The sequence below is a fragment of the Momordica charantia genome (assembly GCF_013281855.1).
Source record: "Momordica charantia cultivar OHB3-1 chromosome 5 unlocalized genomic scaffold, Mcharantia_2.0 BLBB01000005.1, whole genome shotgun sequence".
Classification (NCBI taxonomy): domain Eukaryota; kingdom Viridiplantae; phylum Streptophyta; class Magnoliopsida; order Cucurbitales; family Cucurbitaceae; genus Momordica; species Momordica charantia.
The window spans coordinates 23,291,798-23,431,700 of record NW_028275163.1 but is presented as its reverse complement, the minus strand read 5'-3'; the positions used below and the strand labels follow the sequence as shown (position 1 = coordinate 23,431,700).

Here is a 139,903-nt window from a genome sequence, read left to right as displayed (position 1 = left end):
AATTTGTCATAGCTAACTGACGTTGGGTGCTTTTGGAGTTCGACTAAATTGTATTATATTGTAATTTTTAGAGACAACAAAATTATGTTCTTGTTTTTTTTATTCTCATTTTTTATTTTTTCCATTCACATAAATAAAATCATTATTTCATAATAATGGAAGTGGATGGGCTAATTTATTTTATTGTATTGGGTCAAATGCGAATATATAGTAGAAAAGAATGCCCGCAATCGAAGACTATAATTTTCTTTTTTATTTATTTATTTATTTAGTGTTAGAGAGTAATATTAAATTATTAATCGTATTTTCAACGTGATTTTGATGTTTGGATTGGTACCACGTTGGTTTACGTTATCAAAGCCGCCGTCAATGGCGGGTGTCGCCCATCATCTTTTATCACTCTACGTCTTCAATTTCATTCCTTTTCAATTTTCATATTTTTTTTACAACTTTTTTTTATTATTCTTTTTATTATTTAAATTTTGGGAAAAGGAATTTAATTTTTAATCCTAGACTTAATAAGTTATATCATTTTTTACTCTAAATTTAGATTGATTCAAAGCTTAAAATTTTCAACCACGAATAGCATTTTAAAAGGGTAAAAGTTTCCGTACTTTTTAAAATTTAGGGGAATACTTCGACGCTTATCTAAGTTTAAAGTGTAATAAAATGAAATTGAAAATTTAAGATAAAAGTCGATGCACCTTAACGGGTTAAAACTACTTTTTCCTCTATATTTTTAATATGATTTCGTTAATATGACATATTTATTAGAGAAATATTAACTAATTTGATGTGTCGTAACACTTAAATAGACAAGTAAACAAGTACACAAACTAAATTAGTAGGTGGGTTAAATTAGTTCACTTGTTGCTACTGCGTCGCACTATGTCATATCAACTTTCTGTTACTTTTTTAAAAACATTATAGCAAACAATGTTCATGGTAGGGAGTGAATAGAAATATTTTTTTTAAAACAAAATTGACATACCAAGTCAAAACTTTTTTAGAATTTTAAGAATAATTTTATAAATTTAAGCTAAATACTTAAATCCTACACGAGTTTATAGATTAAAAAAATCTTTTAATTTCTAAACTTTTAAAATATTTTATTTTAGTCATTGGTTTTGTTTAAAAGAAAAAAAAAGTTATTTTAGTCCTCAAATCTAAAGAAAACAACTACTTTTGACTTCTGTATTTACTCTTTAAACTCTGATCGTATAGTTGGATCTGTATCCTTACCTGAATCAACTTATATGGCTCAAATACATCCTCACATTAATATATATATATATATATATATATATATATATATATATTTTAGTCCTCAAATCTAAAGAAAACAACTACTTTTGACTTCTGTATTTACTCTTTAAACTCTGATCGTATAGTTGGATCTGTATCCTTACCTGAATCAACTTATATGGCTCAAATACATCCTCACATTAATATATATATATATATATATATATATATATTTTGAAGCTACTATATCCATTTGTAAAAAAAAAAAGGGTAAGCACTAAAATAATTAATTTTAAAACTTTAAAGATTAAATCAGCCTTTTAAAAATTTAGAACTCAAAATAGATTAAATCTAAAAATTCAAGAACTATAATAGTCATTCTAGAATGAGATAGATGCATCCCAAACTAACAACATGGACTTACTCACAACGCCACGGCCCATGGGTTTATGATACTAAAGAATCATTGGGCCAAGCCCAGAGGAGTTAAACAGATGAGCTTGCCTACAAAACCACGGCCCATGGGCTCATGATACGAAAGTCCCCTGGCCCAAGCCCATATATATTCTCATCTCTACGATTTGATTCTGCGATCTCCAGATTTCGAAGTCGGAGCCCCCATTTCCGGCCGACGATCGACGTCAAAAGCAAGCGTCTCCGGTACTGGTTCGCCGACGACCGTAGAAACGACTTGGTTTCAGTTGCCGGCCATGGCGTCAGGTAATCGGCGTTCCTCTCTTCGCTTTTTGCCATTCGAGTGATTCTGTTACGATTACGTCTTCACCGGAACAGTCTCCGGTGACAAACATCTGTAATTTGTCTTCTAGATTTTCAATTTTAAACCCTAGATTAGATTGTTGCTTCTTGGTTATGTTTTTGACATAGTTTTAAATTTGGTTGTTATGACTTTATATGTTTTAATTTAATTCCCGTGTTTTTGTTAAATCTCAAATAAAAATATTGTACTAACAAATAGAAATAAAAACTATGTTCGAAACATAGAAATCAAAGTATAATTTAACCTACTTTTTATCATTAAAATGGAAAATTGGATCGGACTTGAAGAAATATTCGTTGTTTCTCTAGAGTTTTTACATATTGATGGGTTTTCCGATAACTAAGGCTTGGTTTTTAAAATTTAATTAAAATATTGAAATACTTTTAAAATGTAAATCCCGAAATAAAGAGAGGGTTTGTTTACAAGTTTACAAAAATACATATTAAGAAAATTCTCTAAATTTGATATAATCAATAAAGAAAAACTCATGGTTGTTTCTTTCTAATTTTATAACATTTCATTTTTTTGGCTGAAATTTAAGGAAGAAGAAACTTATAACATTACTAATCATTAACTATTATTAATCATGTGCTTCGTTTTTTAGTGTTGATTTTTCAGAAAGCTTCTCTGCATCTACTTCGTAAGCTAATTGGGTGAGAGGATTTAAAATTGGTAGGGAGAGTGATATGTTTAGAGAGAATTAAAAAGTTTAGAGAGAAATAGAGAGTAGCGGTGAGCAAACGTACTTGAAAAATTGAGTCGACCGATCGAAACCAAACAAATTAAGGTCGATCGGTCGGTTTCGAACTTCTTGCGATCGGTGGTCGATTTTGATATTTCATAATCGATGAGTCGGTCGATTGGAACATATCAAATCGTTAAAACCGACCAACCAACCAAACACAATATAATATGAAAAAACATAATTTTTAATACTTTTTAAATATTTTACAACTTAGAAGTAGCCTGTATTTTCGGTTTGGATCTAATTTGTCTTTTGAATTTCTAAGAACAACTATTGTTCGTGAGAATTTGTCATAATATTGATTACTAGTGTAACTGACTCTTTAATTGATATCAAAATATTATCATCAGTTAAATTTAATTATTAAAAAGAATATTCAAATCATCACAATAAAATTTGAAATAATAAAAATAATTAAATTGCAATATGGTGACTTTTCATAAACAAATTTAATTTTATGAAAAATCAAATTCAAATTATTAAAAAACGAATTAAAAAATTGACAAAACCGACAGTCTAAGCCCACTGTAGTAGAGTCGTCGGTTTTCCATAAACGGAACCGACTTGGTCGGTTTTAGTGGCGGTTTCGACAAAAAATTGACTCCTGTCCTACTGATGCTCACCCCTAATAGAGCGAGATTCTAGAGGAAGAATTTTAAAAACCTAGAGAGAGTGTGAATATTTTTAGAGAGATAAAACTGCCAGAGAAAAAAAAATTTAGAGGGAGAGTGAGATTTTAGATAGAAAATTAAAAAAAAAAAAAAAGTAGAGAGTAAGATTTGAGAGAGTGTTAAAGGACAATGATCCTCCAAATATATTTGATATTGTTGCATAATCTCACCACTTAGCTTTTGATGATTCATCTATATATTTATGTTCTTGTAAATTGATGGACCAAATTTTACAAACAGAAAAGGACATTCAAAAAGCTTCCATTCAATTAATATCCTGTATTCACGTCTGATCATTCTCAGACGATATCCTCTGCAAAAAGTACAATATAATCACATTCACAATCTTCCCTTCGCAACCCGTTTCTCAATTTGAACACAGAAGGCGACTCACAATTTAAAACCCAAGATCAAGATCCCAATTGATTTTGGCCCACCATCTCGAAATCGCATTGGAATTGGACCCCCTCCTCACTTTTTAACTGAAGAACATCATCGTCTTTTTCCAACACGCGCGATTTGCCCACCAGCACGGGATGATGCGCAACAACTACGTGTTAGGATTCCTCATCATGTTCCTATTTGTGTTCTTTCTTTCCTGCTTCCAATGTTCATTTGATTCCTTCCGGCACCTGTCTTGTCTCCGCTACCCTCTCAATAAAGTCAATTATTCTGTTTCCCGCGTGAATTCCTATTTATGAATTTGCGACAAATGTTGCGCTTGTTACTACTTTTGTGCTCTAACTGTTTTCGTCTTTTGGAATGCGTATGAGGTGTTTGTTGAAATGTCTGGCTCCCATTGTCTGGAAAGCTCTTGGGTTTTTGTGCAAGTAGAGATTATATAAGAAGTGGGCAAAAATTAAGATAATACACTCGATATACTTACCACCAGATTGAAAATGCATGACAAAACCCAAAAGAATTAATAAGGGTATAATAAGGGATTTTCTTTTTTTTCCTTTCTTTTAAACTACTAAGGTTCGTTCCATCATTTCCTAGCTTTCTCTGTCCTCATCCTCTCTAGTTCTTGCTGAGGAAGTTGAACCTGAAGTCATGCCAATGACTTGGCTGTGTGTGAATCTTTGTAATTGTATCATCCGTGAATAGCACCCATCCGGATAATTTTTCAACAAATGTGAATGTGATCCCTGTTCTGCAACTTTACCATCATCAATTACCGCAATCACATGAGCATTCCTGATTGTTGATAGTCGATGGGCCACTACAATGGTTGTTTTTCCTGAGCAAGCTCGGTCAAGAGCCTCCTGGACAGATCGTTCAGACTCGGTATCGAGTGCACTTGTTGCCTCGTCCAGTAGCATGAGCTCTGCCTTTCTGATCAGAGCACGGGCAATTGCGATTCTTTGTTTCTGTCCACCTGACAGTTGAACTCCCCTCTCCCCAACAAAAGTTTTATATCCTTCTGGCAACGCAGATATGAACTTGTGGGCATTGGCCAAAGTAGCAGCTTCGATGATCTCAGCCTCGGTGGCTGATTCGTGGCCATAAGCTATATTTTCATAGATGGAAGCAGCAAATAAGCATGGCTCTTGAGGGACCATTGCAATGTGTCTTCTCAGGGACTTGAGATTGAACTTACGAATATCCTTTCCATCGATCATAACTCGTCCTGATGTTGGCTCATAGAATCTTTGGACTAGTGCAATAACAGAGCTCTTGCCACACCCGCTAGGACCAACAAGAGCAAGAGTCTTACCTGCTCGAGCACGCAAACAGAGGTCTCTAAAGACGGGGATGTCGGGACGAGTTGGGTAGTTAAAGTCAACATGCTTAAATTCAACTTCTCCACGAAGTTTATCTGGCACCGGGGTGGCATCTGGATCATCAGGTTCAATTTCAGTTTTGCGGTCTAGTAGGGCAAAGACTGAACGCATAGCTCGCCCACCCTTGATAAAGTCAGGAGCCAGAGTGAGTGTTTCAGCTGCGCCATTTGCAGAAACCATGAGGACCATGAAAACACGGATTGCCTTTGAAAAATCAGAGAGCCCATGCTTTACAAGCCATGAGGCGTACCAAAGACCAAGAGCATAGGAAGCATAAAGAGAAAACTGAGCTACACCAAATCCGCTACCAGCAATCTGTCCCTTCCAAAAGCAGCGCCGCAGTGGAATCTCGAGGTTGGTTGAGAAAAGCCTTACAATCTTTTCCTCCGAGTTGAATGCAGCAACCGTCCTTACGTTGGCTATGGCCTCCCCTGCAAGTTGTGTGGCCTTGGCATGGTTGGCCTCAAGGTCTCCTGAAAAACCAGTCATGAACATTTTCTGTAGAACTGTGGCTGCAACAACCACAGGGAAGACGGCTACAAGGACGAGAGAAAGGCGCCACTGCAAAACGAACCCAGCTGTGCATGCAACTAGCATGAGTGATGTGTTCTGTACAATCACAGAAATCCTGTCTCCAATGGCTGATCTGACATTGTTCGCATCAAGGGCCAGCCTTACAGCAATCTTGGCACTCTCATTTTCTTCCTGATCAAACCATGCCATTTCATTTTTCAGTACTGCTGTCAGCATCTTCTCCCTTACACGTTTGGTGAGGTTCTCTCCCACAATATCCCAGAAGAAATGCTGTATTGTATTGAAGAGAAGAGCAGCTGATGAAAGTCCGATTAATAAGTAGCAGTATTTTATAATTTCTCTGCTCATGAAACCATGGTCTGGATTGTAATAGACACTTAGAACAGCACTTAAAACGTATGCAAAGAAGGCGCTTAGAAACCCACAAACAATAGAGCCAACAGAACCAAGTAATGCATAAACCCATTCAGGTGAATTCATTTTGACGAGACGCCAAAAGGAACTGGCCTGCTCCTTAAAGGCAAGTTTTTCAAGCCTGTAATTGGGAAGTGAGGCATCCAGAGATAGACTGAAATCAGATGTGGAGAAGTCAGATAACCGACGTGAATATGGTGATCGTCCATAGGAAGAATTCCGTGCGATTATTGGGGAGCTGACAGAGTTCCTGGCACTTGAAGGCCTAGATTAAGGATCGTCATAAGCCATGTTAGTTAGAAAAAATAGGGTGAGAGGATTCAGAAAGAAGAAATAGAAGACATTTTCAGCTACCTTGCACTACTCTTTCTGGCATTATTGAGAGCGGTTTCATGTGCCGTCTCCTGCATTCTGATGAGCTTGGCATAGACACCATTCTCTCCTTTAGCAATGAGCTCGTCGTGTGTTCCAATTTCAGAAACACTTCCTTGTTGGAGTACAGCCACAAGGTCAGCCTTGCGAATGGTAGAGAGGCGATGGGCAATAACAAGAGTGGTCCGCCCTATCATGAAACGATCAAGAGCCTCCTGTACAAGCTTTTCCGACTCAGAGTCCAATGCACTAGTCGCCTCATCTAAGAGTAGGATTGCAGGGTTTTTCAGCATCGCCCTTGCAATCGCTATCCTCTGCTTCTGCCCTCCAGAAAGCTGCAGTCCTCGTTCTCCTACCTACCAAATACCAACTTTCTACTTTAAACCTCGGGATTCACATTATTAACTCTTCATTTCTTCAACCAAAACTAGATTAAAGGTTCATATGTCTGGTATCTTAGATAAGCAATGTTGTTTCAAAGTGTTTCTTTTCACCCCCAGGATTCAGAGTAATTTTACAATCATTCTACCAAAGGTGAAAAGTAGTGAAGTTTTTGGTATTTTAGATAAAAGTGGGAAATGTAAAGCATATAGATCGATAGGAGACAATCAAAAAGTTCAAAAATTATGTTCTCTCAGTTCTCTCGAAGTTCTAAATATGATTAAAAATATATCTGTTTTTCCCGAGTTATATTATATACTCCACAGTCGAATTTTGTGGCGCAAGAAATAATTGACCCCTCTCATTCTTACTCTTTCAATATCTTCAAAACCCCATCATCTTCATGTCATATCATTATTTCTTCTACAGCATGCTAATCTCAACAGTACCTTTTTTTCCTTATAATGTTGAAAATTAGTAATTGAAAACTATATATTATAGATGTGTAAATAATATTGTATTATTTGTACATAGATGTCAGCATTGACTATTATCTATTCAATCCCCATACCCATATGCTTGATATGTGCTCCCTTTAGTTTATTTGGTTCTGATTTGTCAGAGCAGACAAGTTAAAAACCTATTAATTTCTGCACATGCATTGTTGACCAAGGCATGTTATCCTGTTTCCATTGTTTTGTAGGACCAAAACATTTCTTCTCACTTCCACCCCTCCAAAATAAAGTCGGTTTACCTTGTTAAACAAAAATAAAAATATTCCATTTTGCTATTCAAAATAGGAGAAACAAATGCAGGAATGAAAAATATATAAATCTTAAGCCCTATATCTTAGTTAGATCGAAACAGCCCTTTTTGCTCCAAACAATAAAACATTGCCTCAGTATATTCTTTTATAACCATGGCTCCCAAACTAATCTGACGGGATAACCACCTTACACCATAAGCAACGATGTCTTACGTTCGAAAAAAGTCGAAGTTTCGTCTGTCGTGTATTATAACAAATAGGCTTTGAGATAACTAACCTGGGTGTCATAGCCTTCAGGAAGTTTGATAATGAATGAATGTGCATTGGCAACTCGAGCAGCTTCTTCTACCTCAACTTGGTCTGCATCAGGTCTGCCCAAGAGAATATTCTCTTTAATGGTGGTGGCAAAAAGAGCAGGTTCTTGGCTCACCAGCCCTATCTGCTGCCTTAACCATCTCAGCTTCAAAGTTTTTATGTCACGCCCATCTAGTAGAACTTCTCCTGCACATTTTAGTCAAGAAGGAACTTTTCTTGTGAACACAGAAACCATGTCCAGAAGCTTAAATCTCAAGAATAAGACTGAAAATCAAAATCAAAATCAAAAGCAATGTGTTAGGTATTTTTAAAATGGAAGCAAATGGGGGTTATTTACCTGAAACGGGGTCGTAGAATCTTTCAATTAGGGAGACGACGGTGCTCTTGCCGGAGCCGCTGCTACCGACCAGAGCTATGGTTTTTCCGGCGGGGACAGTTAGGGAGAAATTGTTGAGGATTCTGACATCTGGCCTTGATGGGTATGAGAAATCAACATTCTTCAGCTCAACCAGGCCCGAAACCGACTCCAATTCCAGACCGGATTCGTTGTTGCGGTTCAGAGTGGGCTTATGGTCGACTATACGGTAGATTTTGGCAGCTGCAACTTTGGCTTTTGCGAACGAACTCATACTCGGAGCAGATTGCCCCAATGCACTGTTGAAGCAAAGCGATTGGTCAGCAAAAAAATTGAAGGTTTGACAAGACGGAAACTTGGAAATGGTGGCTACTTACAGTCCTCCAATCATTACTGCGAACATGGTGGCTATGGCGAGGCCGCCATTGGTGGCGTGGTGTCGAACCAGATAACCTCCGTACCAGAGCAGAAGAGCGTAGCAGCAGAAGACAACAAAGTAAGTGGCGCCCAATCCCATACCTTTGGCGAATCCACTCTTGTAACCGATCCTTTGAGCAATTTTCAATGCCGAGGAATACCTCTGTAATGCTCCCGATTCGCCGACGAACGCAAGAACAACTCGAATTTGAACTATGGTCTGCAATTAACGTCAAGAATTTAGGATACCCAGATGCGAGAAGATGCTAAAATCTGCAAGAAAACGAGTTTTAGAAGTAATGCCCCTAACCTGTTCGACGATATTTCCGGCCTCGGAAAGAGCCTCCTGGCTTCTGGCAGTGAGCTTGGCTGAAGTGGTGGTGTAGATGCCGCCGATTACAGCAATCATAGGAACCACCGCGAGAGTTACCAGCGCCAATTGCCACACGGCAGTGAAACCCACCACGAATCCGGACACAAAAGTTGCCATGTAATGGATGAAGTTGCCCAGCTGCAGAGTTCATGCCAGTTACCTCTCAATTAGGCTGGTTTCAAAAAAGAGAAACTGAAAAATAGAGTTCTGTTTCTTTTCTTTTTCTGTGCTTCACCTTCTCACTAATGGCGTCTTGGACCATCACAGCATCAGTGTTGATGGCGAAAACGACGTCGGAGGTTCGAACCTCTGTATCAAAATACTGAATGTCCTGGTCCAGTGCCGCTTCTAGGTACTTGATCCTCATCTTCGTGGACTGCCGCTCTCCGGTCCACATCCAACACGAAATCTCTGCAACCCAGTTTCAGTTCAATTCACAAATATGAATGGAAAGAAAAACCCAGAGAGAAGCTGACGGAAACTCCCCAATACCTGCCCAGGACGACGCCCATATAGCAGCCCCCACGACGAGAAAGTAGAATGCGTACTGAAAATCAACAACAGAGGCTTCAGTTTTTGTTGTTTTCATTAACATATACACTTGATTTCGTTTTTGGGTTTTTGTTCTACTTTACCTTCAACACCTCCTGCATCATTTTATCCACATCATTGGCGTAAGACCCAAAAGAGTTAACAAGATCGGCGAAGAATCGGAGAAACAGAGGCAGAGAACAGCCGTGGACGAGGGCTCCGACCGAACCAATTCCCATCAGAACATAATCCAACCCATCGGCGAATCTGAAAAGCTCCCCGAAGGCAACGGCGGTGACGGCCTCAGGTTTCTCCCCGGCGGTGCTGCTGCTGCTAGCGCCGCCGTTTTCCTTCTTGGAATCGCCGGTGGCCTCCATGTCTCCGTTTTGAGCTTTGGGGTCTTCTGGGTCTCTGTCCCTCTCTGTTGGTTTTAATGGGTCGGGAGGAGGATCAGAAGAGACGAGCTCAAGGCCTTGCATTTCGGACCATTTCCACTGCTCAATCGTCTTTATCTCCTCAGAATATTGTGACATTGGCGAAATTCCTCGCTTTATCAACAATTTTCCCCCCTCCTTCCTTCTTTACCTTATATTTTTGAGCTCGCTTTTAACTTTTATCTTTCCCACCACCCATTATCTCTTTTCTTTGGCTGCACTAACACTACAGTAGTGACAGTGGTGTGGTTTTTTTTACTCACTCTCTCTCTCAGAGTTGTTCTTCTTCTTCTTCTTCTTGGTTCTTCTTAGTTCTTATTGAATGCAAGTGTCAAAGACAGACAAATACTGGTCTGCCTCTTTTTACAGTCAGATTGCTTTTTCAATTGTTCCCACTTTGCTTCTTCCGTAAAAAACATAGAAAGTGACACATGTTAGAGAGAGTCCCGGAGTGGGAAAAGAGATGGATTTTCCCATCCGACAAATCACACTGTTTCAAAACTTGGAGATGGAGTTTTTTTTTTTTTTTTAATAATTTTTTGACTAGAACATATTCAAAGTAGGGGGAAATAGAATACCCTCTCCCTTTCACCTCACCACCAAAAACAATTAAAATATCTCCTCTTTAATCCCAATAAATAATGCTCCTAGTCATTGTCAAAACCTTATAATTGTTCCTATTTTGTATTTTACTTTATTCTGACTGATTTCAGTATCAAATTTATCATTTGTTTCAGGCTAATCATAGCATCAGTGAAGTTGGAAAAAGTCTATGAACAGCAACCGCAACGGGCAGGTAAAATTTCTATTTCAACACTTCACAAACAAATATAGAAGTTTGTAGGAGTTTGTAGGAGGGAGAAAATGAACTTTTTTTTCTTTTCGTAATGTTTTTTTTTTTTGGGAGATGATGGAATTTGAATAAAGATGGAAAAGTAGATATTAACGGTTATAAAATGGGTTGAAGTTATCAAATTCAAGTCAGTTAAAGAAAAATAACTTTTTAACTGGCTTCCAAAACGGTTCGAATTGAGCTTCTTACTTCTTGTGCACTGCACTGGTTTATGATAATGTATATCATTGATAATATAATTCTTTTACCATATTAAAAATAAATTGAGATATTATATAATTTAATTAAAGTTTATTTTAATGAAAGTGTGATGTATAAATATACTTAATTGCATAAAGTTGTTCATTAGTATATGAGTACGTTAATTTATTTAAATTGTAAAATTAAAAACAAAAATAAAGAAAATTGATTAAATAAAATATAGCTCAAAAGTGTAAAGGGATGATTCTTCCAACATAAGAATCCTAAAACCCCATGTTTTAAAAGTCATTCAAAACAGGCAACGTATTTGGCTAATGGGAATCCATGAAACAAACCGTTAGACTCCATACTCTTATTGGAGTCGAAAACTCTATATAAGTTTCTAACTTTCTTTTTTTTTTTTTTTTAACTTATTTTAGCCTTAATGTAGACTGTTTTTTTTTCTTTTCAATATGATGAGTAAATATTTTATGAAAAGTATTCCGAAGTAAAACTTGAAATTTTCAAAATATATATTTCAGTCCTTAAACTTTGTTTAACTCTATTTTAGTCCTTAAAATTTTAAAATATTTTATCTCAAATTATAAACTTTTAAATTTACTGGGGTCTTTTTAACTTTTAAAATGTCCATGCTCTAAAAAAAATAACCAATACCATAATATTATTTAGCATTTAAGAAATGAACAGCAATACAGTAGATGGAATAGAGTTGAATTCAAACTCATAATTGGTATACAAAAATTGAGAAATAGAACACAGTATTTAAAAAAAGCACTGTTTGGAAGAGGAAGAATGTGAAATAAGGTATGAAATGTTGAAAAAAGGCTGAGACTTTACTTACCTTACCCTGTTTGTCTCCTTCAAATCAGGCGAGTTTTGCTACACACAATGAAGAAAGGATGGATCATTTTGGATGTTGCCCTGTTTGCCGTTCAACCTAATAAAACTGATTAAATTATCCAAAGTCATCCTGCATAAAGTATGGTAAAATGAAAAACAAATAATAAAGAATAGCCTTATGCAGTATTTGAATATTTATTTTGCAGGTTTGAAGGTTGACTGCAGAGAAACAAAACCACTGATGGCGTATACACATTGACTCTGCTATTTTTGTCAGAACGAAAAAGGTTTTCTTCTTACCCACTACGCCTTATCTTTGGATGCCTAATTATTGAACTAAAGTCTTAGGAAAGGGGCTGCCATTAATGAAAACTGAACACACATGCATTATACAATACAACACAATTACACACTAGCATTTATTTTGATTACAATCTTTTAATGATTTTCTTTTTTTGACAATGGTACATAAGTGGTGGGATAAGGTAGGTTATAGGTACTTGTTTCAACGGAAAGGTGGATCCAATGATATATTTCTTGATGATGTGGTTATATTAATGGGAGTAGTACTTGTTACCATAGTATTGAATGAGTATCTTTCAGTGAGAGATCGGTATTTTGAATTGTAAATTTAAATCAACTTAACTTTGTTAGTTTATTTTGGATAAGCAAGAATGTAATTAGAGATGAATGAGATCCTAACCCTATACAATTTCTTGGCCATTAGGCTAACAATAAAAGGTTTAAAGGAAAAAGTTTAACTAGTACTTTGGTTCATCTACTTTCGGATTTAGTTTATTTTGGTTCTTATATTTTTAAATTGTCAATTTTTGTTCTCATGCTTTTAACTTTTGTTTGTTTAAGTCAATGTACTTTCAAAACGTTGGTTTTGGTACGTGTACTTTTAAAAAGTTACTATTTTGGTCATTTTATTTTCATTTGTTTTTATCACCATTTTAACCTAACACTTCAGACATTATGCACAATTTATTTATTTTTGATCACTACTCAAGTTTTGATCACTTTTGCATTAAAGAATTTAATTATGTATAAAATTTGTGTTAAAGTTTAAGACCAAAATCATCTTTTTTTTTTTTTTTTTTGAAGCAATGACCATAATATTATTTAAAAAGGAGTTAGTTGTGATTAATATCCTAACTATCAATTTTAAGCTATCATTAAGTTGTGCACGATTTATATAGTTCAAACATTAAATCAAGACATCAAAACGAGCATAGCTCTGCGATAATTAACATATACCTTCGATTGTGAGTTTGAATCCCCTCCCCAACATATTGTACTAAAAAAAATATCAAACCAAAGACATTTTAGACTAAAAGCGGCTTGAAGTAAAATTACTTTTGATTTATATGAGGATTTTCAGAAGAAGCATTAATTAACTGTTTCTTTTAATGGTAATTTAAGTATTTTCTTCTCATTATTTTTAGAATTTCCAAAATCAATTTTCATTATCTAACCAATTGGTGAAAAGCACTTTTTACTTCCCAAAATTCTCAATCTGACTCAAATGGGCTGCTTGCCCATGCTAAATAAATGCATGGGTGTCCATTTTGAGATAAAAGTACAGTGATAAAGTCCATCTGAATGTAATTCAACTAATATTTTTGATCGGAATATGGGAGGTTCAAATTATTACAGTTATTAAATTCTAAATCTTGGGGTTTGAAGCTAAAGTGGGTGGAATTTAGGAGACGAAACAGCTTTTTCCGATGGCCACCATTAATTAAGCAGAGATAGAGTGAGAGAGATCCAAGGGCATGTGGGCATGGAAAAGAATAAGCTGAGTGATGGACAAAGAGAGGAGAAGAAAGTTAAAGGTTGGGGAATGGATTCGAGGGAAGTGTCAGAAAATCTGAGAAAATAATAGACAAATACTAAAGCAAAATGACAGCAAATTATTGATTTAGTTTAGGAACTCAACCATCTTCTGTTCTGCCATTGCCAAACAAAGAGAAAGAATGACAATGGGAAGATCAAACACTCACTTTTTTTTTTTTTTTAAAGTTTTTAAGGCTCATAAATCGGCCTCTGTTTCACACAATTTTGCTTTCTTCACGCTTTCCAATCTCCTCTTGTTTTTAGCTCTGTCGTTTGATGTATTAGTGGCAGCATTTTGCAAATTCTTGCCCTTCTTTTCTCTTGCAAAATGGCTAAGATTTATTGGATTTTGAGTGTGTGGCTTGAATTTTAGGTGGGATAAAATCTCCCATTGAAGAGGTATAGGAGCAACACCAATTAGAAGGAATGAATTTGGATTTAGTTTAGAGTTTGGCTTTTGTGATGTGAAAAAACCTCTTACTTTTACATTACGAATGAGCAAAAAAAATAATTGAGAATAGAACTCAAGGTCACGAATTCCATTTATAGTAGTTGAAACACACTTTTTTCATTTTATCTTTTCGATGTGGGATAACTTTTCATTTTAATATTTTGTCAAAACTCAACATTGTGATATGAGTTTGATTTTGCTTAGTCTTGAGTTGAGACTTAAAAGGTAAGAACAAACTTTACCTGACACGAAGTAAATTGGTAAAAATTTATACGGAGAAAGAGTCTTTAAAAAAAGGAAAAGAAAAATTAGATGGCTAATTTCTACGAACTCACCACGTATATCATATAAGCATATGATAGACTAATTTGAATATTTATCAATAAAAAATTTGTAATTAAAAAAGTGAAAATATAAAAATTAAATTAAATAATTTTAAATAATAGAGGCTAAATTAAAAAGATATTAAGATGTGTTTGATTGATGATAAAAAAAAAGCCAAAAATATGAAAAACAACATATTTGGATTCCATACTTTTTTAGGAAATTTGGAAATTTAATCTCAATTTAAAAAATTATCGAGATGTTTTTAGCAATATATTTATGAACTAGTAGTACTATTTAGTTCCATCTAAAATATTATTAATTAATTTATTAACCTACATGTTATAAATTTTGTATGATAATCATTTTATAATATTATGTAATTTATGATATATTATATTTTACATATTTTAATTTTTGATAAAATAAAATAAATTTATATATGGAAGAGTATATTTAACCAAATTTTTATATTTTTTATTATAATCCTACATTTTAAAGTTTCAAAAGCATTTAAAATATAAAAATGTTGTTTTCAAAATTTTTACTATTTAGGTTAAAGAAACTCAAAATAATTTTAAAAAATATATATAATTAACGGACAATCAATCTAAAAACAAAAATAAATTTTGGATTGCATACTATAGGGACCATTCAACATTGTGATTAGAACGTATATTTCAAAATAAATAAATAAAATTATAAAAAATTTAAAAAAAGAAAGAAAAAGAAAAAGGAGAGAGAGAAAATGCCGTACTTAGATAGGGTCTGTTTTGCCGCCCTGCCCTGCCCAAGGCCACCTGTCCAATCTTCCCCACCTTTCCACTTTTACCCTTTTCTTCTTTTACTAAAATATCATCCATTTTCACATTTTTTTTTTTAATTTTTTCCATTTCTAGCCTCCACTCAATTTTTTACTTTAAAATCCTTTTTAATTTGGTAAAAATTTATAATATTCTCTCTATTCACACTACAAATTTCAAACTTTTTCATAAACAAATTTTAAACGCTGACAGTAGTATTAGAAAATCTCTGTTGGGCGATGGGTAATTAATGGAAAGGTAAAAAGGTAAATAAAAGAGAATGTTAAGGAAAGGAAGGAGTGGGGGAGTAGTTAATCTGGCAGTAAATTCATAGTTGACGTGAAGGTGAAGCAATGGGCATCGGTCACGTGCCCACACAGAGCACAGAGCACAGGCCTCTATTTTGGAAAACGGTAAATAATTTTTGTAGAAAGTTACTGCTGACCCTCCTCTTATTTGGCCTTTCCTTCTTACACTTCCCATTTACTTCACTTCCTGCTGCTGGGTCTCTTCTCACCTCATCTTTTTACCTTTTTCAAATATCAATATTAAAAAAAAAAGTTCAATATCTTCAATTATTTTGTTTGGATTTGGATGTTTTATAGTTTTTTAACTTTTTTTTTTTAATTATAAAGAGGGCCAATCAGCCAAAAAGTGGATCACTTCACTTGGATTGGATCCAATTGTTTATTATAGGAAGATATTATCTAACGGAGGAAAGATTAAATTAGGGCTTTGAAATTAGGCTACCCCATTTTCTGATTTCTACTTCCCTAATTTGAACTTACACAATGATTTTGTTTTCCTTTTTGGCAGTTCATATGTACTTGAAAAAAATGACTTTTTTTAGTTATTTCTATTTTTATGATAATATTGGATTTTCTAACTTCTTAAATGGTGAAATAAATACATGTGTTGTAGTGGGGTGAGGTGGAGTGAGGTGGTTGTTTTTTAAACAATTATCTTGTCGTTAAATTTACCGTAACCCATTAAACTTCTAAGTTTAGCAATGATCTTGTGTGCTTAAACATTACAATTGTCATTTTCTTCGAAGATGTTAAGGATATAAATAAATGATTAGATATTCCTGATCATACTTTTGGGTTTACTAGAAGAAAAATAGGTATGATACCTTCAATGGAAGGAATCAAGTTGTAGAATTGAAGGAGATGCATTTTCAACCATTTTAATTTGTATTATATTATTATTCCATCTTGAACAATTAAAGAAAAAAACTACCATTTTAGTGTATCTTAAATATGAATGAGACAAGATGTTACTAAGCAAACTAAAATTTAAAGTTTGAGAAAATTAGGGGAAAAAAAAAGGTTTGACCATAATATAATGGTATGGATGGAGATTAGGCATCATTATTCATACAAATATTCTTGAGAGATGGGACAAAAGAAAACCATTAAGAATCCAACAAAAAGATTAGGTTAAAAGGATTAGGTGTAAAGTAAAAGGGTTTGGTGAGCAAACTTCCATAAGGAAGTTGGAATGAACTTTTTGGGGAAAAAAAATGTGTCCAAATTTTAGAGTGAGATAAAGTGTTGATAAAAAGAAGTCAAAAGAAGAGAGATGTGAGAGGAGAGGTCAATAATTGCTTTCTATTGTAAAAGAGAAAAAGAAAAAAAAAATGGAGTTTTTCACTTCACTTGAGTGCCCACTCAAATACTTCCCATTTGCATGTGACAAACCCTAATCATGCCCTCCCATTGTCTTTCCTATGGCTTGATTTAAGGGCATGGTACCTTTAATTAACTTATTTTATTATCCTTTGATATGGTTTTTCTTTTCCTTTTATGTCAGCCTACACACGTCTCGACTAATCTCACGGGATAACCGTCTAATCGTACTACATTGAATTTAGTTGTCAAGAAAATTCATAAAATATTAAATCTTAGGTAAGTAGCCATCTGATTTAATTTAAGGGCTCGATTGATAACATTCTTGTTTCTAGTTTTTTAAAGACATAACTATTTGGTAACTATTTTGTGTTTTTTGTTTCTCATTTTTAAGAAACAATACTGTGCGAAAATTTTTTAAAAAGCAAAATCAAGTTTCTTATTTATTATTTCCGTTTTCATTTTTTTATTGACTTATAAATCAAAGCAATTTTCTAAAATAAATATAAGATAAAAAAATGTGAAAACATTTGATTAAAAATTTATTTGTTTCAATTTAAATTAAAAAAAAAACGAGAAATGAAAAATGATTACTAGACATGTTTCTATTTCTTCTCTTTAAAAAACAAGAAACAATTACCAAACACAGTTTTGTTTTGGTAATCAACCCGCCCTAATTAACTTACTAATTAAGATTAATCAACCTTTATTTTTTTCAAGCCAATGAACCTTTTACTTCCCTCCCTAATCCTCTAAAGATGATATGAAGTGTCAGTTTTCTTGAGCAGTGTAAAATGGTAGGGCAATTCTTGTAAGGCATGTGCAACAATGGGGAACAAAATTTTTTATTTTTTATTTTTTATTTTCTTGTGGACTCCATTGAAAATGGTTTAAATGAAAAATCAAGTTTTAGGGTCCACCTAAAACCAAAACCAGTGGCCCCTATATTATCTCCTTTACAAGAAAAAAGAAAGAGAGGTCAATGAATTAATAATAGGTCGATCTTCTTCTAACCCTCCTTTGAGTTCCACAGGTGTTGTTGGTTCCATTTCAACTCCTAGTTCCCTTGGTTTTTAGGGCTTTCTCTCATTCCCTCCCTCGTTACCACGCACATGCACTGCATAATCAAAATAATTCATCGAGTCCAATTAAGGTCTATACGTACACGTGGTCAATCTGAATATAGCTCAATTGATTAAGACATATAACATCGATCAAGAAGTCGTCAGATGTTTATCCTTACCTCTACATGTTGAACTAAGAAAACTAGGTTGAAACCAAAAAATATTTTTCCTACAATGTAGTTTTACTATTTTTATGTTATTGCTTATAAAACCGTCATTTTGATCGTTTTGAATTTTCAAGTGAGATAGGTAATTTGACTATCATCAAAGATATAAATTTTCTTGACGTAGGATAAAATTTTACCATCTAATTTTTTATAATTCGGAACATTTCGAAATCTACAAATTTGGGGAGAGAAAATTAGAAGGAAAACTTGGAAATCTTCATCCCTTCTTGGTTTTGTCTCTTAGATAGATTGATCGAATATAATAAAGAATGGATCGATGTTAGATCTAATTTTCCTGATTTTTCTCCTTTATTTGTCCTCATTGGATAAGAACAAGTTAAGATATTGGACCATTGGAGAGTGGACCTCTCCTTGGTGGTAAAGAACATCCCTTTTCAAAATGTTATATTCTAACAAATATAATCCATGACAGTGAATACGATGTTTGCTAAAATTTTGAATAAGGTATTCATATATATATGTCAAACGTAGTGTGGACGAACATAAAGTATTACCCTCTAGAGAATGGACCATTTGAATAAAATGAAGACTCTCAAATAATCAATTAAATGTGTCAGGAGAATTGTGATAGGTTCACCTCTACCAGTGGAGCATCGAAAAATACCATTCAAGTCTTGAGTTTTAGCTTAAACCCTTACATACTATTATTCATCCCTTTCATTGAAATACAAAGAAATTCTATCCAACACCCAATTTTTAAGGAAAGGAAATTACCTTGAAAACTGAATTTGAGGTTCAAAGGATAACAAATGACATCAGAATGATGTGTGATTAAGAGTGATAAATTAAGATTAAGGTGTGTATATATATAGAGAGAGAGAAATTAATTATAGTAAGAAGGTGAAGCATGCATTTTTTGAAAAATATATATAATTAATACTAAAAATTCTCGTGCTTGGTGTCTGAATTTGGATGTTTGGTTGTCCAATCACTGCCTGCTTAAGACAGTAAAATCCAAAAACAAATTAAAATTAAAAAAAGAAGAAGTACTTTTTTTAATAATAATAAAAAAGCACTTTCACCGTCCTAAACCCTAATTAATTAAAATTTAAAATCATAAGATTTGTCACTTCCAGACATGATTTCTCCTATTCAGTAACTTAGGTTACACTCTTTCCTGCTAAATTACAGACAACCTTTATGATTATGGATGAAGAATTAGGGACAAAACTTTTAGGGGCTTAATGATTTCATTTGAAAAAACAAAAACCCTAATTAATAATTAACCTAACATTTTAAAACTTTAATTGGAAGAAGAAGAATTAAAAAATTATGTGGAATAATAACAATTAACAAGATCTTAACAGTTGAAAGTGGGAAATCTTATCACTAAGATTGCTCCCAAAATCAGATTTTGAGAACCCTATTGAATGGAAATGGAGTAGTAGGGCTAAACCATCATAACAGGTGGTGTGAAATTAAATGATAATTAATTGAGAGAGGGGAAAATAAAAATTAATTTAAGAAAAAAGAAATTGAACTTATTTCTTGTCATGAACAGAAACCCTAAAACTAGAGTCCACAAATAGAAGTGGGGAAACTGTATATTGATGTGTGCTTTATAAAAATGTGGTTTGGAACTGATGCATTTATATGTTGTCACAATCTGATGTAATTTCTTTTCTGTGGAATACTTTGTTGACAATTTGTTGATAAGAATAATTGTGAGATTAATATTATTGTTCAACTATATATTTTGAAATTTTTATGAACTTTTTTTAAATGAAGAACAATTTTAACTATTCTTTGAAACAGACCACCTATTGGAAATAAATGAGAAAATAAGTGGTCTGACTGACGACGTTTTCTTTTTTTTTTTCTTCATAAAATTGTATATATGGCTCAAACATCCATGAATTCAATTATGATTAAACAATATTTATATTTGTGTTTTTGTAATAAAATATTGGGAAGATGGAAACAAATTGTTTCCAAAATTTGTCTACAATTTTGAGACTGTTTCTAAAAAAAAAATGAGAAATAAGAAACATAATTAGTTACAAAATGCTTAGGCTTTTGTAGTAAAATTAGAAATGAGAAACAAGACGTTATAACCAAACAAGTCCTAATGTTTTTGTTTCTCGTTATCTCTTTTTTTTTTCATCTTTTCTTATTCATTTTTTTAATCAAGAATATTAGAACTACGTTGGATAAATTTCTAAAATTTTAAATTAAAAAAAATTAGAGACAAGAAAATAATAATAGTAATGATGACAGAAAACTTGATTTTTTTCCTAAAAAAACTACACAATAATTTTAGAAACATTTCTAAAAAATAAGAAATGAAAAATAGAAACAAATCAAACTCATATTTTTTTTCAAAAATTGAAAAAAAAAAAGAAATAGAAATGGGAACGTTTTAGCACGAGTCCGAAACAAACTTTTTTTTTCTTTTTTAAATTTAAAGAAAATAGTTTTAGAGTAATTTTTGAACAACTGATGAGTTTCTTAAGCTCTGTTTGTAGCTCAACCTCTCTGGTCTCTTTACAAGGGAATGTTTAATTACCATATTAAATTTATATAATTTGGAGTTAAAAGATAATTTATATGGCATTTGAATTTCTTATTTAATTAAGGCTATAAGTTATTTTTAAAATACAGTCTGTAAGGCCTTGGTTGAACGACGTTAGTGCTTTAATAAGTTTAGCTATGTTTAGGATGAAGTTTAAAACTATAGATTTTATTATAATTAAACACAAATTTCTTATACTCAAATATGTGAAACCCACATTTTTTAACTAATTATCAAATACAAGTTAAGTTATACAGATTACCAAAATTAAAAAAAAAAAATCAACAATGACACTGAAAGATTTAAAATGTTCCATTACACCCTTGAATGTAATTCAATATTTTGGGGATTTTGCAAACAAAAATTTCCCACTTGAGAATGTAATATCCTTCTCTTAAAGGAGTAAAGGTAGAGAGAGAGAGAGATAGGAGAAAAGCAAATTAACAAAAGAAGCATTAGAATTGTTTAATTAGCCAGATTAGGTTGGGAAATATCGATGAATCGAGTAAATTACAAGTTTACCCCTGGACTTTAAACTCTTAAATTTTGTGTTTAATAAATTTCTAAATTTTAAAAAGTATCATTTAAATTAAAGATATATTTGACCTAACAAAAAATTTAAAGATGTGTTCGATACCAAATTGAAAGGTGAAGGATGTTTTAGACATTTTCTAAATTATATGAAATTGTTCCGTGCAACTCTAAGATTAGAGACCTACTAGAAACTTTAGAGTTGGAAATTGAAACTTATAATTTAATCGGAAGCAAATTAAAGGATGGAATATTCCATGATTGGGAGCATGCTTAGCTTGAATCTCAAATTAATATTTAAGAAATAAAAACTTTTTGTTTACTTTGCAATTGCTACACATTTTCAATATAATACAAAGACTGTGAGATGGCATATGCTCCAAGCATAACCACATTATTACCAACTCATTATGATCAATTTGTCAGCACTCTGAAAATTTTAAATTTTTTTTAACCCAAAATATCACATCTTTTCAGACCCTCATATATTTAATTTCCCACACAATAATTTATTGGGATTCTCCTTTTTATTCTTAAAAAATAAGCACATAGAATTTCTTCATAAAATCCTTCCTTAGCTTTTGTGGTGCAAAATCCCACCTTACAAGATTTCTTTTATCCCATTAGAAAGAAAAAACTTTTGTTTTTTATTTTTATGAGAGATATCTTACAAGAAACCAAAATATCCACACCAACTGCATCTCTCTCTCAATTCAAAGTTTCTTAATCTTAGTTGGTTTCCACAATCTTCTCTTTTTTGCATATACTTTTTACAAAAATTCAGTTAAAAAGCATATTATTAATAAGCATGTACAGTGTGTAAGCCACATGCATTAAGCATCTTAGTCTACCTTTTGAAGCCTTTATTTATGGATCTTATTAAGTGGATGTCATTTTAAGCTTACACTTTAAAAAGGCATATCATCAATATATATTGCAAAACAAAACAAAAGGCATAATTTTCGCATTTTGAAGGGAGAAATGAACTTCAAAATAGTTTTGAGTCTGTATAGACTATATTTGTATACATGGGGTTTACGATTTTTTTGGAATTAATATACGTGACTAATTGAAGAGATAAATGTATATAGCCTAAGATCAAAGGGAATAAATAACCATAAAATTGGACCCAAGAAAGTAGTAAAAATTTGGAGTGAGGGCAAGGTTTTAAGAAGCAAAATAATGGGAAAGATGACCAAAGAGTGTAGTGGAGATGTGAATGGATGATTCATAGAAGTGTATTATGGTGAGTTGATTGGAAAGTTGACCTTTCCAATGGACAAATGACAAAAAGATTGGGTTTTTTCTTTTTAAATAATATTTATGTTTAATGATGGAAAATAATATTTGTTACTTAGTGGGAGTTGTTTCTGGTTTGTATGATGTTTTTTTTAATATATTTGTGTGTGTTTGGGATGTTAAAGCGAGCATAGTTCAATGTAATGGGTATAGCTATGAGGATGTGAGTTCGATCTCCCACCCTATATATTGTACTAAAAGAAAGTAGGTGACCGCACATGAAGTTCGAACTCATTCCTTCTATTTTTTTTTCTTTTAATTTCCTTGACCTCTTGGACCAATGAGCCGACCCATAATGATACATGTGTGGATGTTGTTAGTAATCATATGCATGTTTATGTCCAATTACTTTTTGGTCGATAATATATGCCATAATGACCAATACTATTTTAGTCACTCAACTTAGCATAAAAATTATGTTAATCTTGGCCCAATTTTTCATTAATCACGAAAACTTAACATGACACATCTCTTATTCAAGGATCAAACGAATAGATATCTGTTTATACAAATGTATAAAGTCACATGAATGCGTCAAATATGGCATAAAAAAATAAAAATAAGAACCAAAATTTAGGAAAATAGTAAGATTTGAAGCAAAGTTATTTATTTTTTATTTGAGGGAAGAAGTGATGTAACCAATTATTTCATGAAAAGCTTGTTGTTTCATCTCCCTCCTAAACCCCACCCTTTGCAATCATAAAATACTCTTTTTTTTTTCTTTTTTTAATTGTTATCGTGAAGGAATCACGCAACCCTAAATTAGGTTGTACGGAGGAAAGAGAGACAGAGGCTCATGTTCATCCTTGCCTTTCATTTCAAGTAAAATCCAAGTTTGGTTTCTGGTTTTCTGGGTTATGTTTCATAATAAAATAAAATAAATAAATAAACTTTCTTGTTTGCTTCTTTTTTCTTATTTGTTCATCAATTTTTCTACTTTTGTTTGCCTTTGTTGTCATTTTAGAGCTCCAATAATTCACTTTTTTTTTCCGCAAGAAATCGAAGTTTCAATTGTCAAAGCGAGCATAGTTCAATGCTAATTAATATATATCTCAAATTAAGAGAGGTTGTGAATTCGATTCTCCCCCTACATGTTGTATTAAAAGAAAAAAAATGGGAGTTTCAATTCTTTTTATATGCAAATTACATATTGAACTAAAAATTAACTCTTTCATAAGAGAATTGTGATCTCAAACTTTTTTTTTTAATGTCTTTATAACGGTTTTGTTTTAGTCAATATTCCGTTGATGGGAATTATAGAAAATATGTAAAAAAGAATTTTAAATAGGCCCCAACTTTCTGATAAATCTCTAAACTGTTAATATTATGTTTAATAGGCTCTTGAACTCTGTTTAGCAAGCCTAGGAACTTCAATTTTGTGTTTGGTAAGTCTCTGACTGGCTAGAAAATTTTTTAATTCAAACAAAGAAATAAGTCTTCTCGAAAGAAAATATCGCATCAGATCTATATTTGATTAGTCGTCTCTATGAGATTCAAGGAAACAACATGTTAGGACGTGAGGATGGACTTTGAAATACTCATCCGATCAATTCCGATAGTCTTGTCCTCGTCTGGCGTCATTCTCGGACCTAGCAGCAAATAGAATGAAAAGGAGAAATTAGAAATTTTAACTAGTTAGAAAGGTTCTTTGACAAATTCTTTAGATCTAGGTAGAGTCTTGCTTAGCCAAGAGGCAAATATTCCACCTAGTCGTATGAAACTGGCATACATCGTGGCTCCTGAAGCTCTTAAGGTCTTATAAACTCTAAATTATAAATTTTGTTTAATAGGTCAAAAACATTTTAAACATTTTTCGAAGTTAAAAAGCTCATTTGGTCCCTCTACTTTTAACGATTTAGTCCATGAACTTTTGATTGTACCGATTTAGTCTCTATACTTTTATATTGGTACCACTTTAGTCTCTATAGTTTAAAACTTGTAACAATTTAGCCCCTACCATGAAAATTCTCATCAAAATTAAACATCTAACTTTTATCGTATAACGATTTAATTTTTGTAATTTATAAATAAATTCGATCCTTTATTGGTTTATCGATCTACATGTATAAGAAATTTAACAAAAAAATTTCACAATTGAGACTAAATCATTACAAACTTTAAATTTCATAGATTAAATTGTTATATTCTAAATTTCAGAGACTAAATTGTTACCAATTTAGAAGTACATGAACTAAATCGTTGCATTTGAAAGTTTAGGGACAAAAGAAAAAGTGATGAAATCAAAGAAGCTGAATGAAGCAAAAGGAAAAAAGGGGGACTCTTTCCCTCGCAAATTTGGACTACTTGGCCATTATTTTGTCACGAAAATAAACCACAGCTCATGCACTATAACCACAAAAAAGAAGAAAATTAAAGAAAAGAAAAGAAAGGATGAGTCTACATTAATATATATATTCAAACAGCTTTTTATGATGATTCACAGTACCTCACAAAGAATCATCTAACATGTTAAAGCTCTAAATTTGAGGATCAAAAAAAAAAAAAAAAGACTAAAAAATTAAAAATACACTTTGTTTTCCACCTGAAAATCATCAAAGCCCAAGGATTTTGGTTGGATTAAGCTAGAATTCTTCTCTAATTGGTCAAAGAAATTGACACTAATTATTTTAAGCATAGGATTACAAGTGTGACTGTGAATTGAAGAGAGATTAAGGAAATGAATTAAGGAGGCATTGATACAAAATTTCTGTCTATATCTTAAGATGGTGATTTTTGATTGAGATTTGATGGTTTGGCTACTTGATTATTAATTTCATCTGTTTTTTTTTTAATGTAAATTACTTCAAACCATTATTTGATCATATCCCAAGGAAAAAAAACCATAACAAAAACATCACATATCACATATAGTCAACATCATTCTTTTATTAACCCCTTCTTGTTCTCTAAATCACACGGAAAACCATCACAATGTATCCTAATAGTATAGGATTATGAAAAATAATTAAGCATAATTCAAGAGGACAAAAACGTCTTATCCAATAATTCAACAATTATTTTTCATCGTAAAAACTCGATAGTGAAAGATGCAAATTTGGTCAGGGATATGTATAAAAATGACCCAAACAATCCAAATCAAAACAAGAGATTTCTAGTTAGTAAAGATAGTTTAGTTTTTTTCCCCCTTCTTGTTTCTCTCTTTTAACTTCCAATGAATCCCTTTGTGTGAAAACTAAAACACTGTACAAAACTCAATAAAGCACAGGTGGAGTGGGCCCATTGGACTAACATAAGTCAAAACAAAGAGTAACAAAATGGGCCCCAACTAGTTTGCCCCAAAGTTCTGATTAGCAATTGTGGGCCCAATATTCATTTTTTTAAATATTATATATAAAGAAAATCTGAAAAGATTGGACCAGAGAGAGAGAGCATGTGCAAAGGCTAAATAATTGAAGTTAAGAGAGGATGATGGCACATAGCATCTTGTGTCAAAATCTTCCAAACAGAGGGAAAGTGAAAGGAGGAGAAACAAATCGTTCGTTTGGTAACGTTCTCCTTTCTTGTTTATTGTTTCCAATTTTCTTAACAAAGCATTCTGCAACTAACTATATTTTTTGTTTCTCCTTTTTTGGAAACATTCTCAAAATTATATAGAAACATTGGAAACGACGAAATAAATTTCTTCTTTTTTGTTTCCGTTCCCAATTTGTTCCAAAGTATATATAAAAATATTATTTTATCATACTTGAATTCATGGATGTTAGAACCATACCATGCTCTCTTTTTTTATTAAAAATAAAGAAACATAGACAATAAATGAAAACGTTACCAAACAAAACAAATCTAGAGCGACCGACGCAGAATTTCTGGAACTATGGGACCCCATTCTTACTCCTCGTTTGCTTTGGAATCAAACTCTTTAACTAACATTTCCAGCTCTTAGCTTCTTAAATCATGATTTGACACCAGCCCACAATCATCATCTTGGGCTTAGCAGGCCCAATATGACATATGAAGACAAAAAAAAAATCCCAAAACTTGGTAATCTGAGAGGTGCAGAAGCAGACTTTTTCTGGTGAAAGTAATGGAGTGGGAAAAAAGTTATGGAAAATGGGTGAGTGGCATCGTAAATGAGTGGTGGTGTTTGTGAAAGCAGCAACATTTCCCAAAGTTAATGCTCAGAGTTGGGTATCATCTACTCCATCTATTATGCATCTTTTTACTCACTTTCTTCACACCCCATTTCAAAATCAGTCTCCTTTTGGCTGATTTTCAAATGATTCTCTTTCTTTCTTCTCCATTTTCTTCAAAAGAAAGCTAAATTGGAGTTACTTTGTTGTAGTGGTTGAAGAGAAGGGAATAATGAAAACAGAATCTTTATCACATTGGTACATAGATTGTTCCTATAATCTTACAGAGCTTTAGTCATCCTTTAATTGGATTCATGTTATTGGAATCGCATCGTATGTCGTTTTATTTTAACATTTTACATGGTTTCCTTTTGCTACATGATTGTGGATTTTGTAGCTCTAAATTAATTTTTTTATAACTATATGGTATAGTATGACTTGTTCACCTTTTCAACAGCTTTGGCATCTACATCTTGGCACGGACTTGTGCTATGAGCTCCCTTCTCAGAAGTTTTCCCGAAGCCGATTTCGGGACACTACTTGTAAAGGTTACTCTCTTTAATCTCTTGTATGGTGCGACCTGCAAAGAGAAAAGAGAGTGATCATTTTCAAGCATTCCATTGTCAAAAAAGTATGGTTGCCACTTTTATGCAGGGTGTAGTGAATCAATAACAAGTCAATCTAGAAAGAGACTGTTTTAGTTCGACACCAAATGCTTGTTTGCACATTGAGGGAAAACTTTGTCTTCCAAATCCAAAATTTGCATTTTCCAATCAACTTTAGTGGCTAAAAACAGTCACCTTTTGCCTTTTCGGGTTAGTGCAGCACACTAAGTGTCTCAGTGTTAACGAAGGTGTGCAAAGGTTTCCTCTTGAATCAGACAAAGATTGGCCCAAGTCATGTAAAGAGTATATGCAACCAATGACATTTTAATTGGAAATATTGCTTTCAAGAGATATAATAGATCCATATCAACAGGAAGTCTCTTCCATTCCCTCTGTTCTTGTTTGAGAGTTCTCAAAATATTACCTGCCCTGCAATGAAATTTTGAACATCTTCTTCCTTTATCGAACTATTAGGTGAACGAACAACAAATGCGATGGGAACCTCACCAGCTTTTTCATCAGGATATCTGCAGGTGGAAATTAATGTCAGAGGTTAACTATTAAGCATGAAAATAGAAAAATAAAGTCACTATGAACTGTCCATGTAATGACGGCATTACTGATGCTACTATAATCTACTTACGGGATCACAATGGCATCTATTATTTGAGGGTGAGACAGTAGCAGCGCTTCAAGCTCTGCTGGTGCAACCTAATACAAGAAAATCCCAAAAATTTGATATCAATAAATGCAGCTCTGAGAGTTCAAACTTCCAAGAAAAAGAGGGAATGCGATTATAAGAATAAACATATTTTCCAAAGCCAATCATAAAATGGATGATCATATTCTTAAAGATAAATCTGGGCAGAGAAGAGAAACTCAATCAGTTTCTTTTGATATTAGAGATTATAGATCAGTGTAAAAAGTATCCAAGTTGCATCACCATGTGGATTAACTTAAAATCTAGGAGTTTTGGGTAGAAAAACAGCGTGAAAGAACTCAAAAAGCCAATCATACAGCATCATCAAAACATCAAAAAAAGAAAAGCAAAGCAACACAAAGGCACTCATTTCGTCAAAAAAGATGGTGACGGCAGTTCTATAGACAACTATATAAATGACACAAGAATGAGAGGGGGGAATAGAACAAGAACTGGTTGCAGTCTGATGGAGCAATAACTCGTTAAAATTGTATTTTGATCTTGTAAACAGCGCCTAAAATGGAAACAAAAACTCCAAGAAGGAAAAATGCATATTTGATTATGAAAAACAGAACCTGAAAACCATAACACTTGATGAGTTCTTTGATTCTGTCCACAACAAATAATTCTCCTCCTTCATTGAAATATCCGATATCTCCAGTATGCACCCATCCTTGATCATCAATAGTTTGGCTGCTGGCTTTCTGATTGTTGAAATATCCTGAAATGTTCATAGGAACATGTTGCAAAGCAGACTAGCAAATGAGAATGGAAAAGAAACACATTTGTGCTAACTTGATTAATCTAAGAACAAATCATCAATAAATGAGACTGTCATCTTTGGAACCGAGGGGAATTTTTTTTTTCAAAAGCAGATCCAGTTAAGAAAGTTCAGCTAAGTAACATAATAAAACAAATATAAAAGAATAAGCAAAATCAATAAGAAGCTTCAATGTGGAAATCGTTCAAGGTGTAATTCAGGGTGGCTGGTTGGTGCACCTTTTAGTATGACTAGTGTGGATGAGCTTTTTTCTTTCATTTTTTTCCCTTAAATACTCGTGAGTGTCCAAGTCAACTTGTGCACGCCCTAATCTTATGGGACAACTACCGAACAAAAATCCTACGAGAGTGGCCACCATAGTTTTAACCCATTCTCCCCGAACCCTACTATTTTTTCACTAGCCTCACTGACCAACTAGGCCAATCAACAGTAGTGAGTGTGGATGAGCTATTCATAATTTAGTTGTTCCCATACTCAAATTCACGAGTTTTTTAATAGTGGGCTTGGTGTTTAATAACATAAAGCTTTACGAGCTATCCGCTCCAAGCAATGCATAAGGGAGAGAGCAAGACAGCAAAGGAGAAATCCACCTTGCATCATATTTGGTCCACGCACACATATTTCCCCTGTTTCACCAGGTGGAAGACGTTTCTGTGTTTCTACACTCAAAATTTGGGCTTCAACTCCTGAAACAAGGAATCCAGTTGATCCAGATAGCCTAGATTCTTCCACATTCTCAACTGAAATAACTCCACAAGTTTCTGTAGAACACAACACAAGTTCCAAATCAAGACCACAAAAAAAATTAGTTTAGTTTTTGCTTGATTATGTCATTGGGACCCATCCCAAATTCAACTGTTTCCTCCCAACACTCTAGGAAGTAGCATAAAGAAACAAGAGACAAAGATACGGACAAACAAACAATTATAATGTACATTCTTCAGAAAGATCATCTAAAGATAATATAATACATCCTGTGCAAGAAGCAGATGAAAATGAAAAATGGAATTGAGAAGCACAGGTCAAAACCTGCGTAATCTTGGTCTGAGGGATAATCTTGGAGCATTCCTCCATCACATCTTTCCCAAGAGGCGCCGCGCCGGCCAAAATTTGCTTCAACGACGACAAATCATACTTCTTTGCTACACCTTGCTTCGTCAGAGCTACAAGCACCGGCGGGACAAGATAGAGATGAGTGACCTTGTACTTCATCACCACCCCCAAAGCCCTTTCGAGCTCAAACTTCGCCATTGAAACGACGGCGTTCCCTCTCTGAAGCTGCGAGTAAACGATGATCGAGAGACCGAAGACATGGAACATTGGGAGAAAGCACAAAAACACGTTGCTCGGATCACCGCTAAGGTCCTGATCATGCGTCACCATTAGCGACGTCGTTATGAAGTTCCTGTGGGTCAGAATCACTCCCTTGCTGATCCCCGTGGTTCCAGATGAATACAGAAGAGCCGCTACATCGCTCTGGCCCACTTCTCTGGCCGGCAAACTGGACACTAGTCCGCCGGCTTTCTCAATCAAATCGGAGTAACTCCAGACATTGGAGCCCGAAAAACTGGAAGAGATTTCAGAACCGAGGATTATGGACGGCAATTTCAGTTTACCGATCACGTTCCAGAGTTCGGGGACGGAGATTACGAGCTTAGGGTTACAGTCCTTGACTTGCTTTGACAATTCCGCGAAGGTGTAAGCGGGATTACAAGTGGTGGCGATGGCTCCAATGGCGACAATAGCGAGGAAACAAACTGGGAAGTGGATGGAATTGGGGGCGAAAATGAGAACCACATCGCTTTTCCGAATCCCGAGCTGGACGAACACATGGGCTAGCTTGGAGACTTGGATTTCAAGCTGCCGGAAAGTGAGGGATTCGCCGGAATCGGCGTCGGCGAGGGCGAGGCTGTGGGGGCGAGATGATGAGTACCGGAAGAGGAAGGAGGCAATGGAGAGAGTGGGGTCCGTCGGAAAGTGGATGCGGGGCCGAGGAGAGGCGTACGTCTTCGTTTGGGGATTGAAAGATTTTCCCATCTTGATCGCCATTGTCGCCGGAAAGACAAAAACGCAAAACGGGATTCTTCAGGAACGGGAAAATCGACGGATTTCGTTTCTGGGGTTTGTTTGTTTCCCGAGAATCGAATGAGTTTTTCCCAGATAACAGGATTGTGAAGATAATCATAAAATACAGTAACTCGATTTGGAAATGAGAGAGAATCGGTTTATAGAATACGAATACCCAAAATCATGAGGTTGGAGTTTCGTCTCGTGTCAATTATGTGGAAAAATAATCTCCAAATTCCATGGATTAATTTCGAATCTATACGTTAATGCAATAAATATTAATTTCGAATCTATACGTTAATGCAATAAATATCCATATCTTTGGCCCTGTCTTTTTCTCAATACAATATGTAGAAGCGTGAGATCGAACTCACGTTATAGATATATATCAATTTACTGTTTAGCTATGCTTGTTTTGACATCGTGGTAGAAGTTTATATTTAATGTTGTGTTATTGAAAAAAAGTTTATACCTATAACTTATTACTAACAAATAACAAATATGGTAGTTCTATCTATACATTTTGTATCTAATAGCTTAAAGTTTAAAAGTGTGAGTTTTTAAAATTTTAATTTTGTGTTAGATATTTTATAAAATTATTGATTTATTGGACAAAGAAAATTTAAAAGTCAAGATATTGTTATATAGTTATATGATCAATATATTTATAATTATGGTTGAAAAAAATTATACCTTATATATAGATGGAATGTAACCTCTGACCTTTTGAAGAGGAACAAGATGTCTTAACAACCAAGTTAAGCTGGTATTGGTAAAAATATCTATCAATTAGTATTTCTAAAAGTATAGTATTTGTATAAATTTTCATGATGCGCATTATTTATTATTTCAAGACATGATAAAAAATAGGATGAATTATTATTTTAAAAGGCTAAAAGGTATTTAAGAGTTTTACAAAAGAACGTAGTTTTCCATAATACCATTTTCTATGTCTTTTTGACTTTTTCTTATATTCAACCATGTAAAAAACTTTGTTTTGAATTCAAAATGATTTTTCTACATTCCAGGGATTTCAAGTTAATTATTTTAATTACTTTGTTTTGTATTTCAGTTAATTTAAATGATTTGTGTACAACGATTCATCTCTCATCTCATCGTTCTGCAATTGTTCTACTATATCTTCTTAATGTATATATACATGTTTGCATCAATTGGTATATATACCTAACCACTAAAAAGTATATGCTGTCAAATGTTATTTGTATTCTTATTTTCCTATTTCTTTATCATTTAATAAATCATCTACAACAAAAGTAAATTAAAAAGTCGAAGACTAACAACCGATAAATCAAAACGATTAGGAAAATATGTGACGCCTCTTAAATTTGTAGCCTTTGGGCGTGTATCGTCATCAGATTAAATTTCTTAAACTTCTTTTGACGATGAATTATTTTTCTTATGTTCATCGGTGGATTCATTATTCACTCTTTCATTCTCTTAGTTAGACTTTGTATCGTCCTTTAAAACATTAGAAAATTTATCAAAATTAAAAGGTCAATAAATGTATATACCAATTAAAGAAAAATCAAAATTAGAATTCAATACACGTATATGAAACTCAATTATGTCAATACATGTATATACCAATTCAAGAATTAACAAAATACGAAAGTCAAAACATGTATATACAACTCAAATATCATAAGTAGAATGTCAATACATGTATATACCAATAATTAGCTCACTAACACGTTCTTCCTCAACTATCTTGAGACCCTTTCCTTTTCCTAAAATATACGAGTACAGTTAGGTCAGTGAATCTAATTTGTAAATATACTGTAAAAATTAACAAACAAGAAATATATAAACTACTGCATCTATACATCTTTTTCACTTTCTAAGTTGATTTTGCATGATTCCTTTGAACGTCCTGTTATATCAGTAGCTTTTAATCATTGTCGAGATGTTCCTCTTATAACTTTTACCATATCTATAGATTCTATTTATAATTTAAGCTATATAAATAAGTCTGATAAATAAGTCTGTTGCCGTTGTAGATATATATTTCTCAGATCTAATTATAAACAAAAGACACATGTTGGTTCCACACTTGTATTTTTTTACATACCCTAAAATATAAGAAAACCAAAAATATCTTTTTAAATACCTCTAAAATACGCAAAATCTGAACAAAGGGTTTTACCTTTCGAATAGTTGCTAGAAGATGGAAGTTGGGCGGCAGATCGGAAACATATTGAAGCGGTAGTAGGTGGATCTGGTCTGGGGCGGCCGGCGGATCATATCGGCCTTGGGTGGATCTAGTCACACGGTAGGACGGTAGATTTGGTTTGGGACGTGGCGCATCAAGCAGAATGGTACATGTTGCAGCCAATAGGGAGGGTGACCGCGGTTGGGTGGGGCGGCGACGGGTCTGGTTTTGGTTCGTGGACGGCAGCGTGAAGGTGAGCGGTGCACGGATCTGCTTCGTGAGGTGAGCAGCAAGACGGGATGGTGGCCTTGAAGGTGAGTGGCGGGATGGCGGCTTGAGAATCTGCTTCATGAGGAAGACGATGGGTGTGGGGCACATGAAGTTGCATGAGACCAAAAGGTGGGAAGAAGGTGGGGACTCCTAAAACCCTAACTTCTCTAACTCAAGTCAAAGGTAAGATGTAAATTTTATCATTTATCTAGTAATAATCTAATTTATCCCATTATTTTGAAATTTTAGAGGGGTAAATTTCAACACATTTTTCATTCATTTGATGAGATAGAATTGATTCGGCCCATTGTTTTTGTTATTAGTTAAAAATCCTAAATCCCTAAAATTATGGGTATAGTTAATTGGTTACAAGGCTATATTTGTCTACAAAATATTTTAGAATTTAACGGAAAAAATCAATTAACCATTATTACAATATTTCATAGGTTTGGACATTTTATAAAAGGCGTTATTAATTTTAGTCATTTCTCTTCTGGCCTCATTACCTAATCCAATTGAAAACCCAAATTTGGGATAAGATAATCCAGTCCAAAATCTTCAAAGACTTCAAAAACAGTTGGGACGGACCCGCTCTCAATAGAACACAAATTGAGTGAAAGAAATTGTGGTTTTCGTTGTTGAACTTTAGATGGGAAGAAGTGGAAAAGAAATTAAGAAAGAGATGAATAATATGTCGTTGGCTTTGGATCGAATCATAGAGGGAGAGAAAGGAGAGAGAGACAAAGGTAGAGAAATTCTACCTCCAATGCTGCCCAAAGCGAGAATGTCGATTGAGGGGGCGCTTTAGACAATAGTAGGGAATCCTACCTCGTTCGATTACCTTAGATTTTACTACGTCAATTTTTTATTCAAATATTTATGGATGTTTATTTAAAGGTTATTTTTGAAATTTTTATTAAAGATTAAAAATAAGAGTATTTTTGAATTAAATACTATATATATATATATTTGCAATTTAGCCTAGTTAAAATATGTTGGTCTTCTCCCAAAAGTCAAAACAAGAGAAAAGAAAAGGAAGTAGAAGATAATATAATATAGCAATAATTTACAGTGGTTTGATAATATTCTGAAAAAAAGAAAGACTTTGACAAAAATAAAAAATTATTAGTCAATATTTATAAATATTGAATCGAAATTTGGACAATAACTTAGTAACCTAAAAGTGTATATATATAATTTAGCCTAGTTAAAACATGTTGGTCTTCTCCCAAAACAATAAAAAAGGAAATTGAGTTGAATATAATATAATATAGCAATAATTTACAATAGGTTGATAATATCTTGCAATATATATATATATATATATATATATAGTCAATATGTATAATTATTTAATCAAAAGTTGGACAATAATTTAATAACATCAATAATTGATTTAGTCTTTAATTTAAGCATAAGTCAACTTAGCTATGAATGGATATAACTCTTCAATAAAGAGAGGCAGAAATATTCATTCTCCACACTGTACTATTGTATTAAAAAAGAATTGATTTAATCCATTTATATATACTTACCTACTTCATAATTATTTTATCCTTCTTTTTCTTTCTTTTTGTCTTTTTTATATTTTTTATTTTCACTCTTTAAATTGCCATATTAAATGTTTTTCCAAACTTTAGTCTTTAGACTACATTTTTTCTGGAGATAATATTGATAGCCATTTTGTTATTTATTTCTTATTTTTTAAAGCTAAACTTATAAACACTCCCTTCATTTCTCTATTTCTTTATTATCTTATCTACTTTTAAAAAATATTTTCAAAATTTAAACCAAGTTTTAAGAATTAAAAAAAATAGTAGTTTTCTAAAAATTTAAGAAATAGTCAATAACATATTAAAGAAATTGTGAAATAAGAAACCTAATTTTTTAAAATAGTAAATTTTTGTCTTAGTTAATTATATATGATAATTTGATAAATAAAAAAAAAGTTATTAGTCAACACTTTACAATTAATTAATAAAAAATTGCATAATCATGATTTGGTATGGTCAATGACTGATTTAGTCCATCTAAATATATAATTACTTCTTTATAATTTATTTTGGGGCACTCTGCAAAAGAAATATGTATATTTTGGGGCATTGGGGCTCTTTCCGAAAAAAATAGATTTTTTTTTGTTAAATAAGGTTTTTGCCATCACATATCAAATACTTTTTCTTATATTAGACTTGATACGGGAGAGGTTGAAGCCCTCGATGATTCGAGCACATGAATCAACAACCGATATGACATTCATTTTGTAAGCATAAAATTGATGATACACGCATCTACTCCAAAACTCGGACTTAAGAGAGATCAAGAATTTGGTTAAAATTTAGTACAAACATATGTTAGGTTTTTTTTTCTTTTTTTTTTTTTTTAGTATTTCCACAATTTAGGAGTTATGTTTGATAATTAATTTCATGGTTGGAAGTTAATAAGTAGTGGAAGAGTGGATGAGTAAGTTGGAGAGTTTGTAGGCTTAACGCTGAGGTGGAGTTATAGCGTTGGTGAGAGAGAATTTGAAAGGTAGTGATAAATACTTATAATAATTATCAATTCAAGGATCGTAGGCCCACGGTATTCTTAAATAAGAAAAAAAAAATCCTAATTCAATAAAGAGAAGTTATTCCTTTACAATTTCTCTCTTGCTCCACTATGATGTTGTTACAAATTTTTTTCAATAAGCAAACACACATAATTTTCAAAAATAAAAAATTAGATTGGTTATGAAATCAATCTATTAGTTTCTTTTAGTTAAATACTATTTGATCACTATATTTTCACCCTTATTCTGTGTAATTTAAGAATTTGTTCATTTTAGTCCACGTTCAAGATTTTGGTTTCAATACTTTTAAAAAGTGACAATTTTAGTCTATATTGGTAAATAATACAATTTGTATATACAATGAAACCTCATAATTACAAATTTATGGCTTCATTTCAAGAAATTTAGGATCCGTTTGGTAACGTTACTTGTTGATGCAGAAATTTTGTCTATCGGGGTTCCGCCAAATTCGCACCAATTGTTAATAATGGAATTGGGAATGGACATCAACATGCAAAACAAATAGTACTGAACACAAGCCACACAAGCTCCGTTGCGTAGGTTAGAATCAGAAATTTGTCGAGTATTGATAATAAGGTTTTCAACGTACTTTTAGATTTAGCTTACTGTTATATTTATAAAGGTCGAATCCTAGTGCCCTTAGCAAACATACCATGTTGGGTTATGGGTATCTTGTGGGTTGAATGTTGAACAAAGGGATTGGTGGCCTGCAATAGACTTCCTAATAGTCGAACCTAGTCGGCTAGATCCGGTTGACTAGGACCTTGTCAGTCGGGACCTGGTTGGCTAGGACCCTAGACTTGATCATGCCTTGGATCTGGTCATGTCTTCAGTCTGGTAATGCCCTGGCCATGTTCTAGACCTGGCCATGCTTTGGGCCATGGACCTAGTTCGCCTGTCGGGTCTAGCTTTGTCTTTCTATAACATTATTGTTTCTTGTTTATATTTTCATGGCTCTCAACACTCATAGATTCAAGAATGACAAAATGATATTTTTATTTCTATTTAGTAACAAACTGGAAATATAAACAAGAAATTTGTTATTATCATTTTCAAAATTTATATATAAATTAATTTTAAAAATATTTCTAAAAGAATGAAAAATATGAAACATAAATAGTTATCAAATATTGAAGTCTCTCAATAAATAATTTAAAACCGAAAACAAGAAACCGGAATGTTTTTAAAAATGGATTAAACAAAATAGTATTTAAAAGTAGGGATATTAAAATTGAATAGAGAAGCTTGAAATATCTAAATTGATAGGCTACAAATAGAGGAGCGACCCCATTTTTCTGCCAAGTTTTAACTTAGAAAACGTATAATTATATTCCACGTGTCGTTTATGGCTTCAAAAGCTTCTCCTTTCCTTCTCCGTTGGGTCGGTTTGGCCATTTTCCAATTTTCCATCCTCAGATTCTTCAGTTCCTTCATCAAGAATCTCCATTTCTCTCTGGTCCCTAACAATGGCGGAGGCATCTGCTGCCCTCTGTTTCTCCTCCTTCTCCTCGCCCCACTGCATTTCCCGCTCCCTCGACCTCTCCCCCTCTTTCCTCTCCTCTCCTAGATTTTCCTTTTCGGTTTCTCATCACCGTCCCTCTCGTCTTCTCCGTTTCTCCGTCAGATCCTCCGGCTCCGGAAGCTTCATGGGGGACGATTCTTCCGGATTGTTTCCCTGGGCCGACGGCGGCAGTGGTACGTTGCTTATTCCTCCTTCTTTCTTTTCGCTTTCTCTAATCGGAAGCCTTCTGTTTGCGCTGACCACAATTTCGCGTTCCTTAAGAACTCTGCAGCTGATGGGTTCATCGATATTAACATTTCCCCCAATTCTAATTACCTGATTTCATGAGATTGCGTTTGATTGCGAAAAGGGACTTTCCCCTTTTCTTCCATTCACTTGATCAAGAAGAGGGTACTTTTTTCTTGTCGTTTTAGAATCAATTCGAAAACTATCGGACTGAATTGCTTGTATTAATCTTACCATCAAGTGATGGGAAGAAGATGTTAGAGTTATATTTGTTTTATGGGCGATTGCTCTGATTGAAATTGTGCACAGAAATCCATTGGGTTCCTGAGGAGAGAGTCACATTGTTCACTCCAGATGGGCTTGTTCAGATTGGAGGTTCAATCGTCCCTCGACGCATCTCTTCTTCAGATGTATGCCCTTTACATATATGTACAGGCTCGTTGATGCTTGGATTCTTGTTCAGTTCTGATAAAAGCTTACGATTAGAGCACTATATTGTTAATTACTTTGGGTAGAAGCTGGTGTCAATTGATACAATTTCTTTCACATGTGCTATCTGGTTTGTATTTGGGTTAAAACTGAGGTTCTTTTGACAGAAAAAACAAGGGAAATCAAAGACTTACCAGAGATTCCAACGGTTCCAAGAGAGTGATTATATGGATCCCAAACAGAGCATATGTCTTGGTGCATTATTTGATATTGCAGCTACCAACGTGAGCCTTCTGGGCAGTTTTGTTTTCTGTTAGAAAGCCTTAAAACTCCTTCCTCTAGGCCTGTCTTATTTCTTTCCTGCCCCCTTTTTTTCCTTCAGGGACTTGACATGGGAAGAAGACTTTGTATCTTTGGTTTTTGCCGTTCAGTGGAGATGCTCAGTGATGTTGTGGAAGACATTGTTTTGGAGCAAGGTGGAGAGGTTTGTTTGTAAATCCATATGCACCATTCCCCCAACCCGCCCCGCCCCCGATTATCCCTAGCTTCGTTTCAGTAATCGGGAGAGTATGTTTGAGTTTCATCTTTTTTTTCAGGTTGTAGCAGCAGAGAAGGCAAGTAAAGGGGGCTTGCAGGAAAAGCTAACCATGACAGTAGCTGTTCCACTACTTTGGGGGGTTCCTCCTGCTTCTGAAACTCTTCACTCAGCTGTTCAGAGTGGTGGAGGGATTGTGGAGAAGGTCTATTGGCAATGGAATTTTTTGTAAATATGACATTCTTACACCCTTTTAACCATCTCTTGTGCATTCTGTACATAAACATTGATGTAATTATATGTACAAAACTCCAAAGCCCAATTGTTAAATGTTATTAACTAAATATTGAAAAGTATATCAAATGATTGGTTTATTCTGGCCTATCAGCATGTAATTTTTTTAAAATTAAAAAAAAGCATATTAATATTCTACTTGTTGGGTCATGTGATTTAGCTCTTCTTTATTGACATTTGATGCTGTTTGTGTTGGACTAGAAATGAACTACATATCACATCAGTTCTCTTTTTTTCCTTCTGGGCAACTCTTAAAGTAATTTTCGTACAATTTGGTTTGATCTCTAATGAGTGTAGTTGACTGATGAGTTGGAAAGACATCTACTCTTTTTAAAGTCCTCTTAGAGTTGGAGGTTCAAATTTCGATATCCAATGCTGGACTAGAAAAAAATATGTGATCCATGAAGTAGATCCTTAAACAAGGGAAGGAAAGACCACTACCACTTAGATATTTGGCTCTTTTGCAATCCCTTCTAGAGAAATATGGCGAGTGTATGGTTTATGATATGTGTAGCTCTATAATGTTGAAGGTTTCTCGCTTTCTATTTGGTGATGATTTCTAGCTTTGATCTCGTAGTTCTATCGATCATATTGACGAATGAGACTTGGTTATGTTTGTGACCCCAAGATTAAGTGAGGAGGACTGTTGTCTTGTCTCCCAAAGTGTTGAGTTGTTCGTCTATGGCTAACGTTTGGAGCATTCTGTCCTGGTAGGCATAGGATTGTATAGCACCATGCCTTGTGGTTTTGACGTTGTATTCTTAAACACTTCATTTCTGAGCTAGTTATTTAGGATTGTTTGCAAATTCATGTTCCTGAGAGAAGTTGAGCTCCTATATCTTTAAAACGAGGCGAGTAGGATTTCTTTAGATTTTGTTGGGGTATTTTGGTAATATTGGATTAAGTAAATATCACACCTATTAGTGAAGGACCATATTTGCAATATCTGCCAATCATAATATAGCTCAAACAGGTTAAGATACCTATACATGACCGAATGGTTCGCCCTGGTAAATGGAGTTATTTACGTTGTTTCCTACTAATTTTAACAAAAGCTCAATGAAATGGGCTTTTATGTTTATACATTGGGTGGTGGGCTTTTGAGTTTCTGGACCTGAAAACTTGATATCCAGGCTTGATGGGCTTAACCAACCTGAATCCCAAAATCCAGATTTCAAATTTCCTTTTTCTTTTGGTATTATTTGATATGACTATTTAAAGGTTTTATTTTAAATTTGAATTCTCCACTCTCGATTTCGCTACAAGGGTTTTTGTTTTTTTCTTCAATAATCGTCACTCGATTACATTTTAATATTACCATTAATAAAGTTAGTCAATAATTAATTAAAACTTTTTTTTAAAAAAATTATATTTGCAATTACCCATTCAAACATTTCTCTCCACTTTGAATTTGTTTTCAAATTCCATTATCAAAGTCTCAGATGCTGTTTTCTGGACCAAATTTTAATCAATTAAACTATGGAAAAAAAGGATGAAATTTTCAAATTATGGAAAAAGATGGGAAGAAAAGAAAAGAAATTTCATGGAAAAAAGAGTCAGATTTGGAGTTTAGAGAGAGAAATTGGTGGGAAAAGTCCCCACCACAGCTTCTAGACAGAGCCACTGGGGAAGATGTTTTTTCTTTTCTCTTCTTATTTTTTTTAAATGGATAAACAAAACAAATCTTTGAATTGGTCAATGAGATTATCTTCATTGTTTTCTTCTTGTTTTTTTGTTTTTGTTTTTTTAATTTTATTTTATTGAAACCCACTTATTTATTTATTTATTCAATTTGTTCAAACATTAACACCAAAACCCATGCTTCATTCATCTCTTTCCTTTTGGCTACTTCCTCTCCGGATTCTCTCTCTCTATGCCATTATGTGTAATCGATAAATTATGCCTGATCCTGAGATAATAATTTCGTTTTTTATTTTTTAAGATGATTAAATTTAATATACTCTTTTTACCTATGTGTTTTTTAATTTTGTTATTTACATTTTAAAAATATTTTCACAATCAAAGCAAACTAAAAAGAGAAAAATTTTATTTCTCAAAAAAAAAAAGTTGTAAAAAATAATTTATAGACTTATTCTTGTTTTTTGAAATATTACTGACTAGGGTTTCAATTTGTTTTTAAAACAAGGGTAAGAAATCAAGCATAAATTGTTAATTAGAAACAGAAAACAAAAAATGTAGCCTAAATGTTCAATCTTGTATCTTTATTTATTTTTTCTTTTTTAATATCTAATAGATTCTTAAATTTTAAATTTTAAATCTAATAAGTATTTTTAACTTTAAAAATATTTTCTGGAGTCCTTGAATTAAGTTTCTAGACTAATAAATACCTTCTAATAGTTTCATAAATTTTTTAAAATATGTCAAATAAGTCAGTAATATAATAGAAAAAAAATTAGAAATTTAAAAACTTATTAAACACAATTTTAAGAATTTAAAAGCTAAAATTAAGAATTTAAAGGCTAAACTTGTGATTTAATTTGTAACTCGATTTCTAACCGAGTCATATAAACCCAAGTTAGGAGTCAAATTGGCCCTTTTATGATTTATATATGTAAATAAATTTAAAGTTTAAGAATCTCTTGCATTTCATTAGAATAAGATTAATCCACTCCATATTGCATTTTTCTATATTCAAAGTCTCCTTCATTCTGACACTTGCTGTCCTTCCCACTTTGCAAAACCCTTTCCATAATTAAATTAAATTATGGATTAAGCAAAACTTCAACAGGAACACTTGAAATTAATTAAATAATTTGCAAATTTTGGTACAAGTTCTTCCTAATTTCCTCCTATTGTCTCCCACATGTGATTGATGGATGGATTATTTTTATTAGTACTACATACATGATCTTCAAAATTATTTATTTAAGAAAACTTGAAATTAAGTTTAATTAAATACCCTTTATTTTTGGTTGACAAAGATGTAGTTTTGTAAGGGGGAAAAATCTAAACTCTAAATCAGAGCTTTAAATTAAGTAAACTCTTATGCCTAACCTTCACCAGTTGATATTAATTAATCATAATGATCATCTCCCATTGCCATCATCTAGGACATAAAAAATAGATGAAAAATGATTATCGTTTATATTATGGCTCTTATTAATAGTTTAATTGTCGTATTTTGTTTTATTATGTGTACTTTATGAAATTTGTACTACCCTCTTTTTTCTGTTTTTTTTTTTACATCCCTTACCTTTCATAATTATTTTTTCTTTTTTAATACAACAAATATGGAGGTAAAGAAATTTGAATCTTTTAACCTTAATATCATCTATTATTAATTAGTTATATGTAGCTCGGGTTGGTATTGGATTAGGAAATTGTAAACGGAGAGGGGAAGTCTTATCCTTCTCCATATTAAATATTCGACAACTCATTATTATTTTAAAGAAAAGTTTATATTTTTATATTTTTCTCTTTTGTCAAACATCTAATGATGGGAGTAACCTCATTGTTAAGAGCCGACATTATGTTAAATGGAGTTTTTTTCCCTTGATCTTATAGCTATTGTTGGAATCTGTTTTTTCGTGTGGTTGGATTTAGGCATTTCTTTGACAAAAACTTTTTTACCAGTTTACTTTTTAACATTTCTCACTTATATTTGAGTACAAAATAATGGATAAAACTGAAAAAAAATATCCCATTACTTTAAATCTAAAATTCAATTACCCAGCCAACAAAAACTAATATATAATAACAAGATAAAAATCAGTGTTGATCATGATGATTATTAACAAAATGGATTAAGTACTCTACTCCCAACATATACACCATTTCCCTAAGACAAAATACAAATAAGAAAGAACCCCCCAAAAAAAGGCAAACTTTTCTATCATTTACAGTCAAAAAACCACAACACCCTCCAGAAGAGAAAAATTTCCAACCATTGTAGCTTCAAGTAGTTTGATCATCAAAAAAGAAATTGGTGCAGGCAGTAGAAGTAATGAGCTGCTTGATTTCTTCAAGCCCATAATCCAACAATGGCGGTTCTTGGTAGGACTGGTTCTCACCTGAGCCATCTGAATTGGAGCTGCAGCTGGCCTGAACCATGGGGCTAATCATGTTGAACCTTGCTTGATCTTGAGGGAACAATAATGGGGTTGTGGGGTTTACAAGATTATTGTTGTTGTTATTGTTGTTGGGGGAGAATATTGAGATCATGGGGTCTAAATTGGAGAAGGACCAGATGGGGCTGCTTTGATCTGAGTATGAATATGAGTATGAATATGAGGATGGTGAGGAAGAGGAAGGGGAGGAGGAATTTGTTGAGGAATGTTGATGAAGAAATGGAGGATTTTTTATTTGATGGCTTGGAGGGATGATGTTGGTGTTGTTTATGCTCATTAGTTTCTTCTTCAATTTCGTGTTCCAGTAGTTCTTTATGTCGTTGTCTGTTCTTCCCGGTAATTGTGCTGCAATTACTGACCATCTGCATCAATGACGAATCAGTTATGGTCAATTTGAATCTAGTTTAGTGGTTAAAGTAGTAGTAAATTTGATAATGATCCTCCCTACTTTTAATCCGCGAGTAACATTTATTTAAAAAAGATTAATATTGGTAGAATCGAAAGAAACTATATATAGAAAAAGTTAGCAGGTAGAATTTTGTCACTGTCATATAAAAATTTCTGACCAACATCCCTTTACCATGTGAAAGTAGAAACATTTGCCATCTAAATTCAAATATAATCTCTAAACTATAGGAAGGGAATAGAAAAATGATGAAGGTACCAAAAGAACAAAGAATTTCAGTGAAGGATTATTTATTTTTATTACTCAAACTTAAAAAAGCTTTAGCTGATAAAGCTATGAAAATTATTTAAAGGTCCAATAATTATTTCCCATAATGCACAGATATTTTTGTTCTAAACAAATCATAGAAAGGACAGATAATATTCAATGGGTTCTCTAAGCCATATTGTAAATTTTATATCAAACTGTACTTTTTACTTTTTACCACTGGATTACTACAATAATTTGTGTTCAACATTAATGATTCAATAAACCAAAAGAGAGAGGGGAGAGAGAGAGAAGGAAATGAAACAAACAAAAATACCTGCTTCCAATGGTGGCAAAGAGATTGCAAATTAATGCATCTTCTTCCTCAGAGAAATCTCCATGTTTGATATCAGGCCTCAGATAATTCAGCCACCTCAATCTGCAACTTTTCCCACATCTCTTCAATCCTGCCCAACATATCACCATAACTCAACAGCTAAAACATCATTAATCTCGAAACCCATTCCAACGATGGTTTGTCATAATTCAAATAACGCGGGTATACGCCTGCGATTTTATAGTTTTTCCTCTAATTTGTCTCTCAGCAAAACTTTTAGTAAGGATAGTTGACGATGGCGCTCTAGTTAAGGCACCAATAACCTCTATCGAAAGATTTAGAATGAAGCCATAAAAAGTGAGAGGGATTGATAGGATAGATACCAGATTTTTGTGGGAGAGAGATCCAATTGCCTCCAGTTCCATGTTTCTGAATATAATCTTTAAGCTTTGCATCTTCTTCAGGGGACCATGGCCCTTTCTTCACATTAGCTTTGTCACAGCATGGAGTTCTTCCCATTTCTCTCTCTAAAAAAATGGGATTTTGAGAAGATGAGAGAGATTTTAATTCATTTGGGTATCTATTTGCTTCTTTTATTGAGAAAGAAATCACCACATAAGTCAAACAAACACCCTCTATATTTCAATTATTTCTCTCTCTCTCATCACACAACTCCCTGTCATAAACTAAAAGAGAAAAAAAAAAATTAAAAATTTTGAAGAGATCAAGGAGATTAATTGGAGAGAATATATATATATATTTTATTTGGGTAGCAGCCTCTTTGATTTCAATTGGAATCCAAAGTCTTCTGCTCCAAAAATTATGAATGGATTGTATATATAATAATGCAATGCACGTTGAAAATGATGGGATGTCGCCAATTTATTGGTTTTTTTTTTCTCGAGTCCTTTTTAAACCTAAATTAAGACCCCCTAGTTTTGAAAACGAAGGTCTCTTTATTAGTGTGATTACTGAGGGAGAAAGATACAAAATAGAGATTTAAACAAATAAAAAGAAATAATGAGTTGTTAATTTTTTAATTGCGGTGAGGAATAAGGAATAAAATATTTTCCTTAAATCTATTTTGGTTGTTGTATTTTTTACCTTGGTTTATTTTTGTCCATGTATTTTTACTTATTTATTTTAGTGATTTTACTTTTGAAATATTTGTTTTTGGTGTCTCTACTTTAAAAAGTGTTTGGTCTTTTCACTTTCATTTTTATTTTTTTTTAAACCAAAATTTTAGCATGTTCTTCACTCTCTTAAATTTATGTTAAAATTTTACAAGTACAAAAATTAAAATGAATAAAATTGATAGTATAAGAGTTAAAATAGCCGGACTAAAATAAACTAAAAGTTTGTACATATACTAAAATAATATTTAAACCAAAAATCAATAATGTAGTTGTTTTAAATTATATTTTATTTTTGGGTGGTCCAATTATGTGCTATTTGTCGTATTGTAACACCCAATATATATTATATTCCCTAGCTTAGGTAAAAAGCTTAATGTGTATTAATTAATTACATGAAATTTATACTCGTATTGAGTTGTGTAGGGAATCCTTATAATTAAATAATGTTCATGCAATGTATGTATATATTGCTTGAATATATATTTGTATTATATTGAAAATGAAGATGTGATATTATATTAAGTGTAATGACAAAGATACCTGTTTTTCTTCATATAGCAAACTTTTAAAAAAAATACGTATTATAAATATATTTATGTCATTTAACGTTAAATGGTTCCTAATTTTTTAGATAATTCTTAATTTTACTTTTAATGTATAAATCATTTTGAAGTATATTCAGACAAAAAAAAATGATATAACAGACACGTTGACAAATTATTCAGATGTTACTTGACACATGAAATTCACGATTCTAGGTCAATGGGATTAAAGAATAATAATTAAAAGATTGAAATTTTAATTCAATAATATATGTTGGGTTTGTGGGTGTCAAAAATTCTGGGTTTTAATTTTCAAACATTTGCATTCATTTCAAATGGTAGACGCCAAACGGGACTATTTACCAAGAATATTAACTTTTCACTTCGCATTCACACTAAAATTTCAAACTTTCTTTTAAAAAAACAAAGTAAAACTGGTAAAAAAGTGATCGCCAGGCTGATTGGATTGATGGGTATGTAATTTTCAATGGTTTTCTTTTTCTTATTATTCTCAAGTTCTAAATTTTATTGAATCTAACTTTTCAGGCTAGATTTGAAAACCAAATATATAAACTATCCTATGTGACTTTAAATATTAATCCGTGCAAAAGTATATTATTATTGAGTAAATAAACAAGATATATATTTTTAAGTTTAAATAATTTATTTAAAAAGCTAATTAGAAAGATAGAAATGAATATTATAAAAATTTAATAAATATCAAAATTGAATATAAATATGATTCGAACGGGATTTAAACGTATATTATACATTACATAGTAACGTCTAAGATTGTTTATAAATGGCTACCTTCAATCTCAAGTGAAGGAACAAATATCAATTACTGTTTGAATTTTGCTCATTTTAACTTGTTTTTGTCCCTAAATCTAATACTTCTAATTTTATTACTGTCAAACAAATATATGTATATTTCTAATTTTATGATGTATAAGTAATAAGGGTAATAATTAAGTATCAATTCAAATAAATTTTATGTCACAAAATTGTCCACGTGATTTTTGACCATTTTGGACTAAAAATATATATACCAACACTCATAAAAAGCTTATTTATTAAAATTTTCATCCTTTCTTTATTATTTTCAAAATTAAACCTGTCGAGTAAATGAAGAATGAAGAAGTGGCAAACAATGTTCTATAATCATTTTTATTTTACTAGCATACTTGCATTTGAGTCCTTCTATAAAATCCAAAATTAAGATATATCTTGACTTTGCAGTCAAGACATCTTAATTCTTTCTCAGAGGTCTCCCTACATTTGTACTAAAAAATTTGTTTGGATAACAAATTTTGTACTTTTTTTTATTTTAATTAAATTTAGGACAAAAAGAACAAGAAATGGTTATCAAACACGTTTTTATTTTATTATTATTACCAAACACATCATTCTATTTTTCTTTATTATAAATAAGAAAATGGAAAATGAGAAATCAGAAAAAAAAAAGACAATTACTAAATGCTTTTTTGATAACCTGATCTCTATGTCGTAGACTAATGGTACATGCAATAACCTATGGATATTGCTATAAATTAAATATTATTCACCATATTTATCAATCCATGATACATTCAATGTAGGGTAGGAAAAAGTAGATAATGTTGTAGCTACATAATAAATACTATATAGTACTATATATATATATAATATTTTATTTCTTATTTCATTTTGCAACTTTGGTAGTAAATGTTGACCAATTGAAGCCCACTTGCTCAAAACTTTCTAGAGAGAGAGAAGTTTAAATTGAAGATGAAGATGTAGAGACGTGTTTAATTTAGCTTCTTCACTGGTCAAATATTTATACCCATAAAAAATAAGTATCTTTTTTCACCATTGCCCACTTGATAAAGAAAAATGCCCACAGAAATTTCAACCTATTAAGAAATTTTTGCTCAAATTAATAGTTTAAAATAATTAAAATTACATTTTTAACCTCTATACTTCAATATTAATTTCATTTCGATCCCTCTATTCCATAATGAGATTTGTCTCAGACCCCAATTTGATCTATACGATTTGAGTTTAATTTCAATTTGATGGTTAAATAGAAAAAAAAATATCTCATTGCCATGGAGGAAAAAAAACAATATGGTAATGTATGACCATGAACAATATTTTTGAAGTTTGACTCATCGTAATGATAAGATTGAAATTTTTAAAATTGTAGAATCTAAATTGAACTAAACCAACCAATAATTACATCAAATTGAAATTATAAATCTAAATTGTTTTTAAAATAAAACTGCTCACAAATATAATTTTAGAGACCAAATTTATAATCTAACATAAAGTATCGTGCCATTGAAGTGACAAATTAATTATGGGATAAGAAAGGAAAACAAACAAATTAAATAGGTGTAGATTATGATTTATGGTTTGAAATTTGCGTTTTTATTATTTTGTAAAGACATGATTGTCACCTCACCAAACGACATTTAATTTGCAACTATGTCGTTCAACATCTCTCTTCTAAATCCTTTTTCTATAATCATTATTTTCCATATTTCTGGTAAATAATCCTCTCAACTTTGCTCGTTACATGAGTTTTAAGGGGTCGTGAATTCAGATTTCAAATCTCATTCGTTGTACCAAAAAAAGTTTCTAAATTTTCCTACTGCAATAATTACAGCTTATCTTATGTTCATATTTTTTTAGGTCGAAATATTATTTTTGTCTCTATATTTTTTGTTTTGGTTTATTTTGGTTAATATACTTTTAAAATTATTATTTTCGTCAATGTATTTTCAATTTTAATTTATTTTAGTTAATATACTCTCAAAACGTTTATTTTAGTCTTTATATTTTGTTTATTTTAATCTCTATATTTTTAAAACACCTATTTTGGTCTTGTATTTTTTTAAAATGACTATTTTGATCATTTTTATCAAAATTTTGAACACATTATATTCACAATGGAAAATTTTTTAATCAAATTTATGGGTTTTTTTTGACAAAATAAGGCTACATTTTAGTGAGCGAAGTATCATGTTAAAATTATTATTTAAGATGAAAATGAAAATGAAAGGACAAGCCAGTTACTTTTTAGAAAACGTTTTGGGAAAGTTACCCTAAACCAAAGTCAAAAGAAAATAGTATTTAAACATTTTATACATGTGTGTGGTTATTTTGTTCCTTTAGCAATGTTCATTCTTCAAGCTTATCACTTAGCACACCCTTTTCCTTGTATATATCCATTTAATTCAGTAAAAAGAATTAAAAAAATATATATTATATTTGGTTCTTAAGAAATATCAATCCTTATTTGTTGGCAATACATTTGATTAATAATTATATTGATAGAAAAAGCTTAATTAAAATGATCTATTATTTTGGAAGTGTATAGATATTCATTTCTGAGTTTCTAATTAGTGGGTATCAGTTTACTGTTCTTTATTTAATGAGAAAATCTATTGGTAAATTCGTTATTTCTTTTCATTTTGAGATGATCTCTATTCATGCATGGATCTAAGAATAATAGGCTTAGAGAATATTTATTATTTATTAAACAAAATCTAACAAATTGGCATAGGAATTAATAAGAAAATGAGAAAAGAGATTTTATGTTCCCTAGATTATTGTGTTAATCTTAATATTCTACTTTAAAAAATGAGGTTGGATGCTTGTAAATTTAGTTTATTTCTATCCGTAGTGCAAATCATGTCGTTTATGAAGTTAAAGAACTTGTAAACATAAAGCCAACAACTCACTTGATTAAGGTATTGTATCCTCAATTAAAAAGTCGTAAATTTGATCTCTCTATCTCCAAATATTGTTATGTGTTAAAAGAAATTATGAACCTGACAACTCATTTTAATGGTAAGAAATGGTAGTCGTGTATTTGATTATTATTAGGAGGGTCATTTTAATCCAAAGTAAAGTAGAATGATTAAGTTGAAATAAAAATTTAAACTAGTTGATAACTTCATATCACTATTTTTTTCGCCTATCTTTTAATATATATATTTTATATATAATTTATTTATTTATTGATTGCAACTTAATTATATATATAATGACTTGTTTGCCATTATTATTAATTAAGCATAGTAGTGACAAAAATATCCAAGTCAAAGCTTTTAGTAATTTTAGACATAAGCATGATTCTAAGTCTTTTTCTAGAATTTATTCAAAAAAAAAAAAAAGTCTTTTTCTAGAAAGCATTCAGACAATTTCTCGAGTATTGGGATACAGGAATTGACCCACCAAACTCAAAGTTCTCACATGTGCATATTAATTTTCTAATTCGATTTAATTAAAGTAACATTTTTTTTTCTTAAACTAAATAAGTACATGTTGTATTTCATCAAATGACCAAGTATAGTGTGAAGTGCAAGTTTTATCCATCAATATTTTTCTTGTGGAAATTACCTTTTTTTAATTGTGGAAAAACAGATGGAGTTGAAAATTATTGCCTCATTTTCTGTCAAGTTGACTTGAAAATCACCAGGAAACATGAAATGTAAATGGGCTGCTTGATTATAAAAGACATAAAAAGTTTTGATTGTTTAATATTATAAACTAATGTAATTTTAACTAAAAAAATTATATTTTTTTATCTCAGCGTTAGTGTGATATTATATTGTGTCTTTATTCAACTAAGTTGCATGATGTTATTTTGACTTCTCTTATCAATAGAGATATTGTCGTTTATTATAAACCTATTATATATAGTTGTTCATGGCGAATTTTGGAGAGGACCACGTATCCTTCGAAAGAGAGCCTACAACCAGAAAACTAGACGCTGATGCGATGTCCCACCTAATAATCTCCAACACTCAAGTCAGTGATCGGAGTATAAAATAGAAAAAGACACCTTAAGTAATAGTGACAGGTTTTTCACTTACTTGATGAAAGTGAGAGTCCTTTCTTATATAGACTCGAACGGCTGACTAGGAAGGAAGACGGTTATGGTCGCAGGGGCACGCCGTGCGGTACATCTTCTTGTGGAAGTGCACGCCCCCGACAACTGATGGGCGGTACCATTGCCTACGAGTCTGGGGCCTATCGCCTGTCGTAGGCAAGCTTCGGGCTCGGCACGCTACCCGTACCGGAGAGACAGAGGTGCATATCTCCTACCACGACAGTGTACGGTGTATAACCGTATGTGATCCTGCGCCCTCTTAACTATGGCACGCGTCCTGTTCGGTTTTCACCTTCGACCATAGTAATTTATAAACTTATATCAGATTTTGGTTGCATCGTGCCCTAACAAATTCTCTCCTCCCTCCCCAAACAAACAAATTTTGTTCGTCGTGTCTCAACCATCAATAGCTTGCTTATCGAAATCAATTATTATTATCATCATTATTTTTTTTAGTGCATGATCATCTATTCAATAAACACTAACCATAAAATTAAGTAGCATCGTCTCTAATATCATTTATTATTGTTATACAACTATATGTAGAAATTATCTCTTTTCGACCCAAGTTCAAATGAATTTACCGAAATGTTGAAACAGTATATCCATATAATATGCAACACACAATATGCAAAATTCAATATTCATAATAATTGGGGTAAATCCAACTAAAAGCTAGTGAAAAGACAAAAATTACCAAGACCTTTTTCCACTGCCATTGACTTTGGATATACAACCATATGTAGAACAAATAGCAATAATTAATTCATCTTTCAAGTTAGATGTTGATTACCTAATCTCTCAGTTGGCTTAGAGTTTGTATTTTGGCCAAAAGTTTCAAGAGTTTTAAGCAGGTTGTTTGGTTGGGCCACCTAAAAAGTTGTCACAGTTAACGAACTTCATGAGGACAATCAAAAAAAAAAAAAAAAACAGCAAACAGATGAGTTCTGGTAAAAGGTTGTTGGTCTTGTTTTCTTGTCAAGACATGGCATGAGCCTGTGTTTGGTTTTTGCACCAAAAAGATGAGAAATATTTGGTAGCAGATGAGAACTGAAGTCCAATTCTTTATTGTTGTTGAATGTCATTGTTGAATGATCTTCTGGTGCAGAAAAGTACGGAACAAATCAAAGATTGTATCTCTACTAGAACTTCTGAATTTAAGGCTGTAAGTGAAATCAAAACAAATCATTGAAACTTCAATATTGGGCTGTAACAATAATGAGTGGTCATTTTTATTATATAGCGTATGTCAATAGCAGTAAAATTGATAGTTTCTGTCTTCCATGGCTTCGAGCAGTTTCGATTGCGAGATCTTTGTGTTAATCTTCTCTACTTCCTTTCAGTTTTTGCCAAATCCCAGTTGCACCTTCATTCCACCTACATCTTTAAATCTTTGATCAAAGCTTATGGTTTCTTGCGTGATATTGGCAATGCCTGATTTTTTGCTTCTAGCTATCAAATTTTCAGCCTTTAGGTTTCTGGAGAACGCAAGTTGATGTCAGAGAACACCCCGGATTGGAACTTCTTGCTCAACGCTTCTGCAGCTAACTCGTTTCTTTCTTCATTCTGAAACCAAACTAGCAAAATGTTACAATTTGGTGGTGGGAGAGGGGGTAATCTTTCTTGGTTCGGCTTCGTTCGTCTCAACAATTTTTGGGGGGAAGAGGGAGACTACTTGTACCTTTCCTTTGAAATTTATAATAATCGGTCCAGATCTGGATTCTCGATAACACCCTTGATGTGAGGCAAAGGAAATAGTTAGAAAGAGATTGCAGAAGATATTTAATCACCAGGAAAACTATACCAGTTCAAAGACTGTTACCTATCTGTATATCTGGGAATTCAAGACACAGTTTAGATAGAGATGGAGCAATTTCTACCTGCATTTAATAAAATAAAATAAAAATTTAAAACATGGAGAGTTGGAGATTAATGGAACCAGTAAATTGATTGCAGTCAAAAAGCAAATGCATCAACTCTCTGTTTGATAAAACTGAGTTAAATTTGGCAAGCAGAGGGAATTCCAGGAAGGCTACATACGAAATAGATATTCAGTGTTTCGATATTTTTGATAGAGAAATATGTTTGGATGGAATGACGGTAACACAGTGAACTTTTTCCAAATTTGTACTTAATGTCTAAGAGCTGCAATCTAAGGAAGGCACGAACATGGGACAAGAGACACAATGCCCCACTTGACCTAGGATTCACAATTTTCCAGAAAACCAAAACAGAAATACAAACACAAACATTACAAAACATATGTTTCAGAACTATGGTTGTGTACCTCTAAACATATTAGGATAACGTTATTCTTGATTCCCAAACCCCCCCCCCCCCCCCCCCCACAATTTCTTAGATCATAATGTTTTGTTATTTATTTATCTCAAGTTAATAAACTACATAATCATTTTTCATTTCCCACATCTCCTCTGTCCTGAGTGTGTTCTAACATATCCAAAACCTTCAAGAAGGAAAAACAATAACCGAACACTGTGACGTGTCCAGGGCAGGTCTGACATCGCCACTCAATTTACTAGGCTGCACTCTAATAAGGTTTTTCCATCCTTCAGATATTAGTGTGCAGGAAAAATTGATAATTGATGCAACAATAACTCATTAAAGAACATGCCACAAATACAGCTATGTGGAAAGGAAAATCTAACACATACATCTGAAAGTTTTGTGGTCAAGTGCTTTGATTTATATGGTTCCAATAATGGGAAAAGGTCACCAGTTCTTGTTAATTCAATCAAACAATCCCACTGCAAGTCCAGTTCCGTTGTGTTTGTTGCAGTAAGAACTATCACATTGTGACACTTGATCTACAAGAGAGAGAAAATCGTTAACTACTGATATGAATAAACACCACTGCAGAAATTATATCACATAGATTCAAACTTAAGGTAATTAAAGAGGTCATATCAGAATACATAATGTCTCTTATACAACTAATGGGAAAGAAAAAAACAAGACCCACACATATCCCAACCATACCAATGGGACGGGCAACTTCTCGTGATGCAATAATTCAGTGATCCCTTCTGGCAACTGAGCCATCTGAAAAGAAAACACCAGTTTTAACACAACAGAAGCAAACCCAGATATCTATATTTGGATTAAAATTACCTCATTTCGATCACCAGTGCAATGATCCCCTATAAGATGCCTGAGGTATTCTTCAAATTCTTCATCGGGAGCCTATTAAAGTTTCAATGCAAGCATATGTTGAATACCAATAATCTAATGTAAAAACAAAGGAAAAGAGTTTTAAGTTTATTCCCAATTAGGATATTTTAAATTCCTTTCTCACTATCTCAATTCAATTCAAATTTTCAAAAGAAATAAAATGACGCACCAGTCGAACCCCAAATGCCTTTGCAATACCTCCTAAAGTTGCATCTGAAAACAATGGACCTACTCCTCCATATATAAACACCTGCAATAGTCAGCAAGTAAAAGCAGTCTAGATGCATCTTCTAATTTCATGATAACAAAAACCACAAGAGAAGTTACTTGCAGAATGTGTGGTTTACCATCTCATTTGATGACCTTTGTAACTCTACTTCTTCAGCAACCGAATCTATCTGATACAAGGGGGAAGCACAAAAGATGAAAAATTATCACAGGTCCATCTTTTTCTATTTGAAAATAAAAAGGGTCTATCCTTTTTAAGAAAAAGAAAATTGCGTAAGCATAAAACAACAATTTACATTTAATATCATTAAAGAAAAAATAATTTTCTGATGTCTTCAATATAGCAATTATGTATAAAATTGAGTTATACTTGTACACAATTCAAAAAAGTAGGCTAAGCAAGAAGTATGATGTCATACTGACTTACATCATTCCGAACTACAGAAGTATGTGGTACAGACCAACCAATAGAATGCACCTTTCTACGCAGTGAGAGTCCCAATTGATCCTCAACAGTGCCGAAACTGAGCTATGGGGCAGATAAAAGATAATGAAAGACTTCAGCAATAACAGTCAATAGTTTCAAAATTAACCATTTCTTTTCTGGAGTAACAATGACGCAACCACTTAAAAAGCATGAAATCACAAGAAGTAAAGGTGTAAAAGATATGGAACTGAACTTTTTCATTAATCCAATCCAGAGCAATTTATATTCATGGATATCACAAGTCAAATAGCACTAACACGATCAGTTTAAGGACTAAGTTTCACTGCCAATAGTATTGAAAATAAAGTAAACAATTTACTCAGAAGATAAATGCATGGAGACGTTTAGCAACAAATACTGTAGAGCAAACGAGAGACTTACAGGATCTCATCTCCAACAACTATGACCGAAGCAGTGAGCATGCTGTTTTTCTGCAAATCCACATTTCTCATTCCATTCCTGTCAGGATTTAGCAGGGAAGGAGAAAACCTTTTTGCTCTTCCTGCTCTTTCCGATCTTCCATCTGAAAGCAAGTATGCGGGTCTAAATTTCCCCTCGCTTCCAGAGGAATTACTAATGCTCAACAGTGCATTTGGGAGTGTATCATGAATACTCCCAATTGAAGTATATCTATAAAAATAAAAATAAATAAATAGTTTTAAATATCAAGGAAAATCATTGAAAATAATAAAATAGGCATTGCAAAAAAACACAATCCTGCAGCTACAAGAGCAAGAAAAATAACTACCACTCTCTGTGTTCTTAGTAGCATTACCCTTGATCATAAAGGCTGCAGTACCGAACCTTGGAAGTTAAAATGAACGCCCATACATCTCTGGAAAGAAGAGGAAGGAGGGGGGAAGAACACAAAAACCAATGGTCATATATTGCCTCAAGTAGAAGATCAACTATTAAGTAGAAAAGTGTTCTGCTCACGGTCATTGTCCTCATAGACTTTTCGTCTCAAATTGAGGAGTCAACTAAAGAAAAATTACCCTGGTAGAATGTTTAATAATCCCCATTACAATGAAATAAGGGAGCATGTAGTAACAAACCAGACCTGTACGACCAATCCAAAATGGGATTCACTCTCATAAATGGTGGCCATCCAGGTGAACTAGGGGAAAACTGTTCTTGGCCAACCTGTTTATTTTGAAGGAGGGAGGAGAGTAGACAAATCAAGGCATCTCCACTTCAATTTGACTTGATTAAAACTTGAAAAGAAACGGTACAAAATGAAATAGCTACTACAAAATCCAGAGTTTATTGAGATAAAGCATAAAAAATACCGCAGTAGGATCTCCAATGCGAACCCCAAGGAAAATAGCTCTGACAGGTTTACTCTTCAATAAAGACTCCAAGCCAGATTTGAAATCTGTCCGGATGATATCCATTTTCAAGCCATAGCTGTTCATGTCATAATAAGCTGATTAGCAGTTAGCTAAAACATTGTTACTAAAAGTAATGTTATAGATTTCCTAAAGTGAATACAAAGTGTTTCCCTTACTTGGTTGCCATATCATAAGTAAAGGAGTTAATTTCAGCAAAAGCAGAAGGGCTCTCAAAGTATATTGTTCGAATAGGAAACTCCTTGAGTCCATCAACAGAATAGCCTTCTTCCTCTTTATGCAAGAAAAAGGCAGCTCGAAGTATGTGCAGTAAAACCTGTACATTCAATTTTCCATCAGAACCAATGATAAATACAATATCTTCGTTGGAAAAATAGAGAATCAGGCATCAAAGCTTACAGTCGAATCTTTTCCACCATTGAAGCTGAATGCAACCTCTTCAGTACTGTCAATGATGCAAGTTAAATATGTTAACATGTGAAAAACTTAGAGGCAAATACCATCCTACATTTCAGGAAATGGTATTAGACATACCAGTATTTCAGGAAATGTTATTCAGACATACCAATATTTCCTTTCCTTAGCTTATTATTAAGATTTTTTAACCCATCCCAATCATCATCTGATCGCCAATTAAATGCTGAACACTTGCAATCACAGGGCCAATTCACTGACTTCATTAACGCATGTAATTTTTTCAAGTTAAAGGAACTTAAAAGATACAGATGCATGGGAAACTATTCACTATCGTGTACAGAAAAAATATGAAAGCACCAGTAACGCAGATTCGAAATAAGTAGAATGGTTCCATCTATTCTTTTCCTTTAAAAGTACCAAAATGTATTAAATGGATCCATCCAAATAAATCATTTTCATAAGTTCAACAAACAACTTTCGAACTAAAGTCTAAAACAACCAATAATTACACCGTTGGGATAATTCGATCAATTTACAGGATTTTATAAATTCTGAATTAAAGTCAACCTAAGTTTGAAATTTCTCCTTTTTAGTCACAAGTTTCAAGGCAGTCAGCAAATAACAATCAACATCAACTCCGTAAGGACAACCCCACCAAACAACCACAAGAAATCGACAAATAAAGTACTTACGAATATAAAGCCAGAGCTCTCTTAACAACATAGATGGCGTTATTGTACTTGGTTTTGAGCCTTCGATCATCACAATCACCGATTGCTTTGTGGATCTCCATGTCCTCTGGTACATTAAATCCCTTTTCACATTATTTTCAATTGAAAGAAGCAAAAATAAACAAGTCTGAAGACTTCTCGCCAACTTGGGAAACCCCACAAGATGGGCAGATGGGCATTCGCTCAATAGCAAGAATATGCAACTCTTATTAAACGAATTAAGCAAAATGGGTATCCATCAATTGAAGTACTGAAACTATTTTCAACTAAGCTACGGAAGTAGAAGTGAAGCAACTGACCTCTGGTAATCAAACACTGAAGATTGTAATTGATCTTTTTGCAGCCCCTTTTGTTGAGCAGAAGGATCTCTCAAGAGGTAGGAATATAATAGACGTGTTCTTTGAATGCCACAGATTGTTTATCGCTGAGAAATTGGAGCTTTTTTTTTTCTCTTTTTTCCTCGCGGGTCTTGGTCTAACTCGAATCGTAAACGAATAAATTGCGCAGCGGGGGAAGTGGGCACGGCTCCAGCCGTTGAAAGTTGAAAGTGAAAACTGAAATTTGTGTCGCGTCGTGCAATGGATCCTATAAATATCCTCCACCCCCTCACCTTCCTCGCACTTTACATAACGAGGAAAATAAAAAACGAAACTTTGATTCTTGATTCCATTTCATATCCTAGATCCCATCATCCTTGGGCCGATTGATGTGGGCTCAATTTCGGGTTTCATTTGGCTGGGCCCAGAAGAAAGCCCAGAACATCTTTTTCAAATTACAAATTTGATCTATAGTTTCAATTTTATTGCTATCATTTTAAAATTTTAATTTAGTCTCTAAATTTGGACTTAATTTTATAAAATTGTTTATTACTTACTCAAAAGATCCATTTATTTCCTTCTATTTTTTACACACTCTAAGAACAGTAGTGAAATTTGACCATATCATAGACACCAAATTGAAACTAACTTCTAAAAGATTAATATAAAACTAAATTAGAACTAAATTTAAATTTTCAAAATCATAGAGTTCTAATTGAAACTACACTCAGACCCAATTCATAGGGACCAAATCTAATAAATTTTAAAAATTTTCATATCCTAAAAAACATTTTCATAAAGTAAGGAGGTGAAAATTTAAACCTTATATCCTCAACAATTACATGTAATATCAAAATTAGAATTAACATTAAGGCAAGTTAAAATCTCTGATTTGCAGATTACCCATAAAAGAAACGAAAAATAAAGAATCATCAGTTTCACTTTGTTAGTTACAAATCAGTATTGAGTACAAGAGAACCGTGTAATCTAATCATCAATTTTCTGGAGTGATGATAACAGAAATGAAGAAAAAAAGGCCAAATAAAGAAGTGAAATATAATTCTGCCATGTTTGTATGAGAATGTCTAATCATAGAGGCCATCTTCATGCCAGATATCAACCAAGAAATCCACCATTTCCTGCAGATTCCACTCCACAGAAATTTTATACATCAACAAGTTAGAAAGTAGAAGTAATCAAAAGGGAAGGATGAGGATGAGCCAAGAAACCTTACGGCTAAAGGAATAGGCTGCTCGAAAGGCTCTGCAGATAAAAGAAGATCTTCGTAAGTCGTTGTCCAGCTGCAACACGAAACGATGGTCGTCAATGGCTAACCGTCTTGTAGCTGAAGCATTCTTCAGCAAACAAGAACAGAGAAACCAGCAGTGGCTATGAAACTGTTGTGGGAAAGCAAAATGAATACCTCAAAATCGGTTCCATTGGCGCTCGTTGCCCGTTTTCTGAACGGTCGCCAACCCATTCTCTTCTTCTTTCGTGCCAATCTATCTCCGCTGTACAGAAAAGGATGCACCAAGAGTATGATATTCGAGACTAGATTTTAACAATCAAAGGTTCGAGCAAGGGAAACTTACCATGGTTGACGAAAGTGCGTGTCTCGTTAGACTTGCCATTGATTGCAACCTTTGTATCACCTGAAGAATGGTTTCCGTTTCCATTCAGATTAGGATTTCTGCCATTGATTTCCATTTTCTCCAGAATGAACAACCATTGCCTTAAAAAGCAGTGATCTGCACATGAGATAAAGATAAAGGGTCCTTTGAGAAGAATTGGTAGAAACTTGAGAAAATTTTATGTAATCCTTTTAAAGTATCTAACATTATGTTACAATACTCATTTCATTTTTTACAATATCCTCTCTAATGTTTCAATAAGGAGCAATCATAGATGAGTTTATAATAATGGCCCCTATCATATATCATATATGGAAACAATTTAGCCACCAAATTGAAGATAAATATTATCAATGCTTCCACTTCTGCCCAGACTATACAATGTCACAGGAACCTATCTCAATATGAAAATGAACATTCATTACAATATGAATGTATATAGTTTTGACAATATATTTGGGAAGTAACTACCATAGTGCTTTCAATATTCTAAAACCATAACATTTGTTATTTGCAAAGTTCCTAAAATAGCAATATATTCTCACCTGCTGCTAAAATAGATGGAGAAATGCTCCAAGAGAAGAAAAGGCTCAAAAAACGACACAGAAGTGCGTAAGAAAATGAAGGGAAAATGCACTTGGAGTGATAAAGCAACCATGGGAATAACTAAGAGTGTGTTTGACATAGCTTTTGAGTGGAGCTTTTAAGTAAAGTAGTTAACGTTTAAAACAATAATTAAATATTTGCTCCAAGAGCACTCCAGCGCTTCTTAAAAGACTTATTGATGTTTGTATAGATAGATAACATGAAAAATCTAAAAATTGTTTTAATTAGTTGAGGGAACATTGAAGATATTCAAAGCCTTCACCAAACAAGAATTACACTATACCAGAGCACAATGGCACCCACTTGAGAGGCATTGCCTTGCTCGACACCAAGCAAAGCGCAAAACATTTGCTTCGAGCCTACACTCATGCCTAGAAGCACCTCTTAGTTCAGAGGTTTCGTTTAAGCCGTTAAAGTTATGAATCATGATATTGCATTAACTTCTTCAAAACAATTTTGGACCCCTTACTTTTGTGCAGTCATCATCGTTTAGTCACTAAGCCAAAGCCAGAAGAGAGGAAATGAAAATTTTCTTCTGTTCTTCTCTAGTTTCATGGCATGGCTAGCAGCTTCTACAGCTACTTCAAACCACCCCCCACAGTGACTCGAAATTCCCAATCCATTGACTGAAACTAATCACTCACCCTCCCCTCCAAAGTTTGATATGTTATTCTCAAGGAGGTGACCTCCAACAGCAGAGATTTAGCACTCTATTAATTAACTTATAAGCCACAACCAAAACACTACACTGAAAATAGTGCACTCTCTACTGCTCTAGTTTACCAAGGACTTTCTTGAAGGAATCCACATTTAAGATGCCAGAGAATGACCAACGAATTAAAAAAAGGACCCGTGGATGGAATATTATGCTTAATTCAATAAATTTGGCTCGACTGTTCATGTTTCTCAATCAGGTAACAAATCCATGGTTTCCGAACCATTTCCTAAATATGTCACTTGCCAACCACATTTAAGGAAACAAATCACCAAGACAAACGATCACCATAAAGAAAGCATGATTCAGATCAACCGAGGACAGAAAAAACCCACATCAATTTTCGAAAGAAAAACGCAGAAAGATCTCAGAAATCTTCACATAAGCAGAAATGGGGCAGAGGGGCAGTACCTTTTAATCCTTCAAAAAAAGTAAACAGTGAATCCTGTAGAGGAGCGTGGCGGAATTACCGAAGAAGAAAACCGCCCCCCTCTTCAGCATTCGCTAGAAAATGGATTCTGCAACTAAACGGCGATGAAAACTGCAAGTTTCGTCCGATCCAGCGGCTGTAATTCAGCCAAGTGCCGGCAGATCCATGGGCTAAGGGTTACTGTCAAAAACCCCATCTGGGATGGGATTGGACCCCAGCACAGCACAAGAAGAACAGCTCTGGCCTGCGGTGGATTTGAGAATCCTACATTTTGGGTCTCTTGTTTTAATGGCGTTTCACTTTTTGTATTTTCTGGGGATACGGATTATGGGCTTCTGTACACCGTTCAAAATCTTACCCCATTAAATAATGATCCAATTTATGAAGTTTGGTGATGCCGGCGACTGGGTACGATCGTACCATCTTCATTTAAGTTTTTATATGAACCCCAATAATGGAGGCCTTCGGATCTTCCACTTCCCGCATGTAATCAATCATAAATCCCCTTTTTGTAGTTTCAGTCTCAGTTTCATCACCATGGTAAATTCTTCTTCGATCATAAAGCGATTCAAATCATTTCTTTTATTTGTTTGTCTGAGGTTCAAAATTTCCCCAATTTAAATTTAACAGATTTTGTGAAACTATAAAAGATTATTACATAATTAGTCCCATCACATATTCAGAATCATTTTTAGTGTCCTCATAAAGGAGGTGATAAAAGTCTTCACTTTTATCTTTTAATTAAAGTTTTTTTTGAGCTCGAAATCCCAAGAGCATTGAGTTTAATTTCCTTGAAAAATATCATGTTGTACAATTAACGTTCTTTTTTCTTTTCTTTACTTTTATTACCAAGACACATATTACCATCCTAGCCCACGGACAATAATTGAACTCGAAAGAAAAAGAAAAAAAAAAGGTAATTATAAGGTATTTTGCGGCATCTAAAATGGCGACAGTATGACAATTACAAAACTTAATTTTATGTTATTTTTAAATGATATGAAATTGGAAATGGAAAGAAAACGTTGTCATTCAAGTTCAATTATTACATATGTCATGTCTATTCTTTCCACACTGGCAAGTTCTCCCTATCTTTATATTTGTATCATCTTGTCTAATTAAAATTCATATGTACGAATTTATATATTTAGAGCTATACTTTTTTTTAATATAACCATGGGAACGAGGGTTCAAAATCACAACCTATAAATTAAATATAATATAAATATCTTTTTATGAATGGTCAAGTGCCTTAATATCATTTGAATGATGGATGGTTCAATCTTCACTGAAATATAAAAATAAATGAGGTCAACACATAAATATAGATGGGTGGAAAAACATTGTGCAAAAAACTGTATTTAATTTTTAAAATTACCTTAATTTTTAAATTAAAAAAAATAAAAATGAAAATTGTGCAAACTGTGATGGGCTGGGTCTGACAACCACGTCAAGCCCACTCAAAATGAGGGGATTCAATAATAAATAGAGAAAACAATATGAAGATAAATTAAAAAGCAAACAGAATAATATTAATAATCAGTGGATCTAAATTTTTTTCCTTTTTTTTTAATATCACAAAAAAAAAGTACAAAATTTCCCTCTTGGGGTAAAATACAATATTTTGTTGCGTGTGTACAGCCAATAGAAAGTGTCGGTAGGGCTCAGATTCTCTTTTTTTTTTTTCTCTTACAAATATTACTATATTTTTCCATTAATAATTCAAAACCTTTTATCAATAATTTTTTGTCATATGCATATGCATGAATGATGTAGCAGGTATCCAATGGGATTTTGTGATCTAGAACTTATGATACCTCTATTTTTATATTATATTATTTCTTTTCGATATCATATCCTTATTCTTTATATATATATATACTAATATAATTCCAATACAGTATATGGAAATTTAAATATATTTATATTAGTTTTCCTTTGATGTTTCTATTTTGGTATTATTATTATTATTTATTGGAATTTTTTTAGGGGATTTTAGATATGTAGTGGTTTGGTTTGTTTTGGTTTGTTTCTACATGCTTTTAGATCTGTCGGCTGCCGAGGGTTCGAATTTTCAATTTTGGGTTCTTTCTACTTTTTTTTTAAAATATAATTATTATTGTTGTTATTTCATATTTAATAATGATTATGATATAGAAATTGAATGTGACATCGAATAATAGCAAAGTATGAGTGGGATTATCACAAATTTTATCGAATTTTGCATGACCAAAGCAAGGGCACCTTTTTTTAATTTCTAAAAAGCTCTATTTATAACTTTTGTAAAAGAAAAAAAAGTTTTTTTTAAAAGAAAAATACATTTCTAGTATTTGAAGAAGATGTTTAATTTCACATTGCAATTTAAAGTATGATAAATTGGTCAAATCAATCACTGCTTTTCTTTAGTAATGTCCCCGAAAAAATATGTTTGGACAAGTTAAATAAGGATATAATTTGGCTTATATTCATCACAATTTTCATTAATTTCTGTTCTCTTTTACCCACATAGAAAGAAAGCCAAATAAGTAAAGGGAAAAATTATATCATATGAAATTAATAACCTTATTACAAAATTTAAAACTAACAACATATATTGCAAAAGTCTTGATTAACATCATTAACAAAAACAACTATGTTCCTAAACTATACTTAAAATCGTATCACAAATTCACGCGTTAAATATTGTTTTCTTGAAACTCATATATCGAAGTGAAACATTTCACTAAGATATAACTTGTTTTATAAATACCACATAAATAATATCCAAAATAATAACGACGATCAATTTTCTATGATCCACAATCTAAAAAACACTAGGTACGATGACCATCAACCACTTGATTGACACTTATGGTTAGAACATGAATTAATAGTTAATTAAAATTTTACTATAACCCATCAATTTATTTTTTTTGGTTAAATAATGATTTAACAATAAATCAAATTAACATATCATATGTCCATATCCATCTAAAATCCACTATAACCTCTCAACTAAATATTTTAGGTTAAATATTACTCTAACACCGTTTTTAAGTTTCGTATTCAAACTCCACAAACTCATACAGTGAAGAGGAGTGGTATAAATTATAATATAAGTAAATAAATAAACTAATCATAATTTATCAGCCAAAAATTTTATATTCAACGGTGGTTAAACACTTCTATTGTTTAAGAAATATAATTGTAGTAATAATAATAATGATAAGATAAAATATAATTGCTTTATTTCCAAACATGAGCAGAAACTCCAAAAAAAAAAAAAGAAAGGAAAGAGAGAAAAAAGTTTCCTTAAATGTGTTATCTTATTTTTGATGAGCATAGTCTAAAATGATGGAAAATTCATGCACCCGTTGGGATCCAGCTGGCAATCGATGACTGGCCGACACTATAGTGCGGTGCCTGTGAGCGTACGCATTTGTCAACGCGCCGTTCGTTCTGCAAAAGCCTAAGCATCCGTTGGAAGAATCCAGTGTACTTGAGCCTACGGTACTCCAAAATACATCGGTGGACAAATGGTGAAATCTCAGCCGTCAGTGCCCATTGAATGAAGGATAATTAAGGGATCAGAGTTAATGAAACAATTTAATTCCATGTACCCTCCCGCACTGAATACACCAAAATCTCCGACCACATAAATACTTACCACAATGTGGCCCACCGCATCAATTTCTTAAAACAATATTTAAATTATGATCATGTGTCATTTCATTAATGGAGTATGGTTCTCTCTTTGTATTTATTCCACCCTCTAAAATTATTTAATTATGTTATGTACGGATTTATCTCTATGTTGAATATGACGCAAGTAAAAGCTTTTTAACACAATTAGAATGAATATAGTTCAGCAGTAATTTACGTATATCTTCAATTGAGAAATTGTGAGTTCAATTCCCCACCCTCACATGTTATACTAAAAATTGTAGGTTTGGATCTCCAATTAGTCATTTTATTATTTCGTTAGATTAATTTTTTTGTTATGTTTTATTTTTAATTAGGTTATGCATGGTTTCATTTATCTATCTTATACTCTAAATAAAAGTTTTTTAATACTGTTAATTGAATATAATTTTAATATCTATTACTAAAATATTGTAGTTTCAAATCTCCACTTAATATATTATTTTTTAAAATTATTAAAATTAGAAATAAAAAATATCTACTTTCTTATTTCTTATTTTTTATTTGACTGCACAATCAAGTGTGTTTCTTTATAAATAGGAGTGGTAAGATATAAAGAAATGAATTGCCAAGGTAGAAATCTAATTTTGTAAGTTTCGGTTCTAGTTTAAATTATTTCCAAAAAGATTTATTAGAGGACCACAAGCGTAACGTTGAACTCTTAATGACTTCCAAAGCACGTGATGAGCTATTTGGTTTCCTCCTCTAGTATATTGACTGATATATACACTTTAATTAATAATACTATTTATAATACTCACTGCATTACACAAAAATATCACGAATCTTCCCATTTCAAACTGTTTTATAGAAAAACAAAAAAGAAATTGAAAAGAAGAAGATTGCTAGAAAGAGATAAAAGGTTGATGAGAAGGCCAATTGGTAGAACCAAGATGTAGGCAAGGACAATTAACATTAATATAATATCCTAATTTACCGAATCTAAAATCATAAGCTATGATGATAATATTCGTTACCTTTTTAGTGACAAGAAAGATTTGTGTCCTGTCCATACCTTATAATGAAAAATGATAGGGTACACGAGACTCCATTTTAGTTACAGTGTTACTCCCACAGTCAAGAAGATCAGAAGTGGGGCCCGCCCGATCAAGATGCCGCGTGTTGGGGCCCACAGTATTGATGGGATAAAAAAATAAAAGCAAAACTTGACTATATAAGACGCGGGCCCACGTCCTTTGTTTTACCTCCCCTGTGAGTGTCAGACGGGAATTTCTTTTTACCCCTTTTGGATAAAAATGAAAAGGAAAGGGCAGAAAAAACGGTAAAACCCAACTAACTGTATGCGGTTAAAGATGTGTTTGGGCAAGAATGACATTAACTACTAAACTCATCACTTTCACAACTTTCATGTCCTTCCCCATTTTATTTTTATTTTGTCTCTTAATAACAAAATAGGAATAACTTTATTTATACTTCATATGCACTCGGGTTTGTGATTCCATTCTTTTTTCGTTTTTGTATTTGATTGGTAAGAATTAAATGATTGAACGCGCGTTGCAAGGAACACACTATGTATACACAGATCGTCATTGTTTTATCAATATTCATGAGGTTTCATCTAAAAATTAATTAACAATTAAGGGAATGAGGGAAGTAGCTCATGTTTATTATAGACCCTTGTTAGGTCCCTCTTCTTTCCAATGTGGCATATCTTTAATATGCTCTCTCAAGATCGTGGCTCTTTTGACTCATCGATCTTGGCCAGATCCCTTTTTTTGATCGGATGCTCTTTTGAGCGTGTTGCGCTCTGATACCACGATGTTAAAGATCCCACATTGAAAAGAAAAGGAACCTCACATTGAAAAGAAAAGAGACCTTATAATAGTTTATAATAGACATGAGCTATTCATCTTATCGTCAATTGGTTTTGAGATAATCCCATAAATATTGATATGGTATCAGAGTTGGAGGTCCTGTGTTCAAACTCCTGCATTGTTGTTACCTCCCTATTTATTATGATTTCCAGTTTTTGAGTTGAGTAGTGGTTTATTCATTCTTAACATTCTCTATCAAAAGGTCAAATGTTCAAATCATTCCCTCCTGGTAGAAAACTGGTCTATTATGATAAATTTAGTTTTTTTTTCATTCTTTGTGGGCAAGAGGAATAGTGGAAGAAAAGTAGCTTTCAACGAGGGAATGAGTTTTTTTTAAGAGAGAGAGGAGAAAATGACAATAAAAGCAAAGCCATCTACCCTCTCTTTTCAAATTTTTTTCACAACGAGAGTTACATGTTTTGTCATTAAAGTGAGGGAAGGAAGATGGTTGAGATGAGGAAGGAAATAGATCTTCTATTTTGGCATCCGCATTTTGTTTTCGTGAGGTGCTTATTGACGTTACATTCTTGACAAATAACATAGAAAAATGTAGATGTTGACTGTCATTAAATTAAAAACCGTCAATACTCGAGTAACTCATTACGTGCTTCATATAAATTCTAAAGAGTACAAAATAGGAGTTAAAAGAGTTAGGACTCAAGTATTTTTTTCTTTCTCATAACCTAACAAATTTTTTAGATGATTTTTATTTTGACTCGAGTGGCGGTGATAAATTAACATAAAACCATATAATATAATGTATTTTTTCTATTTTGATTTGATATGATTCGATGCCAAAACTTTTTATTTTAATAATTGAGATAAATAGCTTATAAGAAAATCATATTTTGATATCGGGAGAATGGGATTAAACTTAGTACAACACAATTCAATACAATCATTTGATTTGATTATTCTTGAACTAATGAACTAAATCATTTCAAATGACTTTGATTTTTTCATCTAATATATTTCTTAGTTCCGATGCTGCTTTTATGAATCATATGTATTTTTGGTTTATGTAGCTTAACTCTCTCTCATTTTTTGAGATCTTGAATTTTTTTACAAATAGAAAAAGTTGTTCAATACAACTTTCATTCTCAAATTAACATGGTAAAAAACACTTTTTTTTTCTCTCTAAATTTCTTTATTACACAATATTCAGATCCCCATTAAATGTGCTGAATTCAATAGAGGAATTCTGATTTTGTTTTTTCAACCCCAATTGGGTAAAAAAGTAATTATGGGTCCCAATAAAGCAAAAAATCTTATTTATTCATCTCCCATGCTCTGTTTTCTCCCTACACTTTGATTTCATTTCATTTCATTTCCCCTTCCCTTTCTTTCTCTTCTTTCTCTCTCACCCTGCATTTACACATCCATAAAAACCACACTGTCAGTTTCTTCTTCCACTTCCCTCTCCTCCATGGCCCTCCTCCACCTCCTCCTCTTCCTAATGCCACTCGCTGCCACCGCCGAGTGGCCCCCGTCCCCCGGTTTCTGGCCGAGCACCCGCTTCCGAAACATTGACTTTTACCGAGGATTCCGAAACCTCTGGGGACCCCAACACCAAAGATTCGACCAAAACACTCTCTCGATATGGCTTGATCGCTCTTCAGGTATCAGAGCAAAATTTTTAACTATGTCATTTCTTCTCAGTTAATATTGAAAGTCACTTGTTGAGCGCCTTTCGCAAATTAGGAAGTGGGTTCAAGTCCGTTCGCCCATTCCGATCCGGCTACTTCGGTGCCTCTATCAAGCTTCAACCCGGATACACTGCAGGTGTCATCACTGCATTCTATGTAAAGTCACTCATCTATCCACCGTAATCCATCAACCTAAGTTTTTAAAGTCTAATGACATCTCTCTCTAATGCGCTTTTGAGTTGAATGGTAACCTAACTTCTGATGAACGGCAGCTCTCGAACAATGAGGCTCACCCGGGGTTCCACGACGAGGTCGACATCGAGTTCCTGGGGACGACATTCGGGAAGCCGTACACATTACAGACCAATGTGTACATCAGAGGAAGTGGAGACGGACGAATCATCGGCCGAGAGATGAAATTCAACCTCTGGTTCGATCCCACCAAAGATTTCCATCACTACGCCATTCTCTGGAGCCCAAACGAAATCATGTACGCAAATTACCCACAATTATCAATCTGGGTGCTCTGTTTTCAGATTTCAATATGGCTGCTCTGTTTTTTCCTCTGTTTTTCAGATTTCTCGTGGACGACATACCCATAAGGAGGTACCCAAGGAAGAGCGCGGCGACGTTCCCGCTGAGGCCAATGTGGCTGTACGGTTCGATATGGGATGCTTCGTCGTGGGCAACAGAAGACGGAAAATACAGAGCCGATTACAGGTACCAGCCATTTGTGGCGAAGTACAGGAATTTCAAAGCGGGGGGTTGTTCAGCGTACTCGCCGGCGAGGTGCCGGCCGGTGTCGGCGTCGCCGTTCCGGTCGGGGGGGCTGACGAGGCAGCAGAGGAACGCGATGAGATGGGTGCAGAGCCGGCACTTGGTTTATAACTATTGTTGGGATAATAAGAGAGACCATTCTTTAACACCGGAGTGTTGGCATTAGAGAAGGGGAAATTTGGGTACTGTTGATTTCCCCATGCATTAAATTTTTACTTTCTTTTTTTTTTGTTGGATTTATTGGGTTGGAATTTTATTTTGAAGAGGGTGTTGTTGGGTCCCGAAATGGCACAGAAAGGGAACAGATACGAGAATTGTTGACCAAATCTCCAACAGGTGAAGATTAGAAAAAAGAAAAAAAAACCAAAAAACAAAAAGAGAGAAAAAAGAAGAGGAAAATGATGTATTTTTAAGCCAAGAAAAATAAATGAAATATTGTGTGGTGTTTTTCTGTTTATTTTATGGAGTTTAATGGCTAATGGGCTTTCCTTTTTTGTCGTCATTTCATCGAGTAAGAACGAGGTCTCCCATTAATTGTTAGTACAACATGTGGAAGTAAGAATTTGAACCGCATTTTTCGTTAGAGATAGATAACTTAATCAGTTGAACTATGCTCAAGTTATGGTCATTAATGAGTTTTGATATTATTTTCGAGAGGATAGAAGCACTTTTCAAAGTTTTTTTCTTTTATATTATTTGAATTACATAGTAAAAAGTGATTTTTTTCATTTTTTACGAACTCTATAAACATCTTGAAAATCAAATAAAGTGCCTTTTAGAATAAGAATTGAATTAATGTTTAGCTAAAAAAAATTATCTCAAACTCACTTTTAGTATTAAGACTATAAATTCAAAGAACTAGATAAAAAAAAAAAAGCAAATTTAAGCTTTAGGGGGCTAAAAGTGTAACTTGACATAATCTGTTTGATTTTATAATAAAACAAAGAAAATTATAGGAACTGTGTTTTTATTTTTCTACTGTTTATATTGATGTTCTATAATTTATTGCAAGTTTACTTTTTTTGATTAATTCAAGAAATATAGGTTAGTGAATTCCAAAAAAAGGTTATGGTCCAAACTTCACAGCCTAAAGAAATAAAATTTGGAGGAAAAAAAATCAATAATGGGCATTGTAATATTGCAGGACATTGAAAAATATGCATAAATTATTTCCTTATTTTTTGTTTTCTGATAGCAATATGCATCAATTATTGATTGGCAGAGAAAGGTGAAGCCTATTATTGAGATGGAAAAAGTATAGGGGATTTCTTTTTTTCTTTTATTGAATACAGGGGATTTGACCTTATTATATTGGTAACTTAGAAGCTCATGTTTTTTACTTTTACCATTGGTGAAAGAAATGACCCAAATTGTTATATATACATAAATTTTAATTTAGATTCTATTTAATTTAGAATTAAAAACATGAGTTTAGCTAAACCAGAAATTCTTTTAAATGAATAATGAATATAAATATATACAATAATTTGACAAATGACTAACATAAATTTCTTAAAAGAGAAGGAAAGAAAAAGAAAACTACTTTTGAATACGAGTTAAAAAAGAAAACTAAAAACCGAAATCTAAGACGTGTTATATGTTTTCAAATAATGTCACTTTTTTTTCGTGCTCTATTATTTGCTCTATTCTTTTATAAATAATTTAGATAATTATTATATTTTTTTTTTTGAGTTCTACAACATGGGTGTACGAAAATTCGAACTTTTATAAGTATTCGAGTATGTGTATATATATATATATATATATATATATATATATTTTGTTAGTTTTGCTCCTAATGTATTAAATATCTCAACTAGGTTCTTAGCTTAAAAAAAAATTGTTCAAATCTATTGACATAAACTGACGTGTCATTAAACTATTGTTTTATCTTTTGAGGTCTTCGAACCTCATCACAAAATTTGTTGTATTAAAAAAAGTATTGTTTTATTAATGTATTTGAATATGCCAATATGTCGTCACATGAGAAAAAATGAATTTTGTTAATTTATTGATGGGTTAGGATTTTGCAATGAGATTGAATTTTATGTGTCAAATAACATTTGAGTGACATGTTATTATAGGTTAGTAAAACAACAATTCAATGATTTATCAACTTTTTGTTGACAAATTAATTTTTTTAAAAGGACCTAATTGAAAAAGTTTAATAAATTCAAGGTCAAATTGAGAATTTTAAAGATCGAGGAACAAACGGAGAAATGAGTAAAGAATAGAGATCGTGTCTATGTTTAGTCTAAATAAAACTCTAATTCTATTTCAATGTTTGAATATTACTTTTTATATACTTTTTTTAGATCACAAATCAAGTTCTGTCGCAATATGTTTTTCATGTTTCCTTTTTAGATTAGATTAAAAGCATGCATGAACCAAAATTAGTGTTTCCCACTTATTAAATTAGTCATAAAGACAAGAGACTATGGAAAAAGAATTAGCGAAAATTAATTTTATGAAATGTTGATCCTAAGCTTTGCTTTTAATTTCACCAACAAAAAGTTCACACCAATAAAGATAATTGTTCTCACGCATACATTATGGATCAATCCTTGTTTGTACTCATCGCAATTCCAACAAAATTGTGACAGAAAGTTACAACATACTAATGATTTATCTTCAGAATGGATATTATGTGATTAATTAAGTACGATCATCGTCTATAGTCGTATGTGTAAAGTCATCTATACACATACACAAAATATGACATTGAAGGCATGCATGACCATAGCAGGAGTAGTAAAAAAAAAAAGAAAAAAAGAAAGGAAGATATAGACTCGATTAAGAAAATTATATAAAAACATTCGGATTTTAAAGTTCTTTCTAATTTTCCTCCAAAATTTTTAGAATAAAAAAAAGTATATATATTATACAAATATAAAATAAAATGTAAAATTTTGTCCCTAAAAAAGAGTGTTTGTTTCACTCCTAATCTCGTCTTAACCACCTCAGCATTAATTCATACAAACTATAATATTATTAATAGGAATTGAATGACCAACGTAGCGAAACTCAACGATTAAGCTAAGACATCTTACTCCGCTCATTTCTCAGAGGTTTAAAGGTTCAATCTCCTCTGTCTCCATTACATTTGGGAAAAAAACACTTGTTCATGCACAAGCTGTCAAAATAAGGGTTTTGCATAACTCTACTCTCATCCCAACGGTCAAGAAACCCATCAATCAACTATTCTAATCATCCATAATTTTTGGACAATCATTTTACAATCCTTAACTTAACATGTATGGTAAATTAAAAGGAGTTTAATTATAATATATAATGATCTATGTCCTTCACATCAACTGTCAATTTGTTGTGTCAATCTGTGAAAACACCCCTTTTTCAAACTTTAGATTAGAGACAAAGGGCAGTGAGACCCACATTTCAAAATCCCACCAAAGCAAAAAAAACCCAAAATATATACATTAAAAACTCAACTACAAGAGAAGAAAATACATTAAGAGTAGTGAGGAAAAAAATGCACAAGAAAACAGATAAAAACTTGATTTTGAACACAAGAAAGCCTGTCTCTTTCTTTGCCAATAAAACTCACCATTTTACAGATGCCCCTTTTGACAAACAATAATGCAATATAAAAAGAAGGAGAAGAAACACAACAAAAATTGGGCACACCCCTCCATTATCTTACAAATGATGGTGCATAAAATGGGTCCAAAAGTTAGGGATATTATTCTTTAACCATTACATTAATTGGAGTGTTTCCAAACCAAGATTGATGAGCCATTGTCCAATTCCTTCTCTTTCTTCATCTTTTAGAATATTTTTTTGTTTTGTTTTTGAGCTTAGAAAATATGGCAGAGATGCCAAATTCCAATATGTTTAAAAGCTTCATCTGGCAGCTTCCACTTCTCCCAAACAAACATGTCTGCCTTCCCACCATGTGGAATGTGGTGGGCTAAGCTTTTTCCTTTTATCATTATTCTGCAAATTTTGCTTTCAAATATTGAAAGATGTTTTGGCTTTTAAGTTGTAAAGTTCAGGCCTGCCCAAACACAAGGTTAAACTAGTGAGTTTGAGACAGACTTTTGGATATAAAAAAAGCGTTCTTGAGTTACAGAATTACTAATTAAGTACTTTTACATAAACCTTTAAGTCAGGATGATTTTCAAAAGTGATTACTTTTACATAAACCTTTTAAGTTAGGATGATTTTCAAAAGTTGTTTTAATTGGCGGAAAACATTTATCATCATCTCAAAAGTCTCACTCAAACTATCACCGTGATAATATGAATTAGGAATAAGAGGATGATACATAGGTATTTAAATTTAAGACCTACTATAATACCATATTAAACTATCATTAAACTCAAATACTTGAGCTCAAGGTTGAGTTATGGTATATTATTATTTTTAATGCATATGTCGCATAAATTCAACTTCCACTGTACAAAATGCAAATATCTTTGGAGGGTTATGCAAAAGATTATAACCTTACAAATGGGTTTTAATTAAGAGAATGTCAAGAAATGAAAAGGTGAGATGGTCGAAGTATAAAGTCTTGAATGGCCAACAAAAGCTTTATGAATAAAAATGTCATTATTGAGTTTTATGAATGAGCCCTATTGTTATCATAAGGAGTGGCCGCAGAGGAGAGGACAGCAGTAGAAATAATTTGGGGTGGGCATTGGGATGACAGAACAAGGGCCCATGGCCATGGATAAGGGTTTTGGCATAAAATCTCTCCCTCTAAATCTTCTGTTGAAGAAGAACATGAAGACCCATGTGTCCAAAAGCCAGAAATCTTTCTGTGAATGGAAATTCCCCCCAAAGGAAAAAAACACCATAGAATTGGAAAAGCAAAGGGCTTTTTTGAGTGGTGGGCTTTGGCAGAGGAGGGGACACTACAGCCCATTATATATGACTAGTCTTGTCCAAAGGTTTGAGTTTGAGCTATAACCATTTTAACTCAACACAACACACATGATGGGAGCTTTTGCTTTTATATAGTTTGTCATTTTTCTTATAGTTCCAACCCTATCTTGTTTGTGTTGTGTTGTTTTGTGGATGAATTACCAATCCTTGAGAGAGATATGGGATCATATGATCAATTATCACAATCTTCAATGATTTGTTGAAAAAGGATTTTTTGGAAAGAGAAATTTCATTAGTTTTGAGAAACAAACAATGATGTGGCACAAATATCCTTTTATCTTTGGAGAGAAGTAAACGAATGCGACTCTAATTGAAAAAATGTGTAAACTAAGAAGTTTAGATGTCTATCATCGTGAAGAAAAGAGAAATGAGAAATACAAAAAACTAAAGAACGAATATCAAATATAAAGGACCCCATATCCGCCCCAAATACGGTTGTTATAATCATCCAACAACTTGATTGACAAACAAGTTAGTTCAACGTTAACTCTGTCGCATACTTCAGTTAGTATCCGTTGTTTACTTTCTCGAGCTGTTGTAATTTTCACTAACAACAAACTTTAGAAATTGACACCTAAGAGACCTTTTGGCTGCAATAGAAAATGAAAAAAAAAAGTCATGATGCTCAATCTCACTGGAATTAATGAAGAAATTTATATTATGATGTTGAATTAAGTTGCTCTTGGACAATTTTGATATTAAATACAAAATATAAAAATTTTGTATATCAATTCATAAAATAAGAGGATTAAAAACGAGTTAAAATAATGGTGAGGAGAAATTATGGTATAACACTATGATTCATATTAAACAAACAAGAAACAAATAAAATAAAATATGTACTTATCATCAAACGGCCTATTAGCTCAGTTGGTTAGAGCGTCGTGCTAATAACGCGAAGGTCGCAGGTTCGAGACCTGCATGGGCCATTTTTTTTATTTTTTTTCCTTTCTTTTTCTCGTTTCATTAATATTGACGGTTTTGATTTTCATCTCCTTGACTCAGATTGATTCAGATTCATCAAGGGGTCCGCCGGTTCGTCAGATTTGCGATCGTCTTCTTCAATCTTTTGGCAAATCGACTCCAAAATGGTAAATCCCTAAATTTCTTGCACCAGGTTGCTAAATTGATCTTTTACGCTTGTTTTTTCTTTTGATTAGGTTTGCTTGGCGTGTCTATTGCCTCTGTTTCTCATTCCAGTCGTCAACGCCCTGCCGGTTCTGTTCTACTTAATTATGGTATGCCAACGTGATTTATCTCTCTATCTCTTAAAGATTTCGAGTTTTCTGTGCTATTGAATGGAATTTCGTTAATAATCGTCCCAATTCGCTGTTTTCGCCCCCCTTTTCTTTTGTGTTTCTTGAATTTTCTTTCAGGGAAAAATTTATGGACTTTTTGGCTGGGAGTATAGAAAACCGGAAAGGGTACCACCGGCTTGTCCCTATCGCCCTGCTGCAAAACAAAATGGAAATGTGAGTTATCTGCTATCGCTTTTATTTCATTTGTATCTTCTAATTGTCTTCTGAAGAAGCTATTGCGATAAGTTTGGGCTTGCCGAGGAGTTATGAGGGGATCAGATGAACTTTTTGTTGAGAAACTGGAAATAAATTATGTGTGCAGAAGTTTCAATTTGGAATCATAAATCTTCTAATGGACTGGATGCTTGTTGCTAGCTACGCTAGGTTTTGAAAACAATGAAGGAGTTCCAAAACCTGCTGTATTTTATTAGTTATTTCCGCTGAAGCCATTTCAATAGTCTGGGCATACTGAGGAGCTTTAACAGGGTTTTGCCTAGTTACTTCTTGTGACAAGGGGAGTTGGGAATGCGTGCTCTTCAGAAATTGGGAATAAATGATTTGTGAATGTTTTGAAGAAGCATCAACTTTGATCCGTGAATCTTCATGTTGGCTTGTTTCTACGTAGTTTTCTAAACTAATTAAGGAACTTCTAACGACTTCTGATTTAGGGTAATGGAAGAATTTCAAATTTTCTTTGAAAGGTAAAGAGAGATTCATGTTTACAAGATGAGGGAGTTCCTTTAAGATATTGGAAATAGATCATGTGCGTTGATTAGGTGCTTGTGGTCAGTGTTTTGCAATGGTAAGTAGTTTCAAAAGGAGCAACGCCTTTACTTCAGCAGGTCAATTTTGTAGGTTGTAAATCTGTTTTCTTGAGTTCTAACTTAAAACGTAGTTTTTGGAAAAGAGAATAACGGGTTTTTAGGACCTCGCTTTTTTTTTTTTTTTCAAGTTTTTGAACAAATTATTTGGAGATTGCTCCCTTCAAATTTGATGACATCCAGCGATTTTTCTCTCCCATCAGACTCTACCTTAAACTGAAAATGATATCATGATCCCAAATCATAATGTATTATGCATATACTCTAGCTACAGAAGACGTCAGAGATGCATACGACCCTAAGCATAAGATTGACATTATAATAATATGTGTTTTTATTTTCTTATGTGAAACGAGATACATATCTGTATCTGTATTTGTAGTTGTATTTTGTATGTTGCCTCGTAACAACAGATTTGTGGGTGCCCTCCACCTATCTTTTGCTTCTCTGACTTGGTTGAAGCAAGCTTTTTCTTTACAGGTGGAGTTAGAACCTCAAGCTGGTCAGCAACACCCACTTCCGAAAGCAGTGGATGCCGTGGATACGAAGGAAGACTGAATCTGGAATTTCCTGTTGTACATACCTGTCAACTGTCATCAAGACCGACAGATGTGTGTGGCTCTGAAATCAGTGGGCGCTGTCGATTTTAAGAAGCTATGATTCCCAATCGGTCAGGAAAGAAACATTAAAACTCTCGTCACTAATACCATCACTACAGTTCATTTTGTCAATACATGCTTTCTGGATAACATGAATACAGTTCATTTTGTCATTGGTATGCTTTCTGAATAATCTAGCTGGATTGGTTGAATATGTTTTTTCTCTTCTGTGTAGTTAATTAATGCTGTGGAAAAAGATGAAATTAGCCTAAAAATGGTTCCCAAAAGAACTTAGGCCTAGTCTGCCTTCATGTTAACGTTGTCAAGTTCTTGGAGCAAGCTGACAAAGTTATGTGTTGTCTTTTCCCTCTTTCTAAAAATGTATATGGCCCATTGAATTGATTGTATAAGTATAGGTGGTTAAATATTGCCAGCATTCTAATATTTCACAAAATATGTCTTTTGAATTCCAAAAGAAGATGTTAGTTTCTAAAGTAGGGACAAATACTTAAATAGTATTGTACTAAGCTTCTTGCCAACTGTAGGACTAAGAATCATAAAATGGTTATATTCAAAACGTCCATTTTAGTCTTTGTATTTTTAAAACAAACATTTTGAAAATAATTAAAATGAACTAAAGTTGAAAATGCATGGATAAAATGAAAATTTAAAGATAGGAATGAACCAAAATCAAAAGTTAGGGACCGTATTTAAATCCAAATCATGATGGGAAAAAATAGGATAATGGGAGAAGAAATAGGATTTTGAGAATTTCAGAAGTAAAAAAATGGTAGAGGGGGGAGGTAACTATGAGTTTTCTGAGTCTAGAGGAGCAATGTTGGTACAGCAAAAGAAGAAACAAAAGTTCTTCATGACCAAACTGACCATAAATTCAACTTAATGCCTCAGAATTCTCACCTCTAAATTCTTCCACTTGATTCATGAGAAAATCATGATATAGATCTTATTGTTACATGTGATTATCAGATTAAAATGCTATTATTGTACATAGTGATAATAGATGCAAGCTAGTTTTCTTGATTTTCTCAATGTTTTCTATTATATGTGTGTGTAATGTCATTCAACAATTTCATATTGTTAGTTTTATTAATCAATATTGTATATTGTCCTAGTAATTACTGATTTATTAGGGTAATAGATTCTTGGTATTTTTTTAGTGGCTAGAGATATTTTCTTAGTTTTTCTTTTTGGGCCAAAGGATTAGTTGGTAATGAGTTTTGATAAAGTTAATATTGTTATTAAAATGTTAATTAATAATTTAAACATAAAAATGAAATCTGGTATGACATTTTGCAGTGGTATCTAAATATAGCTGAAATATAAGTACAGTGGAGTGTTTAATTTTAGTTACCTACGACTACAATAACTTAGGAGTCAATATTATAACTTACAATCTAATATTAAACTAGCCCCGATCTCACCTGACACAAATTCATGTTTCACCTATCGGTCGAAAATAAAATATTAAATTATGATACTCGTATCAAATCGTTTCTATTATATGTCAATTTGAACATAGTTCAAGTTAAGACATATTTTTCAAAAAAAAAAAAAAAGTTGGAGATTCAAATTTCTAGATGTTATTTTATTTTTTGCTACCTATATGAATATTAATTTAGGAAGTTTTAATATATAGAGATATTAATGAAAAATTTTAAATTATAGTTTTTAAATCGACGAGAAGAGAGACAGTTGAAGACTTTGGTGTTGGAAAATTTAGTAGAATAAAAAGTGGTGTGGAAATGGAAGGGCAGTGTTGTCATTAATGTCAATATCTTGGTTGGGTTCAAACTCATTCCAACCCTTCATTTTTAAATTGACATCAACTACCCAATAATGCCCTTCAATAATCTTTCTTTTTTTTTTTTTGGTGCTAAGTTCATTGCTATGTCTTTTTTCAAATAGAGGTGAAGATTTAAATTCAAGATCCGGATGGAGTACCACCATCTATTTACAATTATTGACCATTTTCAATGCTCTAAGAATATCAAACTAATGACCATTTGAAATCTTACCTTTTAGTGTCATTTGATGATGTTTATGTTTCTTATTTTTATCATTTTTTATTTCTTCTTTTTTAAAAAAGAAAAAAGATACTGTCAAGAAAACTAGTAAGATATTAAATCTATGTTTTGAAAATATTTCTTCTAACCCTTTTACCATCTATAGGTCAATCCCATGATGATTTTTTTTAGTACAACATGTTGGGGAAGGGATTCGAACTCACAACCTTTTGGTTGGATGTATATACCAATTGTCGCTGAGCTATACTCGGTTTGACAATCGGACCTTCGAGTGTCTTTTTTTGGATGTAACAAGTGGGATGAGAGATTCGAACTCAATACCTCTTGATTGGTTAGAGACAGATGTCAACTATCTCCGAGCTAAGTTCATGTTGACTATAAATAATGATTTTACACTTATATGTTGGATTTTTAAAAGTAATTTTTGTGAGTTTAGTAAATCCAACCTACCTATTAAATATATGCTCAACTTAATAAATCTAAACTGCACCAAGACCCGACAAAAGGTTAAAAGAGATGTGATACTCATAACCTATTTACAAAATTACAACACTCCAATAAAAGAAGAAAGAAAAAGGGGATTACGAGAGTGTGATTGCATTTTTTTTTCTATAGACCACTTTTTTTTGGCAGCCAGAGACTTGGCCAAGTGGTGGTGAAGAAAGCAACCTTTTTTATTCAAATCACAGCCACAAGGGCACCATTGGTTGACCTCTCTCTATAGATCTATCTTACAAGTGGATATTACTAAAATCACCCACCATAAACCCTACATACAAACATACAAAGTATTTATGTAGCATATGAACTAGAATTCTGACCTTATATCAACATCGATGAGTTAAGAAAAATGATGGTTTTTTTTTTATAGCGTGTAAGTCTCCTAAGAGATCGATAAAAAGACAAGTTAAAAGTTGATTCGAATACGAAGTAGAGGCTGATTTGAAGCTTCGACTATTAGGGAGGTAACAATATTTTGACTAGTTAACCTAGGTACATGTCTGTTTTTATGGGGTGTTTAATGAGCCTATTTCTAATATACCGATGAGATCTAACGCATGATAATATAGGAAAGTCAAGTGTAAATGAGATAGTTATCGAAGGCATGCATATCTAGTGGCAAGCGCACCATCAAATGAGTGCTCTACCGTCGTAACTTTTTCAAAGGTACGGTTTTAATATTTGAAGGTAATTTCATTATATGATTTTGAAATCTTGTCACTGGTATCCAACACAACTATGCAAGTGGGCAAATAACTAGTATTTATTATTTGTCTAATTGATAATGACATAGTTAATTACAAGTGGGTTAAATTAATACATAAAGTTAAAAACTAAATGCTTTAAAAATGGTTGAAGGAAGAGGCTGAAATTAAAGGCCATAGCCAAAAGCCAACCAAGCAAGAGATCAAAGTTGTCCATTACCATAATGCCAAACAAAGTTGTAGCTCATTTCACATTAATAATATGCTATTTTTTTTTTTGTAAGCCAATCAATTAATTTCTCTTTATAGAGAGTGGAGGGTAATAGTGGAATCCAACAAGAGTCAAGTTGGTGAGGAGATTCTTATCCCAATGTCAATGGGATGTGATTCTGCTTTTTTCATTCACACTTTAGTAGATTCTTGATTTGATTAATTAGTCAAAAATGAAAATTATTATTATTTCTTGTTTATTATTTTTTTTCTTCCCAATAAATAAAATTATTGTTCGATAACTATTACTAAATACATATGTTTTTAAAAAATTAGAAACAAGAAACTAGAACAGTGTCGAACCAACCTTGGTATCGACCAAGTAAATTATTGAGTCTACACCAAGTCCCCAATACGCTCTCTCTTTGCATTATAATTGCCCATGAAGAATTTAATGGAAAAGACCCATCACTTTTTCCATTCCAAAGAAACCCAATTTTGGGCAAGGTCCAAACAAGAATTTCCCCCTTTGAATTGAACCTAAAGTAAGTATTTTATTTTAAAAAGATAATGAGAAAAAAGCTTAGGATTATAATCTAAGTTCTAAATCAATATGGTATTTCAGAAACCCTTACTGGCAAAAATTGGTTCACTTAGTGAACTCATCAAGAATTTGAATGGATGCTCCCACTTTAGAAGTAACCATAACATTATTTTTGGTCACTTATTTTCGTCTCATCAAAATTTTACATATTTAATTGACATTATTGTGTTTCATCTAATTGGTTAATTTAGATGTGAACTATCATCCATTGATATCTAGCATCGGAACTTGCTAATATCAAATATATTTATTTGGGAATAACATATATCTCTTACGCTGTGAAATACAAAAATTTTACAAATAACAAGATAAGGATAAGTTCTCAAAGGCTTTTTTTTTTCTTCGATAGATCATATTTTGAATGCATGTTCATTTTCTTCTTCCAATATGATTCTCAATCTCCAACAAATAAGAAACAACACATAACTATCAAATAAATACTTTCCAATTTCGTTGGCTTTGTGGAATAAAGTTGGCTTTAAGCACTCGTGTTTTCCTTATTCATTTCAATCAATCCAGACAGATAGCATGACGTGCGTGTAAGAAGATATCTTAGCTAATATCTTTTACGAGCTACTAAAAGAGTTTGTCTTACATACTCTTCTCCTTCTTTTATGTAAGATAAAAGTCATGCATTTTGGTTCACAAATGTTTGTCATTTCCAATGGTTTATTAAGAATAAAATCGGCAAAACAAACCTATCTTTTAATTCTACTAATTATTCAAATACAAATATTTATTATTTTTAGAGATTTAAATTTCAAATTTTGAACTCCTTAGATATGGAAGGAAGAAACGAAAGAAGAAAGAATTTGGTTGGCACCTCACAAGCAATTTGCGGCAAGTAGCTTTAAAAAACTTTTAATTATTTTATATATTATATTATATTTGTCTCTTAAAAAAAAAAAATCTCTTTTTAGCTGTTCTGCCTTTTGTCGTCTTGTTTGCTTTTCTCTGTTCATAACAAAACATAATTCCACAACTATAATATTATGATTCCTCCATGTTTTTTTTTTCCTACAATAATGCACATCCTTATATAAGATTTTTTAAGTAAATATCTTCCCAAAAACTTTTGGGGATTCCATCTCTCCTTAAACTTTGGTTAGAATCGGGCACGAATTAATTATTAATTATAAGTTGGATGAAAATTGTTTGTTTACTCATACTTTTATTTTTGGTTGTTGTTTTTTTTTTGTTGAAACAAACTTCTTAGCCAAATTTTAAAAAAATAAAAATAAAAACTTCCTTATAGAAAAAATATATTTATCTTTTAATTTTCAAAAATTTAACTTAGATTTTGAACGGAGGAAAACAATTAAGAAATACATATATGCAAATCAAAAAGTTTTAATGTTGAATTTATTTAGTCTCTATGTTAGAAAAATATTTCGAATTCGAAACCTTCTATTTTATTGTGTTATTCATTTTATCTATTAAACGCTTAAGTGAAACGCTGGCTATATTATTGGAAAATTACATATTCACTTAACATCTAGCAAGAAATTGTGGTCTTTGACCCTATTTTATAATCAATTAGGATTTTTAACCCTTCTTAATCTTTATTCGTGACCCCTCACCCACATTTTGTCTCTGTAAAATTATCGAGATATCCTCATTTTTTTCTTAAAAAGCAAAATTCTCCCCATCTTGATTATCGCACCCCTCTCTCACCTTAAACCCAGGGTCGACCTCTAATTTGAATCTAATATGAGAAAGAATCTCAATTTTTTTAATTTGAATAATGAATTTGTATAAACTGAGCAAAGATTCCATAAATGCCCAATATAATTTAAAAAAAAAAAGTTTATGCAATCGGGATGGTGCTATCCATTGGAATTCATGCAATTTTGTTTTTTCTTTTTAAGAGGTCACGAATAATTTTGTTTAGAGATAAAAAATCCTAATTGATTATAAAATGGAGTAAAAAATCCCAATTTTCCTAACTACATCACCATCACCTAATTAAATGATTGAGATTTATTAAATACAAGTCCAAGTGGTATATTTAATAAAAGATTGCAAGTTCAAATCTACGTGTATTGAAATCAGAAAAAAAAAAGAGTTAAAAGTGGGGAGTTTTTAAAATTTTTTTAAATAATGAGATTAAATGGATACAATCATGTAACTCAATCCAGATCAAATTTGTAATCAAACGTAATATTTTTGAAGCTATTTCTATTTATTTATTTAGATTATGATTTCAGTTTGACACCATAGTAAAATTGATTCAGGAGATGGAATTTTTGAAGTTGTGAAGGGCATTTGAGTCAAAGAACAGGCGAAACTGATGAAAAAAATAAAATAAAATAAAATTCTGGATTATTGCATTCTGTGCAATTCTGCAGAGAACCCATCGGAAAACTCTGAATCTCACAACTTCACCAACGAGGAAGAAGACGAAGAAGAAGAAAACAAAGGATATGGGTCTATTGTACGACGACGTGGTGCTTGTGAGGCCGCCGGAGAAAGAGGATGAACCCACCGTCATCACTGTGAATTGCCCCGATAAGACTGGTTTGGGCTGCGACTTGTGCCGCATAATTCTATTCTTTGGTCTAAGCATTGTAAGAGGAGGTAAGTAAACCCTAGAATAATCTCCCTGCTTTGATTTCGGACCTCGTCCTTGGTTTTCTCTTCCGTTGTTTCAATCAAACAGATTGTGGGCGATTGAGTTTATTCGATTGGTTTATTCTAATTAGTGATGTGATGGTGTTACTAATCTTGTGAATCTTGTCAATACCGTGTTGAAGATGTTTCGACCGACGGTAAATGGTGCTACGTAGTGTTTTGGGTGACTGGAAACTCGTCGACGAGGTGGGGATTGTTGAAACAGAGGTTGGTGGAGGTCTGCCCTTCTTGTTCTTCGGCGTCTACGCTTTCATATTTCCGCCCGGAGCCGCAGTCCTCGAAGCCCCCTGATATGTTTCTTTTGAAGTTTTGCTGCCATGACAGAAGAGGGCTTTTACACGGTCTGTAATTCTAATTTCCCCCTTGAGTTTGTTATATGATTTTGCTTTATGTTGTCTTCCTTTTTTGTATACGACTGTCTGTAGATTACCTGATTCAACCCGTAAATTGGAAGTTTTGTTTCTTAAATGTAGACCCCCCCCCCCCCCCCCCCCCCCCCCCCCCCCCCCCCCCCCCCCCCCCCCCCCCCCCCCCAAAATGGAATAAAAGAACCAAGCGTGGAATATTGTTCTTCTTGTCTCCTCTGTTGGCTTATACTGGTTGCCGTGTCTGTCACTTATTTGGAGAGGGCGATTTCTTTGTAGATGTAACCCGGGTTCTTTGCGAGCAAGAGCTTCTTATAGAGAAAGTGAAAGTGTCTACCACCCCGGATGGGAGAGTGATGGACCTGTTTTTCATCGTTGACCCCAGGTTCAACATCAAGCTTTCTTTTTCTGTAATGTGTAAATTGTGTAGTTCCCAATGATTAAATTCAGTTTGACACATATGGAATTGCTTGATGGCTTCATGAGGGCTAGAGTAGTATAACCTGCACAATTAGTTCGAGTAGGTCAATTTGTGTCCAATATGCTATTTGCAAGGTAAAAGAAAGTGGAGGGCTTGGTAATCCTAGTAGTATGGCTTGTCAGTGGTGTTCGCAGGGTGTTCCTTAATTGTAGGTGACATTGTAGTCACAAATCTTGTATGGCAAACTCTTCTTGATTGAGCTTTCCTCTTCACCTATTCTCTATCTCCATTTTTTCCTTTACCTGTGAGCGGTTGGGTGGAAGGTGTTGGGTTTGAAAGTTTTGGGATGGTGGCATCATTTTCATTGTAGCAGAATAAGGGACCCGTAAAAGTTGATTGTACAATGAAGACTTTGAAGAGAGAAGCCCCAACTCATGTTAGACATGAATCTATATATATATAATTTCTACAAACTAATGTCTGCCTTTCCTTTCTCCTTGTTTCAGAAAACATATTTTCATTTTTGTGTTTCCATTAGGGAGCTTATGCACACTACAAAGAGACAGCGGGACACATGTGACCACTTGAAATATGTCATGGGGGATGCAATGATAAGTTGTGAAATAGAAATGGTTGGCCCTGAAGTTATGGTATGCTCACAGGCATCTTCTCTTCTTCCATCTGAAATAGCGGAAGAATCGTGTAGCTTGGAGTTGAATGAAAATCCACCAAGCAGATCATTAGCTTCTAAAGATGTTTCTGTCACATTAGACAATTCGCTCAGTCCTTCTCACACACTAGTCCAAATTGTTTGTCAAGATCACAAAGGACTTATTTACGACATTATGAGAACTCTCAAGGACTACAACATTCAGGTATAAAATCATTCAGTTCAATGTCTAAGTAATATTGATTTCAAAAGTTATCATTGAATGACCACAGTTATTAGAAACACGGGTACACGATTTTGTTGGGTCTAATTCTTTCCTCTGTTTCGTTTTTTATGATAAGAATTGATTCAAATTCTTTTCTTGCACTGCATATCAGTTCAGGTTCTGTTATCAATATTTAAACTCAATCGTGTAGCCAGATCTCATATGGGCGCTTTAATAAGAAGCAGAGAAGAAACTGTGAGCTTGACTTGTTCATCATGCAAGCTGATGGAAAGAAGATTGTAGACCCAAGCAAGCAGAATGCTTTGTCAACTCGCTTGCAGATGGAACTGATTCGTCCCCTCAGAGTAGCTGTTTTGAGCAAGGGTCCTGACACAGAACTCTTGGTGGCAAACCCCACCGAGTTATCTGGCAAGGGTCGACCTCTTGTGTTTTATGACATCACCCTTGCGCTCAAATTGCTTGACATTGGCATCTTTTTGGTATTTCCCAATCTACTTACAGAAAATGTTTACTTTTTAGATGCCATCCTTGCTATACTTGGTTCCTTCCTTACCCTCATATCATCGTTTAAGTATTTTCACAGCTGCTTGTTATAAATTAGCTCGCTCAAATATGAAGAGGATACCACCTCTATGATACATTCCAGGGTTGTTTAGTTCCATTTAGAATAAGTGGATTCTTTGCTTTCTGATGTACTAAGGTCCCTCTGATTCGAGCTTTAGCTTTTCAAATTGCAATTTTGGCGATTCATCTGGATTACATAATAAGGGTGGTTCCTTGATGAGCAAAATTTTGTTTTTGTTATACATGATGTTAAAGCTTAACTACAACGAGAATGATTTATGCTCTGGATTACATAATGAGAGTGGTTCCTCGATCAGCAAAATTTTGTTTTTGTTATACATGACATTAAAGCTTAACTACAAAGAGAATGGTTTTCCAGGCAGAAATCAGACGCCATGTGATCGGAGACCGAGAATGGGAAGTATACAGAGTCATGCTTGATGATGGAGCTGGGTCTTCAGTTCCAAGGAACAAGATCGAGGACGGAGTCCGAAAGATGTTGATGGGATGGGCGTAACATGAAGATCTAAAGTGGAAAGTACTTCATCTAGCCTATATATATAGCTTGCTCTTCAAGGTTAAAATGGGCTCCTCCTTGTCTTATTGATGCTTGTAACATGTTACCAATGTATTCTGAAGGGACAGAATCGTGTGAATTATTATGTACAGGTTGATATATTCAAGTCTCTTGATATATAACTTGCCTTAGAGTTCTGTTGGTCTCTGACCACTGTGAAAAGAAACATTCTTGAAAAAATGATAGGAATAAGTCGATGCTAATTGCCAAAATTTCCCAAAATGTAGTACTAAAGTTCTAGATTACACAGGTTTTTCATTGATAAATGCATTACTATTATACAAAAGTTCTAGTGCTTGTAGAAATGTTATACAGAAGCTCAAAGAGACTATTTAAACCAACAACCAGCAGGTGAAAGAAGATTAAGGACAGAAATGTGTTGCTTTTCCCATAATTTCTCCTTACAGTTTCCAGTACACTCCCAACTTGTGCAAAATCCCTGCAACTATTGCCCAAAATGCTATCTCAGCAAATATCACATATAAAAGAGTTCCCAGCTTTCTTGAATGCCAAACATTGATGAACACATGCTTCTGAATCCAATGAACCTGAATATATTCATCATCATCCATCATTACTTGACAGAAACTTGATTCTTTTAAAGGACATTTAGAATGATTATGCAGCTATGGAATGTCGAGGAAGAAACGACACTTACTAGGCTGTTCTCGGGATCTTTATAGTACCATCCATTGATAAAAGCTGCAAAGATGCCCTGAGCTGCCATGACAAACACCAGCATTGCATTCATTCCAATCCATTCAAGGAATAAGAATGGCTTTCGGAACCCCCAAACGTCGATCTGTTTCGGTGAAGGAAGGGACAGCAAGGAAACAAACAAAGCATTAGACTGAAATGCTAGAGATTCAGAGGTGAGTGATGGATTTGAAAGATTTGGATTCCATTTTTACCAGAATGTAGAAACCTGAGAAAACTATCCCAGCTGCTCCTGCTGTGAAGCAGACATAGCTAAGACTGTAGAGCTGTTTGTTTATAGGAATGGCTGCAAATTCAGTACAATACTGTCTTTTTATCAGTGATGTTTTGAGATTGTTTGGTAAAAGTTTTAAACTATGTGAGATCATGGAATCAAACCGTTTGTAAAATGAAGGATGATGCCAATGACAAAGCAGCCAAATCCCATTCCCACCCATTGCTTGAGCCGTTGAGAGTGAGCCTGCAAAAAACTTCCTCAAACCTTCAATTTCGTCTCCATATTTAAGACTATGAAGGATCCATTTGACTGAACCGAAGACTTTTCTGTACCTTGAAATGAACCAGAACATGGCCATAATGGATGCCAATGGTGCCAGAAAGAATGGCTGAAACTGAACTGAAACCAACAAAAAGAAACGAAATCAATCAAAGATTTCCAGGTTCCTCTCTGATTTCAAGTCCCAAAGGTGTCACAAACCTCAACAAGCCCTCAGGCTCGAACGGAGCCAGACACCAACTCGGCGCATCGTCTCGAAGAGGGCCATCATCCGGTGAGCTAAACGTGCAATCCTGAATCATTTGTTATGAATTCAATAACCCTTTGGTGAAAAGAAAAAATGATTCAACGTGGCTGTGCAACTTTTTTACTCAGTAATAACCTTGAGGCGGCGCCAAACAGGATAGTTGTAGAGATGGTTAATGCCCCAAACTCGGCGATCGACATGGCCGACGGCATTGCAGGCAGGGCCCAAGTGGCCTCTCACCCCACATACCACCTGAAATCAACTCCAAAGTTTAAGCCACAAGCAAGGAAGAAGATAACACAGAGAGCAACATAAAACAGGGCGAAAATGGCAAAAGGAGGGTTGATTAATAACTGTGTAGTGCTGCAGCTGGTCATTGTCCAGCACTGAGAAACTCCAATCTGGAACGTACAGTGCATAAGTTGTAATTATGTATATAACCATTGCTGCAAATCCTCCGATCCTACAGAAAAAATGTGTATGTAAGAACACAGAGAAACAGAGAAACAGAGAAACAGAGAGATTAACCCCACCATTGCCAGCGATAAGCTGTAAAAATGGAGACATGGCCATGGTCTAGGATTATTCTGGGTCTTCCTATGGTGGTGAAAGCTTCAATCATGGCTACTACAAAGTAAACCAAAGCTATCCTCTGCAAAATCATTACCCATAAATCATATCTTGTTTGAAAATGTGGGAAGATGGCAAAAGCAGAAGAGTTTGTAGGAGCAATACTTGGAGAATGCCACACCATCGAATGTGCTTCATGTCAACACCATATTGGAGTTCATCAGGAGCGTGGGAGTATCCACCCTGCAGAAGAAGCCCCCAAAACAGAAGCTTCAAAGTTCTTGGAGTTATCTTCTTGGCGGCTTGTTTGATATTGGGAACTTTCTGCAACATTTGATCAAATTCTTCATCAGCCAGTGTTGGAATATTAATGTAATTCAATGGGGTCTAAAAATGGAAAATAGATTTGGTTTCCCGACGAGGAGTCAAGTATTTTTTTTTAAAAAAAGTGAACCTTGAGAGCGAGGGCAATGGCGACTCCCACTATGAAGAGGAAAAATGGCATTACGAAGTCGGCCAAGGTGAAGCCGTTCCACGGCGAGTGGTCGATTCGTGAATATGCTCCGCCGGCATCATCTACCAGTACCATTAACTGCACAAAGTACCGACTTTTCAACTATTCAATTGTGATGAAATCGGTAGCCACAATATTTAAGCGTTTATCAGTGAATATTCATCTCGATAAAAATTTGATAAATTTTTTATTTTTCGAAACATAGAAGCTTTATATTTTCTCCATTTCTTTCTCCTACTCATCAAATTTTTTTTTGTTGCGAATGCTAGGCAACTTTCCACCAAGTGTATATGTTTGAATGTTTTTTTTATCTAGTCTTTTATTGCTTAAAGTTTTTACCTTGTTTTTTTATAGTAAATATTAAAGGTGAGTTATGGTAATCATATGTTGTTATTACTATTATTATTTTAGTACAAAAACATATGGAAATGAGGATGTGGACTCGTGACCTTTTGATCGAGATATTTACCATCACCAGTTTCTTTTTTCTTCTATTAAAGTAAAATAAGGGAAATAAATTAACCATAATTAATTGAACTATGCCTAGGCTGACGAAGATAATTGTACGTAAACTTATATATCAATATTAACATATATATCATCGGCCGAGAGGTCGGAGGTTCGAATCTCAATAAGAAAAAAAAGATAGGAGGATTAGAGGGTCGAAAAGAATTTCTAATTTCTCAAAATTTTTTAAGGTATTAAAAATTTTGACTTTTGTTCTTTTTAATAACTCAATTTCTCTTCTAATTTTATGCAATTTATTAAATATTGTGCCATGTAGAAAGTAGAGAGAATTGTGAAATAGTTAGTCTTACCTTAAAAGAATTATATATATATATATACTAAATTTAAAATTTTCTTTCTAGTTTCCCTCCCTAAGTTGCTAAGATTGAAAAATATTATTATTTAAAAAAATTATGACAATATTTTTAACTTCTCAATAATGGAGAGAACCTTATCCTCCTCCCCACTGAATATTTAACAACTTATTGTTATATAAAAAAATCTCAATTTTTACTTTTCTCTCTTCCCTAATTGTCAAACATTAAATGGTAACGTTTGAGTAGCAAAATATTTTTCATATCTCTGCATGTTGTAAACTTATCCACTTATCTTCAGCAATATTTAACATCCGCGCACCACATAGTATAATTAAAAAAATAAAAATAAAAATACAAGAGATGAAGAAGGAAATTGAAAAAACAAGAATTTAAATTTAAATTTTGTAGTGTTGTTTTTGTTTGAGTTGGTAATTAAGTAATTACCACTATAGTAAGGCCTCTGAAAGCATCCAAGGTGGCGACCCTCTTGGTCTTGGGCGTCGCCGGCGGCTGATCCGCCGTGGGCGCCGCAGCATCCTCTTTACTGCAATCGATTATAACATCCTCATAATCTCTGGTATCGGACTTGACAAATTCTGTGCCACTCAAACTGCTCAACCCTTGTGATTTTTCCATGGAATGATGATAAAATTAGCTTTAAGCTTAATTAAAATCAAACTTCACACTATTCTCTGCCAATGGATCATCATATATATATGTATAATATCATAATTCATAGCATAAGAGACAGGGCAACAGGTCAAGGCCGGCCGGAGAATCATCTCCTAATTTACTATATTAATTTCAAATTATTTATATGATTAACTATCTCGTGATTTAGTGAAAGCGAACATATGTCAATGGTAATTAACATATATTTCTAATCCGTGAGTTCGATCATTCATCTCCACATGTTGTATTAAAAAAAAAAGTATGTTCTACTATATATAAAAAAAATCTCTTTCTTTGCAATTTTCTCTCGTATTTATTAAAGAATTAATAGTGATTCATACATGGGTGCTGGTTGCGGATTAGTAAGCATTTGAGTATATATATAATTTTGTTTGGTGTCATTACGTGTGCTTTAATGGGTTTTTTTGCTTGGGCCATTTATATATATACAATTTCTGGTTGTTTTCTTCCTCTTGGTTTTTTGCTATTTTTTCGCGTTGACTGTATGAATGATTATAAAATTCTTTTATATGATTTAACATTATGTTTTGTTGCATACCTTAATTCCAAACTCTCTCTCTCACTTTTCTTCTCTCTTTTTTGAAACACATCCTTCATAAATTACAATAAGTGTATTCTAAATCTTCACCCTAAAAAAAACTCTCTGTAATTCATTGGATGCATGGTATAACATTATGTATATATTTCTATTTCTCTTATTCTCGGTTATAAACATAGGACCATGGTTTAAAATGTCGAGCGACATGTTGACGTGTCAAGATGCTCGACATCGACACGAGGAAAAGTCGTTTTTTCCTCTCTCTCTCACCTTCTTCTCTTCTTCTTCCTACTAAAATTGTATAATTTCTTACCATCTCGATGATTGTAATCTTAGTCTTTTTAATGCAACATTCACCTTCATTAGTTTCTATTGTAATAGGACACCATATCATACTAATTACATTTTAGCTAGAAAAGGAAAATTATAATAGGTCGTAGTTCGTGAAATTTGCGAGTTTTTTTATTGTCCTAGATCTTGCAACAGAGTTGCTCATGAATTAGCAAGGTTGGCTGTGGATGATGAGGTTTCTAGAGTGTGGTTGGAGGATTATCCCTCTCCTCTTCTTCCTATTTGGGATGACGACCATGACGACTGTCGCACGCTTAGGGTCTCTTGTTTTTGTTCCGATGGTTTTTAGTTTCTTTCATGGTTTTTGTTGTTAAAAAAAAGATAAAAAATAGGTCGTAATACTAGTATTAGTACATTACATAGAAAACTAATTAGTAAGTATGATAAATTTTAAAATCTTTCACGCGTAATTTTTATGAAATTCTCTTTTTACTCCCATTGATATCCATTTTTACTAATTAATATATTAGTGATATACCATTTTTACATATCTATTAGTGATAGACGTGTACGATTGAGATATGTTGATATCCACGTTGTTTGGGTTGCACGTCATGCATATTGACAAATCTGTGTATCTTATGTTAAACTTATTAATATTCTGGTCAAATTGTTACATATGCATTTACCTATTTTAAAAAAAAATTATTAAAACCTTTGCTGTTCATTAGCTTGTCAAACTATCTATGCATGCCACTTTAATCCACAGTATTTTAATGGACATTCATGTCATGTCAACATTTCATGGTGGAACTATATAGAAGCATACCATTTCATTAATTTTCATAAAAAAATTGACGCAATGAAATTCCGTCTCTACAAAAGTTTTTGCCAATAAAGTTCATTGAGTTAGGAAAAGTGACTTTTGTCACTAAAAATTAAAATTTGTCGGCAAAAGTGACTTATGCAGACGAAATTTGGTAACGAAATTCAAATTTAAGTAATAACGATAAATTATTTTGATTTCATTGTTAGTAATAGAGGTGAAACTTAAATTTCGTCGTCATAAATAATATTTTTTGAGATTCATCGTCATGAATAAAAATTCTTGTAGCAGTAAGACATGGTTTTTTTTTTCCATAGAATTTTTCTTGCCCAATTCAATGAGGCCATGTGCTCTCTGTTTGTAACAAGGATGCACAAAATTAGCACATTGCTATTGCTATTATTCTCCAAGTGGGTTTTTCACTCCCTTCTTGGTTTTACATTATTGCCAATTGGAAAGTGGTTTTTGAAACAGATGCCAAGAATCACATGTGTGTCTGTAGTTAACCTAACATTATACTTTGTGAATAGCGTCACGAAGCACTTTCACTCCCAATGTATCTACCAAAATCAGAGTGGTTTTCTCCTATTTGAAATTGACTGAATACGTAATTTCTTTATTTGTTTGGTGTTGGTTTCAACTTTAATTTTATGTGTTGAGGTTTTTCTGGTAAAAAAGGGGTAAGAATTTGAACTATATATGACATTCTTCCTCTCAAAGACTTAGATGAATTGAACTGTGTTCAAATCAATTCCATTTGAAAAGGAATTTAGATCGATGCATAGAAGCCACCAAAATTAGAGTGGTTTTCTACCATTAGAAGTTGACTAAATACATAATTTCTTTATTTGTTTGGCGTTGGTTTCAACTCTAATTTGATATGTTGAGATCTTTTTTCGTAAAATGGGTAAGAATTTGAACTATATATGACATTCTTCCTCTCGAAAGCTTAGATGAATTGAACTACATTCAAATCAGTTTATTAAAAAAGAATTTAGATTGATACATTGAAAGATAAATCTGTAAATTGGGTTGAGAAAAAGATATGTCAACGAACTTATACTTTTAGCCTATCATTATGGTAGAGAAGAAGATGGCATTCCTAATCTTGATGTAGGGTTTAATTAGTTTCTCAAACGATAATTAGAACAAAAATAATGAGAGTAGGAATGAAAATTGATTCACCAAACTGAAAATAACCTTAAATTGTCTTTGTCTAATTATTTTTCTTTAATAAAAAAGCTAACAATTAGTCTAAAGTTTAGTGATAAAGAAATATAGCTCTTTCGGAAGTTAAATTCAAATTTTCAATCTCCACATTTGTGATACTTAAAAAAAACTTGAACCACAAATTAAACCTAATAAAAACATTGTTGTTGGTTTTGGTTTGGTCGGTTCAAAGCAATCAATTTCTAGACTTTATTTTTCCATTACTAAATGGGAAGTAGAGAAAAAAAAAAGATTTTTTTCTCTTAAGGAATTTGATGCTAATAAGTTCTGAATTAAATTTTCTTCCATGAAAAATATGGATAGGTAAGAAGCAAATTTGATGCTCATGTTTAGTTTAAATCAATCTTTATCGACGATTAGAAAAAAGGGTAGATCTAATATCCCCTTTTCTTTCATAATGCAAATTAAATATATGGTTTAATTTCGTACGAGAGTTTCAAAACTTAGTGTCTTTCTTTTATTTTAACCTTTTTGTTAATTTAATTTTTAGCATATTACCATTCGAGAGATGAGGATTCACGGACAAAAAAATAATCTTGTTACGTGGAGAACAGAGGAAGGTTGGAAGGTTAAGGTCTTACCTAAGAACCACCTCATACGGGATCGACCTTATTTCGTACTTAACCACAAACACCGGAATAATTCACTCTTGCGGTAGAGTCATGACTCCAGTTAAAACCGATTTTTTGGACGACACTAACTACTTATCAAATGGCCTATTGGATCTCGAACCTATAAATAGAGGGTTTGACTTCTGCTGCATTAGGTATTGCATTCTAACTCGACTCCATATTAAAGTTGAGTTAAAACTAACTTGAGCATGTAGTGTTTGACTCTCTTGTACAGGTCTTTCCTTACTAAGATACTCAAATTCTTTCCTCTATCATTTCTTGATTAAGTTTGACCATAATCAATTTCGTCGCGTAAAACATGAATTTTCTTAAATAAAAAAAAACTAAATATAAAATTTAATAATAGGGTGAATTGAAATTGAAACTTTAGACAGCTCACTAGTGATTTATTACCACTTATCTCATTCTCTCGTAAACTTAGTTCATTTCTTGAAAAGTCGGCTTTGATCATTAACGAAATAGCTCTAATTTCTTCGTGATGACGTTTTTTTTTTTTTTGGTATTTCATTTAGATCACATTAGACTAATTTAGGATTGGAAGCAATATTTAAACCACATATATGAGTGATATTATGATGATTAATTATTTCTCAAAAATGAAAGAAGGGAAATCCTCCTTCATTCCCACACGGAACTTCTTCTGTACTAAAGTACTGCAGCGACCACCAAACATTATTCCTTCCCCTTTTTTCTTTTCAACTATGATTAAATATATTTTTTGAAATTTAATCTCTGTGGTTTAAAAAATCTTAATTGAATCTTTTATGTTATAATATTTTTTAATTACATTATTTCATTGGTAAATATTAAAATTGATCCACGGATGACATGATTCTTTTAGTCCAAGAAATTAAAAGAGAGAAAGTAGGCCATTCAAATAAAGAAAAGTCAATTTAGCTAGAAATTTAAAGGAGAAATTAGATTTTTTTTTCTTTCACAACTTAGTTTTTGTCAATTCATTAACTATTAACTATCATGTCTTTTAAGTTTATGATAAATCAACTTAAACATTAATTGACAGGAGAGATATTAAAATATAACTTTAAATAATAGAGATTAAATTGATTATTAAACACTACCACGTTGAAAAGTAAAACATATATTTAGCTTATTTATATAAATCAAGTTTTTTATTGGATTGTATACTTAAATCCTTCGTAGAAAATACTTAGGTTCTTTAAATTCACGAGCACGTCCTCTTGAACACCTACGTGGTTCAATAAACCTCCATATCTCATATTTCCTATTTTTCCTCTTTTTTTCTCTCCCTACAACGTCACGCTTCTTCTTTTTTTCTCTCTTCTCATTGCTTCATATTTTTTAAGTTTTTTATTTCCATTTTACAAAATCACAAGTATCTCTCTTATTATTTTGTTTTTTTAATTTTTAATTTAATGTATAGTTTTGTATTTAAAAAATACAAGAAAAAAAGATAAATGAAATGATATATATATATATATATATATATATATATTTTAAGTTTAACTTTCTACTCGATGTACTTTGTGTAAAAAAATGTCAAGTTTTGTTTGATGCGGGAAGAAAAATATAAGATTTTTTTTGTAACCAGGGAAGAAAAATATAAGATTTTTTTTGTAACCATGAAAAAAAAATATTCTTTTTGAAATAAGATGGAAGGGAAATAGTAAAAAATATACAATAGCTTTGAAAAAAATAGTAAATTCGATTTAAAAAATAGATTAAGAGATAAAAAGAATAAGAAGGTAAAGATGGCAAAAGAGAGGAAAAAAAAAAAGAAGGGAGCGTGACATAATATGGAGAGGGAGGAAGAAAAAATATATGAGATATTGATGAGATAATAAAAGATAATAAATAATTAAAAAAATACCTGTCTATAATTATATGCTACATAACCACGTAGGTATTGAAGAGGAACTTCATCTCGAATCTTCGAAAGTCAAGTTTTTTCCATCTTTCATTATTTGTCTGACTTTTTTCCATCTTTCATTATTTGTCAGTATAGACGAGTTGTATCCATATATCAAATCCTTATCCAATTATTATTATTTGTAATAATTACTTTTATATAATTACGTATTATAAATATTTTAGATAAAACAATGCACTTGAATAGTTGAATTTTCTAATTTTCCACGGGGTTGAAATTAATATTTGGGATTTTAATATTTTAGCCGAATTTTTTAAATTTAATAGAAACCAAAATTAGTTTAAGAATGGTTGGACTTCCCATCTTTGAAAACAAATATTTGAAACATGTACATTTTAAGATTATAAAAATATAAAATAGTATGGTTATGGGTTAGGTTTCTATCGTTCTAGGTTATTGTTTCCAAATTTGCCAAGGCTTATCCTGTTATATTTTCATTTATGATTTATCGAATAAAAAATTATTACAAAATAAAAAATAGACAATATATATATTTTTATTTTACAAAAGAAATCGTATAATTCTTTTAGATAGAGAGATATTGAATTGCTAATGTGAATATAATTAAAATAATTTGTTTAACTCAAATAATTAAGCATTAACACCTTAAAAGGTGTCCCTATGATTTGTAATACAATATTATTTTTAAAAATCTATTGTGCTCGGTTTTATTAATTGAATTAAAAAGAAAAATTACAGAAGGATAAATTTTTGGCCAATCACAAACTACAATGTTGGATACGTTATTAAATTTGGGATAAATTACAAATCTGAATGTGTCATGAATTAATTTGTAAGATAAGAAAATGACAAATCCAAATAATATAACATATTTAATAGATTAACTTGAAATTACTAGGACAATTGAGCCATATATTAAATAAATCCAAAATGGTAATTTAGTGTAAAAATCAAATTAGCCTATGACCAATTAATAATTGATTTATAATAAAATTTGAATAAGTTTAAATCTATTAAAATAGTTGGACCTATGATCCAAATAGGAAATAAGTTCAAGGGTTGAGTTTAAAGTAAAGAGACGGGTTCACAAGCAATCTTCTCTAAATTAATAAGTAATTTTTTAAGAAAATTGATGGAAAACAGTGAACTAAAATAGAAAGTAATATAATAGTTAAGGAAGGCAACATTTTTAAATTTAACAACAATAATAATCAAATTGATTGGATTACACATTTGATCTCCATGGACATAGTTTAATATGATCTCTTCAATTCGATTTTTTTATAATTTGGACTTAATTTTAATTAGATACTTGTGATTTTAAAAATGTAAGTCTCTTTGATTACCCTATACAATACATTATTTAAAAAAAAAAATTATGTGGCATTAAGTTACTATATTAAAGTTGAGTAGAAAGTACGATAAAATTGATGAATTTCCTATGAATAAAAGAGACTTGTGAATTAAAACCATTATATTAAAAGTAAGTTGATATTTCCATTATTACAAAAAAGATCAACAAAATATCAACAAAATCTCACTAATATAAACATAATATTAATATTAATTATTTTTAATTTATTTAGAAAAGATTAAATTATTATTTGTTAATCTAAATACTTTTTAGAAACTTTTTTATTTTTATAACTTTTTGAAAAATATCTATCGGTTTCCATATTTTACCGATATTTTTATCAATCAATTGACTTCGACATTTCTATCGACATTAACATTTAAAACTTTGTTTGAAACTAAACAAAAAAGTAAAAGGACAAAAAATTAAAATTAATAAAATTATAGCGACCAAATTAAAATTAACCCAACAAAAAAGAAGATTGTGACCAAAATTTCTAATGTAAAAATAAAGATAAGATTACAATTTAATCTACTGGTTCGTTACATTGTGCCTGTCCCTTTCTTCCCATCCAACCATCAGATTTCTGATAAGTCTCAGAGAGCAGAAAAAAAAAAGTAATAACAAAAATAAAAATAAATAAATAAAATCTCCACTCCAGCCACCGTGGAACGTCTTTAAAATGTATTTATACACTTCCAACAACTGACATTACAAGGCCAAAATCTCCATTACTCGCCGGAAAAAATGGCGGCGTCAAGTTTCAGCAGCGGCAACGCCTTCTGGTACCAGCTGTTGTTCGGCCGTTGGTTCTCCGTCTTCGCTTCCGTACTAATCATGTCCGTCTCCGGCGCCACCTACATGTTCGGCCTCTACTCCTCCGACATCAAATCCTCCTTAGCCTACGACCAAACCACCCTCAATTTGCTCAGCTTCTTCAAGGACTTGGGCGGCAACGTTGGAGTCATCGGCGGCCTCATCAACGAGGTCGCCCCGCCGTGGGTCGTCCTCCTAATCGGCGCCGTCATGAACCTCTTCGGCTACACCATGATCTGGCTCGCCGTCACCGCCCGGATTCCGAATCCCCAAATCTGGCAAATGTGTTTGTACATTTGCATCGGAGCAAATTCCCAGACGTTCGCCAACACCGGAGCTCTGGTCACCTGCGTCAAGAACTTCCCGGAGAGCCGGGGCAGCGTTTTGGGGCTCCTCAAGGGCTTCGTCGGATTAAGCGGCGCCGTTTTGACGCAGCTTTACCACGCCTTCTACGGCAATAATTCCAAATCCCTAATCCTCCTCATTGCCTGGCTTCCGGCCGCCGTCTCCGTCGCTTTCCTCCGATTCGTCCGGATCATTAAGGATCTCCGGCAGCCGAATGAGCTCAGAGTTTTCTACCATTTTCTTTACATCTCCCTCGGCCTCGCCGGGTCGCTTATGGTTTTGATTATTGTGCAAAATCGACTCCGATTTCAGCAGATGGAGTACGCCGGAAGTGCCTGTATCGTGCTTGTTCTGCTTCTGTTGCCATTAGCCGTCGTCTTCAGAGAGGAATTGAGCGTGTGGAAGAGTAAAATTGAGAACCCAATTTCTCAATTGGAGTTGGCATCTCAACAATCGCCGCCGCTGCCGCCGCCGAGTAGTCCTCAGTCGGATTCTTGTGTGCAAAATGTGTTCAAGCCGCCGAACAGAGGAGAGGACTACACCATACTGCAGGCAGTTTTCAGCGTCGATATGATGATTCTGTTCGTCGCCACAATCTGCGGCGTCGGCGGGACGTTGACGGCGATTGACAATTTGGGGCAAATCGGAGAATCGTTGGGATACCCATCTCAGAGCACCACCACTTTCATCTCCCTGGTCAGCATCTGGAACTATCTCGGCCGCGTGGTCGCCGGATTCGCGTCGGAATTCCTCTGGAAAAAGTACAAAATCCCACGCCCTCTGTTCTTCTTCATAACCCTTCTTCTATCCTGCGTCGGCCATCTTCTGATCGCGTTCGGAGTCCCGAATTCGCTGTATTTCTCCTCGATCATCATCGGGTTCTGCTTCGGAGCGCAGTGGCCGTTGATTTTCGCGATCATTTCGGAGATCTTCGGGCTGAAGTATTACGCGACGCTGTACAATTTGGGGGGAGTGGCGAGCCCAATCGGTGCGTACATTTTGAACGTGAGAGTGGCCGGGAATTTGTACGACAGAGAGGCGCGGCGGCAGATGGAGGCGGCGGGGCTGAGGAGGAAAACAGGGGAGGATTTGAGGTGTGTGGGAGTGGAGTGTTACAGAATGGCGTTTCTTATTATCACGGCGGCGACGGTGTTTGGGGGCCTTGTTTCGCTCATTTTGGTGGTTCGGACATGGAAGTTTTACAAGGGAGATATTTACAGCAAGTTCAGAGAAGAAGAAGATGGAGCCGCTGAAGGTTCGAAAATGGCCGCTCCGAACGGTACGATGCCGGCGGCAAAAACTGGATCTGCTTAATAATAATAATAATAATAATAATTATTATTATTATTATTATTTTGATTTCTGTTATGAATATTTTAGGTCCTTTTTTTTTTTTTTGACTGTTTGATGGAGTAATTCGTGTCTTGAACTAAAGAGAAGTAAAAAGAAGCTATTTTTAGGCTAGGGTATATGTCTTAAGAGTAGAGCCTTTTGTATTATTTGACATGAAAAGGGAAATTATAAAGTTGATTTGGACTTTCTTTTTTTTTTTTTTTAATTCCAATCCACAAACTTTTTAGTTGAAAGTAAATACTTACGAGCCATACTAAAATTGACATCCATATCTAGACATTTGATTGATATACTTCTATTTAATGTATGAATCTCGAAAAATATTTATTATATCTTTAAGTTTTTAATTTTGATCCAATTTCATGTTTTTTTTATTAGACTAGCTCGTGATAATTTGGCATGAGGGGTAATAGATGATACAAGAAAATGTGTTAAGTGGATAAAGTAAAGAATAATATTTAGGTAATGATTGTTCACTATGAAGATCATCACTGTATGGTAAGATAGAAGAATGCAAAAAATGGAGGATAGATGAGAGCATTTTACACAATTTTTTTTAACAAATAAATAGTTTCTAACTAAGTATTATTCTAAAATAAATGTAGACCTGACAAAAAATAAGATTTATATTGTAATCTCTCCACTCAAATATTTTTTACCACTTTATTATTATTTTATCCGATTGATCTATTCTCTTATATCAACGCATTACACCATTATTTAAATAACAATGTTATAAAAAAAAAACAACGTAAAATTATTTTAAAGACGAAATAGAGGTATAAAGGCAATCATAAAATTAAGCATGTGTGTTTTCAATTGATGTGGTGGAAAAAGCATTTTAGGTGGGAAGTCAAAATATGTGGATATGGTTGGTTGAAAATTGCAAGGCATCATTTCTAAGTTTAAAGCATGCACATTGGAAATGGACACTTTGTGTTCTTTTAGGTAACTTTTTGGGCATTTTGTGTGTAATAGGTAAGAAGAAATATGAGAAACAATGACATAAATTTAGGGAAATAAAAAAGTTTGCTTTAGAATTTAATATTTTCTCTCTACCACAAGAAAGTGAACCATAAGTAGTGCCAATAATGGAGAAGGTGAGGCAGGAGAAGTCTCTCTTGTCACCTTTTCATGTCACTTTTGATCCCCCACTGAATCCCTATTCTACACTTAGGACAATTAATCAAAATAATAATAATGATAATACTATTATTCATCTGAGACGTCGGTTTAAATACTATTTTGGTCGATGTACTTTTGGTTTTGATTCATTTTTGTTGATGTACTTTTAACTTTTATTCATTTTAGTCCATGCAAAATGTTTGTTTTGGTCACCATACTTTTAAAAAGTGATTATTTTGGTTTATATTTGTAAGCTTTTAATACAAAAATTATGTACCATAGAAATTCTTTAATAATTTATGACTACATTTCAAAAAATTTAGTAGGTGAAGTGTCGTACTAAAATTTTGATCAAAATAAATGAGATAAAAATGGTCACTTATAAAAACTACAGATACCGAAATGAACATTTCAAAACATAAGAACTAAAATAAATAAAAATTGAAAGCATATAGATCAAAATAAATGTTTTGAAAATATATAGACTAAAATGAGTTAAATTAGAAAGTATTAGAGAGGGTTTCTATAAGTGGAATCAAATGACACCTTTAACTATTCACATAAAGTAATTAGATACTTAAAAAGAAACTTAGACCTAAAATTTAGCCTTCCAGAATTATTTATATTTTTTATTTCTCATTTTTTTTAATTTTCCTAAAATTGTATATAAATTTTTAATTACAAAATGTAATTATGTTTTTTTTGGGCTCTTACTAACTCCTTTTAAACTCTCATTTTTAGATATATGAAACTCTGAGGCTAGATACACACGTAGCTAAGTACACACAATCAAATATTATGAACTTTTAGAAAATGTGGGACGAAATGTCTCCTCAATGATTATATTCATCTGTTTTAGTACATCATCTTTTTTAGTACAATATGTCGATGTGAGAATTCAAATTCACAGTCTTTTTATCAGAGATAAGTGTATCATGATTATATTCATTTGGTAATTGAGAGAGGTGACTAATTTTTAATTTAATGATGAAAATACTAGTTTTGAAAATCGTGGTTTTAAATTTCCATCGTCTATTTGAATTACAGTACCAGGAAAAATAAAGAAACTTCGAACATAAGTTGTATTTTTTAACTTTGATGGAATCGTACTCCACACATTTGTAATTTTCTCAAACAAAGTCTAATTTCAATTTTTTTCCTTTCTTTTTCTTTGTAATCAGAAGTTTCAATTTAGTACTTTATTTTAATTTCGTCTCATGGTTTGAAAAGTTTTGAATGGATCATATAGTTAGAGTTTAGTTGAGTTAAATCCCACAAATTGTTGGTACAAAATTTTATTGTTTTTTTCAAAAATCATTTATTTTCCTTTATTTTTTACTCAATCGTAACATAATTTTTTTAGTTTAATATATGCCATGAATATTTGTAACATTTGGTCAAGCATAACTCAGCCGTAATTGACATATATCTCCAATTAAGAGATTGTGACTTCGATCCCCCACCCACATGTTATACTTTGTTAATCACTTCCTAAAAACATAAGTGTAATCTCTGGTTCCGACGGAACTTCATAAATTATTCGCGTAAACCCCGTTTTTTATAATTTATTTTACAACTTCGTCCTTTCTCACTCATCATTCCAGAAAATTGGTAGTAAATAAATTTTCATTCTCATTTCTTCCCATTTTGATTCCTGGTGAATTACGCCTTAACAGTACCTAAAGTGAAACTAAATCCAAACTATAGAAATCGAATTGAAATTAAATCCAAATCAAGTGAAAAATTTTAAAGTTATAGAGAGAAAATTAAAACTATTTCTCATCCACATAATCCAAATTTATAGTTTAACCTAGAAACAATAACAATAACAAAATCAACAAAAGAGGCAAATTTGCAAATTGCACCTTTATTTCCATGCTATTTAATTTCTATCCCTTGGTTTTCCCAATCTTCTCCGGCGAGGGGGTTTTCTGATGATTTTTGGCGACGACAACCCTCTTGTTCTGTGGATATGGGTTTAAAGGCTTAAAAACACGGCTGAAAGTGAAAACTTAGCCATAATTTGGCTGCTTCCTCATCTTCTCTACTCTCCATTCGTTTCTTCACGATTATCCGCGTCCCTTTTCGATTTCCCACATCTGGATTCTGTTCAGAAAGGAGATTTTGAGCAGAAGAAGGAACCCAACAACTCCGGCGAGGTAATTATGTCCAGAAAAAGCGTCGGAGGAGGAGCTGCGCTTTCGAAGGACGCGCCATGGAGGGCATCCGGCAGACCCATTCCCAAAATCCACCATGCCCCTGTGCTCCGAATTTCCCAATCCCCCTTTTCCAATTACGCCCTCTCCGTCATGAAGGCAAGCTCTCGTTCTCTTAGTTCTTTCTTTTTGCTCTCTGGGTTTTGTTTGATTCTTTTAATGACTTTGGGGAAAATCTTTTTTTGTTGGAATTTTGCAGCATCCTGATCCGATTGGAAGCGGATTGGCTACGGATGCCATCTTAGAAGCGGCTGGGCCTGATTGTATCGTGCCAGGACAATCTGCACCTGTCAAACTACTTGGTCTTAAGGTTCATCTTTTCCTTTCTTCGCGGCTTTGCCATCTTTCGGGTTACTTCAATTTTCAATTCCGGTTTCTTAGTTTTACTTGCTTCAATTTACGTTTACTGGTCTTGCGAATTGCTTCTACATTGTTTCTATGGTTTAACATTACCTGTAAATAAATTGTGTATTGTTCAACAATTTGTGGCAGATGATTTTGCTTGAAAATGTATTCAAATATGACATTTATGGAGTATATTCTGAGCAATGTAAAACGTATTTAAAGAGTGGGAAGTATAATATCAGTCTCTCTAATGCAAACAACTTATTACATTGACATTACCAATTCAGCCATGTAATAGTTGGAAATAGACAAACCCTACTTTCTTAACAAACTGATAGAGTGTATGACCTTTGAGAGTAATGATTCTAATGGGAAACGCTTTTTCTATAAGTTGTTTTCTTAACAAACCAATTCAGCCATGTAATAGTTGGAAGTAGACAAACCTACTTTCTTAACAAACTCTGTAAGTGCTTTCAATATTTATCTTGCTCTGCATCTACTGGCTACTGCTATCAAGTGCTAAGCATATTATTCTTTACATGTATCAAAGTATTATCAAGATATCAGAATCTTAGCAATGAAAATGACTCTCACATGTCTTTTTTCTGTCCCGATGTGATTATTTTACCGCTTTGTAGCAATGTTGAGTTTTGTCAATGGTTATATTACTGTTCAATGTTAGAAGGTGGGATTGTGAGGAGGGCAGAGGGGTTGACAAGGCCATATTTTTTAGTGTGGTGAATAAAGTATAGTTATAAATAAAAGAAATGATGCTTAATTCTCTGAGTGAAAAAGCAAACTACAAGTCTGAGTCAAGAAAATACCAATGAATCTCAGTTATTGATGACTGATGAAGTAATCCCAGCTGTTACTGAGATAAATGGTATCGTTAATAGTTGTTAATTTTATGTTTAGATGCTTTTTATTCAAGGGAAGAAAGAGAGAGAGAAGAGAAATAAAACAGAAAAAAGAAATTATAGACCTCCAATACACAAGACTTCCAGTGGGCGCAAGAACAGTAAAGGGAAGGCAGTGTCCAGGGATGGGTAACTGTTGTAATTGAGGAGTTTTTATGGTGTTTTCTGTAATTAGTGGTGATAGTCCGGTTAGTTATGAGAGAGGGAAGGATCTTGAAGTTATTTTGGGAATTCTGGGAGGATCACTTTCAGACCTTTCAAATGTTTGAAGACGTAATACCTTTATATATTATCAATAAAGAAGGTTACTATTGGTGTTTTTGCTATCAGAAAATTGCTCTAGATGCTCCAGCTTTAATTATAGGATGGATACCAGTGGTCCAGTAGTACTGCCTTATCATTGCTAAACTGAATCTAGATTCTGGGTTTATAAGAACTGCCTTTGCTGTATTTGGTCTTACTATGCTGCTTATGGACAGGTATGGCCCATTGATCTCGATCTGAAGTTTTTTGAGCCTGTTGGCCGGGAGCTTAAATTACTTGGAAAGGTAAATGGACATATCACCATAATCCTGTGTAGTTTTTTTCCCTCGTATATGTTTCTAACTTTCTTAGTGCTTGGACTTATTTAGATTGATTTTACTTTTGAAAAACCTTATTGTCTCCCCCAACCCAAACTTGGACCTGGCCTTAGGTGGGGAAAACCTCCGTGAGTATAATCCAAGGAATGTACCCCAAAAACAAAGAAAGTAATTGGTCTGTATTGGAATCTGTGATATAGTTCTTTTGATTCTGTTTTATGGGTTATCGTGTTGAAAACGTATATCAATCGATTGTAGAAACTTGAAATCAGGACAAGACTTTGTTGATACTTCAGATACTCATCAGGTCTTGGGTGAAGTGGGGCGTAATTCTCTATTTCTTATTGGCCTTTTTATATGCAAAACATGCTCTTGGAGTGGAAAAATATTGACAGCAAATTGAAACAAAATAGCCTTGAAGACGTTAAAATCTTTGATTATTGTCGTCATGCTAATTATTTTTCTTGTTTTCCTCTGAAGTTTATGGATGATGCGGTTAACCTCATGAACAAGTCGTTCATAGATCGCTAGACGTAGTAGTTCTAATTGATGAGGAGTTGCATGAAGCTGCAATTTTCGCTGGCTCAGTGAGTGGCAACTTAATCCAGTTGAACTGCCTCTACATAATTTCCTTCCTCTTCTTACCTCTTCTTACTGAATACTCTCATGTAAAAACAGTCCTGGCTTCAGAAAGCAGTTTTGTTACTCCTGTTTCTGTAGCTTTTCTTTTCGGCTCTTAAACAGTCAGTGAAGTTACCTGTAAGGTTTTTCCATGGGGTTTTGATTGAAAAAGGCTATTATGTAGAATAACCGTCAGCTTTTATAGTTCATCTGCCTCTGTACACCATGATTTTTACTCCATCTAATGCACAGTTAAAATCAGTATGTTTGACTATAGACCTTCACAGGTCAGTGGTGAAAAAGCAAAGCACATTATAACAGAACTAAGCCATTAATGTGATAGTTAATGATCATCAGATTAATGATTATGGATGATCACAAACTATATCTTTGTAGTTAATGGCATCAAGACCACTGAGATTTTGGATTTGTAGGTTGAAATTACAAGTATTCATAACCATTTTGAAAACACATGATTACTGTAGATTCTTTCTAATGTGGTTTTAATTTGCTTGTCCCCAAATTATTATAACTCGGCCGAAGATAAGGATTCGAGTTGCTGTATGAAAAAGGACTATCGAGCACCTTCTCCGCTATCCTCTCCTATCTGTAGAAATGCATCTTCTGCTTACATAATACAGCAATATCCTTCTACTAAACACATCAATAATGAACATAAGACTTTTAAGTTGTGGATATCCTAAACAATCTGAGGATAATGCAAAAAGTGATGATGAAACTGCATTCTTACTTGAATGGCCAAATTTGGTATGGTTTGAGGAGAAGAGATTCATGTAATCCAGTGGTGGGTGGTGGGGTAGGTCTTTGAATTGGAGTCTCTATCTATTGATCCACGTTGGATTTTCCGGTCACCCTCCCATTTTCTTCTCTTTTCCTTCCAAAAACAAATGTTTTTCCTGCACTTTTTTCACACTTGTTTCCTGTATAAATTCTAACTTTGGAACTGATCAGAGTAAGGATCAGAAATGGCCAATCAATCAGCTCTTCAAAGTGAGACACTGCGCAGAGGACCTTGGCTTGAAGAGGAAGACAAGCAGCTCACCACGTTTGTAACTCGCATGGGGGAGAGTAAATGGGACTCGATCGCCAAAGCTTCTGGTATGACTTCTAACCCCAAACGAATCGCAAGTTTCCATTTTCAAACTTAGTAGTATGATATTGTCCACTCTGAACAAAATTTGTATCGGGAGATGTTGAGAATCTCCCCTTTTTCACAGGCCTATGTTCATATACCCAACACTAAAAACAGTAGATTTACTATCACTCATGTCTTTTAGTTCATAAATATAGAACAATGTACTTAGAAAAAATTGTTCTCTTTTTTTCAGGACTTGAGAGAACTGGGAAGAGCTGCAGATTCAGATGGCTCAACTATCTCCGCCCCAATCTTAAGCACGGTTGTATGAGTTCTGAGGAAGAAGAAGTCATTCTGAAACTTCATAAAAAATGGGGAAACAAGTAAGGATTAAATCTCTCGTTATTAACATCCGGGTGCTGCAAATTTTGTAACTTTATTGCTCTGTCAGCATCATAATCATCCAATACATATTCTCCTAGATGGTCGAGAATTGCGCGGTGGCTTCCGGGAAGAACCGATAACGAGATCAAGAACTACTGGAGAAACCACATGAGGAAAAAGCTCCCCATACAACAAGAAGGTTTGATATCTCAATCACATAATCGGCTTTGGATTGATTGATTTGTTGAAGTTTCTTCAATTTCTTGTGCAGAGAGCAAAGTAAAACATGGGAAACAGGACAAACTCTCATTCAAGCAATGTGCTATGGGGGGAAGTCCAAGGCAAGACCATAATGAGAGAAAGGACATTCCCTTGAGCAACGTTTCTCACAACCTTTTTGGGTTTCCGAACTTCGAGATCACGAGTTCGCCATATGAAATTCGACTATCGAACTGGATTTTGGATCATTTGTCGAACGAGAAGCTGGAAGTGAATCATTATGAAGATCAATACAATAGTTTAGAGTTCTGTTTCTGTCATCCCAATATGAACTGTGCAGTGAGAGATGATCAAACAGATCATTTATGGGATTCCCTAGCTTCCCTTTGGGATATGGAGTAGCAAATTAAATGTAATATAATCATGTTTGTAAATTTGGTTAACATCATAACAAAATGTTCCATTTAGATGTTTCAACATTGGACCAAAAGTTTCTCTTTAAAAAAGTTGGAAGGTTTAATAAGCCACAAGGTGTAGAAGGTAACCGTCAAAGCAAAAAAGATAACATATTTGTGAGAGTCCCCCTAGAGATAGTTTGGAAATATTATTAGTATATTAGTTAGAGGTATTATAGTAATTAGATAGGAGTAAGTTGGATAAATAGAGACACTAGGGATAGAAGGTGAGGAACTTAATTTAGTTCTTAGGACATCATTATCTTCTTATGAGTGACGAAGAATATAAGACTTCAACTTAAAAAAATTTATAATCCTCTTGTGCAGTGGATGTCAAAGTGATTTCCCACAGAAAACCTTCTCAAACGATTGCACCTATGTTCAAGTTGTCAACATATAATTAAGAATTCACGCTTTGGTATCACCTTCTAAAATCTTAAACGTTGTTAATTGTTGTTATATTGATAACTAAACATATCATTTCTCTTTTTGTACTCTGCAACGAGATATTTTCTAAAAGGAAATAATAGAATATAATTAAAGCTAACAAATACCAAATATAGAAAGAAAAAGGGTGAAGGGATAATGTTTTTGTGGCAAAATAGGAAGTGGATTATTAATATTTAAAACTAGTCTAGGGACTTGGTGGTGAAAGATGACATTGTTTGAAAGAGTTTCTTCTTTTGTTTTCTTTTTCAATATATAGACATTGGAGGAGGGCTTTAAATCTCCCACTTCATCCACGCACCCATAATTTTATCATTTCTATTGCATCGTAAAAAACTATCAACGAAATGTTAATATTATGCACCGAATATTAATAACAAAAATTTCAAACTAATTTAAAGAGGATAAAATGATTATTTGTTAATTTATATTATTTTTATCGACATCAACATTTTCATAAAATTGAGACGTTGACATTTTCATTGACACCGACATTAAAATTTTTGGTGTTCGTTAAGTTGGAACTTAGGATATAAAATATTGATCAAGAATGTATCTAACCTAATTTCTATGGTACTCAGAAAGGGAAAAAAAAACCTAATTTCTATGGATGGAGGATTAGGCAGGTTTGACCTAATTTCATACTAGTATAAACAATAAAGAATATGGATAGAACAAATCCAAATTACTCACCAATAATCAATTAGCTCTATTTTTCATACATTAGTATGGCTAAAGTTATACACGTAATATTTGAATTCTAATGTTGATGCTATAGCTATAGCATTAACCTCAGAGAGTTTCACATAACTTTTAATTTAATTTCTTTATTATTATTTATTTTTGCACCTTTTTATGAGTAATATTTTTAACTGATTTTAAATTTAATGATAATTGATTTTGTGAAAATAATTTTTACATAATTATTTTAATCTTTGAACCAATGAGTTACACATCATGGTTATGAACTTAGTAGATTTTTGAATAATCATCTTTTAAAATGTTTTCTTAAAAATATTTTTAAAGCAATCAAATTTTTTTAAAATATATATTTATTTACTTATTTCCAAACGTCTGTAGGTTTTTCTAAATACACTTTTAATTAGTCAAGAGGTTGACACATATCTCGAACCAAGAGATTATGAGTTCGAAAACCTACCTCCACATATTGTATATGTACCAAAAAAAAGCACTTCTAATTATCTAAAATTACTTGGAAAAATATACTAAATATATTCTAACTTGGTAATTCTTCTCAAAGTATTTGTCAAAAAAGTAGGTTTATTAATTTTTTTTTTCAAAATTCATCCCTAACAAATGATTAGTCTCTCTGATTTTTATGACACACTGCGTGATAAGTTAAAACTCTCTACTGAATTTGGCAAAATGCGTAGTGCAAATTCTCTGTCAACATCAGCATAACTCAAGTGGTTAAGACACTTATTTCCAACTAAAAGGTCGCAAGTTCAAATATCCACTCCGATGTTGTACTAAAAAGAATATTTATTGAAGAAGGGGGAAAACGTAAGAATGACAAAATTAAAACTCCATTGATTTTGTTAAAGCATAGTGTCAAAACAACCAAGGATTTGGTTGCCCAAACAAAAGTTAGATAGACTTGCCTGGATTCAATTCCAGTGATTCGCCCATAAAAATAATTATATAATACCATATGCTAAACTTAATTTATTGGGCTTTAAATATTTGTCATCAAACAAATCAACTATTCAAATTCTCAGGCAATAAAATCAAGACCTTTTGTTTATGTTCACATTTATATTAGTTTCCTATTTTTCCTATATTAGTCTCGTTTTTACCAAAATTCCTATATTAGTCTCTTATATCGAAATTCCACGTCGAGTCCTCATATAAACGTGATAATGTGAATATATAAAACAATATTCATACTAATAACGTATCGTGTTATACATATGTCTAACTATTTGTACAATATTCATGCTAATGACGTATATATGTGAGAGGAATTTTGCATCACATTTTTAATAGTTTAGACACGACATGTCTATGGTAGGTTGGTAATATTAAAAGGACTACATTGAGATTTTAAAATTCTAAAGCCAAAATGGAAAGTGGGCAATCAAAATAAAAATTCAAAAAGTGTAAGAAACAAAAATTACAAAATGAATCAAATTTCATTGAGAAAAACAATCTGTAACATTCTTGTGAAGAATAATGTATATTAATGCATTGCGATAGGATTTTCAATGTCCAGTGGAGTTTCCATTTTTAGAAAAGAAAAATTTGTGTACATAAGTTGTCCATTTTCTTTTCACTTTATAGAATAAGCAAATATTTGAGAAATAATGGAAAACCCAAGAGAAGAACATCAATATCATCATTCAACTCTTCTCATCTTTGTAATCCTTTGCTTGCTCTCCTCTTCAATTTCAGCCAATGATGAAAGTAAGCCATCTTCTAGTCATTTCTCAATTTTTTTTAGAGATGTTAAGCTCTTAAAAAATAAATTTCTCCGCTTGTTTCGATATATAATTGTATGATATATTGTTCAAGAGATCTCGTACAAGAAGAAAAATTTATGTCACAACGAGCACGGCTTAGCTGTAATTAATATATATCTCCAACCAAAAGGTTGCGAATTCGATCCCCCACCCCCACATGTTGTACTAAAAAAAACGAAAAAAAAAAGAAAAATTTTTAAAATGACAACTTTACCTAAATGATAGATATTTGTAATACATCTGTAATATATTTGACTACTGGTATATATATGATATACATTTGACATACTACTGATATGAGTGTCTGTGTAATAATATGTATGTGATATATATCTAATATATACTACTGATATGAGTATCTAATATAAATCAAATGTTTTGCTATATTTGAAAATTAAAAAAACATGTGACATATTTTGAAATATATAAGAGATTTTTGCTGCCCACCACAAATTTTCAAGAGATCAAAACTTAAAAATCTTAACTAAGACGAATCAGTAGTGGGCAATTGCCCTGCCTCGACCTTCTTCCCCGTCACATTTAGCAAATAAAAAATCTATAAATAGTTACCATAGAAAGTACATATTTTCTATCTCTCATTATGCCTAATAGGTTACCATGTCAAAGAAGAGGAGGAGTTTGATTATATTGAAGGGAGCAAGCGAGGACCTGAGCATTGGGGCAACCTAAAACAAGAATGGACCAAATGTAAAGATGGCACCATTCAATCTCCCATACCTTTGAGCAAAGAAATTGCCAAACTCAACAAAGATTTGGGCCAACTAAATAGAAGCTACAAGCCTGGCAATGCAACTCTTAAGAAAAATGGCCATCATATTGCGGTAAGTGGATAACAATTAAATTTAGTCTATGAACTTTTAAGTTTAGTGGTGATTTAACGAGCAATGATGGTGGGATGCCTTGTAGGTCGAATGGACGAAAAATGTGGGATCGATTCAAATTAATGGTACGAATTACCTTCTTCAAAGATGTCATTGGCATCATCCTTCCGAGCATATTATTAATGGTGAAAGGTCTTGAGCTCTCTCTTTTCTAACCTAATTGAAACCATTTTAATTAGTGAAAAGAAAATCAAATTTACAAGTAATTTGATTTGTTTAGGTTTGATTTGGAGCTTCACATGGTGCATGTTGCCAATTCTTCTAATAAACTCAACAAAATGGCTGTTGTTGCCCTCTTATTTCGGTTCGGCCCACCTAATCCTTTCATCTCCAAGGTAAATTCGAATTCATTTGGTAACATTTTTGTTTTTCATTTTTTTGATTTCGATATAATTAGATTATTGATGAATGATAGATAGCGGATAATTTAAAGCTCCTTGACGAAGGGAATCGTGAAAGAGAAGTGGGAAGTTTAGACCCTTTAGATGCAATTAACAAAACTGATCATGGCCAAAACAAGAATTACTACACCTACATCGGCTCGCTCACGACTCCTCCATGTTCTGAACCGGTTATTTGGACCGTCATGGAGCAGGTTCCATCATATTTTTATAGATAAAAACATTTAGCACCCGTTTGATAATCATTTTATTTTATTTTGTTTTGTTTTTGATTTTACAAGCAGATTATCACATGTATGTTCATTTATTTAGTTATATATATATTTTAAAAGTATTTTTCAAAATCTAGGTGAAATTTAAAAACTAAAAAAAGTAATATTTTCATAAACTTGTTTTTGGTTTTTAGGCTAAAAATTCAAATATATTTTGAAGATAGATGAAAAATTACTAACGAAATTATATAAAAACAAACATAATTTCTAAAAGGACAAAATTCCCACTTAAGGTTTAAAATTTGAGTTGGGTGTCTATTTAATCAAAATTTCAAAATTGATCCTTTCATTTGCCACGCCACAGTGTAAATAAAAACAAATGTAATATAAAAATAATATATTTTACCACATGATCACAATCCAATCAACAAGTGATCACATCATCTTCGTGTCAGCGGACTAAGGATAAATTAATTTTTAAAACCATTTAAAACAATTTTTAAAACTTAGAGGCTAAATAAACATCTAAATTTTAGCCTTTTAAAAAACAAAAAGTTAAAAACAAAGGTTACTTTAATATTTATTTTTCTGAAATGTAAAATAATAACATTGTACGCATTGATAATATGAAAATAAATACTAATAATATGTTTACACATACCATAAATTTTTTTCAGATCAGTAGCGTCTCTCCAGCACAAGTAAGCCTTCTCAGAAGGATTGTTGACAAAGTAAGTTGGACCACAAGTGAAATAAATTCATATATATATATATATATATATATATGTATTAAAGATATAAAATTGCAACTATTAAAAAAAGTTAAATTTATATATTTAACCTCAATTATTTTATCAAATTGCAGGGTGCAAAAATGAATTCAAGGCCACTGCAAGAGATTAACCATCGAGGCGTTTTCTTTTACGACTCATCATCTGAGGCCAAAATCAACAGCGGATCTAAAAACTTATATCAGAGAGAGCTTACATTACATTTATATATTATTATATATATACTAGTTTATATATTTTGATATTAAGTTATGTAAATTACAAATTAATCTTTTAACTTTAAAATTTATGTTTGATAAGTTTCTTGAACTTTGAAAAGTGTCACATAGATGTCTGAATTTATAAAATTTCCTATTTATTAGATCTAGAATTTTAAAAAATAGTTTAATAAGTTAGGGATATATTAAAAAAATTTAAAATTTGGACACCTAATACATTTAAAATTGAATGTTTGAAGATTTATTAGATTCTTTTTTCTATATAGGTTTAGAAGAAAGAGAATAAAATTTTAAAAAATAATTATTTTCAGACGTATAGATATTTTAGAGATAGGTTTAATTTTTTTTTTTTTTTAAATACGACCTACAATGACAGAGAAGTCTAAATTAATTACTTCAAATGAAAAAGAAAAATTGAGAAGAATTTTCTTTTAGGTTCAAATCTGTAAAGAGGTGGTTGAAGCATTTAGATTTAAAACGGTTGGGGAAGAAAATTATTTTAGAAAATTAAACTTTGAATATACTACTAATATATTTTTTTATTTTTAAAAAATTTGAAATATTTGTATAAAGAAAATTTTCAATTTTTCGAACTCGGGCTACAAGGAGGCTTTCATGCCAACAATAAGATTTGGCAGAGACGTAGAGTACACTAAACAATAAGGCGTATTTTTTATATATATATTTTTTATTTTTATCAGGGAATTGGTTTATTTCAAATAATAATAATATTCGCCTCGGGCCAAAACTCTACCAAAGTATAGAAATTTCACATTATTATCAATATGGCTTGGAAAAATGAAATAATTTCACTAATTACATCAAATAAATTTCTCTATCATGTATAGTTCTATTTGTTATCTTATAATAAAAGAAATGGTTCTTTTCTCATTGATTATCTTCACATTTTCAATGTTGAAAACTTTCATATTTATTTATTTGATTATTGTAATTTTAAATTCGTTTACATTTATTTAATTTGAATTTTACATAAAAATTTTAAAAAATGGTAATATTACATTTATGCCTACAAAACACTTTCAAATTTTAAAAAATTGAAAAGTAGAAACCTACCCTTAGCTCTGTATATCTTAGAAAAACCATACATTATTATACAATATATTTGTAAAAGTGTAACAGAAGTGTGTCATACATTTTTATGAGTTCATAAATGATGTAACTGAAAATTAGATTAAACTTTTATCAATTCCAGACTTTCTAGAGGTTGGTTTCATTTGAATAAAAATTAATTTTTAATTAAACTTGACTCCCAAGTCAGATTCTTTTAACCTTGAAAAAGAAAATATTAGGAGAGAGAGTCAAAATTGTTAAGCTATATTTATTTAATTTTTAAATACAAATCTCATCCTATCTGTTCCACCTAAACCAAACCAAACCAAACCAAAAGCCTCCTTATTATGTCTTCTTCTGTTAATTAATCATATGTTCTTCTTTTCCTTTTCCACAATTTTAAAAAAAAAAAAAGAAAAAAAAAATCTAAAAGTGCCATACCTTTGTTTTGACATACTTTGTTTTCATGAATATATTTCTTTAGAATAATTAAAATTATTTTACTTTCTACAACTTACCAAAAGGTTATTCTTAAATAAAATAATTTATAAACATAAATTACAAAAAGAAAAAACTAGTTTCCATTAAATCACTCCTGTTCAAATCTATATTAGAATTGTAGCTGTTACATCAAACTAAGCAGCCCTATTTTCTTATATTTGTTATTCAAAAAAGTACTCATAGGATGATGTGTTCAAAACAAATTCAATTAATTAAATATTAATGATGTACCTAATTAAGTATTGTTCATTTTGTAGTGTTAGGTTCCAAAATAATCTTTTAATAATTATACCTACTTCTTCTTCTTGAAATTCTAGCAAACTTCAAAAGCAAATTCAAAACAATATATATATATATATATATTCATGAAAAATATTCCTTCTTTTGTTAATTTAGCCGAAATTAAGGAAAAAAAACACACGAAATACAGAAATGGACATCATAGAAACTATTCTTACAAAAACAAAATTGTTAGTAATATGATAATGAAATAATAGATTTTAAAATTTCAAACCCATCTCCTTGGACCATGTATCCTTAATTAAACAATTGTTTGGGTCTCCTTGTTGGCCGCCTTGTTAACCTTAAAGAAACTCACACGAAACTCAACTTTTCTGCAAATTTTCTATAAATCCCTCTACTCTACATGCTCCTTGCCGTATTCTCAAACCGAGCTCTGATCTTCTCTCCGCAAATTAAATTCCTTTTACTTCCCCAACAATGGCGACGTTGAATTGGAGAGTTTCTGTTTTTCTCTTTCTAGTCTCTATCTTGTTCTGCCCATTAGTCATTGCACAAGAAGTTGGTAAGTTTAACGTTCTCGTTTCTCGTTTACTCATTCTTACTCAAATTATGATTTATTATTATTTTTTAATTTAAAAGGGAGGAGAATGGTAAACAATAAACAGTTATCCGAAATGATTGTATATTGACTTTATTCAAAAGAAGGAAAAAATGAAAAATACAAGCGTTATGAAACGACCCTCGAAGTGATAGATAGATAATGTTTCTTTCTTGAGCCGATGTCGTGTTTGTATGTTTTTGGATGTGAATTTTTGTGCTGTGTTGTTGATGATGGATGGGGGGTTTTGCAGAGGACGAAAGTGAGTTTGATTACATAAGAGGAAGCAAGAAAGGGCCTTCAAAATGGGGAGAGATCAAGAGAGAATGGGAGAGGTGCAAAAATGGCGAAATGCAATCTCCCATTGATTTGTCCTCCACAAGAGTCAAAGCTATCAAAACTTTGGGTCACCTCAACAACAAATACAAACCCTCCAATGCTATTCTCAAGAATCGTGGCCATGATATTTCGGTAACACATTATACAAAATTTTGCTTTAATTATTCAAACATTGGTAGTTATTTGGTTGCTTGTACTCTCACTTTTGTTCTATTTTAATGAGTTAATTTACTTTCAAAGTGTCCATCTTGATTCTAACATTTATTCATTTTAATTCTCTATATTTTCAAAACGTTTTGGACTTTTTAATTTTTAAAATGACGTTAACATTTATTCATTTTAATTCTCTATATTTTCAAAACGTTTTGGACTTTTTAATTTTTAAAATTCGTCATTTTAATCTCTATTTATAAAGTTTTAACACAAACTTTATACACCATGGATAAATTCTTTAATACAAAATTTATAACTATATTTCAAGAAATTTAATGAGTGATCAGTGTCATATGCTAAAATTCTAGAAAGAGAAAGAATGTATCAAAATTGTGACTTTTTAATGGTGTATAGACCAAAATGAAAGTTTTGAAATTAGTGAATAAACTCAACAAGATTTTAAAGGATAGTGACAAAGAAAAAAAGAAAAAGACATCCTTTCGAAAATTTAAGAACCAAAATGAAGTAAAGTAGTGAGTGTGTATGAGGATCAAAATAATATTTAAACACCTGAAAATTTAACAAAATTGGTAGTGTTGGAGTCCATCATAATCGTCACTATCTCTACTATGGTGAAAAGTTATGAAAAGTTAGGTAAGTTAGATAGTTGAGTTATATACTCATGTGAGCATTTTAGATAAAATATATAATTTATATGACAAAATAGAAAAAAATTAATTTCTTACTTGACCAAGCTCAAAAGGAAAGAATAGGTTCAAATGAATATATACTTTAAATTAAATTATTATAAGAGAAAATACCTGCTCTGCTGCTATGGTATTTATCGTCTTAAAATTCTATGGTTGGACAGATTAAGTGGGAGGGAAATGCAGGATCAATCAAGATTAATGACACAAATTATCTTCTTCAACAAATCCATTGGCACTCTCCTTCTGAACATACTCTTAACGGGAGGAGGTTCAATCTCTTCTCTCTAACTTCCTTTTGAATATTTTTAATTTTTATACTTGTAATTGACAAATTTTTCATCTGACAAATCTACTCATGAAAAACAGAATCATTAGTGAATGAGACTTGAAGTTATATTATGATCACTTTCAAACTAATAACAAGGATTATTTTTCGTTGATTTAGGTACGATTTAGAGCTTCATTTAGTTCACCAAAGTTCACATACAGATGTCAAATATCCCATCGCCGTTGTTGGCATCTTCTACAAGATGGGTCGTCCCGACCCTTTTCTCTCCAAGGTAAATTTCAACATGGATAAAATTTATCGATCTTAATTGATTAATTTTTCTCAATCTAATATATGACACATCAAGGCTAACAAACTATTAAAATGTGGCAGCTGAGTAGGAAAATAAAGGCATTGGGTGAAGAAAAGGAGAAAAAATTGGGAAGAATAGATCCTAGAATGATAAAAATGGGTAGCATCAAGTATTATAGATACATGGGCTCTCTCACTGTTCCTCCTTGCACTGAAGGTGTCATTTGGAACATTAACCAAAAGGTATGCTTCTACTACTTCCTTAATTTCTCCCTTGAAATTAAATCAACATGAGAAAATAAATTAAAATGCAATTATTATTTTCCTGAGATTAAACTAATTTTATAATTTATTCAAACATGCTACGTACCAAAGTCTCCCATGTCGAGGTTTGTGCTTTAGATTAAATTAGTTTAGATATTTCCTTAGGTTAAGCATCTCACAGTGAAAAAATAAAAAATAAGAGATTTGACAAATGTTTATAATATGAGATGAAGTCTCCATGAATATTGATATGCGTTAAGGAAGAATAAACCACAACTCAACCTAAAAACTTAAGTTGATAGGTTGGATAAATTTAATTTTAGATTTTCAACGCTCTTCCTTACTTGTGGACTTGGATAATTGCACAAGGCCCAACAAGTGAAAATTACTATAAATTGGGAGGAAACCAACATATGACCTTCCGGATATTAAAATGAATAAATCACCACTCAACCCAAAATCTTAACATGGTATCGGAGTAGGAGATCCTGTGTTTGAATCTCTGCATTGTTGTTTCCTCCTCATTTAAACCCATCAGTTTAAGGTTGAGTGGTGGTTTATTCATTGTTACTAATATGGTATCAGAGCGCAACAAACTCAAATGAGCATTCCGTTGAAAAATGAAAGAATCTTACGTTGGAGAGATAAAGAACATAACAAAAGTTTATAATATACATCGGTTATACTCCGACTTTCATTGTTGATTGATTTTGATAGGAAATCATATAAATATTAATATCTTATAATAAAAGTAATAATATATTTGAGCATAGCTGAATTGGGTGAGACGTATTTAATTTTATATTATTTATTTATTTGTATGGTTTGATATCAGATAGGAACAGTCTCACGGGAACAGGTGAAGCTACTGAGATCGGCTGTTCACGATGTAAGTTCTATAGAATGTTTCTATTTCCAATTTTAATTAAAACGACAGGTCGAGTTTTATTATTTTTCTTATTATTACTTTTTTTTTTCTTTTTTTAATGTGAATTGCAGTCTGCAGAGAAGAATGCAAGACCAATCCAACCACGTAATGGACGACAAGTCGACCTCTACGACCCAAACCCAACACACACACCCAATTGAAATTGATAATTAAATTATTTCCTTCATTTATTTATCTTGTATTTTGTAACATCTCATTTTTGGTCCTCAAATGATAATAAAAATTCTATATTTTTACTTTTTTTTTTGTACGAGAAAATATTAATATATATTCGAACTTCGTTGGTGATGCAATGACCCACTTTATTTTACTTCTGTTGTTGAACCTTTCTTCCATGGTTAAACAATGGTTTATAAATTAAATTACAAATAATTAAATATGTAATGAAATAATGGACTGAGATAATGGAGATTAAGATATTAACTTGCTTTGTGAGCATAAAAGAAATACTAAAAACATAATAAAAACTAAATTTTGCTAAACATCAAAATAACATGTAGAAAATATATAAAGTTGAACTATTATTGTTTCCATTGATCAGGGAGATTCTCAAAGGATGAATGGAAATGGGGCTTAAAAAAAAAAGAAACAGTGAACACTTCAATGTTTAAGTTAGTCTCAGGCTCATCTATTTTGGATAATATTACTAATTAACTAGATTCTCGCATACTTGAAGGATAGAATTACCTCTGATATTTATAGGTGAACAACAGTTGAAACTATTATTCAACCACATCGCACATTCTGCAATGGATGGCGGGAATCTAACAATAGTGGTGAGTGGGTGGTACCACGTCGCACGTCCTGCGATGGATGGCGGGAATCTAGCAATATTGGCCGTGAGGTGGGTGGTACCTCGTCGCACGTCCTGCAATGGATGGCAGGAATCTAGCAACAATGGTGAGTGCGTGGTTGTGCAGTTTTTCCCCACTTCAGTTGTAATTATTCTTCAACCACGTCGCACGTCCTACAATGGATGGCGAGGATCTAGCAATAGTGGTGAGTGGGTGGTACCACGTAGCACATCCTGCAATGGATGGCAGGAATCTAGCAACAATTGTGAGTGGGTGGTTGCGCAGTTTTTCCCCACTTCAGTTGTCCCATGTTTATTTCATTGATAAGTCGATCCTTAAAATGAAGCCATAAGTAGGTATTCATACTTCGGGGTCTGTTAGGTCAGATCCCTCATTAGCCTCTCATGACACACAGCATACTGCTGCGATCTCTAAACTCTCAATTTTGTATATAATAGATTGTTGATGTCTCTCAAAGCTCAAGAATCTATTAGAAGCAAAATTGAAACTTTAGAGATATATTAGACCTTTTTTAAGTTTAATAACTTATTAGACATACCATTAAAAACTTAAAGGACTAATTTAAACACTTTTTAAAACTTAAAAACTTAAATAATCTAACCTTCTAAGTTCTAAAACTAAATTTATAATTTAACTAGTAAAACGTAAAATTGTGACAGTTGTGTCAATCTCCCAACTCTCTCTCCAATTGTGATGTGTAGTCCAATCCAACCATATGTTAAGAAGAAGATGTCAACGGTTCAGTTCTTGTCAGGTAAAATTTTATTATGGAGTAATAATGAACCAAATCGATAAATCACAATCACTGAAGAACCAAATGTGTGTTTATAAACTACAAAAATAGAATCCTTAATATAATTAAAAATCGATATTTTTTCTTTTGACATAATTTTTCAAAAGTAGGAACTAAAGTATTATAAATTTAAAAATACAAGACCAAATTATTAAATAATAAAATTGATGAACTAAAGGTTAATCCAACATTAAAAGAGAAAAAAAAAGTGACCAAGGGTAATTTTGTAGGATTTTTTTAATGCTACATTAAATAAAATTAAAGAAAAAATACTTTTTTTTAATTTATTTAAAAAATAATGCTAGAGACGACACTACCTTTTTTAACAGTTAGTCGTCTATGAGACCATAAGGACGTGAGGCTAGTTGTCTCTTTAAAAATGACATGGTCGTCTTTTGAAGAAACGATAAAAACATTATTTTTGGAATAAATTTCAAAAGAAAATTTTTTTCTTTAATTTTATTGAATGTAACATTATTTTAAAAATAAGTTTAAATAAAAATATTATTAAAAAAAATCCTAATTTTGTAACCTTAAAATAAAAATTAAATTTAAGGATAGAAATTAATATTTAGGGCGTCGGAATGGAATGGTATTGGTAGGACGGTGTCGTAGGATGGCCACGTGAAAAGGATGGTAGGCGCGCTATCCGCAAAACTGGGATGTCCTTGACGGGGTTAGGTATATCCCCATTCGATGTGCAGTGTCCACTGCACTGGGAACCAAACAATCCGATTTAGGGGCATCACCACCACGAATCCGTAAAAATTTTGCCATCTTTTGACGCTAAATGCCATTATATGAGATACGACTGGACAACAGTTGCATAGCGTCACTTGCCCTTCAACAATTATAAAATAAAAAACATAAAGTGGAATATTTTCAATTTAACAACCAACCAACCAAAAATATTATAGCCTTCAAAAACAAAAATATTATAGCTACTTTTAAAATGTCTATTTTCGTCATCTACTTTAATTTCAACTTTTGTTCACGTTAGTTCTTGTACTTTTAAAACTTCCATTTTTGTTCTTTGCTTTTCCAAAAGAAACCATTTTGATTTCTATTTCCAAATTTTTAATCAAAATTGTACCTACAATGAAAACTCTTTAATATAAATTTATGACTATATTTCAAGAAATTTAATGAACTTGCGATCTAAAGAAATAGAATAAAAATAGAAATAAATAGATAAAAATAGTCACTTTAAAAATACATTAATCAAAACAGATATTTCAAAAATACAATGGAACATTGAAAGTACAAAGATTAAAGTGTACGTTCTAGTACGTGAACAAAAATTATCTAAAATGAAAAGTACAGGAATCAAAGTAATATTTATACTTTTTTTTTTAATGAGTATAAAGAACCATTAAAACAAGAGGGACAATTATGAACAATATGAGTGGATGTCCACCCCTCATTAAACACCCAATTGTTGCACTAAGAAACACGTTTATGTTATTTTTCATAGTATTCATTGTTTCAAAACATGAAAATGATGACAAACCAAATACTACTTAGTTACTTTTAACGGATTTTATAACAAGAAAAACGTTTGAAATTACAATTTGATATTAAACATTCAAAAATTTTGTTAACTTATAGATTTGTCGGTATGATTTAGTTTAAGTTTGAATTTAATCTTTACCATTTTAAAGTTTTCAGTTTAGTTTTTATGGTTTGAATTTAGCTCTAATTTGGTTCTACGATTACAATTTAGGTTTAGTTTGAATTTAGTTTCAATAGTTTGATTAAAATTAAAAAGTCAACTAACACAACACTCTAGGTAACAAAGAATTATCACTATTATTAACAATATAGACGATTGGTAAAGTTTGACTATACTATAGATCTCGAATTGAAACTTTTGGAACTCTAGAGATAAAATTGGCTCAAATAATAGAAACTAAATTATAATTTAACAAAAAATTTATCATTAATTTAATCGGTTGAAGTTCTTCACCTACCCTAGTTGGGGAGACTTTTTTTTTTCAAATAAAAACTTATTTTTAACCCATAAATTATAGTACCATTTTAAATTCATATACAGCGTCTTTTGCTTATAAATTATTGGATGGATTTTTCTCTTTGATAACATGATGGGATAAATTAGTTACTTAAAATTAGTTGGGAAATAGTAATTTTTCCATATCATAATCCCAAAATTAATTTGGAAGATAAAACATTAAAAAATCAATCTCTACCCGAACTAAAATAACGAAAAGTATAATTTTAAAGTTGTCCTTTAAGTATGACTTTTATTGACAAATATTTAATTATCGGTTGAAAAAATAATATTGACGTACAAATAGAAAATTTATCAATAACTTTTCTTTTTTGTTTTCTATGAATTAAATGAACATCGATAAAATTGGTCGGTTTTTTGTTCTTTTTTAGAAAAGGATTTGACAAATTAGAGATAATAGACAAAAAGAATATAAGGCAGAGCAACAAAAACTTTTTTAATGTGAACTCTTGATGACGTGTGGTTCAAAAATTTCATTCTTCAACTGGCAATGATTTAATAACATCTTTTTAGTTAACACTTTTTTTCTCTTTTCTTGTTTTTACTGTCATTAAATTTTTAATAAATAAGTGATGAATAAACACACTCAACTAAAGTTTAATGGGATGGACTACGTAAATTTAATTCATTTATAGAAAAATGAATTTTTATTTTTTTCAAAGGAGTCTTCAAAACTTTTAATGATGCTAGTGTTACTATTATTATTTTTTATTATTATATTTGATGAAAAACTACATTATTAGAGCACGTTTTACATAGCCTCCATTTTCGATATATATTATCTTCTTGTTTATGTGGTAAGAGTTGTTCTTTTAATTTCTTGTTTAGTGGTAATTGCAGACTAAAAAATCATGTGTTCAAACGTTTGTTCTCCCATGTAATTGTATTAAAAAAATATTTTACTTTGCCAACATAAGGGAAAAACATATTTTTACATATTGTCACATGGGTTACTTCTCTAGCGGCTTGTACGAAGAGAGTGACTTAAAAATAAAATAATCTTACATAGACTTAAGGTCGAATAAACCCTGAATTGAGTAAATTTAATTCCTTCCCACTCATATTATTTTAAAGATGAATAAACCACGACTCAACTTGAAAGCTTTGGGTAAATTTAATTCATTTATGGCTATCTAACAAATAGTGGAGAATAATATACTATAATTTTAAGAAATTAGGAAAAATTAATATTTTTTAATCCCTGAATCTTGAGTTAAATTTTTATTTCGTTTCGAAGTCTCGAGGGTTAACATTATTCGTGTGATGCGCCCTCCACCAAGACCACCATGATTGTTGGCTGTGTGAAGAAAAAGTAGTATCGTTTCTTTTTGCCATGGGAGTGGGAGAGAGAAATTTCTTATAATTTCTTTTGCCCCATATCACTTATTGAATTATTATAAAAAAATAAATATTTTTATCAAGTAAGCATATAAATTAATAATACAAACTAATATTAAATCAACATGTCAACATCCTAGGCATCTCGTTGGGCTTACTAACAGTTCTGTTATATTAGGGACCAAAAGTGAGTGTGTTTGCAAAAACTTATTAGGGGTAAACAATTACCATTTTGAAATTTAGAGGCCTAATGAAAACCAAACTCAAAATTCATAGATAGAAGTTTAATATTTTGAAACCTATGCATGGTCCAAATGGAAACTTACAACGGTGACTAAACAATGGTGTGGTCCATGATATATATTTAGGTGAAGACAATAATTATCTCCATTCGGTTGAAAATCCATATATAAACTAAATTTACTCAACTCATTAATTATTGGGTAGAGTGGTAGTCTATTTATTCTTAACACGGTATCAGAGCAGTATTATTACTCTTAACCATTCAAGGACTAAAAAGGTGTTTTTGTTAAAAAAAAATCAATAATTTTTTTTATTACCAAGGAGCCGGTGGCCCTTTGACTTTTATGTCCTTGAGGATGACTTGAACCGACCAAGATTTCAAGGATATTCCTTAAGGTCCTAGACCATCTTAAAAATTCTAAATGTCCATATAATAAGAGTTTCCTATATTGAAATGTGTTAGGGTTCTTGTCATTCAAATTCTAGTTGTGGAACCAAAGTGAACAAGTTTACAACAACAACATCAATTGGTTGTGGGCATATTTTGTAACTCTTATCTTATCCAAGATAAAGGTGCAAATAAATCCTCCATGCACACAAAAGTAGTATATAAAGGAGTGCATCTATATGCATGATTCTTCCGACCAAAACCCAAACCTCAAAAGCTCTCTCCTTTTTGGTTTCCCAAAGAAATGGAGAACCCAACAAACAAAACCCACATTCTAATTCTCATCTTTGCAATAACAATCTCTTGCTTTCTTTGCTTATCATCATCAGTCTCAGTCTCAGCAATATTATCTAATGATGGTGATGAAGGGTTCAGTTATGATCCATGTAGTGAGAGAGGGCCTAAGCATTGGGGAAATCTTAAGGAAGAATGGGCAATGTGTAAAAATGGCAAAATGCAATCTCCCATAGCTTTGTCTTTTTGGAATGCAAGATTCACAAATGTTTTTGGTCATCGGATCACCAGAAACCACTGGCCTGCTAATGCAGTTCTCAAGAACAATGGCCATGAAGTTGTTGTAAGCACCAAAAAAAAATCATTTCTCTCTTTAATTTCTCTCACTTTCATTAATTAATATTTTACAATAATGGAGAAAAGCTCACAAATTAGTTTTTTCTTTTTTTTGTTTTTGTTTTTGTTTTTAATGGTTTTTGAATAGTATAATATATGTTTGTTTTTGTTAAAAAAAAGAACCCTTTCTACCAAATTTCAAACTACCAGAAAAGTTACTTATAATTAGGTTACTAATCCCTTAATCATTTATTTAAGAGATATACTTCTTTTCTAGAGAAAAATGTGGTAGAGAGATTTTTTTTATCTTATTTTTTTTAATTGCAATTACTTTTCTTTATTAAACAAAATTTTAAATAAAGGTAATTAACAAGAGTCTTAATTTTTTGTTTCACTGTGGTAAGGAAATTATTCGCACCATTTATAAAAGAGTTGAGGAGTTTTATAAAAATATCGTTACTTTTTTGTTTTTTTTTTTTCAAAACTGTCACAAAAGTGAGTTTTAGTTGGTCTGTGATTTTATAAATTCAAAAGTTTACAAATGCTACGTATATAAATACATATTAATTTTGTGCCATTTTTTAATTCTCTCTTTATTTCAAACTTTTAAACATTTTTTTTTCAGTTCATCAAATACTCAAACTAGTCAATACATTTGAAGCTGTGTTTCATTCTTTCTCATATTTATAATCACTTTTCTTAACTCTTACTTTTATAATATTTTATCCTAAACAAATTAAATTGAACAAATATAGGTTGAATGGAAAGGAGATGCAGGATCAATCAAGATCAACGACATCGATTACCATCTGAAAAATTATCATTGGCACCATCCTTCTGAGCATATCAAAGATGGCAAAACGTCTTTTTCCTCTCTCGCTACTATATTATAACCGTATTTATACGGTTTTGTTATTATTATTATTATCATTGTTATTTTGATGATAAATATAAATATATGTATATATATATATTGTTAAATATTATTAGGTACCCTTTGGAGCTTCATATGGTACACACCAACATGGTGACCGGTAACAAAGCTGTTATAGGCGTTTTATATGAGTTTGGTCCATCTGATCCACTCCTCAGTTTGGTAAATAAATTCCACCAACAACCCTATAACTTAAATCACTACTAGAATATTGATTAAAGATCAATAACTTTATTAAACAGTAGTTTATAAACTATTTTTTCAATTATATATGTCTAAATTAATATCCTAATACAACTAAATCCTTTTCAAAATTCAAGGATTTATCCGACACAACACTGATCAAAGATCGAGAACAACCTTTATTAAACAGCAGTTTTTATAGTTGTGAGACTTATTAGTCTCACAATGTTAATGGATATATCTCAGATAGAAAAGGACTTAAAACATCTAAACATCGAAGGAGGTGAGACATGGTTTGGAGAAGTGGATCCTAGACTTGTATGGCTTTATAGTTCGAGTGAAGGATACGCGGGATACATGGGATCACTCACCACTCCTCCTTGTACTGAAGGTGTCATTTGGACCGTAATGGAAAGGGTATTGATCTTTGCTTGGCTCTTTGCCTTCTTTTAATCCACATAATTATCTTAATAATCCTAATTTCTTCTTATTCTAATTAATTATAATTCTCTTCAGGTACATACTGTCTCACCCGACCAACTCGAACTCCTTAAGCTGGCCGTTGTAGAGGTAAATATGTATTATAGCGTTTGGATTAAGAGGGACAGAACTTCTGTAAATGTATTTTTTATATGAATTTGTGTAGGAGAATACTGCAAGGCCACTGCAAGACGTTAAGGGTCCACGCGTTGGGTACTATGACCCCAGCTTGAGGAAGAGTGCAGCCGAGTAGCTAGATGGTTATGGCGAATACCAAATTCCCACAAAAGGGCATTACTAAATAATTACTTATGTATTAAATAAAATGCCCAAGTAATTCTATTATTGTTTAAATTAGTTGTGTCAATCTTCTTGATCCAGTTTTTCTTTTGGTTGTGATTTATTCCAACCATGCGTATGTTTATCTAAGTGTGATATGGAATAATATGTTATTTCGGTAATGAAGTGTGACATATTATAAAGTTCAAGAATATAATTGAAACTTTGAAAACTTTGCCACTATACCATTATATATTTTACAAGTTACTACCACGTCACTTTTCTATCTTTTACTTTGATGTAAAAATGGATGGAAGGGTAGTTTTGTAAGAAGTTTAAAGGTAAAAATAAAAATTTTGAAAATTTAGGAATATTATTGAAATTTATCTAAATCTGAAGCTCCAGGGTGTTTGTATAATTTAATTAAAAAAAAATTATTATTAACTTACTAGGGTGTTGGAGTTTTTCATCCACCCTTGAGTTGAGGAGACGACAGCGATTGGTTTTTGGAAAAAAAAAATTCTTAAATTCATAATTAGATTATATTGTTGTACTAGGAATCATATTTTTACTTACTTTAAAATAAAAAAAATAGTTAATTGAAAAAAAATCGTTTTTGGAAAAACTATTTTATTTTATATCTGATAATTATTTTACTTTTATATTAAATTTCAATTTTTGTACTCACCCTTGCTTTCTTTTATTTTTGTTTTTTAGAGGTGCTTTATTGAATTCTTAGAAAATTTTTAAAATTAGAAAAAATACAATATTTTATTTTTTATAAAAATGACTAATATTTTCTAAAAATAGAACACGAAACAAAGGTTCAAAATATTCATTTTTTTTGTCTCGGTAAACTTTTGTTCATTTTTGTGTCTGTACTTTGAAACGGTCTGTTTTTGTCATTTATTTTTATGAAATTACAATTTTGGTCCCTTTGTAAAAGTTTAACACAAATTTTATACATAATGAAAACCCTCTAATACAAATTTATGGCTACATTTTGACAAATTTAGTAAGTGAATTGTCATATTAAAATTTTGATTGATGGAAATAAATTAGATAAGAATTAAAATGAAGGGACCAAAATGGTCCTATTTGTATAAATATATTAACTCAAATGAACAAGAGTTGAAAGTATATGACCACAAAATAGACGTTCAAGCTTAAGTGCATGCATTATTTTTGTTAAAAAAAAATTTACCTTTATAGTTACTTGTGTGTGTGTATATATATATTATTAAATTATAAAAACGAATACTATATTATAAAATATACTAAACAAAAAGTCTTTTTAAAAATTTCTTTATATTGGTTTAGTGTAATTTTGTGTTTTAAAATGTTAAACTCAAAATATGAAAAATATTTTTTAGAATTTTCACGGTTTGGGTCACATAACCACGCAAAACATATCATACGATTACCATTAAGTAAACAAAAAGAGAAAAAGGACAAACTAGTTTGGAACATTTCTCCGTTGCAAAACATTAATGAAAGTGAGAGAAATTAAAGAGAGACATTATTTGTTTTTGTGCTTACAACCACTTCATGGCCATTGCTCTTGAGAATTGCATTAGCCTGCTTGTAGTTTCTCCTCTCATGTCGACCTAAAATTCTACCGAAACTTGCATTCCTCAAAGACAAAGGTATAGGAGATTGCTTTACTTTTGCCATTTTTACACATTGCCCATTCTTCCTTAAGATCTCCCCAATGCTTAGGCCCTCTCTCACTACATGGATCAAAATTGAACACTTCATCACCATCATTAGATAATATTTCTGAAACTGAGTCTGATGATGATGAACAAAGAAAGCAAGAGATTATTGCAAAGATGAGAATTAGAAGGTGGGTTTTCTTTGTTGGGTTTTCCATTTCTTTGGGAAACCAAAAAGGAGAGAGCTTTTCAAGTTTGGGTTGGAAAAATCATGGCTAGATGCACCCCTTTTTATTTACTACTTTGGATAAGATAGGGTTACAAATGTGTGGTTATAAAGTTGGTGGTGTGGGGTTTTTTTAAAAAAAAAGATATTTCTAGTCTTCGAAGGAGAGTAGTAGTCCACTTACGTACATTATAAACTGTTGTTAGGTCGGATACATATCAATATTCATGGAATTACATCTTAAAATTAATTTGCAATTGGAGGAGTAGTAGCTCACTTACATTATAAACAATTACTAGGTCTCTTATCTTTTCAATAGCCTTACAGTAGTATAGTTTAATATTGTATGTTTAAGCATCTAAAGAAGTTTCTATGGAGACAATTGTCTTTCACCTATATATCATGAATCACATTTTTGCCTAGGTAATGTTGATCTTTGTTTGTATTCCTATTACCTAACAAAATTTTTATGTATGTATCGATTCAGTTCGATTTTTGGGTAGAGAGAAACTTTCTAATCAGAAAAATCTAAAACATTTTGGTTCAAGGATACTCCAAAAAAAATAAATGAAAGAAAAAACTAAGAATTCAAAAAATCTTCAAGATAAATAAACATATCTAGGAAGACAAAAACTCACTCTGACTCTTCAGTTCTTGCGCTTCCAAACTTTTCCAACTCTTTTGCTTCTCTCTCCTTTCTTTCTGCAATTTCTTCTAGAGAGAGAAAATAAACAGATCCAAGTAGCTGCTGCCGATTTCTTTCTTTTGTGTGGAAAATTTTGCCCCAATTTTCAAAATTTTCCCTTTTATGCTTCTTCTTCTCTTGGGATCCGAAACCATCTTGCCCTTTTTGTTGGCTTTTATCTTAAATTGCTGCTCTCTTGTCGCCACCGTGAGTATGGAGGTTGGTCGTGAGAACTGGGGGGCGGCGCATGTGTCTTCCATTTAAGGAAGACATACTCGATTAAAGACAAATCAAACCAAACCAAATTGTTCGAACAGTCATCTAAATCAAATCGACCCGAATCAGCTCAGTTCTGAGTCGGTTTTTTAGGTTGGTTCAATTTCTTTCGCTCCTCATTTTTAGTTAAGTTTCCATTTGGACCATAGGTTTCAAAATGGAGCTTGACCTTGGACCTATTTATAGTAAGGCGGAAATTAATCTCGACCTTACACATGTCTAAAATTCAACAGTCAATATTTGGCGGTATACCATAGGTCGAGACACTCCAGTGCTGTAGTAGCTGTCGTATCAATTAATTCACCTTTCCAACAGCTATATATTTCACCAACTTGAACCGCCAAGCTTAGGAGTCGAAAAGTCACCACTTAAGCAAATTTTCAAATCCAAAAAACTCTTCTGACAGGTGGAAACTCCGACCATCTAGAGAGGGGGTCAATATTGAGGACAAAAAATAACCTTACCACGTGGGGGACAGAAGGGAGGTCTAATAGGTCAAGGTCTTACTCGAGAGCCATCTCTGACAGGTTTGACATGCCTTACTTAGCCGTAAAACGCTCAGTGACACTTCCCTACAGTGTGGCTGTCATTCGGGTATCGAAATTAAGTACTCGACACATTTAACACAAATAACTCCCTATCGGATCCCCAACCTATAAATAGAGGCCGACCTCACTTTCGCATTAGGTATTGCATTCTTTCTCAAACTCCATATTAAGTCCGAGCTTAAACTGACTTATCTTAAACTTCGGAGCGTGTCTCTCTTAGGCAGATTTTTCCTTGCCAAGGTGCTAAGATATTCCCCTCTATCATAGCTTATCCAATTTGGTTCTATAAATAGAATCCATGCAAAAAGTGCTCTAACGGAGTTTTTAATAAAAGGATATAATAAAAAAAAAATACTCAGCCATGAGTCATCTTCCTGCTGATCATTAAATTTAAGGATATTTAGTTTCGGTCAGCAAACAAATGTTATTAAATCATCAATGTTGAGATATCTGTATATAAATTAAATTTATCTCATTCATCATCTTAATTTAATCATTGGTAGGGTAAATTTAGTCATTTGCATTGAATATCTTAAAAGTGGGATTGAAAATTTTGTCCAAGGCCCAACAAATGAAAATGTAAAAATGGGGAGGAAACAATAATGGAGGGATTCAAACAGGACCTCTCGCTCTATACCATATTAAACATGATAAAACCATCAATGAATCTTAAAGTAGTATAAGGTGATAGATTGATGAATTCTTAATTGGTTTTGAGATAAAACTTATGGATTTTAATATGGTATCAAAACATAACAAACTCAAACGAGCATCTAGTCTAAAAAATGAGATCCGACCAATATTAATGAACCAAAAGAGCTACGATCTTGAGAGGGCATGTTAAGGATCTCACATTTAAAAGATAAGAAACCTAAGAAAGATTTATAATAAATATGAGTTACTCCTCTCATTGTCGATTGATCTTGAAATGGAATCCATGAATATTAATATAAGAGTGATTGTAAACTTCAAATACTTGAGTACAGTAGATTGCTAGTATATCTTTATACACTCAAACATTAAAAATTAAAACATATATTTAACTAAAAGAAAGAAAGAAAATAGTACATTCTTATTACTGTAATAACATATTATTCCATGTCACACTTAGATAAAAATATGCATGGTTGGAATAAATCACAACCAAAAGAAAAGCTGGAAGAAGATTGACACAACTAATTAAACAGTAATACAACTTGGGCATTTTATTTAATACATAAGTAAGTGTTTAGTAATGCCATTTTGTGGGAATTTGGTATTCGCCATAACCATCTACTGATCGGCTGCACTCTTCCTCAACAAGGGGTTATAGTACCAAACGGGTCGACCATTAACGTCTTGCAGTGGCCTCGCAATATTCTCCTATACAAATTCATATAAAAAATACATTACAGAAGTTTAAACTAAACCCAAAAACTTAAGCGAACATATTTACCTCCACAACGGCCTGTTTAAGAAGTTCGAGTTGGTCTGGTGAGACAGTATGAACCTGAAGAGAGTTATAATTAATTAGAATGAGAGGAAAGGATTAAGATAATTATGTGCATTAAAAGAAGGCAAACAGCAAGCAAAGATGAATACCCTTTCCATTACAGTCCAAATGACACCTTCCGTACAAGGAGGAGTGGTGAGTGATCCCATGTATCCCGCATATTTATCACTCAAACTACGAAGCCATACAAGTCTAGGATCCACTGGTCCAAGCCATATCTCACCTCCTTCGATGTTGAGACGTTTTAAGTCCTTTTCTATCTGAGATATATCAATTAATATTATAATTAATGAGTGTTGTGTCTGACAAATCTTTGAATTTTGAAAAAGATTTAATAGAATAAAGATATTAATTTAGACGTATATAATTGAAAACATAGTTTAAAAATTACTGTTTAATAAAGTTCTCGACCTTTGATCAATATTCTATTAGTGATTTAAGGTATAGGATTGTTGGTGGAATTTATTTACCAAACTGAGGAGTGGATCAGATGGACCAAACTCATATAAGACGCCTATAACAGCTATGTTACCAGTCACCATGTTGGTGTGTACCATATGAAGCTCCAAAGGGTACCTAATAATATTTAACAATATATATATTTATCATCAAAACAACAATGATAATAATAATAATAACAAAACCGTATAAATACTGTTATAATATAGTAGCGAGAGAGGGAAAAGACGTTTTTCCATCTTTGGTGTGCTCAGAAGGATGATGCCAATGATAATTTCTTAGATTGTAATAGATGTCGTTGATCTTGATTGATCCAGCATCTCCTCCCCATTCAACCTACGTTTGTTCAATTTAATTTGTTTAGGATAAAATATTATAAAAGTAAGAGTTAGAAAAATTATTATAAATATGACAAAGAATGAAACATACGGCTTCAAATGTATTTACTAGTTTGAGTATTTGATAGATTGAAAAAAAGTATATGTTTAAAATTTAAAAAGAGAGAATTAAAAAAATATCACAAAATGAATATGTATTTATATAATATGTAGTATTAGGTTTAAAATTTTACAAAAGTAGTATAAGTTGCAAATCTATACAATCACATAAGATAAACTCAAACTCACTCGTGTGACATTTAAAAAAAAAACAAAATGTAATGATATTTTTATAAAACATATTTATTTTATGTTACAGTTTCCCTAAACTTTTTTTATAAATGGTGCCAACTAATTTTCCTTACCTAAGTGAAACAAAAAATTAAGACTCTTGTTGCCTTTATTTAAAATTCTGTTTAATAAGGAGAAAAAAAAAAGTAATTGCAATTAAAAAAAACTACAAAAATCTCTCTACCACATTTTTTTTCTAGAAAAGAAGTCCATCTCTTAACTAAATGATTAAGAGATTGGTAACTTCTCTTTTAGGTTGAAAGTTGGTAGAAACGATTATAAAGAAAACGAAAAGAAAAAAAACTAATTTGTGAACTTTTCTCCATTATTGTAAAACAGTGGTGAAATTGCGAGAAATTAAAGAGAGAAATGATTTGTGTTTTTGTGCTTACAACAACTCCATGGCCATTGTTTTTTAGAACTGCATTAGCAGGCCAGTGGTTTCTGGTGAGCTGATGACCAAAAACTTTTGTGAATCTTGCATTCCAAAAAGACAAAGCTACGGGAGATTGCATTTTGCCATTTTTACACATTGCCCATTCTTCCTTAAGATCTCCCCAATGCTTAGGCCCTCTCTCACTACATGGATCATAACTGAACCCTTCATCACCATCATCAGATAATAATATTGCTGAGACTGAGTCTGATGATGATAAGCAAAGAAAGCAAGAGATTATTATTGCAAAGATGAGAATTAAAAGGTGGGTTTTGTTTGTTGGGTTCTCCATTTCTTTGGCAAACCAAAAAGGAGAGAGCTTTTGAGATTTGGGTTTTGGGTTTTGGTGGGAAGAATCATGCATGGATGTACCCCTTTATATACTACTTTTGTGTGCATGCATGGAGTTGCACCTTTCTCACGCGATAAAATAGAGTTATAATGAGCTGGTAAAGTTGGGTGTGCAAGGGGGGCGGCTTGGATTTCCAAACGTTTTAAATTTGACTAATTAGCTATTGTTGTCGTAATTATTAATATTTACAGGTTCATCTCAAAATCAAGATCATAGATCTTTTGGTTCATTAATCATGGTCGAATTTCATTTTTGGATTGAATGCTTGTTTGAGTGTTTTGGACTCTGATGTCATATTAATATTTATAGGATTTCATCTCAAAATCAATTAACAATGAGAGGAATAATCTATGTCTATTATATTATAAATCATTCTTTAAGTTCCTTATCTTTTGAACATAGGACCTAAACAATAACAAACATGTTCACTTCTATATATATTGATACGATATCTATGTATAGTTATACAACTAGGATTTGATGGACAATGTCGCAACGTCATCGGGATGCGGAGTGGCTGACGTCATCCCCTATAGGGTCTCTTTCGAGATAAGTGTTTGGATCACCATCTATCCACGAGGTATGATTGGTCACCTAAAAAAAAAGAAAACGGTTTGCGAAAACATATTTTTGGTTAAGGAGTTGAATGAGCGTAAGAAAAGTTTTAAAAAAATGAAGATAAATAAAAAAAATTAACTATATCTTTAAGCCATAAAAATTAGACTCGAATTTAACTTGGAGCATGGATGTTAACACTCAAACCCCTTGTCACCATGCCAACACCTTAAGATGAATTTGGCCTAAGGGGTTGGCTTGAGATGAATTTGGCATCCTAAGCCAAGCCGCTATAGGTCTTTTGATAAAGGTTTAAAAAAATACTCTGGTATTAAGATATTTGGGAATCAACAATAACAGTGTTATTGGTTGTATATATGTGGGTCTTTTGGAAAAAATACTCTCGAATTAAGATATCTGGGAATCAACGATAACAGTGTTATTGGTTAAGATGCCTCTAATTGAGATGTCTGAAAATAAATTATATATATATATTTGTTTTATATGATTACTAGAAATATGTTTTTTTATATCATTGTAAACATTGATTAATAACTAATTAAATTTAATTAAAAATAAATTATATAAAATTGAATAATTTTAATTTATAAATTATTTTATATTAACATTCTAAATTTTAAATTGACAATTTAGCTATCTATTCATAAAATTTGACCATAATAATAAATTGAACAATCAATAGTAAATGTTATTTACCTAAAATTTAATATAAACATATTTACAAAATGTGATATAGGTGTATAAAGCTTTAGAGTTAATCAAACAAAATTACGTTAATTAATATATATTTATTAAGTTCAAATATTAAAATTATGTTTTAATTTAACTCTTTCACTCGGCAGCAAACATATTATAAACAATATATCTAAATTTATTTGTTGGTTTGGTTTTATTCAATAATCGATCCTAATAATTCTCATATTTAACAAAATTAATATTTTGATTCTACAAATTCCATCAATCTATTGCATTTTTTTTATTTTATGAAAAAAAGAATTAAGAATATACTTTAATAAATTAAGTTATTACAATATATAGCATAATTAATTTAGATAAATTTTAATGTTGGTTTATTAATTATGATTAATTTAAATATTTTGACTAAATTTAATTAATTTATGTTAATAAAATAAATAAATAATTACATTTTTAAAAATAATTTATTGAAAAAGGAGACAGATAAGAACTTAACACAAAAGCCATGGACAAACCCATAAAAATGGGAGTAAAGAAAATCATTATGCATGGGAATAAAAGATGTTTGGGAGTAAGTTATTCTTAGGAAAAGTTTTCACATCTATCAAACAAACAAGAGTTTTACTGACCCATACGCACATTCCCGCTCATTAAACCCCCCAGCCAAACGTCCCCTATGAGTTTGGAACCCATGAGCTTTCTACCAACAACTCGTGCTGCTATGGATTACACTTTTTTTAATCGTAACTTATTTAGATTAAAATTCAACCATTTCATTATCAAAATTTGTAAATTTAAGTAATGTTCATACTTTTTACATTATTAAAAAATGAATTAATTTTATAAATTTACTGATTATAGAAATAATTTTAATATTTTTCTAAAATAAAAATTTTTAGTATAAATATATGCGTAAAAATATTTGAATATATAATATAGTAATTTAGAAAAATAAATATAAAAATTTGAAAGAACTTGTTTAAATTATTATTTTAAAAACAACAAATAATGTAAAAAGTAAAATCGAGAAACAAAAATAATAATAATGAGAATGTTGAAGGAGAAATGAGAGAGTCAATTAAGACTAATCTCACACCGTTTCACGTATGAGAATGGAGAAATTCAAATTATGGTTGAAACATATATAAATTTCAAAATGGATAGATTAATGCCTTCTAAAAAAGATTGTCTACAAATTTAATTAAATTATATTTAACATTTTGCTAAAAAATAAATAAATAAAAAAAATCTGTCAAACTCAAGCTACACAACCCTCCATCCCAAACACAGGCTAAACTTAGGCTACTCAACCCTACCCTTCAAACACAAACACAGACTACCCAAATCCAAATTAGACAATACCCCAACACTAAATCCCAGGCTTAATAAATTCTGACTCCAAATCCGTGAACCAAATGTAAACATGGTTTCTTTAAAAGTAAAATATCTCTCCATTATTTTCTAAAACTTTATTTTAAAACAAAATTTCATTTCCATTTAAATTTTTATTACTTTTCTAAACGACTTTATTTACAAGACTTTCCTTTTATAAGAAAAAATCTTTTTTTTTTTCAAACTCAAAGCTCTCAAGTAAAACTCATCTTAAAATCAAAACAAAATATTTTACTCTTTTTCCAAAAAAAAAAAAAATTATTAAAAAAATCTTTATTTTTTAAATGCAACATTTTATTTATTTTTTTAAACATGGTTAATATAAAATAAAATGGTTTCTTTTAAAACTCATCTTTAATTACCTTTTTTTTTTAAAGTTAATCTATTTTTTTTAATGAAATTTATCCTTTCATTTTCACTAGTTCAATGCTATGTTGCACGGAGTATTTTCAATCTAACTTCATATTATAATTAAAATTATTAAAAAAGATCTTTAAATTATATTATTGGAAAATGAATAGACAAAGTTATATATTCAAACTTTTTAGATTTCATACAAATTATTGTTATAATTAATTTATTAATTTACTATTTATAATTAATTAAATAGTTTTTTATGCCCTTACACGAATTTTTTTCAACAAAATCAACATGAGCTGGTAATGGATCTAATACATTATAATTATTTTCTAAAAAAACATTCTAAATACATGAAACACTAATTATAAAAGAACAATAAAAAAACAATAAATAGTAACAAAAAAAAATAAAACTTTAACTATACACTAATCTAAAATATATCGATGCTTGACAATCACTATTATTTAATCTCATAAATTATGGAATGATAACGTCGCAAACCTTGGATTCAAGATATAGATTCGACATATGATTTCTGCAATTTGATGAGTATGCCATCAACATGATTTTGAGATTGAATAAAACATTTGAGAGCAATGTTTTGAGAGAATTAAGTGTTGTGAAAAAATAGTGAAAGAAAGTATGTTTTTATGGTAGTAGGAGATAAAAACGTTACACAATTTTTGAAATTCTAATATGAATTGTAATTAAATAAAAAATTTAATTTTATGGCGTAGAAAACCTTTTGTATTCTAACCGTTTGCATTCTAACATTGGTTAGATCATATATATTTATTATTATTGATAATTAATAATTAATAATTAATATAGTATTTATAATAAATTATTAATGGTATAATTTGTAAATTAATAAATTAAGGAAGCGACAAAAATATCCAAAAATATTTGTTGGATACCCTCCCATTTTAAAAAGTTTACTTTTTGCTTAAAACAAAAATAGTAAGCTTCTTTTACCTTTAAAGAAATAAAGTTTTTCTTTTTCTTATTAAAAAGTTTCTTCTTTTCCTTTTTCCATAACCACGTTTTTCACGTTATGGAGCTGCATTTGGACGGATTTATCACTCACGGGTTTAGATTTGGACGGGTGGCGGTAGATAGATGCTGTTTGCGCCAAAGTTGGTTGCCGGAGGACGTGTGCTGCCGGAATGTCTACCGCTGCCGCAGGCGTTAACTGCCTTGGAGGTTGTCGGAGACGTGGCTGTTCGTCAGATCTGCAACCATTAGGGATCACTCATGTTGGAAAATTAAAACCTAAAACTTAAGTCATGGATACAATTTCCATTTCGATTCAAAAGAATTAATATTAAAGAAGTGGAAGCATGCCTTAATTCATAATTTAACGTAGTTGATTGATTGGTTCGATGTTCCAAGTCTAGAAAATCACGAATTAGCCTTATGGATTGATGAGTTTCTTCACTACTGTAATGAAGAACAACATATTTCTCCCATGTTCTTGGGATAAGAGAAGAATCATCGTAATACCTTCTGACTTGGGGACCATAACTCCTCTGATCAAATAACTATCAGTCGATTAGAAGGTTTGAATATTTTCAATTTGACCCCTCGTTAATTTGAAAATAATTTTATGGTGATATACATTTTACCCATGATTCTTTTATAATTATATCGTTAAACTAGAACTAGCTCACTACTGTTTGATCTAATTAAATAGCAAAAACACATAAAATTATACATGGGTGGCTCCATATTAGTGAAAATTCCAATAGACGGAGTTTATAGTTGATGTTTGTCTGGTGTTGTTGCTGCTGCTGTTGGGGTTGTCGGATATGTTTGTCAGGTGTCTACCGCCGCTGGTCGCCAGTTTGTGGTTCGTCGGATTGGCGTTGGAAGAGAAAGAAGACTTGTCAGAGAGGAAACAAGTAGGAGAGGGATGAAGAGGGTGGATTTTAGAGAGAGAAGGAAACAAAAGGAAAAAGTAAAAAGGTAACATGGTCGGATTTTTAGAGAGAGAAAGAATAAAAAATATTATGGAGAAAAAATGTGTGGGTTTTAGAAAAAGGAATGAGAAGAAAATATTGGGTTTTAAAGAGAAAAAGAAAAGAAAATGTGGTGGTGTTTAAACATTTAATTAACCCTCGACAATTCTAACAAAGGGGAGGGTAAAAGGAATAGAGAAATGAAAATGGAGAAGATGAAGGGGAAAAGATACATTGTCGAGCCTCTCGACAATAAAATATCAAAACAGAATCAGCTTTTTTTCTTAATTAGAAAAAAATCTTCTATTTAAAATTAAATTTTTTAATTAAAATCATTTTTTTATCTTTTTTATTTAAATAATAAATCAAATTCTTTTAAAACAAATTTTTTTTTTAATTTATTATAAACTATTTATAATCCAGATACAAGATGAAATTTATGATTTAAACGTTTCAACACACTGTAGTTGTGAGTGTGTGGCATATTCAAAAGGTTTGTTCATTTGGTCAATCTTGATCAACTTTCGATTTTAGCATTTTTTTTTCTTGGCATAATATTACACCGACAGAGCATGTATTCAATCGATCACGGCGGATCCAGAAATTTTGTTAAGGTGGAGCTTCAATTAATTTACAAGTAAGTAATTTTTAGAATTTATAAAAGTATGATTTTGAGGCTGACACTTTCATTTTTGTAAAAAATTTTTACAAATTTGGTCTCGAATATTCAACAATTGCGGATAAAAAATTTTAGTTCGATTGTTTTTTTTAACTAATTATTATATTAAAAATAATCTTAAATTCATAGTACCTAAAGTTTAAAAAATGTAGCTTAGATAATTAATCTCAAAATTGTCGACTTATTTGGATTCTACAAAATTCAAAATAAAAAAGTAACAAATAAAACTCAAAATTTGATAAAAATAAGCTACAACAATTAGAACATGTCTTTATATAAAGAAGTTTTTATAAAGATTTTTTATTTAGTATATTTTATAATATAGTATACATTTTTATAATTTAATTATATATATATATATATATATTACACAAACACGGGTACTATAGACGCAAGAAATTTTTTAACAAAAATAATGCATGCACTAGAACTTGAACGCTGGCATCTTGGGCCGGGGACTTGGCCCCTTGTCCTATATAATCCAAATGTTTCAAAGTTGAGGGGGCTCGAGCCCCTCGACCTACCGTAGATCCACCCCTTATTATTATGGAAGTTTGGTATTTTTTCAAATAAAAAATATATATTTTTTAAGAGAGAAAAACGTATTTTTTTCCAACTTTTCGTGACAATTGAAAAACGTCTCAAAAGGTAAAAAATTTGGAAAACTTCGTCTTTTATGCCGAAAACACGAATTTTACCTTTTATTGCATTTTTATTATTTTCAAGGCTTTTTTTATTGTTCATCAGCAGCACGAAAACGCTAAATTGTAGCAGTGGACTAATTTTGGTTTATTTTAATTCATGTTGTCAAAAGGTCTATTTTAGTCTATGTAATTTTAATTTTTGTTTATTTTAGTCCTTATACTTCCAATCATCCCGCTTTTAGTCCATATTTATATATATCTTTTATTTAGTTAATGGTTTTTTAAATCGTACAATATCTTTGTTTGTTTTTTGTCCCCAATGGATAGTTTGAGTGACTTGTGACTTCAAGAAATATCTTTGAGGTCTTGGGTTCAAGTCAGATGGAACGCTCCGAAAAGAAATGATATCTTTGTTTTTTAAAAAGAAGTAAAAACGAAATCGTACTGAGTTTGCAAACTTTAAATTTATAACAAAAGTTAGTAATCTATTAATCATTTGGTTGGGAGACTTCTTTTGCAGAGAAAAATGTAACATCATGTTTTCCTTCTTAATTTTAAAATAAAGAACAAAAAATTTAAATATATGTATGAAATTGGATCATGCCTAAAAACCTAACAAATTCAAATCTTTTAAAATGTTACGTATGAATCGACCAAAGAAAGCACAACCATGCAACAATTCTAGACTGACATAATTAAAAAAAAATCGACTTTGATTACTAGTGTTTCACTTTTTTACATACTTATAATAACTTTTCTAACTCCTCATTTTTAT

At 32.2% G+C, this 139,903-nt stretch overlaps 18 protein-coding genes, 1 long non-coding RNA gene and 1 other non-coding gene across 22 annotated transcripts; 12 read left to right on the top strand and 8 right to left on the bottom strand.

Moving 5' to 3' along the window:
* The first annotated feature begins 1,674 nt into the window (after positions 1-1,674).
* Positions 1,675-12,733, top strand: LOC111014309 (uncharacterized). 2 transcript variants are annotated; one of them, XM_088124004.1, is made up of 3 exons: positions 1,675-1,965; positions 10,853-10,911; positions 12,216-12,733. In XM_088124004.1, exons 1-3 carry the CDS (start codon positions 1,775-1,777, stop codon positions 12,266-12,268), a joined length of 303 nt encoding a protein of 100 aa, XP_087980130.1. In that variant the 5' UTR covers positions 1,675-1,774; the 3' UTR covers positions 12,269-12,733. The 2 variants fall into 2 exon arrangements, with proteins under 2 accessions (XP_087980130.1, XP_087980131.1); XM_088124005.1 differs by having other exon boundaries at positions 12,039-12,733.
* Positions 4,299-10,426, bottom strand: ABCB1 (ATP binding cassette subfamily B1). Its single transcript, XM_022288988.2, has 9 exons — positions 9,786-10,426; positions 9,643-9,697; positions 9,386-9,561; positions 9,088-9,288; positions 8,738-8,997; positions 8,343-8,659; positions 7,968-8,191; positions 6,526-6,899; positions 4,299-6,436 (listed from the first exon to the last, which is right to left on the bottom strand). The coding sequence occupies exons 1-9, from the start codon at positions 10,212-10,214 to the stop codon at positions 4,435-4,437; spliced, it is 4,038 nt and encodes a 1,345-aa protein (XP_022144680.1). The 5' UTR covers positions 10,215-10,426; the 3' UTR covers positions 4,299-4,434.
* A 14,296-nt stretch (positions 12,734-27,029) lies between the features above and the next one.
* On the bottom strand, positions 27,030-31,148 carry LOC111014249 (putative CoA ligase CCL10). The gene is given in 6 exon segments (XM_088124316.1): positions 27,030-27,379; positions 27,829-27,931; positions 28,048-28,115; positions 28,680-28,825; positions 29,476-29,646; positions 29,905-31,148. Coding segments are annotated over 6 exon segments (1,632 nt in total). The 5' UTR covers positions 30,935-31,148; the 3' UTR covers positions 27,030-27,265.
* A 6,171-nt stretch (positions 31,149-37,319) lies between these two features.
* LOC111014232 (D-tagatose-1,6-bisphosphate aldolase subunit) lies at positions 37,320-39,054 on the top strand. The gene is made up of 5 exons (XM_022288889.2): positions 37,320-37,656; positions 38,018-38,118; positions 38,305-38,421; positions 38,520-38,621; positions 38,734-39,054. The coding sequence occupies exons 1-5, from the start codon at positions 37,428-37,430 to the stop codon at positions 38,902-38,904; spliced, it is 720 nt and encodes a 239-aa protein (XP_022144581.1). The 5' UTR covers positions 37,320-37,427; the 3' UTR covers positions 38,905-39,054.
* A 3,598-nt stretch (positions 39,055-42,652) lies between these two features.
* RAX2 (Duplicated homeodomain-like superfamily protein) lies at positions 42,653-44,788 on the bottom strand. Its single transcript, XM_022288927.2, has 3 exons — positions 44,427-44,788; positions 44,044-44,173; positions 42,653-43,416 (listed from the first exon to the last, which is right to left on the bottom strand). Exons 1-3 carry the CDS (start codon positions 44,560-44,562, stop codon positions 42,882-42,884), a joined length of 801 nt encoding a protein of 266 aa, XP_022144619.1. The 5' UTR covers positions 44,563-44,788; the 3' UTR covers positions 42,653-42,881.
* A 6,982-nt stretch (positions 44,789-51,770) lies between these two features.
* Positions 51,771-57,607, bottom strand: LOC111014356 (phosphoadenosine phosphosulfate (PAPS) reductase family protein). The gene is made up of 17 exons (XM_022289046.2): positions 57,301-57,607; positions 56,963-57,068; positions 56,253-56,298; positions 56,012-56,169; positions 55,794-55,911; positions 55,565-55,647; positions 55,280-55,339; positions 54,886-55,134; positions 54,445-54,541; positions 54,137-54,187; positions 53,959-54,039; positions 53,730-53,801; positions 53,598-53,660; positions 53,273-53,425; positions 52,423-52,480; positions 52,282-52,334; positions 51,771-52,166 (listed from the first exon to the last, which is right to left on the bottom strand). Exons 2-17 carry the CDS (start codon positions 57,061-57,063, stop codon positions 52,071-52,073), a joined length of 1,539 nt encoding a protein of 512 aa, XP_022144738.1. The 5' UTR covers positions 57,064-57,068; positions 57,301-57,607; the 3' UTR covers positions 51,771-52,070.
* A 587-nt stretch (positions 57,608-58,194) lies between these two features.
* LOC111014243 (zinc finger protein) lies at positions 58,195-61,074 on the bottom strand. 2 transcript variants are annotated; one of them, XM_022288910.2, is made up of 5 exons: positions 60,682-61,074; positions 58,911-59,066; positions 58,742-58,829; positions 58,553-58,581; positions 58,195-58,457 (listed from the first exon to the last, which is right to left on the bottom strand). In XM_022288910.2, the coding sequence occupies exons 2-5, from the start codon at positions 59,023-59,025 to the stop codon at positions 58,435-58,437; spliced, it is 255 nt and encodes an 84-aa protein (XP_022144602.1). In that variant the 5' UTR covers positions 59,026-59,066; positions 60,682-61,074; the 3' UTR covers positions 58,195-58,434. The 2 variants fall into 2 exon arrangements, with proteins under 2 accessions (XP_022144602.1, XP_022144600.1); XM_022288908.2 differs by having other exon boundaries at positions 58,553-58,619; positions 60,682-61,020.
* A 6,439-nt stretch (positions 61,075-67,513) lies between these two features.
* On the top strand, positions 67,514-69,096 carry XTH32 (xyloglucan endotransglucosylase/hydrolase 32). Its single transcript, XM_022289025.2, has 4 exons — positions 67,514-67,835; positions 67,918-68,018; positions 68,135-68,352; positions 68,439-69,096. The coding sequence occupies exons 1-4, from the start codon at positions 67,643-67,645 to the stop codon at positions 68,803-68,805; spliced, it is 879 nt and encodes a 292-aa protein (XP_022144717.2). The 5' UTR covers positions 67,514-67,642; the 3' UTR covers positions 68,806-69,096.
* Positions 69,097-74,399: 5,303 nt separating this feature from the next.
* Positions 74,400-74,473, top strand: TRNAI-AAU (transfer RNA isoleucine (anticodon AAU)). Its single transcript has one exon. It is a non-coding gene; the product is annotated as a tRNA-Ile (tRNA).
* A 5-nt stretch (positions 74,474-74,478) lies between these two features.
* Positions 74,479-76,476, top strand: LOC111014385 (uncharacterized). Its single transcript, XM_022289091.2, has 4 exons — positions 74,479-74,635; positions 74,705-74,782; positions 74,921-75,016; positions 76,144-76,476. Exons 1-4 carry the CDS (start codon positions 74,633-74,635, stop codon positions 76,219-76,221), a joined length of 255 nt encoding a protein of 84 aa, XP_022144783.1. The 5' UTR covers positions 74,479-74,632; the 3' UTR covers positions 76,222-76,476.
* A 6,175-nt stretch (positions 76,477-82,651) lies between these two features.
* Positions 82,652-85,917, top strand: LOC111014316 (ACT domain-containing protein ACR10). Its single transcript, XM_088124163.1, has 6 exons — positions 82,652-82,903; positions 83,080-83,298; positions 83,602-83,707; positions 84,282-84,618; positions 84,834-85,118; positions 85,583-85,917. Exons 1-6 carry the CDS (start codon positions 82,750-82,752, stop codon positions 85,718-85,720), a joined length of 1,239 nt encoding a protein of 412 aa, XP_087980289.1. The 5' UTR covers positions 82,652-82,749; the 3' UTR covers positions 85,721-85,917.
* Positions 85,918-86,053: 136 nt separating this feature from the next.
* LOC111014315 (uncharacterized) lies at positions 86,054-89,804 on the bottom strand. Its single transcript, XM_022288996.2, has 12 exons — positions 89,593-89,804; positions 88,265-88,402; positions 87,976-88,134; positions 87,774-87,892; positions 87,595-87,703; positions 87,376-87,492; positions 87,195-87,286; positions 87,047-87,113; positions 86,876-86,957; positions 86,692-86,783; positions 86,439-86,582; positions 86,054-86,328 (listed from the first exon to the last, which is right to left on the bottom strand). Exons 1-12 carry the CDS (start codon positions 89,782-89,784, stop codon positions 86,182-86,184), a joined length of 1,458 nt encoding a protein of 485 aa, XP_022144688.1. The 5' UTR covers positions 89,785-89,804; the 3' UTR covers positions 86,054-86,181.
* Positions 89,805-97,247: 7,443 nt separating this feature from the next.
* On the top strand, positions 97,248-99,291 carry LOC148211558 (protein NUCLEAR FUSION DEFECTIVE 4-like). The gene has a single exon (XM_088124596.1). It carries the CDS (start codon positions 97,330-97,332, stop codon positions 99,055-99,057), a length of 1,728 nt encoding a protein of 575 aa, XP_087980722.1. The 5' UTR covers positions 97,248-97,329; the 3' UTR covers positions 99,058-99,291.
* Positions 99,292-102,091: 2,800 nt separating this feature from the next.
* Positions 102,092-105,110, top strand: LOC111014375 (uncharacterized). Its single transcript, XM_022289073.2, has 4 exons — positions 102,092-102,536; positions 102,637-102,747; positions 104,179-104,247; positions 104,761-105,110. The coding sequence occupies exons 1-4, from the start codon at positions 102,387-102,389 to the stop codon at positions 104,809-104,811; spliced, it is 381 nt and encodes a 126-aa protein (XP_022144765.1). The 5' UTR covers positions 102,092-102,386; the 3' UTR covers positions 104,812-105,110.
* A 136-nt stretch (positions 105,111-105,246) lies between these two features.
* LOC111014374 (transcription factor MYB27) lies at positions 105,247-107,090 on the top strand. Its single transcript, XM_022289071.2, has 4 exons — positions 105,247-106,020; positions 106,251-106,380; positions 106,480-106,580; positions 106,653-107,090. The coding sequence occupies exons 1-4, from the start codon at positions 105,888-105,890 to the stop codon at positions 107,000-107,002; spliced, it is 714 nt and encodes a 237-aa protein (XP_022144763.1). The 5' UTR covers positions 105,247-105,887; the 3' UTR covers positions 107,003-107,090.
* A 2,736-nt stretch (positions 107,091-109,826) lies between these two features.
* LOC111014276 (alpha carbonic anhydrase 7-like) lies at positions 109,827-111,508 on the top strand. Its single transcript, XM_022288943.2, has 5 exons — positions 109,827-109,926; positions 110,595-110,824; positions 110,910-111,016; positions 111,105-111,219; positions 111,300-111,508. Exons 1-5 carry the CDS (start codon positions 109,827-109,829, stop codon positions 111,501-111,503), a joined length of 756 nt encoding a protein of 251 aa, XP_022144635.2. The 3' UTR covers positions 111,504-111,508.
* A 3,162-nt stretch (positions 111,509-114,670) lies between these two features.
* On the top strand, positions 114,671-118,156 carry LOC111014347 (alpha carbonic anhydrase 7-like). The gene is made up of 7 exons (XM_022289036.2): positions 114,671-114,883; positions 115,173-115,390; positions 116,283-116,389; positions 116,567-116,681; positions 116,783-116,944; positions 117,801-117,854; positions 117,965-118,156. Exons 1-7 carry the CDS (start codon positions 114,799-114,801, stop codon positions 118,052-118,054), a joined length of 831 nt encoding a protein of 276 aa, XP_022144728.1. The 5' UTR covers positions 114,671-114,798; the 3' UTR covers positions 118,055-118,156.
* Positions 118,157-123,754: 5,598 nt separating this feature from the next.
* Positions 123,755-126,258, top strand: LOC111014353 (alpha carbonic anhydrase 4). The gene is made up of 6 exons (XM_022289043.2): positions 123,755-124,157; positions 124,906-125,012; positions 125,141-125,246; positions 125,514-125,684; positions 125,784-125,837; positions 125,914-126,258. The coding sequence occupies exons 1-6, from the start codon at positions 123,825-123,827 to the stop codon at positions 125,998-126,000; spliced, it is 858 nt and encodes a 285-aa protein (XP_022144735.1). The 5' UTR covers positions 123,755-123,824; the 3' UTR covers positions 126,001-126,258.
* Positions 126,259-127,421: 1,163 nt separating this feature from the next.
* Positions 127,422-129,004, bottom strand: LOC148211557 (uncharacterized). The gene is made up of 2 exons (XR_015790919.1): positions 128,546-129,004; positions 127,422-127,756 (listed from the first exon to the last, which is right to left on the bottom strand). It is a non-coding gene; the product is annotated as an uncharacterized LOC148211557 (long non-coding RNA).
* Positions 129,005-130,454: 1,450 nt separating this feature from the next.
* On the bottom strand, positions 130,455-132,834 carry LOC111014349 (alpha carbonic anhydrase 4). Its single transcript, XM_022289038.2, has 6 exons — positions 132,428-132,834; positions 131,597-131,703; positions 131,379-131,484; positions 130,998-131,168; positions 130,852-130,905; positions 130,455-130,778 (listed from the first exon to the last, which is right to left on the bottom strand). The coding sequence occupies exons 1-6, from the start codon at positions 132,761-132,763 to the stop codon at positions 130,689-130,691; spliced, it is 864 nt and encodes a 287-aa protein (XP_022144730.1). The 5' UTR covers positions 132,764-132,834; the 3' UTR covers positions 130,455-130,688.
* Positions 132,835-139,903: the final 7,069 nt, after the last annotated feature.

Excerpts from the sequence above, each read along its gene's own strand:
- RAX2 (XM_022288927.2), bottom strand. The coding sequence starts at position 44,562 with ATGGGAAGAACTCCATGCTGTGACAAAGCTAATGTGAAGAAAGGGCCA. Across the intron at positions 44,174-44,426 it reads CTCTCTCCCACAAAAATCTG|GATTGAAGAGATGTGGGAAA; the intron begins GTATCTATCCTA and ends TATGTTGGGCAG. Across the intron at positions 43,417-44,043 it reads TTTGCCACCATTGGAAGCAG|ATGGTCAGTAATTGCAGCAC; the intron begins GTATTTTTGTTT and ends TCATTGATGCAG.
- LOC111014243 (XM_022288908.2), bottom strand. The coding sequence starts at position 59,025 with ATGGAAATCAATGGCAGAAATCCTAATCTGAATGGAAACGGAAACCAT. Across the intron at positions 58,620-58,741 it reads CCAATGGAACCGATTTTGAG|CTGGACAACGACTTACGAAG; the intron begins GTATTCATTTTG and ends TTCGTGTTGCAG. Across the intron at positions 58,458-58,552 it reads AGCAGCCTATTCCTTTAGCC|GAAATGGTGGATTTCTTGGT; the intron begins GTAAGGTTTCTT and ends TGGAATCTGCAG.
- LOC111014353 (XM_022289043.2), top strand. The coding sequence starts at position 123,825 with ATGGAGAACCCAACAAACAAAACCCACATTCTAATTCTCATCTTTGCA. Across the intron at positions 124,158-124,905 it reads ACAATGGCCATGAAGTTGTT|GTTGAATGGAAAGGAGATGC; the intron begins GTAAGCACCAAA and ends GAACAAATATAG. Across the intron at positions 125,013-125,140 it reads CATATCAAAGATGGCAAAAC|GTACCCTTTGGAGCTTCATA; the intron begins GTCTTTTTCCTC and ends AAATATTATTAG.
- LOC111014375 (XM_022289073.2), top strand. The coding sequence starts at position 102,387 with ATGTCCAGAAAAAGCGTCGGAGGAGGAGCTGCGCTTTCGAAGGACGCG. Across the intron at positions 102,537-102,636 it reads ACGCCCTCTCCGTCATGAAG|CATCCTGATCCGATTGGAAG; the intron begins GCAAGCTCTCGT and ends GGAATTTTGCAG. Across the intron at positions 102,748-104,178 it reads TCAAACTACTTGGTCTTAAG|GTATGGCCCATTGATCTCGA; the intron begins GTTCATCTTTTC and ends GCTTATGGACAG.
- LOC111014232 (XM_022288889.2), top strand. The coding sequence starts at position 37,428 with ATGGCGGAGGCATCTGCTGCCCTCTGTTTCTCCTCCTTCTCCTCGCCC. Across the intron at positions 38,422-38,519 it reads TTGATATTGCAGCTACCAAC|GGACTTGACATGGGAAGAAG; the intron begins GTGAGCCTTCTG and ends TTTTTCCTTCAG. Across the intron at positions 38,622-38,733 it reads TTTTGGAGCAAGGTGGAGAG|GTTGTAGCAGCAGAGAAGGC; the intron begins GTTTGTTTGTAA and ends CTTTTTTTTCAG.
- LOC111014385 (XM_022289091.2), top strand. Across the intron at positions 74,783-74,920 it reads TTCTGTTCTACTTAATTATG|GGAAAAATTTATGGACTTTT; the intron begins GTATGCCAACGT and ends ATTTTCTTTCAG. Across the intron at positions 75,017-76,143 it reads CTGCAAAACAAAATGGAAAT|GTGGAGTTAGAACCTCAAGC; the intron begins GTGAGTTATCTG and ends TTTTCTTTACAG.
- LOC111014315 (XM_022288996.2), bottom strand. The coding sequence starts at position 89,784 with ATGGAAAAATCACAAGGGTTGAGCAGTTTGAGTGGCACAGAATTTGTC. Across the intron at positions 87,114-87,194 it reads GAGCCTGAGGGCTTGTTGAG|TTCAGTTTCAGCCATTCTTT; the intron begins GTTTGTGACACC and ends TGTTGGTTTCAG. Across the intron at positions 86,329-86,438 it reads AAGATCCCGAGAACAGCCTA|GTTCATTGGATTCAGAAGCA; the intron begins GTAAGTGTCGTT and ends GAATATATTCAG.
- LOC148211558 (XM_088124596.1), top strand. The coding sequence starts at position 97,330 with ATGGCGGCGTCAAGTTTCAGCAGCGGCAACGCCTTCTGGTACCAGCTG.
- LOC111014347 (XM_022289036.2), top strand. The coding sequence starts at position 114,799 with ATGGCGACGTTGAATTGGAGAGTTTCTGTTTTTCTCTTTCTAGTCTCT. Across the intron at positions 114,884-115,172 it reads AGTCATTGCACAAGAAGTTG|AGGACGAAAGTGAGTTTGAT; the intron begins GTAAGTTTAACG and ends GGGGTTTTGCAG. Across the intron at positions 117,855-117,964 it reads TGAGATCGGCTGTTCACGAT|TCTGCAGAGAAGAATGCAAG; the intron begins GTAAGTTCTATA and ends TGTGAATTGCAG.
- LOC111014374 (XM_022289071.2), top strand. The coding sequence starts at position 105,888 with ATGGCCAATCAATCAGCTCTTCAAAGTGAGACACTGCGCAGAGGACCT. Across the intron at positions 106,021-106,250 it reads CTCGATCGCCAAAGCTTCTG|GACTTGAGAGAACTGGGAAG; the intron begins GTATGACTTCTA and ends TCTTTTTTTCAG. Across the intron at positions 106,581-106,652 it reads GCTCCCCATACAACAAGAAG|AGAGCAAAGTAAAACATGGG; the intron begins GTTTGATATCTC and ends TTTCTTGTGCAG.
- XTH32 (XM_022289025.2), top strand. The coding sequence starts at position 67,643 with ATGGCCCTCCTCCACCTCCTCCTCTTCCTAATGCCACTCGCTGCCACC. Across the intron at positions 68,019-68,134 it reads GTGTCATCACTGCATTCTAT|CTCTCGAACAATGAGGCTCA; the intron begins GTAAAGTCACTC and ends GATGAACGGCAG. Across the intron at positions 68,353-68,438 it reads TGGAGCCCAAACGAAATCAT|ATTTCTCGTGGACGACATAC; the intron begins GTACGCAAATTA and ends TCTGTTTTTCAG.
- LOC111014349 (XM_022289038.2), bottom strand. The coding sequence starts at position 132,763 with ATGGAGAACCCAACAAACAAAACCCACCTTTTAATTCTCATCTTTGCA. Across the intron at positions 131,485-131,596 it reads CACACCAAAGATGGAAAAAC|GTACCCTTTGGAGCTTCATA; the intron begins GTCTTTTCCCTC and ends AAATATTATTAG. Across the intron at positions 130,906-130,997 it reads TTTGGACTGTAATGGAAAGG|GTTCATACTGTCTCACCAGA; the intron begins GTATTCATCTTT and ends AACTCTCTTCAG.
- LOC111014276 (XM_022288943.2), top strand. The coding sequence starts at position 109,827 with ATGGAAAACCCAAGAGAAGAACATCAATATCATCATTCAACTCTTCTC. Across the intron at positions 110,825-110,909 it reads AAAATGGCCATCATATTGCG|GTCGAATGGACGAAAAATGT; the intron begins GTAAGTGGATAA and ends GATGCCTTGTAG. Across the intron at positions 111,220-111,299 it reads CTAATCCTTTCATCTCCAAG|ATAGCGGATAATTTAAAGCT; the intron begins GTAAATTCGAAT and ends GATGAATGATAG.
- LOC111014316 (XM_088124163.1), top strand. The coding sequence starts at position 82,750 with ATGGGTCTATTGTACGACGACGTGGTGCTTGTGAGGCCGCCGGAGAAA. Across the intron at positions 82,904-83,079 it reads TCTAAGCATTGTAAGAGGAG|ATGTTTCGACCGACGGTAAA; the intron begins GTAAGTAAACCC and ends ACCGTGTTGAAG. Across the intron at positions 85,119-85,582 it reads TTGACATTGGCATCTTTTTG|GCAGAAATCAGACGCCATGT; the intron begins GTATTTCCCAAT and ends ATGGTTTTCCAG.
- LOC111014309 (XM_088124004.1), top strand. The coding sequence starts at position 1,775 with ATGATACGAAAGTCCCCTGGCCCAAGCCCATATATATTCTCATCTCTA. Across the intron at positions 1,966-10,852 it reads GTTGCCGGCCATGGCGTCAG|GCTAATCATAGCATCAGTGA; the intron begins GTAATCGGCGTT and ends CATTTGTTTCAG. Across the intron at positions 10,912-12,215 it reads ACAGCAACCGCAACGGGCAG|GTTTGAAGGTTGACTGCAGA; the intron begins GTAAAATTTCTA and ends TTTATTTTGCAG.
- LOC111014356 (XM_022289046.2), bottom strand. The coding sequence starts at position 57,063 with ATGGAGATCCACAAAGCAATCGGTGATTGTGATGATCGAAGGCTCAAA. Across the intron at positions 53,661-53,729 it reads GCACTGGTGATCGAAATGAG|ATGGCTCAGTTGCCAGAAGG; the intron begins GTAATTTTAATC and ends TTTTCTTTTCAG. Across the intron at positions 53,426-53,597 it reads AGAAGTTGCCCGTCCCATTG|ATCAAGTGTCACAATGTGAT; the intron begins GTATGGTTGGGA and ends TCTCTCTTGTAG.
- ABCB1 (XM_022288988.2), bottom strand. The coding sequence starts at position 10,214 with ATGTCACAATATTCTGAGGAGATAAAGACGATTGAGCAGTGGAAATGG. Across the intron at positions 8,998-9,087 it reads CCGGAAATATCGTCGAACAG|ACCATAGTTCAAATTCGAGT; the intron begins GTTAGGGGCATT and ends CGTTAATTGCAG. Across the intron at positions 8,660-8,737 it reads GCAGTAATGATTGGAGGACT|TGCATTGGGGCAATCTGCTC; the intron begins GTAAGTAGCCAC and ends TTGCTTCAACAG.